We start from the raw sequence: 144179 nt of genomic DNA, 5'->3' as shown, positions 1-144179 counted from the left end.
TGTGGAGGTTTCTAGGGATTATGATGTGGTGAAAAAGGCTATTTTGACTGCACATGAGTTTGTCTCTCAAGCTTACAGACAAAAGTTTCGAAATTTAAGGAAACAGCCCGGGCAAACTTACATTGAATTTGAAAGGATTAAGCAAAGTAGTTTTGACAGGTGGATTTGAACATTTGGAGTTGAAACTACCTATAAAGTTGTCAGAGAGACCATTCTCTTGGATGAATTTAAAAACTCCTTACCTTCTGTAATAAGAACCCATTTTGAAGACCAAAGGGTTGCAACTGCTAGACAGGCAACAGTAATGGTTGACGATTATGAGCTGATCCATAAAATTAAACGTTTTTTCCATCATTCCCATTTCATAACCCAGGCTGACCAACAGAAGTCTCCTTGTCTACTAAGGCAAAGGGTCCCTTAACCTTCCTTTCAATTCTTAATGATTGAAAGATTTACCAATCTCGGGGACCCAGATGAGGGATAGACGTCCTTTGTCAAAGACAGTGTGGAGAGGTGGGAGTCATGTGACATGGGCCTCTGGCCTATGGAACCAGTATTATTGTCTTGCAGAACTGCAAAGTTTCAGTCTGTCTTTTACCATCAGTCTCACAGACAAGGAGCTGGCCCCTTCTACACTGCTTCTGCTGAAAATTCTGTACCATCACCTATAAGATGGATTTATCTCTGCATGACTGTCTCATCATGTGAAGATAACACCACCAGAAAAGTGAATTATCCAGCATCGGTTTTCAGCTCACCAACCTCTGTGAAGGAATACCTCATTGGACTTTGATTCTGAACTTTGGAACCCACATGAAACAATATTTTGTTTTCTCTGTGGTCTTTGCATTGTAAATCTTTATTTTCTCTTTCCCTCTTGTACTGTATGAATGCAAAGGAGGCAACATTGTGACCCTCCTCCCAAGTTTTGAGTGTGTGCAAATAAACTAACCCTTTGAGTTCATCCCATCTCGAGTTTGCTGCGGGGTTATTAATAGAAAATTGAATCACACCAAAACTGAAAAACACCAATGCTTATTAAGCGGAAAGCAAATCAAAACGCCTTACTATTTATGGACAGGTAGTGAGAGAAGAAATTAGTGCTGTTTAAATGAAGCCCCCTCCCGTCCATAACATTAGTTCACCCCGGCATCAGAAATTTTTGTACACAATGGAATATCATGATGTATTTTAATTAAATTAATTTCAACATTTTTAATTATTCTTCAATGCATCTCTTGGGTAATTGAATAAAATGCTCTAATAGCTGGAGATTTACACAGATCTGTGCTGATTACTAAGTAACTGTATTAATGAATGTTTCTTTTTTAACTTGAGTAGTAGAAAAATGGTAAATAGTTCATTAACCCAGCCTAGGAATTACTTTCTTAGTGCAAATAGAGCACTAAATTAGTGTTGTTTTTATACGTTGACTAGTAAAGCTCCCTACTGAATGACTGACTAACTTATTTTGTATAATTTATATCCTGGCAGATCATACATGATTTAATGAATGCACAAATGAAGATTTGCTGAAATTACAATTCAAATGGCCCCATCCAGCAGATGTTTAATGCACAAACTATCTATGTAAGCTCTTGCAACAGCATTTCAGCAGAATGCAACTAATCAGGCATTGGCATGGTTTATAAATGAAATGTCCTTTGGACAACCAAGCCTTTACTATGGTGGAGTAAATGAAGGAGTATTGGGACCTCATTATCCGATGAAAAAGAAACCACACTTGATGATGAGAGGCCACTTTGATTTTGCCATCTTTCCCACACCTCATTATGTATTGTAGCAACATTTCAAAAACCTCACGTATGTCCCTGAACCTCAGAGCTGATACTCTCCAGCTCTTCTTGATTGTCACTGAAACTTGCACCATGCTTTCTTTCAATTTCTTGTGGCTGCTGCTTCATACCACTATTTTATGAAAGTCTCTTTGCTCTGCAGGAGGATGTCCACTGCTAAGATAATTCATCGGGGAGTAACTTCCTCGGAATGGCAATCAGCTCACATTGCCACTCTGTGCCCACTTACCTATGCCAAATTTCTTCCGTGTCTGTCTCGTCCGACATTCCAATTCAGGCTGGGCCAGGTCCAGGCAGCGCAGCTGTCTCTGAAGTCCAGTGTCGAAGTCCAGCACCGTCGAATTGAATTAGCTGCACGACACTGCACATGCCCGCTCCTCAACTTCCCCCCGCAACGAGGGGAAAATTCTGCCCTTAAAGATTTATATAATGCCTTTCATGACCAGCGAAAATCACAGAGAACTTTACAGTCAATTAAGTACTTTTTTTGAAGCATAGTCAGTCTTGATGGCAGGAAATGCAGCAGCCAATTTGTGTGCAGCAAATTCCTACAAACAACAATATGACAATGACCAGAAAACCTCTTTTTATAATGTTGATTGAGAGATATTAATTGGCCAGGACACTGAGGATAAATCCCTAGCTTTTCTTCAAAATGGTGCCATGGGATCTTTTATGCCCACCTGAGAGAACAGACAATACCTTGGTTTAATATCCCATTCAAGACAAGAGTAAACTAATATATCCATTTATTTAGTTGCCTTTTTATTAGTGTTTCTAGTCTTTCATTTAAAAAAAAAGATGGGGGCAGACTTTCCTCTTGTTGTAAGTTGGGGGCGAAAGATCACATGGGTGGAGTGCATAGGAGAAAATTGGGTAGGGAGGTTGTGTGCCTGTAACAGAACCTGTCCAATTAAATAAATGAGAGGAGAATTCTTCTCATCCAATTTTTCTACAGGTGCTCTTCATCCTCTTCAGCCATGCATTATAGGAGGAAAATGTGCAGCATGAAGATTAAATGATTTCAGAGCTTTGCCTTCCTTTTAGGTTTTACTTGTCATAATGATATTGCTCAGGAGATTAAATACATTGGGTTGAGGTCATGAAATGGTAAATTATACATGACCTGTAAAGAAAAAGACATACTGGGCAAAATGGTCTTTTATTGGTCCATATTATCTTCTGCTCTTTAACATTCCTATTTTCTTGTAAGGGGATTGCATTGGCATAAATACATTTATTTAACACAAAAAGAAGTAATTCCTGATTTATGTTATAGCTAATTAAATTTTGGGCACATGGGAATGATCAACAAAAATCATCTTTTGAGCAGACTTGATTTGAAATACTTGTTTTGAATATTTTGCAGAATGACAGTGCTGTATTAGAGGCTGAATCTGTGCTGTTATGTACCAATTACACAGCCTTCATATTGATTGAAACACCATTTTCGATTGTGAATGCACAGCACTACCTACAAACACAATGTCGTTTCCAGCAAATGCAAAATATTATTAATAAGTACACATTACTTCCTATGAAAAATGCAGAGTAATATTCAATTAATAAACTGCATTGCCTACAAATCAATCTGTGACAACTGCATAGCATAGTCACCAAAGGGAAATAGTTTCACCACTGTCTAGAAAGTAGCAAAGCATTACTTTTATTCCCAGTGCTGGAAATGACCTTTCATTGTATAATGCAACAAAAGCAGCTTTTTTTTTCAAGCCACTTAATTTGAGTAAGTATTTATATTAAGCATTTATGATCCTTTTAGCTCATACTTATAGGTTGTTAATATAGAAATTTGTATTGCAGCAAGAGCAAATAGGATGAACAACTTTCTGGTTGCTTAATATTACTCATAATGGTCGATGGCAGTCGCATGTCAATTAAATTCACTTTCTATCAAATTGATGAATGTACACTGCTGTAAAGAACTGTCGAAAGCACTTTTAGCCTCTAATAATTGAAAATCGTTGTAAATAGCGGTCTGCTGCAATTTTGTAGGCACAGAAAATATAATATAGACCCAGATTTTCACCACAGCAGAGAGCCCCTAAATTGTGACGGAAATGGCCGAAAAGTCTAAGTCCCACCCCCAATCACTATTTTTGTGGGGGCTGGACTGGAGTTGGGTTAGGGTTTGAACATGTGCATTTTACAGAGGCAGCTGGCCATTTAAATCACCAGCTGCGTCCACTGAAGTGAGGTTTGTTAGCCCAGGAGTGTGAACCTTGGTGTGTACAGATTAGACCAGGTAAGAGCTGGTCTGAACTTGGTGGATTAATTTGGATAGTCTGTTGGAGAAAAATGAAATGAATTGCATTTCCTCTCATTCATGTTGACATATCAGACACACAGTTGGCATAGGAAATGGCAGTTTCCTGCTGCTTGGGGAAGTCTATTTAGTCCTAGAGTTCTCTCTCCCCTCTGTTGGGGGTCAGGCACTCCAACCTCCTGATTAAGTATCCTCAAAAAGGGTCTAAGGGTTTTACAAGGTGGTAAGCACTCAGGGGTCAAGTGATGGTCGAGCTGCTCTGGGCAACCCACAGGGGAGTGCTGTACATCTCACTCTGTCCGGTGCCAGGCCCTGAGAACATAGGGCTGAGCTGCTCTTGTCCAGCCTAGCTTTTCCCTGTCCACTTTGGTAACCTGTGGGCTCAGGTGTTTGGATTCAGAGACTGGGGTCCAGCTGAGAGTCAGGAGAATGGGGTGTTTTAAAGAGACCTTGACCTCTTTAGGGGATTCTGATTCAGGGATGGCTCAGGTGATAGCACAACTGGGGAGTTCCATCTTCAGGTACTAGGTGCGTTTGGCTGGCACAGCAACAGGTGGGCAGTTGGCCCCTGAATTTGGGCCAGCCTTCCTGGTTCAGAATGACAGAAAGATGGCCTTCTGGCAGGGGCCTCTCCCGCATTCATACTGGATATGGATACAGGGCTGTAGCCTGTTGGGGGGGTTATGGATCATTTTAAAGGGAGTGGTTAACTCTGTCCGGTCTTCTTGCAATTCTGCATGATGGTGGGTGAGCATGGGGTCCAGTCTGATTGGGGTCCCTCTGCTGGTCAGTTGCATGATAGGCTCAGTGTCTTTAGGGACATTACTGCCCTCTGGGGGATGCTCCTACTGTACCTCTGGGTGGCTTATCAACTGGGTGAGGCATTACCCCCACTCCTTCTTGCCAATTTGGGAACTTTTCTGCTCCATATTTAAATTACCACAAAGTAGTCAGCGGAATCAATCACTGTCTTCCTGGCCAGGGCCTTTGTCTTTGGAAGGGGCGCGCTCCTAACATGTTCCATATCCTCTGGAACACCACTGCCCTCAAATAGAGGTTTAGCTCCAGCTACCCTCCCTGGTGGATTTTTAACTGGGGGAGGCATCACCCTCCCTATCTGCTTATTGGTTTGGGAACTCCATTTGTCCCAATTTAATGCTGGAAAGAAGGTTCCTGCCAGCCATACTTCATGCACGTCCTTAACCTTTTCCTTTCCAGGCTTAATAGCCTGTCTTCTTTCAGGCTCTTTGGCTACTTGGTGCATCTCCCTCACTAGCTCTTTCCCTGCTTTAGGACTTCTATGGTCCCTATTTAATTTGGGGATATTTGGGGAATCTATTTCAGATTCTAGGGGACTTCTCCGGACCCTGTTTAATTTTACTGGTCTGGCTTTGGCATTGCTATCTTTGAGCAGCTCTCGTTCAAGGTCTGTGGGTGCTATCCCACCTATTTGGGCCTCTGGACCCTCTCCAACGTTCTACCCTTCCGCAGATTTCCCCTGCTTGGTCTGGGCCTCTTTCCTTTCACTGGCAAGCACCTGGCTGCTAGCTAAATCGTTCCCAAGGAGGAAATCAATTCCTGCCATTGGTAGCTTAGGGACAATTCCTACTGTAACAGGGCCTGAAATAATCTAGGTGGAATCTATGGAAGGGTGCAAACACAGATCCTCCTTCCACTCCACTAATCAGGGCTTTGGCCTCCAGGGAGGACTCGGGGAGCTGGGGGGGCGGGGGGTGTGGGGTAGGTTTAGATTTCCCTGTAACATTAAGTACAGGGTGGCCCCTGTGTCCCGGAGCAGTACCATGTACTTGCTCACATTTTGGGCCAGTAGGGGGACACTGTTCCTGAAAGGATAAAACTCTGGAAGCTCTCTGGCAGTTTGTCTGGCTCAGACACGCTGAAGTGGGGCTTTCAAGCTCCACAGCAATTGTGGGGTTAAAATGGTTCCCGGATGCTAAATTTATAGATTATCACAAACACCTTGCTGGATGCTTGGTGCTCAGCACCCGCTTTGATCCAGCAAGTCTGTTCTGGACAGACCTGCTCAGTGCTGATGTTATTTCCACAACTGAAAACATTGGATCCTACCAAGATGAGCTGTCCCTGGCTCCAAAGTTGATCTTTATGTAAAAGATTTCTCTCCTTCCGTGACAGGAGTGAATGGATAACAAAAACAAAAATACCTGGAAAAACTCAGCAGGTCTGACAGCATCTGCGGAGAGGAACACAGTTAAGGTTTCGAGTCCGTTTGACTCTTCATCAGAACTTCTGTTGAAGAGTCATACGGACTCGAAACATTAACTGTGTTCCTCTCCGCAGATGCTGTCAGACCTGCTGAGTTTTTCCAGGTATTTTTGTTTTTGTTTTGGATTTCCAGCATCCGTAGTTTTTTGCTTTTATCAGGGGTGAATGAATGTTGTCTGGGCCCATTTGGTTGTGACAATGGCCTCCTTCATTTCTTAATTAGATTACATGATGGTGGTTATCCTGTGTAATTGCTGTGATGTCCTAAGTTCCAGTCCTTTTTATCGTATCAGTTCTGTTGTAGGCAGCATTGTTATTGTAACGCAATTAGAATAGTATATAAACTGCTTGAAACTCTAAGATAAAAACAAAAAGCTAAAAGCTACTTCGGATGCTGGAAATCCAAAACAAAATAAAAACAGAATTACCTGGAAAAACTCAGCAAGTCTGGCAGCATCGGCGGAGAAGAAATCAGTCAATGTTTCGAGCCCTCATGGCCCTTCAGCAGAAGGGCCATGAGGGCTCGAAACATTGACTGATTTCTTCTCCGCCGATGCTGCCAGACTTGCTGAGTTTTTCCAGGTAATTCTGTTTTTATTTTGCTTGAAACTCTGTAGTGTTGGAGAAGTCTCCTGGTTTACCAGTAGAGATTGTCTCCTACCGGTGTTAAAATATAAAGGCTGCTTGACGTTTGAACGAAAGACCCTGTGTTGAGTGTTGGTTTAAAATGCTCCACGACACACGCATAGTACCATGCCCTCCAATGGATAAGTTTCTGTAGCAAGAGGCTCTGCTGCACTACCGGTCTATTCATGTGAAGCCCTACTAGGTCAACTGGCTTGCTTCGCAATCTCCAGCATTCGGGTGTATAGTGACTGAAGATATAGCCTTTCCCGCTGTCTATCAGGGGTCACGTGATGTTCTTGGAGACTCCGACCAGTGAGCCCTAAGTGCAGGTAATCCGGGGGTGGGGCTTCCTGTCAAGAGTTCTGATTGAGCATGTAGCACCTGAAAAGCTCACTGTAATAAAATGTACCCATTTTTTGTTGAAACCTGTCTGCCCCGTCAAGTCATTACATTTGGCAGCGAGGGTAAAATAGCTCCGGCGCTGCATCTCACTTTGTTAACGTGAGTACATCGAATCATGAGAAAAAAGAAAAGTCTGCTCACCAGTCATGCCAATCTTTGGCAGAATCAATCCTTCTGATACAACTATGGAAGACTGGAGCCAGCATGTAGACCGCCTTGGTTTTTATTTCATAGCTAAAAAATATTATTGTGGAGGAAAAGCAGAAAGCAATCCTTTTGAGTTTATGTGGTAGCAAAACATACAAACTCGTCCGCAGCCTGACAGCCCCAAACGTGCCCAATTCTAAGTCCTTTAATGAATTAGTGGACCTTGTGAAAGCGCATTTCCAGCCAAAAGCAGATTATTCAGGTCTGTGCAAGATACCCTGGGAGCTCGCACGACTATTACATCTTGAGTCACTCGCAGGTGCCACAGATCTTCGATGGGCCTCAGCGCATTCAGGGTTGGCTCATCTGTGATAAAGGCTACCCCCAAAAGACGTGATTAATCACACCTGTTCGGCGGCCACAGAGCACTTCAGAGGAGAGGTACAATGCGGCTCATTCTGTGACATGCTCCTGATTGAGCAGACCGTTGGCATGCTGAAGATGCATTTACAATGTCACCAGTCAGGCAGCAGTCTCCAGTACTCTGACAAGAGGGTGTCCCACATCATCATGGTTCACTGCGCTCCACACATCCTGGCATTCCAAAGGGGGGATGAGTTGCCACATGGAGAGATGGAGCAGCTGCACATCTCCTCCAATGCAGAGGATGTCGAGAGGGATGAGCTTGATGAGGGCAAAGATGTTGAGGCGCCAGAAGAAGAGGCCATATCATGGGCCAGACATGGTGGACATGCCCATGAGATCCTCAGAGCCACAAGACTCCAGGACACTGAAGATGACTAACTCATATGAGCCTCTCTCACCTGTACCCTCCGTGCAGGTTCGACATTAACACCTTCTTTGCTATCCTCAGCATCTCAATGAAGGACATGAATCTCAGAATGAGTAGTCACACTCTTGTGTGACGATGGCCTCATTCTTGGAAGGCTAGACAGCCTCTGGAGCATGTGGCTGCTCTGTCATGGGATAAGAACTCCACCAGAGTGCACTGTGAAGATATCAGATATGGCGCAGTCTTTTCAAGCATTGTGTCAATATTTCACTGCCTATGGCAGCCTTCAACAGGCAGAAGCAGCGCCGCAAACCTCAGTGCACTCATAGCCGTATGCCTGGAGCGTTGCATCATCAATCGCTGGTTCTCACGTGAATGTCTGAGGACTGATCTGAATCTGGGCTGTGGCATCTCTCCACAGGCCATCCCTCTGCAAGAGTAATGTTCTGGCCTCATCCACATCCTGTGTCCCCAGCATGAGATCGTTCTTTAGGATGCAGTGATCTGTCACGCTCAGTCATGGATGTGAGCCTGCGAGACAGGTCACCTTTATGTGCACAGAGAGAGCTTCAGCATCACTATCGTCTGATCATTGACAAGGACTCATGACCCAGCCTTCGTATGGAGCTTCCCAAGTTCTTGTCCAGCATTGCCTTGGCATCTGGGTGTGAGGTGGCCCAGTAAACTTGGACACTGCATTTAGGCATTACTTAGTAACTTCATTGATAATAAAGGGCTCACATCAGATGTAGTGGAGCTTCGCTCTCTCCCCCATTTGAGGCCTCCACATTTTCATTCCAGCAGCTTCCAATAAACACCAGGAAATCTGGGACACTGATGACATTGTCACGATCAGGTAGCCATGTTGATTGCCCTTTGGAGAGCTGGCTCAGGGATTATGTCAAACCAGGCTAACCAGACCTTCAGGCCCAAAGCAGCATCCTCCCATTTAACAGTCCGGCATCTGGGGCCCAGACACACACCTCTGATCTTGCATAGCTGTGACCATCTAGCAGACATTTCAGGAGTCATCAAATGCTAGCTAGGTCCATAGCTCTGCATCATGCAGATGGAGAATGGGAACTACTATGGGGTGATATCTAGTTGTACACGCGGTCATGACATCATGCTACAGGTTGCTATGAGCAGCTAAGATCCCCAGCTTTTACTTGAAATGCAACCAACACCCAAACCTGACAGACATTACATGGATAAAAACAAAAAACTGCGGATGCTGGAAATCCAAAACAAAAACAAAAATACACCTTCAACACCTCTTTGTCTTTTTGTCTATGACATCTTTTGGCTATCTCCACCTATCACTGGTCCTCTATCCCGCTCTACTTGTCCCACCCCCCCTTAAACCAGCTTATATTTCACTTCTTTTCTACTTTTCCTTAGTTCTGTTGAAGAGTCATACGGACTCGAAACGTTAACTGTATTCCTCTCCGCAGATGCTGTCAGACCTGCTGAGTTTTTCCAGACATCACATGGAGGCCATTGAAAGATGCACCGAGTTAGAATGGCTCCAGTGCAGGTCACCATTAAAACCATTAAGATCCACTAGACCAGTCTTCAGTGCAGCAGCTTCAGGACAATAAACAAAACTGCAAAATCTATACTCCTGAGGCCACATGATATGATCCTCTGACGTAAGTCTAGGATATGCATCGCCCAACCACCATGTCGGCTTTGCTCATGTCGCTGCTGTAGACAGAAAGGCGACTCGCTGTACTGAGATTGTGCGAGACACCATAGACCTGAGGCACACAATGGGAGATAAGGATAATGAGGAGGGGGGCATCTGTTACACTTGCATGACCTTGGAGCATTACATCCGATAGAAGAGCAATTCACTAGATGAGACTTTTAGAGAAGCAAAATATGTTTACAGATGTGCAAAATATATATAGTGAGTGAATCCCTGTGCCACCTTTGTGCTCTCAATATTTCTTAATTTTTCTTCCCTACTGCTGTGTCTAGGTGCTTCCCTGACATCCACAGCAGAGGTGGAGGCAGCCTGCTGAATGCTATGCCCTGTTGTCTGAGATGACCTTGGCGGGTGTCCTATGGAGGCCGAGGCCTGGAGGGCCCCAGCTTGTTTAGGTGTCCTGCTGTGGGGCAGATGCACCTTCATCGGGCTGAGCAGCCGGGTTGCTGGGGTCACAGGCAGAGGGGGTTTGGAGTGGCTGGACAGCTCGGGAGAACCTTGGGTGGATTGCCCTGGGGTGTCCGGATGACGCTTCTCCTCCCTGTGGGTGCCCGAAGGCCCTTCCCTGACTCCTTGAGGAGAAGGGGCTCCTGGAGGGAGATCGAGGTGCCCTGTCCCCTTCTCACCTAGCCACTGATGGATCCCACTCATGGCTATAGTGATGGTGTGCAGGTCCGAGCGTACATTCGTTCTAATCTGGTGTTGGCTTCTTATAACCCTGCCTGCTTGCCCCTGCCTGTCTTTGGAGCTCCAACATCTCTCTGGGGTCTGATTCCAGAGGCTCGTCATTGGACTGGACTCAGCAGGAGCTTGGCCACCAGCAGTCCTCCAAGTGTTGGCGACCTTGGCTGTCACTGCCTCTGCCTGCTGTGGACCCGAATCTGTGCTCTGCTCACCAGATGGTGAGCCCAAGCCTGCTATAAAACTGGGTCCCACCAAGGCATGTATCTCTGCCCTGGTGGAGGGTGCAGGTGAATGCAGTGATGGCTCGACATCTAGTGGGTCCTCAGGATCCTCACCCGAGGTGGCCTGGGGGCTGGGGCTGATGGGCTGGTTGGTGGTGTGTCTCCTCCTTTTCTCGCTGGTAGCTGTAATAGAGAGAAGAGATAATTAGTGATTGGCTGGATAGTAACCTACATTAAAGAGCACTGGCTGTTTCGGCAGGTGGGTGAAGACTGATGGATGGGACCTCACTGGCTTGTTGGGAGACACTGATCACCTTTGGTGCAGGAACGGTCGCTGTGCTCACCAGCCAGCTCTGCTGCCTGCTCCTCAAAGAGGGTGAGTGGCCTGAACTCCAGCATCCCCCACTCTGGTCTGGGATCTCTCCCTGTTGTCGCGGGCTACCTTGTCCTGCATAAAGACAGATGAACAGACTGTAAGCAGGATGGAGGCCAATTGCAGATGATGAGCATGCCTGCCTGCTGTGGGGCCGATGTAAGGGCTGAAGATGCAACTTGTGCAGGACGTGACAATTAAGATATGAAGATGTATAAGTGTGTGTATTAGAGAATCAGTGATGATGTCCCTTGTGCTGGTAGTGTGAGAGATCCCTGTGGACTGTAACCCTCCAAATGCCTGATGGCCTTATGAGAGTGTGAGTTGAGAGTGAGGAGAAGGTTGACCTACCCTGGCGGAATGGATGAGATCATTCATCCTTTTTCTGCACTGGATAGCGGTGCTTTTCTGAGGGCTGTAGGTGCTGACCAACCTGGTGACATCCTCCCAATCCTTGGTGGTGAGGTTGGCGGACCTCTGGCTCCCGTCAAGGGGGTAAAGGGTATCCCACCAGTCCTCGACTGCCTGGAGGAGTGTTGCCAGTCCCTTGTCATTGAACTTGGGAGCACAGCGCAAGTTTCCTCTCAGGGCAATCACTTGCCACGACAAGTCCTTGGCTGCAGAGAATGAATATGAGCGCGGATGCTGTTTAAATATGGCGCCTGGAAATATGAGTCGATGAGGTAATGACGGGGCTGCTCATTCATGCATACACAATGAGGTGGAAAGGGACAATCTGGTGTGGAAACCCACCGCGTCAGCTGGCGGGAACTGCACCAACTTTCCCTCCCGCCACTAACTTAGTCTCCGGAGCAGAAAATTCTGCCCAATGTCTCAAATGTGCGAGTTGGCTATATGAAGAATTTATAAAATAATAAACCGCAAAATAATTCTCCAGGTCTAACATTCAAACCGATTTATTGAAGCTGACAGTCACTTGGTCTGATTGAACTTGAAGCAATATTGCAAAATACCCAGATGCATAAAAATGAACAATTTTCTAAGCCAAATAATTCACACAAAAAGCTTTGAGCAACACTCTAGAATCAAACAGCACAGAAAAAGCTGTGTCTGTTGCTGGCTCTTTGAAAAAGTTATCAAACTAGTGCCACTCCCTTGCCCTTTTCCTACAGCCCTGAAAATTTCTCCATTTCAAGTACATATCCAACTCGCTTTTATAAGTTGTTGAATCTGTTTTCAGGCAGTGCATCACAGATCATCATAATACACTACAATAAAAAAAACTCCTCATCTTCGCTCCCCCACCCCCCAGAGTTTTTCCCAATTATCTTAAATCTGTGCCCTCTGGTTACTGACCACCTGACAGTGGAAACTCTTTCGAAAGCTGGCTACTCTATCAAAAGCCATCATAACCTTGAACACCCCTATTAAATACCCCCTTAACCTGCTCTGCTCTAAGGGGAACAATTCTATTTTCTTTTGTCTCTTCAGCGTATGCAGAGCTGAAATAGCGTCTGTCTGAGGACGGCTAGCTAAAAGTTATTGCCCTAGAAATTGGTCTGTGTTGTACCTCTTTTACATTTTCCTGGTGAGTTTGGAGTCAGCGGCTCTGTGCTGTGCTGATCCTTCTTTTCATGCTGATGCTCCTGTCCTGTTGAGCAGCAATAGCTCTTGTTTTGTCCTGTTCTTTTAGGCTATGTTTCAACAAGTGGTTAGGAATGCTTTAGCCTTGTTGTAATTTCTGTCATTCTCTTTCCTCACAACAACAAATAGCACCTCTCTGGACCCCTTAGCCATGTGTGCAACCAACTGCACAAGAACCCCATCCCAAAGAACTGGGAGTCTAGAGGTGTGATCCCTCTTTGACCAGACCCACTGGCAGGTATTCCAGGTTTAGTTGTGCTGCTCAACAGGACAGGAGCATCAGGATTGGCACATCTAGCTGACTGTCATTCAGTATTGTCAGATTTTAATTTACTGGCAGCCCACCAAGGAAACGATGGCCATAAAAATATTTTTAGCACTTATTTCATTTGACCTCTTCTGCCTTCCAACCCACCCACCCTTTTTGCTTTGTCTGTCCTTCCTCCTTACCTTGCTTCTGTACTTATACATCACTTGCGAGCTGAAATGTTAACTGTTTCTCTCCCCAAAGCTGCTTCCTGACCTGTTAAAATATTTCCAGCGTTTTCCGCTTATATTTCTGCTGTACCTTATTTGGCAATGATTGATGGTGACACGCACTGCCAAAAGTGGAAATGTGCTCAGATTCCCTTAGCGATGGCATATTTTGCCAGTTAAGTGCAAAATCTGCTTTCATATATGTAACATTTAACACTTTCCATGAAACATGGTGCAACTATGCATTACATTTCCTATATGACTGCAACCAATTCAATAAATGTCTGATGAAAGCAAAATACTGCGGATGCTGGAAATCTGAAATAAAAACAAAAAATGTGGAAAAAACTCAGCAGGTCTGGCAGCATCTGTGGAGAGAAACAGATTTAACGTTTTGAGTCTGTATGACTCTTCTTCAGAGCTTCAGTGCAAAAGACAAGGATGAAGTGTTTGCAACCATCATCAGTGCTGAGTGGATGATTCATCTCGGCCTCCTCCGGAGGTCCCCAGCATTACAGATGCCAGTCTTTAGCCAATTTGATTCACTCCACATTATGTCAAGAATTGGCTGAAGACACTGGATACTGCAAAGACTATGGATCCTGACAATATTCCGGCGATAGCACTGAAGACATGCCCCAGAACTAGCCACGCCCTAGACAAGTTGTTCCAGTACAGCTACAACACTGACATCTATAGCAGCAATGTGAAAAATTGCCCAGGGATGCTTTGTCCACAAAAAGCAGGACAAATACGACACAGCCAATTACTGCCCCATCAGCCTACTTTTGATCATCAGCAAAGTGATGGAAAGGGTTGGTCGACAGTGCTATCAAGCAGCACTTACTCAGCAATAACCTTCTCGGGGCAATCAGTTTGGATTCCGCCAGAGCCACTCAGCTCCTGGCCTCATTACAGCCTTGGTCTAAAAATGGACAAAAGAGCTGAACTCAAGAGGTGAAGTGAGAATGACTGCCCTTGCCATCAAAGCAGCATTTGACAGAGTATGGCATCAAGGAACCGTAGCAGAACTGGATTCATTGGAAATCGGGGTAAACTCTCCACCGGTTGGAGCCATACCTAACACAAAGGAAGATGGTTATGGTTGTTGGAGGTCAATCATCATCATCCTGGGACATCACTGCAGGAGTTCCTCAGGGTAGTGTCCTAGGCCCAACCATTTTCAGCTGCCTCATCAATGACCTTCCCTCCATCATAAGGCCAGAAGTGGGGATGTTCACTGATGATTACACAATATTCAGAACTAATAACAACTCCTCAGATACCGAAGCAGTCCATGTCCATATGCAGCAAGAGCTGGAGAACATCAAGTCTTGGGCTGATAAGAGGCAAGTAACATTCGCACCACTCAAGTGCCAGGCAATGACCATCTCCAACAAGAGAGGATTGAACCATCTCTCCTTAACATTCAATGGTATTACCATCGCTGAATCCTCCACTATCAACATCCTGGGGGTTACCATGACCAGAAACTGAACTGGACCAGCTGTATAAATATTGTGGCTACAATAGCAGGTCAAGGGCTGGGAGTTTTGAGATGAGTAACTCACCTCCTGACTACTTAAAGCCTGTCCCCCATCTAGTGTGATGGAATACTCTCCACTTTCCTGGATGAGCATAGCTCCAACAACACTCAAGAAGTTCAACACTATCCAGGACAAAGCAACCTGCTTGATTTGCACCCCATCCACCAACTTAAACATTCACTGCCTCCACCACCAATGCACAGTGGGGCAGCTGTGTGTACCATTGATAAGATGCATTACAGCAACTCAACGAGATTCCTTCAACAGCATCTTCTAAACGTTACCTCTACCACCTAGAAGGACAAGGGCAGCAGATGCATTGGAACACCATCACCTTCAAGTGTCTCTCCAAGCAATACACCATCCTGACTTGGAACCAAATCGCTGCTCCTTCATTGTCGCCATGTTAAAATACTGGAACTCCCTTCCTAACCACATGGACTACAGTGGTTCAAGGAGGCAGCTCACCACCACCTCCTCATGGGCAATTAGGGATAGGCAACAAATGCTGGCCTAGCCAGCAACACCCATGTCTCATGAAAGGATAAAAAAAACAAAGTTATGGCAGGAATTAGTGCTGTAATTATTATAAATGTTCTTGCTCAATTTTACTGTAATGAATGAGGCTTAAATAAAGCACTACTCTGCTTGAGAATGTGCAATAGTTGCATCTCTTCTGGCCTTAACAATGTCATTTATAATGCCTTAGATGACTTTTTAAAATTGTGAAGTGTTTAGTGGAGCAAGTAAAGGAGGCATGAACTCAGAACTGTCACTGAAAGGGAAGAGAGCAATTAGGAGAAATTTCTTGCAGAATTGTATACCTTCTCACGTCAAAAAGCACGACATCTTTTAAGGGAAAAATAGATAAATTTTGAACAGGGATTATTTTTGGATTGCTCTAGCAATGAATTGAGAGATGTGAAGGGACAAATAGACTTCTGTGCTGTAAATTTATATGGTTCTAAGCAGGTGATCAAGAAATCAGTTACAGGTCTATTATTGATGGGACAAAGATGTCAAAACAGAGTGGATTATTTAACTCTGCTGGTCCTTGTAATGCCAGCCTACTTTACAAATGAGGAAGGACCTTGTGGTACAAATAGTTGATTTTACACATGGGTTTGTGCCACTGTTTACTGGAAGTGCAGGTTTCACAAAGCTGGCTAACATAAAACTGTTGGGATTCAATGTGACTGACAGATGGGTAGGAACGCATCTAAGGGATACTGAGTCTCCAGTATGGCAGACAGGAAAGCTTACTTGTTATGAATGGAAGTAAGGCTTGCCATATTGGTGTTAGCAAAAAAATTGCTAATCAAATAAAAGGCCTAACATTTTTTTGAGGCCCTCTGCAATATTGTGTTGCCTGAAACGCAGCTAGCTTGAAAGGCAGATCTACATGGGGCTGATCATGGAGTCTTTAAAGGGATAGTCACTCCCCTGCTCCCCCCAGGTTAGGTAGTGATAAAGATCTGGTTAGTGGTCAGGGACAGGAGGGTGTGACTACGAGTCGGGCATGTAAGGGGACCCAGTTGCAGTGCTGGAGGAGCCTCTAGACTTTGCCCTTATCCAACAACTTCATCTGAATACACAAAGTATTCAGAACATGATAGTCAAATCAATGGCACAAACAGAAATAAATACAATTGATCTAATAGTCATTGCAGAGGCGTGGTTGCATGCTAACCAAGGTTGGGAAATAAATATTCCAGGGACTTGGAATTTTGGTCAAAGGAAACAAAAGAGTAGGAATGAACAGATTATTTTCAGGTTGGCAAACTGTTACTGGGCAATGCTACAAGGATCAGTGATGGGGCTTCAGCTACTTACAATCTGTGTTAATGATTTATATGACAGAACAGAATGCAATGTATTCGTGTACGCCTACAATACAAAGTCAGGTGAGAAAGTGAGCTGCAAGGAGGACACAGATAGTCTGCAAAAGGACATAGACAGATTAAGTGAGAGGGCAAGAAAATTGTAGATGGAGTATAATGTAAAGAGTAATCAGGCTATTTACTTTGGTAGTAAGAATGGAGGTCAGAATTTTTTTTAAATGGTGAAAAACTATTAAATATTGGTATTCACAGGGTGCCCTTGTACAAGAAATCAAGTAATTTAACATGCAGGTACAGCAAGCAATTAGGAAGGCAAATGGTATGTGGCCTTTATTGCATGCAGATTGGAGTATGAGTAAGTAAGTCATGCAGCAATGGTCCAGGGCCACACCTGGAGTACTGTGTAGTTTTTATTAATGTACCAAAGAAAGTAAATACTTAGAGGTGATGAAACAAAGCTTCATTGGATTGATTCCTGGGATGAGATGATTCTTGGGCCTAGGCAACTGAAGGCACTGTAGTGTTCAATGGTTCAATTGATCTGTGTTTGATTATGTGAGTCTATGCTCACTGTATTTAATTGGTTAAGTTTTGGTGTGGACTCAGGACGAAGTAAACAGGCACCACAAAAGCTAATAGAAGCTGAGCTGTAAGTATGAGTGCAGACATTTTGCGATTGCAGAAATATTCTAAAGCTCTGTAAATAAACCTAAATAGTCTGATAATTTAGCACACAATTACAATTACCCACAAGTAATTAATACTTTATTTGAAGAACTGACTAGAAAATCTCACTACAATATTATTTGCAGTGATGAAAGGAACTTGACATAAATGTGATGAAGCTTCTAAACCTGTTTAAAGGGTTCACAGTGAACATGTTCTTGGCAAAAGGTGGTAGCTTTTTAGAGTAACTGGGGATAAAAAAAATACCCTGAGAACAAAAATGAATGTTGGATAGATGTCATTAGTTGAAAATAAGTTAATATATCCAAGTTCAAGAAAGGGGACAGAAATATTGGAAATGACTGTCAGAACCAAACTTGAATAGTATCTATGTGGGAAAGATCTAATTAATACAAGTCAATGTGGCTTAAGAAGAGGAAGATCCTGCATGTTGAACCTCCATGACATTTTGAGTAAGTAACATCTTGATGAACAATGGAAAATCAGATGTATTCTTCTTAGATATCCAAAACATTTTCAACAAAGTTCTCCATGAAAGGCTGCTACTGAAGTTGAAAATAGTGTAAGTTCAATGTAGAACAGTGGAAATTCAAAATAAATATGGGGTATGAATAAGCAGTTGTTGAAGGAGAGTAAACAGGTATTGAGTGTGATGATAGAGTTTGGGGGGTGGGGAGGTCATGGTTGGTGGTGTGGTGAAGTACTGAGAGGAGTGTCAAAGTTCGGTGCTGGAAGCTAAAGTTCCTTATCTACATTAATGACAGCTACAAGAGTCTAAAGTAAACTGGCCATATTTTTAGATGGCTTTAAATTAAATGGAGCAGTCAAGAAGGATGAAGCAGCTAGGGATACAAAAGGTACAATAGATGAAATTTGCAATTGGAGAAATGAAAGGGGTGCAGATAAATGCAAAGTTTTACACGTTAGCAGGGAAAATGGATGACAGAAGTTTACCATAGATGGTATGAAAATAACTAAAGATAAAGGCCATGGGCAGATTAGCAGGTTCAGCACCTTGTGTGTCAAATTACTTTTAGTATCAATAAATGAAGCAAATAGAATGCTTAATATTACAAGGACTGTTGAGTGTAAATAAGAAATATTACACCGCCTTGTTCAAATCAAATCCTGTGTACAGTTTTGCTCATTGTGACATAAAGAAAATGTTCAAGATAAGAGAGAGAGTCCAGGGGAGGCCCATGAGGCTGATTCCTGAGGTGAAAGGAACGAGTTATAAAAAAAGACTGGGAAAATGGTGCCCTTTAGCTCTGATAGGGGATGACTAAGAGTATGCAAGATGCTAAGTGGCATAGATAAGGTTAATATGAACTCAGCACTTCCAGATTTATCAGAAAAAGAAGTAGGCATAGCATAAAATCGTTCTTAAAAAGTGATCAATAATTGAAATTGCCTTCCGAATAGTGTAGTGGAGGCTCAAATCTTAGACTCATTCAATTGTCAGTTGTGATGGGGTGTGTGATGGGGGAGATTGTAGGTCTTTTGTATGGATAGATGGGCTAAGATGGACTGAATGGCCTCCCTATTGTTGTGATTACATATCAATTTTTGAATTGCTGTTTATTATTTGGCCATGACAGAATTTACTGGAGGAACATATTTATTTCAGTGAAGGAATAATTAGTAGAAATGTAAACGCTGAACAGTAATTAAATAGTACACGCTGGAGGTTTTGGGACGCAGTAGGTAGGGTCTTTACCTGTGGACCAGAAGCTCCAGGTTTGAGTCCCACCCTAGAACTTGATGGCCACGAAGGTGCATTCGTGGTGTGGCCAAGCAGGTTGACTGCCAACCTGTAAATCCTTCAAAATGCCAACGGCAAGCAGTAAGAACAGAAGAGTTTCCTGCTCAGTCAGAACTGTGTAGTAACTGCAGTGCAAAAGCATCCTCATGTTAAAAGACTATGCAGACACTCTGTGGCAAACGTCCTCCTTGCTTAATTTGAGTGGCTGCTAGAGGGAGAGTGCAATGTTGCAGCTGTAAATGTTGGAAACTGATTTTTAGTCTTTTGTTTTCATTTTGAGTCGCAAATCAATCTTTGTCAACATTACTGATGGTAATTTGATAGGGCAACATTTTTGTACAATTCCTCTCACAGCTTGATGCAGTTGTGCCACCTACTGGGAAAAGGGTATAATGCAACTAAATGTAACTGGCTTCAAGTCCTTGTAAACAGAAACTGAAACCAGTGGGGAATAGTCCTTTTATCTAATGCATGGATGGCAACCAGAAAAGAGGCCTCATCTTACTTCCATTATGAACATCAGTGTCATTGCCAACACTAACAGAAATCCTTAATAATGCAGCTCTAAAGCTAGTGAAGTTATAGTCAGCTAATTTCCACCTACACTGAGGCAATCTTCCAGTCTAACCAGGTTGGCAAAGTGAGTGTGTCTCTGTGTCAGCTGGGGCAGTCTGAGTCAGCTGGCTGTGTGAAACCAACAATTAAACTGGGTGAGAGGCTGGCAAGGGAGCAGGCATGCTGTCATAAGAACATAAGAACATAAGAAATAGGAGCAGAAGTAGGCCATTCGGCCCCTCAAGTCCACCCTGCCATTCAATAAGATCATGGCTGATCTGCCTCAGGCCTCAACTCCTCGTCTATGCCAGCTCCTCATAGCCCTCAACTCCCCAATATTTCAAAAATTTATCTACCTCCTCTTTAAATACTTTCAGTGATCTAGACTCCACAGCTCTTTGGGGTAGAGAATTCCAGGCATTCACTATCCTCTGAAAGAAGAAATTCCTTCGCATCTCAGTTTTAAATGAGTGCCCACTTATTCTATAATTATGTTCCCTAGCTCGACTAGTATAAACATCTTCTCAATGTCTACCATGTCAAGCCCCCTCAGATTCTTGTACCTTTCAATAAAATCACCGCTCATTCTTCTAAACTCTAATGAATAAAGGCCCAACCTGTTTAGCTGCTCTTGATAAGTCAACCCCTTCATCCCAGGAATCAGCCTAGTGAATCTCAATGCCAGTATATCCTTTCTTAAGTACGGGGACCAAAACTATACACAGTACTCCAGTTGTGGCCTCACCAACCCCCTGTACAGCTGTAACAAGACTTCCCTATTTTTAAACTCTAACCCCCTAGCAATACAGGCCAAAATTCCATTTGCCTTCTTAATTAATTGCTGTGCCTGCATGCTAACTTTTTGTGTTTCATGCACAAGAACACCCAGATTCCTCTGTGCTTCTTTGGAATCTCTCTTCATTTAAATAATAGTCTGCCTTTTGATTCTTCCTACCAAAGTGCATGACCTCACACTTTCCTACATTAAACTCCATCTGCCAAGATTTTGTCCACTGACTCAACCTATCTATATGCCCTTGTAGATTCCTTATGTCCTCATCACAACATGCCCCCCACCACCTAATTTTGTATCGTCAGCAAATTTGGATACATTACACTCTGCCCTCTCCTCCAAGTCATTAATATAGATAGTAAATAATTGAAGCCCTAGGACTGACTCTTGTGGCACTCCACTAATTATGTCTTTCCAACCTGAAAAAGATCCATTAATCCCGTCTTTCTGCCTTCTGTGTATTAACCAATCCTCAATCCACGCTAGTACATTACCCCCAATACCGTGGGCTGCTATCTTGTGCAATAACCTTTTATGTGGCACTTTATCGAATGCCTTCTGGAAATCCAAATGCACTACATCTACTGGTTCCCTTTTATCAACTCTACTTGTTATATCCTCAAAGAACTCTAGCAAATTTGTCAAATATGATTTCCCTTTCACAAAACCATGCTGACACTGTTTGATTGCTTTTCTAAGCTTAAGTTTAAGCTTTTCTAAGTGTCCTGGCTATTTCTTCCTTAATAATGGACTCTAGCAATTTCCCAATGACAGATGTTAGGCTGACTAGCTTATAGTTTCCTGCTTTTTTGTCTCCCTCCCTTCTTGAACAGGGGCGTCACATTAGTGGTTTTCCAATCCACTGGGACTGTCCCGGAATCCAGTCAGTTCTGGAATATTTCGACCAATACCTCCACTATCTCTGCAGCCACTTCCTTTAAAACCCTTGGATGCAGGCCATCAGGCCTTGGCGACTTGTCTCCCTTTAGCCCCATTAGTTTCTCAAATACATTGTCCCTCGTGATAGAGACTGTTACAAGATCTTTCCTCCCATTAGCTCCTTGCTCATCTGGTATCTTTGGGATGTTTATAGTATCCCTCCACCGTGAAAACCGATGCAAAATATTGGTTTAAATGATCTGCCATTTCCCTGTTCCCCATTATCAATTCTCCAGTCCATCCTCCAAGGGTCCCACGCTCACTTTAGCCACTCTCTTTTTATGTACCCATGGAAGCTCTTGCTGTTTTTTTTATATTTCTTGCCAATTTACTTTCATAATCAATTTTTTCCCTCTTTATTAGCTTTTTTATCATCCGCTGCTGGTTCCTAAAAAATTCCCAATCCCCTGGCCTACCACTAGTTTTCGCTGCTTTGTATGCCTTAGTTTTGATTGGATACTCTCCTCGACCACCTTTGTTAACCACGGGTGGTTCATCCTTCTCACCGAGTCCTTCTTTTTGACCAGGATAAATTTTTGCTGAGCGTTATGAAATATCTGCTTAAATGTCTGCTACTGCTCATCCATTGACCTTCCCCTTAGTCTATTTTCCCAGCCCACCTTAGACAACTCCTTCTTCATACCTCTGTAACTACTCTTTTTTAAGTTGAGGACACTGGTTTGAGACCCGAGTTGCCCGCCCTCGAACTGAATTTTAAATTCTACCATGTTGTGATTGCCACCCCCTAGAGGATCTTGAACTACAATATCTCTTATTAATCCCACCTCATTACACATTACTAGATCTAAAATAGCCTGTTTCTGGGTAGGCTCTGCAACATATTGCTCTAAGAAACAATCCCTGATGCACACTACAAATTCGTCTCCCAGGTTACCCCAGCCAATCTGATTTATCCAGTCAATATGCAGATTAAAATCACCCATGACATTTGTAGCATGCTTCTTATACGCCTCCATTATTTCCCGATTTATATTTTGTCCTACATTGAGGCAAATCTTCGGGGGCCTATAGACGACTCCCATCTGTGACTTCTTCCCCTTGCTATTCCTTATTTCCACCTAAACTGATTCCACATCACGATCTATTGCACCTATATCACTACTCACCACCGCACTGATACCTTCCTTTATTAACAAAGCTACCCCACTTCCTTTTCCTTTTTGCCTATTTTTCCGGAACGTCAAATTCCCTTGAATATTGAGTTCCCAGTCTTGGCCACCCTACAACCCCATCTCTGTAATAGCTATCAAGTCATATTCATTTATTTCTAAATATGCGTCAACTCATCTACCTTGTTCCAAATGCTGCGAGCATTCCAATAAAGACCCTTGAGCTTTGACTTTTTACCATTATTACTCATCCTGGTTCTAATTTTTGTCGCACCCTTCTGCTTATATTTTCTGCCCCTTCCTGTCACACTTTTATTATTGTTTGCCTCTTCATTACCCTGCACCTCTGCTCTCTCGTTTCTTTTTGATTTTTTAAACTTCCCTTCATTTGAACCCTCTCCCCCCATTAATTAGTTTAAAGTCCTATCTACAACCCTAGTTATATGATTCACCAGGACACTGGTCCCAGCATGGTTCAAATGAAGCCTGCCCCAATGGAACAGCTCTCTCCTTCCCCAGTGCTGGTGCCAGTGTCCCATGAATTGGAATCCATCCCACACCAATCTTTGTGACACGCATTTACCTCTCTACTCTTATTTACCCTAAGCTAATTTGCATGGGGCTCAGTAGTAATCCAGCAATTATTATCTTTGTGGTTCTGCTTTTTAATTTAGCCCCAAGCTGCTCGTAATCCCTCAGCAGAACTTCCTTTCTAGTCCTGCCTATGTCATTGGTAGCTATGTGGACCATGACAACTGGATCCTTCCCCTTCCACTCCAAGTTCCTATCCAGCCCAGAAGAGATGTTCTTAACCTTGGCACCAGGTAGGCAACTTAGCCTTCGGGACTCTCTGTCTTAGATGCAGAGAACAGTATCTATTTCTCTAACTATGCTATCCCCTATTACTACTACATTTCTCTTTTCTGGCCCCGCTTGGATGGCACTCGTAACATGGTGCTGTAGTCAGATTGCTCATCTTCCCTGCAGTCTGTGTCCTCATCTTCCCTACAGTCTGTGTCCTCATCTTCCCTGCAGTCTGTGTCTTCATCTTCCCTGCAGTCTGTGTCCTCATCTTCCCTGCAGTCTGTGCCGTCATCTTCCCTGCAGTCTGTGTCCTCATCTTCCCTGCAGTCTGTGTCCTCATCTTCCCTGCAGTCTATGTCCTCATCTTCCCTGCAGTCTGTGTCCTCATCTTCCCTGCAGTCTGTGTCCTCATCTTCCCTGCAGTCTGTGTCCTCATCTTCCCTGCAGTCTGTGTCCTCATCTTCCCTGCAGTCTGTGCCCTCATCTTCCCTGCAGTCTGTGACCTCATCTTCCCTGCAGTCTGTGACCTCATCTTCCCTGCAGTCTGTGTCCTCATCTTCCCTGCAGTCTGTGTCCTCATCTTCCCTGCAGTCTGTGTCCTCATCTTCCCTGCAGTCTGTGTCCTCATCTTCCCTGCAGTCTGTGTCCTTGTCCACACAGGGAGCAAGAACCTCGTACCTATTGGACAAGGGCACTGGTCGAAGCTCCTCCAAAGCTAACTTCTGGATCCCCATACCTGCCTCTCTCACAGTCGCACCGTCCTGTCCCTGACCACAGTCCAAGTTACATATATACACATGGCTACAAATTACTACTATCATAACTTCTAACAAATTCCCAAACTAATCTCCATTAAGGCAACAGCAACCATAGATTTTACCAGACACCAGGCAAATCATTTTCACCTTACAAATTCAAAATGAGGTTCCATTCACTTTGGTTCCTGTGAAGACAGTTGTAGGCTCACAGCTACTTTGATCTTATATTGCCTCTGCTCTGCACACACAAAACTGCTGAAGTTATACTTAGCACAACTCATTGAATGTAAATTCTCATTGTATCACCAGCCTCTTTGAACTCCACCTTTTCTAACAATAAAACCCCTTTCATAGTACCAATTTTATTGGTAATATAAACATATTGCTTGGTCTTTGCTAGCTAGGTGTCAGGTTTCACTCGCCTTCTTGAATGCTCTATTGAAAAAATGCAAATGTACTCTACCTCTCTTACATCTCAAAATTAGTACACATCAAAGCACCCAGACTAGCGGTCTTTAATCCAATTAAGACACACCCACAGACTAAATCTCTATTTAAAAAAATATATATTTTCCAATAATATTATATACATTAATAGCTTCATGACATTCCCCTCCCTATCAAAAAATCACAGAATCACAGAATCACACTGTGCAAAAGAGGCCCTTCGGCCCATTGAGTCTGCACCGACACGTGAAAAACACCCGACCTACCTACCTAATCCCATTTACCAGCACTTGGCCCATAGCCTTGCTGAACCGTCATAATTCTAAAAGACGGCTTTATTTTATTAAACCATCTCACGCCATCTCCTATACTTATTACACTATTACATTATCAGATGCATGCATTAACATAATATATATATTACATATATATATATACATATATACAGAAATTTCTTCAGTTCAGTGTCCAGGTTTTTTTAAATGTACCATTTTCCTTTAAGCTTCAAACTCTTGATAACGGATCTGCGAACAGGTTTTCTCTTCCAGCAACATGTATAATCCGTAGATTAAATGGTTGTAACAATAGACTCCATCTGAAAAGCCTTGCACTTTTGTCTCAAAATTTGTCCAAAAACCTCAGAGGATTATGGTCTGTATAAACAATTGTTTCTGACGAATTATTTGCAACATAAATTTCAAAATGCTGCAATGCTAACACCAAACTCAAAGTCTCTTTTTCGATCTTCGAATATCTTCTCTGTTGTACGTTCGGCTTCCGTGAAAAATATCCTATCGGTTTTCCAATTCCAGTGTCGTCTTCTTGTAACAGTACATGCCCAATGTCTATATCGCTTACATCAATAGCCAACTTGAATTGCTTGGCATAATTGGGTACTGTCAACACTGGTGTCATAGTTAATACAGTTTTCAAACTATCAAATGACTTCTGACAATCCAATGTCCATTGATACTTCTTGTTCTTTTTTAATAGCTCGGTCAGTGGAGCAACCACTTGGCTAAAATTTGGTACAAATTTCCGGTAAAACGCACTCATGCCCTGAAATCTCAAAACTTCTTGTTTTGTTGTAGGCACTGGGAAATCCATGATAGCTTTGACTTTTGCATCTCTTGGAGCCAGCTTACCATGTACAATGGTATGGCTTAGATACATAACTTGCGCTTTTGCGAATTCACTTTTAGCCAAGTTCATTACTGAATTAGCTTCTTGTAGTCAAGTACATAATTCTTCCAGATGCTGTTAATTCTTCCAGATGCTGTAAATGCATCTCCCACATCTGACTGAAAATGATTAGATCATCAATATAAATGGCACAATTGCTTAAACCTGAAATTACTTTGTTTGTCAGTCTATGAAATGTTGCACGTGCATTTTTCATACCAAATGGCATGACTTTAAACTGAAACAAAACAGAAATACCTGGAAAAACTCAGCGGGTCTGGCAGCATCGGCGGAGAAGAACAAAGTTGACGTTTCGAGTCCTCATGACCCTTCAACAGAACTAAATAAAAATAGGAGAGGGGTGAAATATAAGCTGGTTTAAGGTGGGGGGTGGGGTGGGCGGTGGGGGGGTGGGTAGGGGGAGAAGTGGGGGTGGGGGTGGTTGTAGGGACAAGCAAGCAGTGATAGGAGCAGATAACCAAAAGATGTCACAGACAAAAGAACAAAGAGGTGGTGATATTATCTAAAAGAATGTGCTAATTAAGAATGGATAGCAGGACACGCAAGGTACATATAGCTCTAGTGGGGGTGGGGTGAAATAAGACTAAAAGGGCATAAAAGGTATAGATTTAAAAATAATGGAAATAGGTGGGAAAAGAAAAACCTATATAAATTATTGTAAAAAACAAAAGGGAGAGGGAAGAAACAGAAAGGGGGTGGGGATGGAGGAGCGAGTTCAAGATCTAAAGTTGTTGAACTCAATATTCAGTCCGGAAGGCTGTAAAGTGCCTAGTCGGAAGATGAGGTGCTGTTCCTCCAGTTTGCGTTGAGCTTCACTGGAACAATGCAGCAAGCCAAGGACAGACATGTGGGCAAGAGAGCAGGATGGAGTGTTAATATGGCAAGCGACAGGGAGGTCTGAGTCATTCTTGCGGACAGACCGAAGGTGTTCTGCAAAGTGGTCGCCCAGTCTGCGTTTGGTCTCTCCAATGTAGAGGAAACCGCATTGGGAGCAACGAATGCAGTAGACTAAGTTGGGAAAATGCAAATGAAATGCTGCTTCACTTGAAAGGAGTGTTTGGGCCCTTGGACGGTGAGGAGAGAGGAAGTGAAGGGGCAGGTGTTGCATATTTTGCATATGCATGGGGAGGTGCCGTAGGTGGGGGTTGAGGAGTAGGGGGTGATGGAGGAGTGGACCAGGGTGTCACAGAGGGAATGATCCCTATGGAATGCCACCAGGGGGGATGAAGGGAAGATGTGTTTGGTGGTGGCATCATGCTGGAGTTGGCGGAAATGGCGGAGGATGATCCTTTGAATGCGGAGGCTGGTGGGATGATAAGTGAGGACAAGGGGGACCCTATCATGTTTCTGGGAGGGAGGAGAAGGCGTGAGGGTGGATGTGCGGGAGATGGGCCGGACACGGTTGAGGGCCCTGTCAACTACCGTGGGTGGAAAACCTCGGTTAAGGAAGAAGGAGGACATGTCAGAGGAACTGTTTTTGAAGGTAGCATCATCAGAACAGATGCGACAGAGGCGAAGGAACTGAGAGAATGGGATGGAGTCCTTACAGGAAGCGGGGTGTGAGGAGCTGTAGTCGAGGTAGCTGTGGGAGTCGGTAGGCTTGTAATGGATATTGGTGGACAGTCTATCACCAGAAATTGAGACAGAGAGGTCAAGGAAGGGAAGGGAAGTGTCAGAGATGGACCATGTGAAATTGATGGAGGGGTGGAGATTGGAAGCAAAATTAATAAATTTTTCCAGGTCCCGACGTGAGCATGAAGCAGCACCGAAGTAATCATTGATGTACCGGAGAAAGAGTTGTGGGAGGGGGCCGGAATAGGACTGGAACAAGGAATGTTCCACATACCCCATAAAGAGACAGGGCCCCAGCTATGCCTTATTGAAGATGATATTTCTATACATATATCATGTAAAGCTAAATGTGTCTTTCCCAACTTATTTCCACAAATAGGTTTGTGTAACTGCAATATCTTTTCCAAATCACTTTAACACTTGCTTGGAAGGTAACTCAATATTGCACTTAAATTTTCAAGCACCCCCTCATTATCCAATTTTATTAAAGGAAAATCAATTTCAGAGTCCTGCACTTCTACCTCTTTCACATCATCTACCATCATTAATACCTCTTGTTGTTCCTCTTCCCTGTCAAAGTACTTTTTAAGCATATTTACATGACACACCTCTGCTTCTTTCTTCTATCTGGAGGATTTATTAAATAATTTACTTCACTCTTTCTTTTCAATCCTGTAAGGCCCACTAAATTTTGCATTTAATGAATCACCTAGTACTGGTAACAAAACTAGTACTTTCTCCCCAGAAACAAAACTGTGAATTTTAGATTTCTTATCTGCTTTCACTTTCATCATTTGCTGTCATATCTTTTAATGTTCCCTGGCCAACTCACACGCTCTGTTCAATCTTTCCTTGAAATTTGATATGTAATCCAGGAGAATAGTTTTTGAATTTTGACCCACCAATTTCTCATGAATCAATTTCAATGGTTCCCTTACCTCATGACCATAAACTAGTTCAAAAGGGCTAAAACCAGTCGATGCCTTAGGACCGTCTCTAATAGCAAATAACAAGAATGAAATTCCTGCATCACAATCCTGTGCATAATCCTGACAGTATGCTCTGATCACAGTTTTTAAAGTTTGATGCCATCTTTCCAAAGCTCCTTGTGACTCCGGAAGATAAGCTGTTGACTTAAACTGTTTTATCCCCAAACTGTTCATTACTTCCTTAAACAATTGCGATGTGAAATTTGACACCTGATCTGATTGTATTTCCTTAGGTAAACCATATCTTGTAAAAAATTTAATTAACTCCTCCACAATCTTCTAAATTGTAATATTCCTTAAAGGTATTGCTTCAGGAAACCTGGTAGGCACATCCATTATTGTCAATAAATACTGACTTCCACTTTTAGTCTTAGGGAGGAGTCCTACACAATCAATCATGACCCTGGTAAAAGGTTCTTCAAATGCTGGTATTGGGATTAAAGGCGCTGGCTTAATCGCTGCTTGTGGTTTTCCTGTTATTTGACATGTATAACAGGTTCTACAGAATTTGATTACATCCCTATGCAATCCTGGTTTCCTAATTCCTAAATGTCCCCCCATTGGAATTTCATGAGCAATCCTCAGAATCTCATTTCTATTCCCTAATGGGATAACAATCTGATTTCACCACCTACAGCTTTCATTTGCTGAGACATGATCCGACCGCCACTTTCTCATTAAAATACCTTCCTGAAGATAATAACATGCTGGAATACATTTTGCTTCTGTTCTGAATAATCTTTCTGATATAATTGTTTTAACTGCTAATCATTTTTCTATTAATTCCACTAGCCTCTTTGAGTTAAACATTTCAGCTGAATTGTCCTGTATTCCTTCCTCTTGAACAATGTTATCAAATACAGTGCCAGCTAATTGGGTTTCAACATCCTCTTCTTGCCTTTGAACTGCCTGCTTATCTTGTTTAACTTGTTCTTCCCAATGAGCCTTAATCTCGTTACAATACAATCAGGACACAATCCAGGATGTTCCTTCTGCAACACCTCCGTGGAAAACACTTCTACAGGCTACTCAACTACCATAGGCATAACCCACATTTGTGATCCAGCTATATCATTACCCAGAATAAATTGGGCAATTTTTCCACCATTTCAGCTATAACTTCACCTGCCTTCCATTTGCTCTTTAAATTTATCTTCCACAACGGAATAGATTTAGCATCTCCATGAACCCCACTTATTATTACCTGATCCTTCAATACTTCCTTTGAACAACAAATATCACTATTCTACAACATCAAGGATTGAGTAGCCCCTGTGTCTCTTAAAATTTTAACATCTTTACCTACTCTGGCCTGTACACACGGAAAGGCTTTCCCTTCACATACAAAATCTTTAAACATCTCTGCAACCTGCTCCTCAGAATTCCCTTGAGTAAACTGTGAACATATTCCCACTTCTTCACCTTTCACTGATTCTCCCTCTTTCGCTTGTACACAAACCACTGGTTTCGCCTGTGCACGAACCTCAGAACCCACAGTACTTTTACTTCCAGAGCTTTTCTGTACCCCAAAAATTCCAACAGATTTTTCCTGCAGTCTCTAACACACTGACTTCATGTGCCCCACTTTATTACAATGAAAGCACCTCAGTTTTCAAATGTCACTTCTACCTTCAGCACCTTCCTTTTTATTTTGAGAAAAAACTTCCTGGGAACTTCCAGCTACTCCTTCTCTTCCCTGACTACCTACCTTCCTTTCACCTTCCCACTTTTTATCCTTTTCCAATTTGAAAGGGTGACAAAAGAAAGGTTTAGCTCTATGAACTAACTCATAATCATCAGCTATCTCTGCTGCTTTTCTTACAGAATAAACCCTCTGTTCCTCCACATGAGTTTTCACTACTGAAGGGATTGAATCTTTAAATTCTTCCAAAAGAATTACTTTCCTAAGAGCTGCATAGGTTGTTTCCATTTTTAATGCGCGTATCCACCAGTCAAAATTACTTTGTTTTATTCTTTCAAACTCAATATAACTTTGCCTAGGTTGTTTTCTCATATTCCTAAATTTCTGCCTGTATGCTTCAGGAACCAACTCATATGCACTCAAAATTGCCCTTTTCACCACATCATAATGCACCGACATTTCTTCTGATAGTGAAGCATATACCTCAAACACCCTATTTAACAACTTAGATTGTAATAATAATGTCCAGTTTTCCTGTGGCCATTTCACCTGTTTAACTAGCTTCTCAACTGAAATAAAGAATGTTTCAATATCTTTTTCCTCAAACTTTGAAAGAGCTTGTACAACTTTAAACATATCCCCACTGGGTTCTACTCTGGAGATAAATCCTTCCTCACCTACTGGCATCTCTTTTTTAACTGCCAACCTTTTCAGTTGGAATTCTCTCTCTCTTTTTTTCTTTCCTTGTTCTCTATCTTCACAAGTTCTAATTCCCTTTTAAAAGCCATTTCTTTGTCCTTTGCTTCTAATTCAAGCTTTTCATTCGCAACTGAAGTCTCGCTACCTCCAGCTGTGACTCACTAGTGTCAGGTTTCACTTCCAACTGTAGATGCTGTGCTATACTTTTAATTATATCTAATTTCATAAAAGCCTCAGGTAACCCCAATTTTAACTTATCTGCCAACTCTGTTAACTTACTTTTGGTTATTTTGTCTAACCCAATCAGAATTATATCTTCTACCCCCAGACAAGTCTTAGCAATTGCCAAAGCCATCTTGCAGTCTCACCACACCTAAAATACCTCACCAACTCTTGAATTCAAAGTGCTTCTCATACTCGTAACCTTAATATTCACCAATTCCAAACCAATCAAGGAATTAGAAATATTTTTATCATGGCGAGAGCCCCCAGTTGTTATGAGACAGCCTTTCGGTAAAGCTGAGTTATTTAAAAATCCCAGAGGGAAACTTTAAACAAATGTCATAACCGATATTTTTAAGTGGTATGTTTGAGAAGCAACTCTAAATTCAGGAATCAGGCCACCAATTCTCGAGAGGTTTTATATTAAACTAAATGAAACATTTTATTAATTTATACTAGTTAAATATATACACATGGCTACAAATTACTACTATCATAACTTCTAACAAATTCCCAAACTAATCTCCATTAAGGCAACAGCAACCATAGATTTTACCAGACACCAGGCAAAGCATTTTTACCTTACAAATTCAAAATGAGGTTCCATTCACTTTGGTTCCTGTGAAGACAGTTGTAGGCTCACAGCTACTTTGATCTTACATTGCCTCTGCTCTGCACACACAAAACTGCTGAAGTTATACCTAGCGCAACTCATTGAATGTAAATTCTCATTGTATCACCAGCCTCTTTGAACTCCACCTTTTCTAACAATAAAACTCCTTTCATAGTATCAATTTTATTAGTAATATTGCTTGGTCTATGCCAGCTAGGTGCCAGATTTCGCTCGCCTTCTTGAATGCTCTATTGAAAAAATGCAAATGCACTCTAACTCTCTTACATCTCAAAACTAGCACATATCAAAGCACCCAGACTAGCTGGCTTTAATCCAATTAAGACACACCCATAGACTAAACCTCTATTTTAAAGGAAAACTATTTTCCAATAATATTATATACATTAATAGCTTCATGACAGTCTTTACCTCTGCTTTGCTTGAGAACACTACCTCTGCTGTTTGAGAATAGAGTTTGTATATTGATACTCTGGAGGTCCCCATCTATATACTCCATACTACTATTCATACTGACCTTCATGGATTGAAAGGCTGAGATGTTAAATTCCAGTGCCAGAATGGAAGTTGTCATCAGAGGCTCCAGTGGAGCATTCACAGAGCTGACTGCTCGCTCCATGGTTGACTGCATGGTCTCAATAAAGTACTAGAGGACCCCACACAAGTACCACATCTACATTCTCTAGGTTATACAGTGCAATCGCATTGGCTGGCTGCCCAGTACACTTGAAAGGCCCTGTGTATATCTAGACTGAGGTTTCTTCTGGGCTTTCTGCAGCAGGCCTAAGATGCAAGCTTTTGAATGCTGAGGAGACAGCAAGAGATTTCCTCTGTTCACTATTGTAGTGAAATTGTAAATCCATATATAAAGAATTTATTAAATTTCTTTACAAATAATGAACGCAACAGTCCTCTCAAAAGCAGAGCTCCCAAATCTGTTGGCACAAATCAAACAGAGGTGGATGCATTTACTTCGGCACATCCGCAGGATGCGTACCCAAGGTCTTTTTGTTTGCTGAGGTAGCTGGAACCTGCTGGCCAGTGGGACACCCAAAACTCCACTTCAAGGATGCTTACAAGCATGACATGAAGGCCCTAAACATTGATTATCGCACCTGGGATTCACTAGCTGACAACAGAGGAAATTGGCAACAATTCCTGTGGGCTGATGTGTACCACCAAGATGACGTAGCAGCTTGGCAACAGGCACCGATGTCGAAAATAACAACCCACAATGGCACTTGGAAGCTTCATGTGAGTCACTTTTGGCAGGGCCTGCCTCTCACAGATTGGCCTCTTCAGACATCAGCAAAGGTGCACCTTATGAAGACACCTTATCTGAAATGGATTGTTTACTGCGAGTCCATCATATTTCATAGATGGAAGGATGCCAGCGACAAATAAGGAATAGAGGAAATCTTTCTCTGCGGGTAAATATTACTGATAACTGGTGTTGGTATCCAAGGCCATGCATGACTGTGGGGAATTTGCAGGCATCAACACTGGTTCAGTGGTACCAGTTGCTGTCTTAAGCGCTTGCCTGATTTTTCGTTTTACAGATGTGTGCAGATTGAAAGGTTGGGGGTTATGGAGACAAAGGACTGGATTTATCACAGTCTGTCACAGTGGGACCACGGCAGCAGGGCCCAATTAATCCCTGATTAAGTCGAAGCGCAGAAGGGGCTGACGTGGGATTCCAAGTCATAAGCGGTGAGATGTCAGTTAGGCTTATTAATAAGTCAATTGACCCCCCTGCAATTCAGGACTGGCTCAGGGATTTAATAGGAGCCACAGGGCTTTCCCATGCCTCCAGAAGGTCACCCAACAAACCTTGTCAGCCTTGCCTGTGCCCTTCCGTGGGGGTGGGTGGAAGGAGAGGTGTGCCTCATCATCAGGCACTCTGTGCCTTATCAAAGGACCTGGCATTGGGAAAGGAGGTGCCACTGAAAGCCACCCCGTGCCCTTGCCTACAACCCAGCTGTTTCCCTGTCCAGCAGCCCCCACCCTGCAAACCTCATCCTGCCTTCATCACCTTTGGCCTGGGGTCCCCCAGTGATCCTGGGCCCCTGGTGGGTGCATTACCAGCAGCTACCACCGCTCCCAGTGGCACTGATGACAATGAGGAGCTGCTGGCCTGATTGGCTGGCAGCTCTCTAGGAGTGAAACATCTGCCGCTGGGGTCTAAGTGGGCACTTAATACTATTGCACCTCCCCCATGGAACTTACAGGGGTTCCCTGCCAGTTCTCCAACCGGTGGGCAAGATCCCAGTCAGGCTGACTAAAACCAGCCCAAAGTACCTGAGAGGAGAGAAATGAAAACTGTCATGACTGGGATGAGATAGAAGATAGTAGCCCAAATCAAATGGAGATAAAGTAAATTGGCTCAAGTGCAGGGGAATAGCCAAAATGCACAGGTGAATGGACACAAGGAATTTATGGGAGGTAAGAACAAAAGGGTATATCTGTGGCATGATGGAAGACAAGGGAGTTTAAGTGCTTGACTTGCTGAGTATTTCCAGCATTTTCTGTTTTTATTTCAGATTAGCATTATCTGCATTATTTTGCTTTCGTAAAGCCCTATGTAACTTAGCTAGTTTCTCAAATCATAACATATTCAAAGGGTGTCATTACGACTAACTAGTCACTTAACCAATTAAATGTTTGCTGACCATGATATTGTGATGTCATGTAGTTAGCAAGTCTGCTGACTAAAGGTAAACAGCAACTGGTAGCACACATTAGCTGGAGCTTCAAGGTGTGAACTGATGACATAGCTTACTCAGGTACTGCTCTGATATAAGGTCATAATGTAGTTTAGAGTGTGGCAGAATTTGATTGGTTAAGTGAGATGTGATGTTGCCAGGCAATGTAAGGTAATGGGATTTTTTTTCCCAGTCTGGAGTTGCATTTGATTGGCTGATCACAAAAGCAGTGGTTACATCTCGAAATCTAGCCGCATCTTAACTAATTGGTGAAGTTATGCTATTCAATTTAACGCAATCGCATGGACACAAAAAGCACTAGTACATGAAATAAAGTCTTAAATATCTTGGAAAATAGTGACAAAATTCAGATGCATAGGGCAGAATTTTACTGGCCCCTCGGAGGCAGGGAGTGTCACGGGGAGCCTTTTTGGGTTGGCTCCCCCACCATGTCCCATGTCAAGGAAGTTTACTGCACATTGCAAGGAGGCAGGCAGCCAATTTAAATATGTAAAGGCCATTTTACCGTACTATCTGCATTTTGCCAGCGGCGGATCAACCGACTTTCCATTGCGTGAGGAAGCTGCCAGCCAAATGGATGCGGCCTCCTAGCAGCAGCACAGGGGGATGGCAGGGGTAAAGTTTTTTAAATCAAAGAGGGGTTTGCGGGCAGGGAAGGCAGCCTCTGCAGCCCTGACCTTATCCTCCCAAGAAGTGTTTCCATCCCAGTACTCGGCCTTGTGGATTTTTTTCAATGATTTCTTTTAGCTGTTGTAGGCTGTAGGGCCCCAGCCTGCCTCAATAGTGGTCATCACTCCTTGTTTCACCCATTGGTTTCTCTCCCAAAGTTGGCATTCTTAATATATAAGTGAAGACAGTGAAAATTGGCAAGTTATTTTGAGCGAACCAGCCAAGACCAATCCTGTGCTTAACTAACATTCACAGAGACACTTTCTAGCAGAGGTCGTTGCTGAGAAATTAGGCAAAGGAACTGTGGCTGTTTCCCCTCCCTTATGCAGGGACATGAGGTGATTTACAAGGTCCTAAATGTTGCCATGAATGGAACTTTCTAAATCAGCAATTCAGTAATTGTGAAAATAAACTTTCAAGAACACATTTTATAAAGGATGATCCAATCTGATCCAAATACTATTACTGCACTGTAGATTTAAGAAATATAACTTGTGGTTCATATAAAATAGGATTATCTTAAATTATCTTTTATTAACCATATTGACTTTATGTCATGTCCTATGTTGATGATTGGATGCAGTTTGTACATCAGATTTTACAACTTCAAATGGCAATGGTTTCTGCCAATTATGATGCTGAATCTTCAACATGATTATAATTACATCAAATTGTAAAGCACCCTGTGTGGTTAGATTTTACAATCTGCTGTTCCTTCAGGTTGTACGTTACGCAAACCCATCTCATACACATTCTCAAGTGTTCTAGATTGCATAGGAGTTACCGGCTTTGTGGATATAAAAAAAATGGTCGTCCTTGCTGCCACATGGTATTAGAAAATATCTTGGATTTAGGTATGAGATGCTGCATCTTTAAAATTTTTAACATAAAATGTTAGTCATTTGCTCTGAGACCCCATGTGACTACAGAGGGTAGCATGTGGTTATTTTGTTACATAACTGCAGAAACATTTCATTTTGTGTGGGTGTCCTGTTAACTTCCATCATTTGTCCTTGTCCTATGTCCCTGACTATTCACTGGCCATGCTGGGTGGAATTGGGGAGGTCATTGTGAGTATAAGAGTCTCTGAAATGCAGTTAGGCAAAATGGAACCAGAATAATAAAACCAAATAAGCCTGAAACAAAAGATTAAACAAGAAGATTAAACCGAGAAAATAAACAAGAAACCTAAACAGAAACCCAAAACGGGTAATAAAAGAAATGAGATACAAAAAGCCCAACAAACAAGTGAAATAAAAGAAAGTAACCATAAGAAAGTCAAAACAGAATTTAAAAAGGCCTGGAGACATAGTAATTTAGATAAATATGAGATACATAAGAAGAAATGTAGAAAATAGTAAATCACTACAACTTGAGGTGCCACAATTCAAAAATAGGTGTCAGATTTTTGTGAGCTGTTGGTCATTGACTAGTTTAGACATCTGTTGATGTACGTGTGTCATCGATTTTAAGCAGGTGTGCTTATACTTGGTAAAATGAAAACCAAGAGACGATCAAATGGCCATAACCCTTCAACCTTTCAACAGAGGAGCATTAAATTAGTGATGGTAAGGTGTATGTAATGGAGGCTATATGAAAAAACTAATTCTTACTTTATGATCCTATACTTAAACCTCATTAACATAATAATTAAATTCGCTTGGGGGTATTTAGTGCTATGTTAGGCCCTTCATTGCAGAGTATCAGTCAGGCTGGTATACAGGAATACAGGAATATTCCAAGCACCAATTAACCAGGGACAGGTTACTTCTAGCTTTGGTAAACTGAGAAACAACAAAATCCACAATTTATCTTCTAAGTGCCACAAATGAGCTGATTTTTGCATCTCTTGTTCTGTGTTGATTTTTCTACTAGGCTACCATTCTTTTCAACTCTATTATTTGTACCAAACATGTGAATTTCCTATTAATGATTAATTTGCTTTTGTTACAGTTCAAGTATTACTTTTCTATTTAAAAAGCTAACAATAGACAAAGTATTGGTGACTCAATGTTCCACTGTGGTTCTCCAAAGCACGTGTCATAGACTGAGAAGATACAGATTCCCCCAAATAACAAGGTCCCAGTGATGTTGCTGTCCCAAATGACAATGGCCAGTTTAAGAGGAACATAACCTATGGCTTGGAAATACATTGACTGTGTGGAATGAGGAATGGTATTTGATGTGGCAAAAACATAAACAGAGGAAAATAAAGGAGAACATAAGGTATGTTTTAACAAGTACTTTTTCCAAAGAAGTATGTCACTTTTAAATCCTTGTTTTAAATGCAAAACATGATAGATTAAGTTCCAACAAAATCATGGTGAACTTGCTCTGCTTTCTTCTTTATATGAGAGCATCAACAGAACAAGAAGCTATCTGAAAACCAGTCAGGTTTATCAACAAAAAGAGAAACTCAACTGAGGGAAAAGTGGGCACCTTTTCTTCAAAATGGGATTTCTGGGTAACCAAAGCAACTACAGGCTGAGAAACCAATCATGCTGCTTTAAGGTAGGGCCAGTACCACTACAATCTGTTCTTTCCATTCAATAGCTTGGATTAGGACTGAATTATGCAAAACTCCTGCCTCCCTTTGGAATGGAGAACTGGCCAAATTTTGCATGTGATATTCCAAGAAAAATAAGTTTGATGAGGTCCCTTGATGAGGCTTGAGAACTTTCTCATGGCTGTCCAGATTTAAACATTTAGGAAGATGGAACAGCTATAAGCAGTTACTAGTTACTGCACCAAAAATACAAGGTGGGTAAGTAAAGAGAACTATCAAGTTATGCGATCGCAAATTTCATCAGAGCCTTGCTGTAAAACAGTATCATTTTGATGGGCAATCTACTGCCCTCTACATCTGAACATTGACTTTAGTAACTTCAGATCTTCTCCTTACCATCATCTTTACATTAGGGGGTTCTTGTGGTATGAAGTGGTGTCCATGGGGCAGTAGATTGATGTCAGGGGCAGGGGTAGAAAGACATCTTTCCTCAGAACACAACTCTCTCATGGAATCTGATGTTGACCTCAAGATCAACAGTCTCATTAACCCGGATTTAACGGTAAAAATAACAGTGAGGCTATCAGCATTCGCTATTATTAAAGTGTTAATCTGACAGTAATTTCCAATGACCACACATGCCTGGTTAAATATGGAAACCAGGAAGTTGCTGCCTGAGTTTTTCTGCTCCCCAGATGCTACACTGTACTGGTATCTCACCGAGAGACTTAACATTGAAATATGCGGAACAGCATGAAGTTGCTGTACTTATGATTCCAACTAAACTGGCCATAAAAATTTAGGGCTTGTCCATTCATGAGTAAGTGAATTTTTAACAGCATGGCAAGTCTTAATTATTGTCAAACTCTCTGTAATTAACGTTTACAAGTCTCAAATTTCAATTATTGTTGGGGATTTAAAAGAAAATTAAAGAAGCATTATTTTAAAACATTTTTTTCATCTCACTCTTTATCCCATCTTTCTTTTGTTTTCTGTCCATTATTTTACATTGAGTTAAATATTAGAACTGACGCTTCCTGGTCAGACTCTGTCTGGCTCGGTACAGACTCTTCAATCTGATTGGTTAAGAAGATACACATAGGAGAGAATATTCTCTTCGGTGTGTCGGGGCAGGCCCCGCACACAGACGCGTAAAATGACGCACGGTGACATCGGGCGTGCGTCCTGACGTCACCGCATGTCATTCCAATCTTCCGTTTAGTGGGTGCGCACCGGAGTTGGCTGTGCGCCTGCCAAACTGTCAAAGGCCTGTTAAGGCCATTAGTAAACCAATTAAATAAATTGACAGGGCTGCCTGACCAACCTTAAGGCTGGCGGGCAGGCATAGGGCCCAAGCAGCCTTCGTGTTTTGCATGAAACCTCATCCGTGGGCAGGATGAGGTTCCATGAAGGTTTTATTGAATAAATAAAAATTTTTCTGACACTTCATAAACATGCCCCAGCTCATGTGACACTGTCACATGAGGGGACATGTCTAAATAATTTTTTTCTGTCTTTATTAAAAACTTTCATTCTGAACTTCATCTCCCTGAGGCAGCTCCGTGCCTCGGGGAGATTTCTGCGCTCTTCGCACATGCACGAAAGAGCGCAGGCCCCGACTCTCCTTCCTCCCCCTGCCCGCACAGGTAGCGCTGAGCCCCCCCAATTGGCTCGCCCACGTAAAATGGTGGCGCGCAGCCAATTGCAGGTGGTGATAGGCTCTGCGCCTGCCCACGCCTGCTTCCGACTGGCCCGCCTGACGGAGAAAAGTCTTCCCATATACTCGTCCTATTCAGGCAGAACCAAGATCCTCTGTGGAGGGTGCCACACTGTTTTGGATTTCTAATCTCCGCAAATTCCAGTGCAGAGTCTATGGGCAAGTATAAGTGTAATTAATGAACAGTGAGCGCTGTTAAAGAATCATAGAATATGCAGAACAGCATAGAAGGAAGCCATTTGGCCCGCCATGTCTATGCTTGCTCTCTGCAAGAACAATTCAATGAGTAGCACTCCCAGGTCCTTTCCCAGTAGCCCTCTTTAGGTAATTATCCAATTCCCTTATGAAAGCCTCAGTTGAATCTGCCTCCATCAACATTTCAGGTTGTGCATTTCAGATCTTAACCACTCACTGCATAAAAAATCTTTTCCTCATGTCGCTGTTGCTTCTTTTTCCAATCACCTTAAATCGGTGTCCTCTGGTTCTTGACTCTTCCACCATTGGAAACTATTTCTACCTAATTTGTCCGGGCCTCTTATGATTATCAAATCTCTCAACCTTCCCTTCTCTAAGGAGAACAGCCCCAGCTACACCAATATATCCTCGTACCTAAAGTCTCTCATACTGGAACCATTCTCATAAATCTTTTCTGCACCCTCTATAAAGCCTTCAAATCCTTCATAAAGCATGGAGCACAGAACTGGACACGATATTCCATTTGAGACTGAACCAGTGTTTCATAAAGGTACATCATAACTTCCTTGCTTTCGTACCCAACGCCTCTATTTATAAAGTCTGAGTGCGATAGGGTACTTTCTATGCTACTATGAAAACTGGGCATGGAACCCCTCTGTTCTACTGAGAATTTTGTAGAGCACATAATTATTTCTGGACAAAAATAAGGAATACTTAACAATTTTCCATGAAGCAGTCTACAGGTTATTTAACACATTAAATTCCTCTCAACTGCCATTGCAGTGATTCTCTTACCATTTTCTTGTATTTTTGGAATCTTACCATACGCCTACATGCCTTTGTCTTTAGTTCTGATAAAGGTATGTGCCCCAAACATTATAACTTGTCTATTCTCTTTACAGAAGCTGTCCACATTTTCTGTTTTTATAGTATTCGCAGCATTGCTTTTTATTTGAACTGTGACTGCACTGATGCTTGTTCTCTGAGAGAATGGGGTTGAAGGTTTTCAGTTCCATAGCTGATCCAAAGCACTCAAGTACCAGATTTTTGAGGTGAATGAGGTGTTGGACCTGTTCTTACAGGTTGATGTAAAAGATCCCATGGTACTCTTTGAAGAAGAGCAGGGGATTCTCTTGGAGTCCTGAGCAATATTAATCCCTCAACCATCATTAGTAAAAATCTCTTATTGCTGACTATGTGCAGATTGGCTGCAGTGGTTCTCTACATTATGATAGTGACTACAATCAAAAATACTTCATTGGTTATAGACACTTAGGGAAGAATTTGCCCCCCCCCCGCCCCCCCTCAGTTGGGGGGGAAGTGCAGAAGCGGGCGTGTGCTGGCGCATCTCCGATCGGCACCCCTGATTGGGGCCGCGCTGCCATTTTACGTGGGCGGGCTAATTAAGGCCCACCCATCGTGACGTCCGCCAGGAAGCACTATGCGCCCCCTGTGCGGGCGGGGGGGGGGTTCCCTCAGCCGGGAGTGCGCTCTTTCACGCATGCGCACGAAAGAGCGCACTCATCTCCCTGAGGCTAAGTGCTGCCTCAGGGAGGTCAGCGCCAAATTCAAGAATGGTCAATGCACAAAATTAAAATTTCCCTGACATGTCCCCTCATGTGACACTGTCACATGAGTTGGGACATGTCCATCACTTTCATTCAAACTTTTATTAAATTTTTAAAAACCTACATGAAACCTCATCCCGCTCGTGGATGAGGTTTCATGCTTTTTCTGAAGCCCGCCAGGGCTCCCAGCTTGCCCGCCAAGGTTGGATGGGCAGGTCCATTAACTAGCTCAATTACTTTTTAAATGGCCTCAATTGGCCGTTGACAGGTCGGCGGGCGCACAGCTGATTTGGCTGTGCCCCCGCTGACCTGAAAATTGAAATGAGGCGGGGTGACATCAGGAGTTCCGCCCGATGTCATCCTGCGTCATTTTACAGGTCGGCGAGCGAGCCCCGCCCCCGGCTCGCTGACTTTAATATCCTGGCCTTTGGGACATTGAGATGCTAAATAAATGCAAGTCCTTTGCTTTCATTTTACCAGTAGGGTAAATGATAGTTGATCCATGATTCTCTCTCCCATCCTATATTTTTTAGATTTTTTTCTTAAATCTCTCCAGCATGTGAACATTTCTGTAGGTGAAGATAGTGATGCAACCTATGCCCAAGAATCTGCTAATACTGCTGTGTAACAGTAGAATGTGTGTAAACTTCAGATTCCACCTCTTTTCCCCACAAGATTGTGAATTCATCACAAGGGGAGCTTACAAATACAATCTCACATCCTACCCTTCTACAGTATATCACATCAAATCAGGAATGCAAAATTTCCTACCATGTTTTCTCCTGCACTTTAGTCTTTCAATTAGTTTGCAGCATACATTGCCAGAGATACAGTAACACTGAAAATTCTATTCTATCTTATCAAGTGATATGCAGGGATCATGCCAGATTTCATTTGTGCTTAGTATAAGTATGAAAAAATAGTAAAGGTGTATTGGGATAAAAGCAAAAACTGCAGATGCTGGAAATCCAAAACAAAAATAAAAATACCTGGAAAAACTCAGCAGGTCTGACAGCATCTGCGGAGAGGAACACAGTTAACGTTTGTATTGGGATCTCATTATGAAAGCTTCCACCATAAGCCTTTGTACAGAAATTAAGAGGATACTTGGACACCAACAAATATGTGCTGAAACACACTCCAGGCAAGGTTTCTAAAGTCTTTGGGTTTATTATCTGTCAGATCTTTACCCATTTGACACCCTACTCCACCCCAAACCACATCTCCCCATGCCAGTTATGCCAGATGAGATGATCATCAGGTAAACCACTCCCAAGCTTTTGTATCTCTTGTTGAAGCAGTAACTAAGAAGTAGACATTCCCCATCAGATGTTTTCCTACCTAGCCTGCACTACAGCTCATTGATTAGCAATTGTAACAGAAAATTGTACAAAATTTGGCATTCTACATTCTGTTGCACTCCATTCTTATTTTAGGACTCGTTTGCTATTTAATCAAGTTGTATTTTTAAGTTCTGAAGTGATATAAGCGGCCAGGGGGAGGAAAGTATGTACTCTGCTAAAGAAGAAAACTTATTAGAACCTGGTGGGATGGGGATGGGGGTGGGGTTGGGGTGGTGGGTGGCAGGCATGTAAAATGTGTCTCCCAATCTTCCTAACCATTGAATTTGACAGGAGAGAGAATCAGGCAGATGTATAATGGGCACCAGATCTGATACTGCCCATTATACAGTGTTATTGACTGCGTATATTGTGCCTAAAAGTAAATTAGGTTAGCATGACCCAATATTTCCACACCTGAGGTTCTCGGAGCCAGTTTTTAATTCTGAACTCTGCTGGGAACTGTAAGTGACTTCTGGAGGATAAAGACTGGATTAGGCAGATGGATGCCAAATGAAATTTCATGAATAAAAATAAGATGATACATTTTGGAAAGAAGAAGACATATACACTAATTGATAAAACTTTAAATGGACCAGAAAAATAGAGTCAAATGGAAATCCCTTCTGAAGGGTCATCCTGACCCGGATCGTCAACTCTGTTTCTCTTCACAGATGCTGCCTGACCTGCTCCGTATTTCCAGCATATTATGTTTTTATTTTGGATTTCCAGCATATGCAGAATTTTACTTTTGTAGAAAAGAAGAGAATGGGGGTTCAGATATGAAATAACTTAAAAGTAGGACAAGCTGATAAAACTATTTTTAATATATTTTAAAAATTATATTAAATCCTAAACTTGTTCAATTGGACACTGAGTAGAAAAACAATGAGACTAAACCAGCACAATACATCAGTTACAAAACTGTATTGAGTACATTAATGGAAATTCTATGTATTGAAGATATCAGGGTCATGGAGAGGGTGCAGAAGAGATTCACTATAATAATGATTATGAGAAGAGATCAGACAAACTGACTTTTATTAGAACAAAGAATGTTAAGAAAAACCATGGAGGGCTTTGAAAAGGTGAATTGTGGAAAACTATTTATACTCATAGTGAATTGGTGACTACAGGACATAAACTTAAGATATCACCAAAAGGGCAAAGGGAGAGATTAAGAGAATCTCTATTTTTGCTCATAGTTAGGATATGTAATGGCTGAAATGTTAGGTGTTGTGTACCCTTATTCCAAAAACCTCCTGTGCTACAATTTATCAAATGTCTTTTGAAATTCCATGAACACATACCATCACTTGCTCAAATAATTCTCTTTAATCAGGTAGGATTTGCCCTTTAAAAGTTCGTGCTAACTGTCCATAAGACCATAAGACATAGGAGCAGAAATTAAGCCATTCGGCCCATCGAGTCTGTTCATTCTCCTGCCTTCTCCTGTAACCTTTGATCCCCTTACCAATCAAGAACCTATCTATCTCGGTTTTAAATACACTCAATGACCTGGCCTCCACAGCCTTCTGTGGCAATGAATTCCATAGATTCACCACTCTCTGGCTAAAGAAGTTTCTCCTCATCTCTGTTCTAAAAGGTCTTCCCTTTACTCTGAGGCTGTGCCCTCAGGTCCTAGTCTCTCCTACTAATGGAAACATCTTCCCCACGTCCACTCTATCCAGGCCTTTCAGTCCTTGACTAACTCATGCATTTTCTCAGTTAGTTTTAATTTGATTCTGTATGATAGGTGCTAGAAGCTAACCTACTATGGATGCAATATTAATCGTCTGTAATTAGCCAATTCATTCCTTTCTCACCAGAGATATTACATTACCAGTTCTCTAGTCCCCTGGAGCTACTTTCATATTCAAAAATGTTTGAAAGGTTCCAATCGGGTTTTAATTATTTCCTTTGTTAGTGTTCAATTATTTCCCCTTTGACTTCCCTCAGCATGCTATGATACATGCCATCTGAGCCCAGTGCCTTTTCCACTTTGGGAGTTCCACCATTCGTATAAGTAATTACTTCCTTATCTATAGTTAGCCTTTTTAATTGCTCTTCCTCTTGCATTCTGACATTATCACAGTCTTCTGTGAAAATGGAGCCAAAGTAATCATTTAATACTTCTTGTATTCTTTCATCTTCCATTTTTTTTTCATCTCTAACTGGTTGTATCCTTTGTCAGCTGCTTTTATTTGTTTCTAAAATTCTTCATAATTTCTCGTTACCAGTCAGTCTTGCTTTATACCATCTTGCCTTTCTCCTCCTCATTGTCGCTCCCTTCTATTTTATATACTTTGCTTGATTTTCTTGCATCACTCCCCTACTACTGTCATATGCCTCTTCCAGTATTATTTTTATTTGAATTTCTCTACCTTTATCCAAGGAACTCCAGCTTTTACTGGATTTGCTTCTTTTCTTGTGGGAATATTTACAATAAACATTTCCCGATGGAATATTTCTCATTGTTCACTACTTTACCTTCAAGTTATCTGGATTTGTTCCCTTTTCATCTTTGCAAATGGCTTTATTCCAGTTAAGTATCTTTGTCTTTGACTGCTTCTCCTTTCAATTTTTTAAACTAAATCTAATTATGTTATGATCTTGTTTTCCTGAATGTCCTCCTGCTCTTACATCATTTGCTCAACCTTCCCTCCTAGAACTTGATTCTGGAACTACAGGTGCAGAATTTTCCCCTCAGGTAATTAGATACGTGGGTAGAGTCCATGGTAAATTTCCATGGTAGGGAGAAGTACGATTGAAAAATGTCCTTTTCATATTCGATACATTGGCCAGAATTTTTACCTTGATGGGTGGGCGGGCCCCACCGGCTCGGCGGCGGGTGGGCAGCCGAACTCGGTCGCCGAAACAGGGCCCATCGCCATTTTGAGTGGGTGGGCCAATTAAGGCCCGCCCAGCGGCCTGCCTGACAAGAAGCGCTGTGCGCTTCCTGTGTGGGGGGGAGCGATTCCCCATCTGTCAAAGTGCGTTCTTTTGTGCATGTGCGCAAAAGAGCGCACATCTCCCTGAGACTAAGTGCTGTCTCAGGTAGATTACTGACAGTATAAAAATCTTTAAAAATAGAAAAATATTAAAATTATTAACATTCTCCTCATGTGACAATGTCACACGAGATGGGACATGTTAATAAAAAGCACATAAACTTTACTGAAGTTTTTAAAAATGGACATGAAACCTCATCCTGCCAGTGGATGAAGTTTCATGTATTATCAGAAGCCCGCTGGGGCTCCTGGCCTGCCCGCCAACCTTAAGGTTGGACGGACAGGGCATTTAACAAGTTTAATTATCCTGTCAGTGGCCTTAATTGGCCACTGACAGGTTGGTGGGCAGACAGCTGATTTCGCTGTCCGCCCACCTTCCTCAATATTTAAATGGACCGGGATGACGTTGGGGGTTCCTCCCGACGTCATCCCATGTCGTTTTCCTGTTGGTGAGCGGGCCCTGCCCCCAAATCGCCGATGGGAAAATTCTGCCCATTGATTTAAATATATAACTAACAGATTGGTCAAGTTGTCAAATCCAAATGTTTATGCACATTAGCACCTTCATTTTGGGGTACAGCCCAGTATACAAAATATCTAGTGTGTACTTCTACACATACACACACAGTTTGAAACAAAGTTAAGCAGACCAGGTGGACCTTACTGAGAATGCCATCATAACTCTCGAGAACATCAACAGGATACAATGGAAGGGAGTGATCTGAGGGGTTCAGATAACTTTACTCCCACCAATATTTCAATCACACATGAAACATGTACAATATTTGTTACTGGTGTCATCAGTGGGAAATTTTTTGGGGGGTTGGTTAGCTCAGTTGGCTAGAGTTTGGCGCAGAATGATGCTGATAGTGCAAGTTAAATCCTGTGCTGGCTGTGGTAGTTCACGGAGGCCTGTCTCCTTGTCTTACCCTACGCTTGATGTGGAGTGGTGCCCATCAAGCTATATAACCAATTGTCTATGTCTAATGGAGAAAGATGCCTGTGGTCCTTTGCGGACTACAGCTAATTACGGTGGAAAATATTACTTCTCTATCCATTTAATGTTTGGGGTGCAATTTGAAGAGATATCACAATTGCAGGTTTAAATAAGCCACCAGACCATTGAGCATTTCTAATTAACAAAGGTAGATCACAGAGTACATTTTATATACTTCTAAAGGCTTAGCTCCCTTGATTCTCTTCCTTTAATATTTTCTTCTTCCACTCCTTGGTAAGAACGAGTTTCTTCCTGGTAGACCGTTCCACAGGCACCAATCGCCACTGCTTTTTCTTCTATGTGACCACCATTCATGTGCGCGTTTTAGCAGGGAATATGATCGCAGAAAATCACAGTTGAGCCCAATTCTGTCCTCACCCAACATTTGCACAATTCAACATGATTTTATTTAGCAGAGATATACCAATAAAAAAAAACAATTTTAAGTCAGAATTTGATTTTACTGTCCAAACTTTAATTGCTGTGAAAATTCCTTTTGCTCCCTATGCAAATCTTGTGCTCTGTTTTTGAAAAGTTCAGCTTTTTCATTATCTCTAGATGTACCTTCTCCTAGTTTGTACATTCGACTAGTGTTTGCACATGCCCAGATATGCCCTAGATCACATGCTTTAAGAGAATATTTTAGGGCCATGGCCATATCCTTGGTCACTCCTGGTGCTCCCTGGATGTAGAGAGTACTTAGATTGAAACAGCTGGCTACGAAATTCCCATTGCAGGCTTTGGTGTAGTAATCTCTGGCTTTCACAGAATCTGGTTTATTATCGAATGCTTGTCCATCATGAGCTAACAATCCAGCATTGTGGCAGGCATCAACTGACTTCTTACCATCTTTTCCACATGATTTAACAAAGCATTCATAGGCAGTCTTCAGATTTTGTTGTAATCCACCTGAGTTAAAAACATCAAATATTCAGGTTTGTTCTGAAGATGTGTCACTGTTTATTACTAAATATAAATACATTTCTCTATTAATTTAGTATCAAAAAACATATTAGCTGAATCAGCTAAAACATCAACCAATGTAGTTACCAAGGTCAATGTTTATCAATAAGACTTGAAGTTTATTAACCAAGACATAATGATGCAGTGCAAAAACAAAAATATCTGGAAAAACTCAGCAGGTCTGGCAGCATCTGCAGAGAGGAACACAGTTAACGTTTCGAGTCCGAATGACCCTTCAACAGAACTAAGTATAATGATGCAGTGCTTGGGTTTTTTGTCAGATGGAATGTTATTAAGGCTTCATTAAAATGGAATAGATTGCATGTGAATTTTTTTGCCCATGTCCAGTTGGATTGTGAAAAACATACAACAGAATTGCCATATGGACTTTGTTTTTATCTGAGGAGTTATGGTCAGAGCATTTTCAGCTATAATACACTAATCAAGAGGTCTGTTGGAGATTGCAATTTTGAATTATGAATTAAATGTTTTTCAGCAGCATTTTGTCTTAAGTGTGCTTTTTAATTTTTGCAATGGCAATCTTTTGCAATATTGAACAAGCATTGTGGCAACTATGAGGTCCCAAGCTAATATGAATCAATGACTGCTCAGTTTGACCCCTGTATCAGGGAACATTCTAAGAACCAATGCTGTAGTTTTACAGCATTGGTGCAGTCTGAGGTCAAATGTAAAGCACATCTTTCTAGTTTTACACTAATTGGCAGTTTTATTACCAAACCCAAAGTCTGTATTCAAAAGGTGAACTCCAGTTTTCTAGTGCAGCTGGCCTTTCACATTTTATTTTTAAAAGAAAACTCAGTATTATGGAACTATAGCAAGCTACTGATTTCTAATGATTGAAAATAACTATACTGTCAGCTCTTCTGTATCAATTAGAAACCTCAACTGCAGTCAGTGGCCTGTTAACAATGTTGATGCAAGCAAGCAGTATTACCAAATAGAGATTGAAAAAAAGACAAAGAAAGACATACTGTACCTTTTCCAATTATATAATAAGAACCAAGCTTATAGCAGCTTTCACCATGCTGGTTTTCCTCACAGTTGTGTTTCAATACCTGAGCAGCTGCTTCATAATTTTTTTTAATTCCTTCCAAATAATCAGCAAGACGTTGACACCCTGACAAGAGTCAAATGTTAGATTTTATGAAATAAAGTATCCTATCAAGAAGGTTATATAGCTTTGTAGTTTTTAAATATATATATATATATAAACGCCATATACTGTACTCTATACTCATCTCTGGCAATTAATGATTAACAGATTTACATTTGTAAAGAAAAAAATGGTTTATTGATATAATATACTGTGATAATCACAGGGAGGTTTATTTTGTTAATTATAAAATCATAGGCCAATCAGAGCCAATTTTGAAAGCTAACTGACCATGGTTAAGTTTGAAGACTGGTTCTCATCCTGCACTTCAACTCTTTTTGTTCCAGCCTGTGCAGAGTGCGCTCCATGTGCCACTCTTCCTATTTAAGTGTCTGTCTGTCACATTCATCTTGGTTCTGTTATGTAATATGGACATTCAAGATTCAATTGTGTAACTATTGGTGGCCAGTGGGAGCATGCCTTCCTGCAGGTAGCCAATTATATTTGCCATCAGCAACCCTCAAGTCCCAAATGGCCATTTGAAAACCTACCTCAGGAAATGGGTCTGGGTATATCCAGGAGCATAAGCGCCTCCTGAGTTACATACATACGAACATACGAAATAGGAGCAGGAGTAGGCCACGTGGTCCTTTGAGCTTGTTTCGCCATTCAATAAGATCATGGTTGAGCTGATTGTAACCTCAAATCCACATTCCCGCCTGCCCCTGATAATCTTTCACCCTCTTGATTATCAAGAATCTATCTACCTCTACCTTAAAATATTCAAAGACTCTGATTTCACCACCTTTTGAGGAAGAGAGTTACAAAGGCTTACAACCCTCAGAGAAAAAAATTCTCCTCGTCTCTTTCTTAAATAGACAACCTTTTTAAAAAAAAATAATGGCCCCTACTACTAGATTCTCCCACAAGAGGAAATATCCTCTCCATGTCGACCCTGTCAAGACCCCTCAGGATCTTATATGTTTCTATCAAGTCACCTCTTACTCTTCTAAACTCTAGCAAATAGAAGCCTGGCCTGTTCAACCCTTCCTCATAAGACAACCCGCCCAATCCAGGTATTAGTTTGGTAGACCTTCCCTGAGTTGCTTCCAATGCGTTTACATCCTTCCTTAAATAAGGAGACCATACTGTACACAGCACTCCAGATGTGGTCTCACCAATGCCTTGTATAACTGAAGTATAACCTTCCTACTCTTATATTCAATTCCCCTTGCAATAAATAATAACATTCTATTAACTTTCCTAATTACTTGCTGTATCTGCAGACTAGCCTTTTGTGATTCATGTGCAGCACTGTGGGTGTACCTACAGCACATGGACTGCAGCGGTTCAAGAAGGCAGCTCACTAACACTTTCTCAAGGGTAATTTGGGATGGGCAGTAAATGCTGACCTAGCCAGTGATGCCCACATTACATGAAGGAATAAAAAAAGTGCACGAGCACTCCTAGATCCCTCTGCATCTCAGGGATCTGCAATCTCTCACCATTTAGATAATATGCTTTTTTATTTTTCCTGCCAAAATGGACAATTTCACACTTTTCCACATTATGCTCTATTTGCCAGGTCTTTGCCCACTCATTTAATCTATCTAAATCCCTTTTGTAGCCTCCTTCTGTCCTCTTCACATCTTACTATCCTACCTATCTTTGTGTCATCAGCCAAATTTAGCAACCATACCTTCAGTCCCTTCATCCAAGTCATTTATATAAATTGTAAAAAGTTGAGGTTCCAGCACTGATCCCTGTGGCATACCACTTGTTACATCTTGTCAACCAGAAACAGACCGATTTATGCCTACTCTGTTTCCTGTTAGCTAGCCAATCTTCTATCCATGCCAATATCTTACTCCTTACACCCTGAGCTTTTATTTTTTCCACAATAACCTTTGATGTGACACCTTATCAAACCCCTTCTAGAAATCTAAGTACAGTACATCCACTGGTTCCCCTTTATCCACATCATATGTTACTTCTTCAAAGAACTTCAACAAATTGGTTAAACATGATTTCCCTTTCACAAAACCATGCTGATTCTGCCTGATTACCTTGAATTTTTGCAAGTGCCCGGCTATAACGTCTTTAATACCTTCTAACATTTTCTCTATGACAGATGTTAAGCTAACTGGCCTGTAGTTTCCTGCATGCTGTCTCCCTCCCTTTTCGAATAAAGGAGTTACATTCGCTATTTTCCAATCTATTGGAACCTTCCCCAAATCTAGGGAATTTTGGAAAATTAAAAGCAACACATCAACTGTCTCACTAGCCACTTCTTTTAAGACCTTAGGATGAAGTCGATCAGGACCTGGTGACTTGTCAGCCAAGAGCTCCCACAAGTTGCTCAGTACCGCTTCCCTGATGATTGTAATTTTCCTGAGTACCCTCCCTCCCTTCCATTTCTTGGTTTACAGCTATTTCTGGGAGGTTATTTGTATCCTCTATAGTGAATACTGATGCAAAAAACTGTTCAATTCATCTGCCATTTCCTTATTTTCCATTATTAATTCTCCAGACTCAAGGCAGGATTTTGCCCTTGGTGGATGTGCGGACCCCACTGGCTCGGCAGCGGGTGGACAGCTGACCCCCACCCCTGAAACGGGGCCTGCCGCAATTTTGACTGGGCGGGCCGCGCTTCCTGTGCTTGGGGGGGGTTGTGGGAGGAGAGGGAATCCCCAGCTGTCAAAGCGCGCTCTTTCACGTGCATGCACACGAAGGAGTGCACCGCTCCCTGAGACTAAGTGCTGTCTCAGGGAAATTAGTGACAGTGTACAAAACTCAAAAAATGGAAAAATAAAAATATTATTAACATGTCCCCCTCATGTGGCAATGTCACACTAGATGGGACATGTTAATAAATATCACATTACACTTATTAAAGTTTTTAAAAAGGAACATGAAACCTCATCCACTCAGAAGCCCACTGGGGCTCCTGGCCTGCCCGCCAGCCTTAAGGTTGGACGGGCAGGGCCTTTAATTACCCTGTCAATGGCCTCAATTGGCCATTGACAGGTCGACGGGCGGACAGCTGATTTCGCTGTCCGCCCGCCTTCTTGAAAACCTAAAGGGACCAGGATGATGTCGGGGGTTCCTCCCGACGTCATCCTGCTTCATTTTCCCATTGGTGAGCGGGCCCCGTCCCCAAATCGCCGATGGGAAAATTCTGGCCTCACTTTCTATTGGACCAACACTCGCTTTGTTAACTCTTATCTTTTTAAAATAGAAACTCTTACTATCTGTCTTTATTTTCTTTCCTCATCAATCTCTTGGTCATTGTTTTTTTATGTTCTGCCCAATCTTCTGAGCTGCCACCAATTTTTGGACAATTATATGCTTTTTCTTTAACTTTGATACTATCTTTAATTTTTAAATTAATGGCAAGAGAACAAGGGAGATGAGGTGATTTTTTTTAATATATAGAATACACTGCCTGAAGAGTGGTGGAAGCAGAATCAGTAATAACTTGGAATGGAGAATTGGACATATATTTAAAAAGGGCTAGGGGCAAGAGCTTTCATAGAATGGCCTCCTCCAATGTTACATAATTCTATATAGTATAATAAAACAAGAAGTGTAGGAAAAGCTCAACAGGTCTGGCAGCATCTGTGGAGAGAGAAACTGTTTCTCAGAAATCTGCAGTATTTCGCTTTTACATAATCTTATGTATCATCAATTAGATCAGAGCTAAATTATGAGCAACACTGCAACCCACGACTTTACTGATTGGAGTTTTCTTTTTACAAGCTGTTGATTTCATTTATTACCTTCCGGATCTTTCTCTTTGTGACACTGGTAACTGTACTCGATTCCTAGATTGTCCAGAAACTCTCTCACTTCTGCTTCATCCTGGAAGTTGATAAGTCCAGCCATCACTCAATCGCTCACAGCCAGGATGGAGGCCAACACAATCTCACCGCCTCCGCGCTTAACTCCAAGGTCAAGTTCAAACAGGCCCGAAGTGCGACCGCCACTTAGCTGTCCCTTCGCCTCACCGAGTCAATACCGTCCGGCCGCCTGAACAATGGTGCACCGCCGCCATCTCTGAACTTCCCGCACTCACTAACAGAACATCGCCACCGCTCCGCCCCAACCTCAACTCTCACCTGCATCCATCAAACCTTCATCGGCCAAGGCAGGGAAACAGCCAATAGGGAGGACGCAATTATGATTGACATCTTATCATAACCAATAGGTGGAACGGGAAAGAGGGGCACCTCGGCAATGAGGGACTGTGGTGGTCCGGGGTATAGCCAATGGGTTTCGAGGGAAGGTTAAGGCGGAGTTAAATGTCGCTCTGTCACAGCCGAGAAGTGTTTCCGGGTGATGGCAGGGTTTTCAGAGTTATTTGTATAGGCGGTGTATCAACAAAAATCCCTGTTGTTTGGAGGAAAACGTTATTTCTTAAATATCTTCGGCAATTAAGATGCGAAATGGTCTGCTTTAGTAAGGTGCTCGGCGACCTTGTGTGAATAGATCTTTGTTGGGCCGTTGGTTTTCCCCAGTGATGTTCATGTTTTTAATCCGTCGGAAGCTCCGCTAGTCTCCCGGTCGTCGCTTGTCGCCATGGTAAGAATGTTGTGTTGTTTAAATTTAACGGTTTTCCCAATGTTGAACGTTGCTGCTACTGCTCGTGAAGCCCCGAGTCCCCGGGCTCGAGGCGGAGCCGAACAGCGCCCTCAGGCTCGACGACAGGCTTCTTTGGCTTTATTAATTGATGTATTGAAGCGCCGGGCCACAATTTTCATCGATTCGAAGATTTTTTTTTGTCATGAGCGTTATAAATTCTGCAAAAAACGGCTTAAGGACAGTTCTCGTAGAATTATTATTTTAAAAATCTTCATTAGTCCAATATTGGAACCATTTTACAATGTACACAATAATTGCTTGTGTGTTCGATCTCTCCTAATTTGCAGCTGGTTTTGCCTTTATAATTCAACAAGGAGTAAATGCGAAAATGAATCGCAGTGAGTGTACTATTACTGTGAAATGTTGAGAAAATTTGCAGCTTTCTCCGGATTGGAGTAAATGAATGTAAATTTAAAAATTAATGCTGTTGTGTTCTCTTAATAGGTTTGTTCAATTCTCAGTGATTAAACTTCTTCCAGCATTGTGCTTGGATGTGCTGTTACCATCTGTCTCAGTTTTACACAATTGCCAGTCTTTGACCAAATATTTATGTTTTAAACTGCCTTCACAAGTCAAAACCATCTCGTACCACTGCTGAACAAAAACAGAATTACTTGGAAAAATTCAGCAGGTCTGGCAGCATCGGCGGAGAAGAGAGTTGACGTTTCGAGTCCTCATGACTCTTCAACAGAACTGAGTAAAGTTAGGAGAGGGGTGAAATAATATTATTTCACCCCTCTCCTAACTTTACTCAGTTCTGTTGAAGGGTCATGAGGACTCGAAACGTCAACTCTCTTCTTCTCCGCCGATGCTGCCAGACCTGCTGAGATTTTCCAGGTAATTCTGTTTTTGTTTTGGATTTCCAGCATCGGCAGTAGTTTTTTGTTTTTATCGTACCACTGCTGAACTTGCCTAAGTGTGCCATTTAACACCTGGCGACAGCAGTGTGAAAGGCAAAGGATGCATAGAAACAGGCCATTCCATTAATCGTTACAATCGTCATGCTCATTTCAGCAACACTAGGATGCATATTTGATTCAAATTATAAAAGATACAGAAGGATGTGAAATTGTAGCTGCTGGCCTCCATGGTCTGCTTTTGTTTCTAATGTGCTCTGTATGGTTCTGGTGGGGAGGGGGGTTGAGTGGCGGAAAGCATAGAACAGCAATGTACTGGTAGATATTTTGAAGGTAGTAGGTAATATCAGACTGATTTTTTAAAAATCTGGATGCTTAATCAAGAATAATGCATTTGGTAATTTTTGAACAGTGATCAAGTTTCTTTTATATTGAACTATAGAGTAAACAATTTTCAGAACAATTATTGCGTGTGCACTTGTAGCGGTGCAAGAGATTGATAGCATTGACTGATCAAGCTAGGCAGTATTTTTTGAGCAATTTCTAAATGCTTTGTGGAGAAGGTAGCGATGTAAGGGAAGTGCTAATTTGCCATGCATTCACACTACTAAGGTTACCTTTGCTGAAAAGCAGTTTTGCCCTCATGCTTTTGCATAGAGTGTAAATTAAGGCCAAATCAATTCTGAAGCCAAGCAAGGCTATCTGTTCCAATGAATCTTTCTCCAGTTTAAGGTCAGGTCCTGACTCTGGATTCAAGCCATATTTTCATTATAACTGCAAAATCAGTGTGAATACACTTAGATTTATTTCACCATTACTTCAATACACCGTTTACTTCATAATTTACTTTTTCTCATTTTGATATTTCACCATTCTTATTTTTGTGCTTTCTTTCAGTATTTTATTTAATAGCAATGTTTCTTTTTATTGCTAATTTTTATTGTATACTTTGCAGTAATGCATATTTAAGCTGGGAGTGAGGGATGTGAAGTTAAAACTAACCAGGATCAGATAAGTGAAGGGTGAAATTGAGAATATTCATTCAGTAAACAATTTAATGATGGGAATATGGAGAAGGGGAGTAAAATCAAATGAACTAATTATAAACAGGGACACAACTGAAGTGAAGTAAGAAGTAGCTTAGACAATGAAATCACAGGAGTAGTGCTTTAGCAAATCATATATTGTAATGTATGTAGTGTTGGATGTGAACTGGAGCAATTATATTGCAGGAAGATCTAGACTAGCATTAAGAAGAATGTTGCATATTGGACAAGAATGTGGAAAGCATTTTGGACATTAATACATTTAGGAGGAGGGATAGAAAGTATAAGTAAGGAAGTGGAGTGCCAATATTAATAATGTGATTACTTGCTGTAGAAAGAATTAATGTAGACAAGATTTACAGAGAGTAATTATGATTGGAACTAAAATATTTAAAAAGAAGGCATTTGTTACATTAGTAAGGGTGTATTACAGACTACCAAACTGTGGGAAGGAAATGAAAAAAGACATTTGCATTTGGATTAGATAGATGAGTAGGAAAGACAAAATTATTTTTCAGATTTTCTTTATCCACTTAGTGTTTGGTGCAGAAATGGACAAAAGTGAATAGAATTCATAAAATATATGATTCTTTCCTCAAAGAGTATGCAACTTGCAATAAGGGCACAAATGTTGCTAGATCTGGCTATCAGTGAGGTAATAGCTCAGTTACTGGGCTAAATGTGGGTGGTACCTTGGTAGTGACCACAATATGATGACATAGTGGTAATGTCACTGGACTAGTAATCGAGAGGCCTGGGCTAATTCTCTGGGGACAGGGTTCAAGTTCCACCTCAGTAGCTGGTGGAATTTAAGTATGATTAATAAACCTGGAATATAAAGCTAGTCTCAGTAATGGTGACTATTATTGAAAAACCCACCTGGTTCACTAATATTCTTTAGGAGAGGAAATCTGCCACCCTTACCTAGTCTGGCCTAAATGTGACTGATTCTTAACTGTCCTCTGAAATGGCCTAATAAGCCACTCAGTTCAAGGAAGGCAACAGGCAGGCCCCCATCCCATGAAAGAATAAAGGGGAGTTAATATAAAATCTAGAACACTGGGTTGGATTAAGACAGCAAGCTGAGGTGGAGTGAGAGATTGGCATGCAGGATTTTTTTATAAGAAGAATTTTCCAAGGTAAAGAATAAACATTCCATTTTTTTTAAAAAAGCAAATACTTGCAATCTCAGGATACCAAAGATAAATAAGAAGGTGGAAAACCAATTAAAAGGATTATAATAATGAAAAAATAATGAAAACCTTGAGGATAAGTTTGAGTGAGATAAGGAATACAAAGAGGGAATATGAAGATCTCTTCCAGAAATCATCAAAACAGTAATTGAAATGCAAAAAATTGTAGTTGCTGGAAATCTGAAATAAAAATTAAAAATGCTCAAAATATTTAGGTCTGGCAGCATCCGTGGAGAGAGAAACTGACAATGTTTCAGGTTGATGACCTTTCATCAGAACTGGGAAAAGTTAGAAATGTACTAGGCTTTGAGAAAGGGGTGGGTGGGAAAAGGGCAAAAAGAGGTCTGTGAAAGGATGAAAGACAAGAGAGATTAAATGACAGAAGAGAGAGTCATAGAGAGTCAGAGGGAATGGTGATGAGGCAAGAAAAGAAACAAAAGATGTGCTTAGAGCAGGTGTGCTGTTGTTACAAAGCAAGAAACAAAAGCAAAACCAAAAAATGTAAAAGAAAAGGAAACAAAATAGGTCAGAGATTTATGGTCATAAATTGTTGAACTCACTATTGAACCTTGAAGGCTGTAATGTGCCTATTCGAAAGATGAAACGCTGTTCCTCAAACTTACGTTGAGCTTCACCTCTGAACAGTGAAATAGGTTAAGAACAGAGATATCAGCATGCAAGCTAGTTGGCGAATTAAAATTGCAAGCCACCAGAACCTCAGGGTCATGCTTGCAGACTGAATGGAAGTGTTTTGCCAAGTGGTTACCTAATCTGAGTTTGGTCTCCCACAATGAAGAGGAGTTCCGTTTATGACTTGTGGATGGGCTTTGGGGAGTGAGGAGGTGAATTACTCGCCTCTGACCTGTTCTTGTAGCCACAATATTTATAGGACTTAGGAGCAGGAATATGCTATTTGGCCCTTTGAGCCTTTTCCACCATTTGATAGGATAATGGCTGATCTGGTTGTGGGCTCCACTACACTTTTTCTTGACTCTTAACAGAAATCTAAATCTGCCTTTAATAAATTTAAAGAGACAGCTTCCACCAACTTCTGGGGAAGAGAATTCACACACCAACGACCCTCTTGAGAGAAATAAAATTTTTCTCAACCCTGTCTTAAAGGGGAGACCTCCCTCTTATTCTTAAACTATGCCCCTGAGTTCTAGTTTTCCCCCACAAGTGGAAAGATCTTCTCAGTATACTCTCAGATATTGTATGTTTCAATAAGATCACTTCTCATTCTTCTAAACGCCAATGGGTAGAGGCCTAACATGTCTAACTTTTCTTCGTAAGAAGTCCCCTTCATCCCAGGAATGAGTTGAGTGAACCTTCTCTGAACTCCTCCTAAAGCAATTATATCTTTTTTAAAAAAAAGAGACAAACTGTACACATTACTCCTATGTTATCTCACTAAGGCCCTGTATAGCTACAGTAAAACTTTCCAACTTTTATATTCTATTTCCCTTGCAATAAATGTGATTTATGTTAGAACACCTAGATCCTTCTGTACCACGGAGTTCTGCAATCTCTCTCCATTTAAATGATGTACTGCTTTTCTATTCTTCGTGCCAAAATGAGCAAGTTCACATTTACCCACGTTGTACTCTATCTGCCAAATTTTTGCCCACTCACTTAACTTGTCTGTATCCCTTTGCAGACTCTCTACCTCCTCTTGACAGCTTACTTACTTATCTTGGTGTCATTGTCAAATTTAGCTACCATACATTCGGTCCCTTCATAAAAGCCATTGATATGGATTCTAAATAGTTGAGGACCCAGCACTGATCCCAATGGCACTCCACTAGTTACAGCTTGCCAATCTGAAAATCAACTGCTTATCCCTACCTAATGCTTCCTATTAGCATGGATAAAGGATTGGTTAGCTAATATGTTACCCCCTGCACCTTGTGCTCTTATCTTGTGTAGTACCTTTGATGTGGCACCCTATCAAATGCCTTTTGGAAATCAAGTATACCACATCTACCAGTTCCTCTTTATCCACCTTGAATGCTACTTCATCAAAAAAGCTTTAATAGATTAGTTAAACATGATTTCCCTTTCACGAAGCCATGTTGGCTCTGCCTGGTCACATTTGTGATTTTCTAAGTATCCTGCTGTAACCTCCTTTAATAATGGATTCTATCACTTTTCCCTATGACAGATGTTAAATTAACTGGTGATGGATAATGATGTCACCCACCTCAGTGCTTCTTCCAATTTGTGTTCAGCATGGAGAAGGACTGATTTAATCAGCTATTGGAAGGCTTCAGGTGATAATCAGCAGAAGGTTTCCTTGCCCATGTTTGACTAGATGCCATGAGACTTCCTCGGGTCCAGAGTCATTGTTGAGGACTCCCAGGGCAGCGCTCTCCTGATTGTATACCACCGTGCCGCCACCTCTGGGGCAGGACGTACCCAGGGATAGTGATTGTGACGTCTGGGCCATAGTCATACTCATCGAATCATACCTTGCAAATAATACCAGGCTATTGTTTGACTAGTCTGTGGGACAACTCCCCTAATTTTGGCACAAGCCCCCAGATATTGGTAAAGAGGACTTTGCAGAGTCAACAGGGCTGGGTCTGCCATTTCGTTTCCGGTGCCTAGATCAATTGCGGGTGGTTTGTCCACCATATCTAGAAAATACCAAATATTGGAAATTTAGACTTTCGTTTGTTTATTTTGTTTGCAATGACCAGCTTTGTTTTTTTAATAAAATATCAAATTTTGAAAAATCTTACTGTACATTGGATCAGGTTGTATTCTGTTTGAATGTGGTGTTCTTTCAAAGGAGCTAAAACATATACGTGTAGATTGCCTGTCTTTCTTTCCTGGGCCTCCTTAGAATATCTGTTTTTGCTTCATTTCATTATGAGAACAGTATTAAGCATTCTGTTATGAACAATCTAAACTTTGCTTTTTATAATCAGCTGATGTTGTGCTCCTCCATCCTCAAGTTTTTACAAGGTGATGGTTGATTGGGAGTTACAAGTATGCTGTTTTTAATTTTATAACCAGAGTACAAGATTTATTGGAGGAAATGTGATAGGATGCGCACAACAAGAGTACTTCATTTTTCAGATTAGTTTTTGAAAACAAGCTGCATAACTATGATGAACAACATTCTGGAGCTATTTTCCTCTTCCTCTTTTAGGATATTTTAAGTGCTAAGAATGTGGTCAGATTGTTTATTCACAGGCAGTTGCATGTGCTGCTGGTAACACTCCAAGGCATAGAGTATAGTGCTATTCATAGACTCAATATAGGTTTCATTTTTATATTTATCTCCTTCTTAAATCATAAGCCAGTGAATGCAATGACACAAATTTTCCTTTAAGGCTATCAGCCCTCGTTGTTAATAAGGATTGGATCAGGCGGCAGATTCCAGCATCTGCACATTTGCAGTTAAATATGGAAATCAGGAAGTTGCTGTCTGAGGTTCTGCGAGAATAGTTGTCGTTGCTGCTCCTCTTCCTTTTCCATAACTTTGCTACACTGGTCTTTCACCAAAAGACCTGGCTTTCACACACATACAAAGTCAAACATGCCAGAAAACATTAGGCCTTGTCCATTTACATGAAAGTTTTTTTTATATATAAACAGCATGTTAAGTTGTCTTTACTGACGAACAACCTCTTTGGCACTGAAAAGTAATGATTACAAATATGTAGTCAAATTCCTCCTTTTTAATTATTGGAGAGTTTTTTGAAAAAAACTTAACTTTTTCCCTTAGTTTTTTTTTGTCTCTTTCCTATTTTTGTTTTCTTCTGTTTATTTTGCTTTCTATGTGATTTTTACATTGAGTTACACGTTCCGGTTTAACCTCTGTCTCAATAAGTACCCTTCAATCTGGTTGAGGAGACACAATCCTGTTCACAACAAGATTAGTTTAAAAAAAATACTATATTGCAGAAAGGATGGAAGGTTAGTGGTAAGCTTCAGAATAAAGTGAATAAAATGCATTAGTCAAAGAAAACCTTTATTTCTACACCTGTTGTCAATTAGATAAATAGTGTATTCTATAATTATTTAGTTCAAAATAACTTTCTAATTTGCAGTTTTTCTTCCCTTACAAAAATTGGTAGTTCATGATTTTTAGGAAGTTGCAACAATTGTTACCTCCTTGCAAAGGATTGTGCTAAATTTTCAATAAACTTGTTTTATATTTAAAGGCAGTATTTTGTTATGTTCTTTAATGTCTGTACCTGCAGGATAGTTTCTACTGGAATGGCAATGCACAAACAGTACAATTGTTTTGGCATGTGTGGAGAAGTGTTTCACTCATTTAACAAGCATGATTTAAAAGGTGAAAATTGAACGGTGATTGCGAAAATTTGACAACATTGTTTTGGAATTGCTGCTGGTTTTATGTATGGAGTCCTGATTTGTGTGACAACCAGCTGCCTGTCTGCTCCATCTCCTTTTTAAAAATGCTTCAACTACAGGGTCGTTACCTCAGACTCGGTAGTGAGAGCAGCAATATAAATGGAAAAACCTGCTGCCAATTACTGGAAGATTCTTTGGTGTTTATAGTGCATTATTTAACACTGGTAAAGATCACGTTCCTGTAATCTAGAGGAATGTGGATCATCAGAAGGGATAATTATAAGGCAGCAATTCAATGAAAGGATTTTATAGCCCTCATTTTATATGGCAATGGAGGACTATTAACGCCTTAGTGATTTAGTATTTTTTTCCCCTCTTTAGGGTGAAGGAGTGGGGTTAGAATTCACAGTCCTAGATGCCTTGATTTCTAAAGTTCTGTGTTGCAAGATTTACAAATAAATATTATACTGATTTGTATATTTGTAAACTAAAGTTTTTTAAACTCCCAATATTCACGCTCATGTCTTTTAGATATATTAGTTCTATGCTCATTTCTCTTTCTTTTCTACCAACAGGAAGATTTCTCTCCCCTTTCATTAACCGATATATGCTTAGATTTCTTGAGGGTGAACTTGAACAAATTTTGTTGGGAAAGGACAGATGGCTCATTCTGTCTCAAGGAAACTGTGGTGTTTCCACAAGAACTGGCAGATCGTTTGCTGCAGAAAATGTCCCTGAATGGTAAGATGGTGTTTGCTTTATCTCTTTAAGTATGGAAATCAAAACCCCTCAGCTGCAGATTAGGTATATCACAGGCATATGCAGATAATTGAAAAACAACATTTCACCTCTTCCACCCCTCAAATATATTAAAGTCGATTGATTTTAAACTAGGAATAGTTTGTGTGTAATATCAACAGGATAAACTTTTTCAGACTTGGGGGCCCCTGGAATAATGTTGACATGCTTGCATTGCCCCCTAAGATGATCTATGGGTACCCTGGGATTGGGGAGTTAAAAGACGTTTGCACAGAGCTCTGAAACAAAATGGTTGGTGATCCTTTTTAGGATTCGGTAATAATTGATGCCGCTGTGGCTTGAGAAATGTTTCATCAAGAATAAGTAATTTCTATCTTCCCTTTAGTAAGCACATCAGCCGGAGCTCAGGTGAGAGCCTAGTTTGAATGGTCAATGTGTTAATCAGCTTCTAGATGTGGACTTTATCCATTGCTTTTAATTTTAGTTCATTATTTTCTTTTTTTGCCCTATTAGCAAAGTAGCAAAAATGAAAAGTACAATGATCTTGTATTTTTTGTGGCATCATTAAAAACAAGATTCTCTAAAAGTTTAAAATAATAAACCAGGAAATGATCTACATTGCAAAAGTGAAGGGATGGCTATTGCTGGGTGACAGTAGTGCAGTGAGGGGGAAAAAATGGTCTCTGTTCCTCCTAATCCAGTTTAAAGGAACATTTAACATGAGGATCTAAAATGGGCCCATTCTCAGGTGCTGGTGTTCAAGAAAGGGAGAGAAAACTGGGAAGTACAGGCCGGTTAGCCTGACATCCAGTTGTTGAGAAAATGCTGGAATCTATTATTAAGGAAGTCTTAACAGCACACTTTGACTAATCATAGTGTAATTTTCTGATTCAGTGGTTTTACAAAAGGGGAATCATGTTTGACAAATTTATTAAAGATTTTTGAGGATGTGACTAGTAGGGTAGACGGAAGGGAGCCAGTAGATGTAGTTTACTTGGATTTCCAAAAGGCATTTGATAAGATACCACACAAAAGGTTAATAAACAAGATAAGGGCTTGTGGAGTTGGGAGTAATATATTGGCATGGGTAGAAGATTGGTTAACGAACAGCAGAAAGAAGGGATAAACAGGGCATTTTCAATTTGGCAAACTGTAACTAGTGGAGTGCTGCAAATGTCTGTACTTGAGCCTCAGTTATTTACAAATCTGTACCAATGACTTAGATAAAGAGATCCAAGTTTGCTGCTGATGCAAAGCTGGTTGGGAATGTAAGCTGTGAAGAGGACACAAAGAGGCTGCAAAGAGATATAGACAGGTTAACTGAGTGAACAATAGATGAAGTATAATTTGAGGGAGTGAAGCTATTCACTTTGATAGTAAGAATAGAAAAGCAGAATAAGGCCAAATGTTTCTGTTCAGAGGGTATATTTGTACAAGGAACTCCAGAAAGTTAACAGACAGGTATAGCAAGCAATTTGGAAGACAAATGGCATGTAGGCCTTTATTGCAAAAGGATCGGAGTACAAGAATAAGTAAGTTTTGCTACAATTGTACAGGACTTTGGTGAGATCACATGGAGTATTGTGCACCGTTCTGTCTCCATATTTAAGGAAGGATATAATTGCCTAAGAGGTGGTACAGCAAAGGTTCACTAGGTTGGTGCCAGGACTGAGGCGCTGAATAGCTTGGCCTACCTATATTCTGAGGTTTAGAAGAATGAGTAGTGATCTCATTGAAAGACTGAAGGAGCTTGACAGGGTAGACAGAGAGGTTTTTTTTTCCCTGGTTGGGGAATCTAAAACGTGGGGGAGCAGCTTCAGAATAAAGGGTTGATCATTTAGGACTAGGGTGAGGAGAAATTTCTTCATTCAGAGGATCGTGAATCTTTGAAATTCTTGACCCCAAAAAGTTGTGGATGCTCCATTGTTGAGTATATTTAAGGCTGCAATTAACAGATCTTTGGTCACTCTCTCAGGGAATCGAGGAATATGAGAAGCAGGCAGGAAAGTGGAGTTGAGGCAGCAGATCAGGCTTGAGGGTCAAAGGTTTCCTATTGCTCTTATCTCTTTTGTTCTTAAGGTATTGGTGGGGATTGTGGAAGATGCAGATGGTGCAATGTCTACCACTCTAGAAGGCATTGGATAAGGTTCCACATAAGAGAGATACATTTCTATATTAATATTCATTGCAATGATTGTTTGTTTCTCCAGTTGTTTGACCTATTGGATTTTGAATGATGTGAAGATGTGCATACCTATAATGCCATTGGTTGCTACTTTATTCTTATTTCCCCAACCCCTTTTGGCAGAGAACAGTTTGATGGTATGAAATGGGTTAAGTACTGTTGGGAACAGGTAAAAATAACGTTAGGCCTGGTTTACAGCAAAATGAAATTTGGACATGAGTGTGATGCAAGTTCAGAATAGCAGTTTGTCTGAATTAGTTATGAATCAGTCAGTGTATTCCTCCTGTTCAGCACTTGTCCACAGATATCCTCCAATCCCACCTAACTAGGGAGGGCACACAAGACTTAAAATTTCTCCTCAAGTTTGTGCAATGTGCATGTAATCTGTAAAATCAGTAGGAATAGGTGAAGTTCTGTTCTATTACTCTATATAGATTCAGCTACTTAACATTGATTTATAACACCAAATCTAAGCAGGAGAGGTATGCTGAGGTAATCTTGGTTCTTGCTGGTGCTGACTCCAAGCACTATATTTGGACAGTTTATAATAGCAAATGGTTGTGATTTGCAGATAGTATCTAGGTCCATACAATCTATGAGAAATGGTAATCTTAATCAGCAAAGAGCAGTGCGGCTTTGCAAAAGTTAATCTGCACTTGCAAGTTTTGGTTGCAAATCTTTCAATGGTTATATCTGCTATTGTTGTAACTAAAAATATACATAGCTATACTTCTCGCTAAGAATTAATAAGAACACCACTGAGAAATGGTAATGTCAGTGAGAAGCGGTCAACAAAATAGAAGAAAGCTTGCCTGGAGTTCCTTCCCAGCCTCGTAGAGTATGTGTGAAAGATGTAGAAACTTCAACCAAGAAGATGCTGGAAACGCTCAGCAGGTCAAGGAAGCTCCTTTGTGTTGAAAGCTATGAAATACCGTCCTTGAATGAAATTAGGAACCCTTAATATATCTTTTGGGAAAGAGTGTCTGCAGCAATAAACCACATATAATTGGCATTTATATTGCTGTCTTTCTCATTAGCTAGCTGTTGTGAGAAACCGAAAATGCTGCGACAGTATAGCAAACAGATACTCCTCCATATGTTGGGGTAAGGGATTTTCCAGCAATGTTCAGTGAGCTCTTCCATGCAAAAGGTAATACTGGGTTTCATAAATGTTCCTCTCCTTAAGCACTGACATCCCTTAACTTGGTGAGCAAATAAAATTCACCAATCTTTCAGTTCACTAACAACTGGACTTCTCTTTTTCTGTTCTTACAACAGGCGTACTCAACGAAAAGACAGTGGGAATTTTCCGCAGGAACGACCTGCTGCGCTTGAAACGTGCTTGTATTCGAAATGCTAAACTATCAGCAGTTGCATTCAAGAAAGCATTCTGCCACCACAAGCTTATTGACCTGGATGCTTCTGGTGTAAATGCAGACATCACGATAACTGACATTGTAAACGCACTCGTCACAAACAAATGGAATCAGCAGTACCTGCAGTGTCTTATGTTGAATTCATTAACACTGTCTCTGGAAGACCCTTATGAGCGATGCTTCAGCCAGCTAACTGGCCTGCGTGTTTTAAGTGTTACCAATGTTCTCTTCTACAATGATGATCTTAGGGATGTTGCCTCTCTTCCAAGGTTAGAAAGTTTAGATATTTCAAACACTTCTGTCACTGACATCACACCACTTCTGACCTGTAAGGACAAGCTAAAATCCTTGACCATGCACCACCTCAAATGTCTGAAGATGACAACTACACAGATTTTGGAAATTATTAAGGAACTGGTGCTCCTTCAACACCTAGACATCTCTGATGATAAGCAATTTACCTCTGACATTGCACTTCGTTTACTAGAACTGCCCAGCATACTACCTAACCTCCGATCCCTGGATATCTCGGGCAGGAAGCACATAACAGATAAAGCTGTTCAGGCGTTTGTCCAACATCGGCCTACAATGCAATTCATGGGTTTACTTGCTACTGATGCTGGCTATTCTGACTTCCTTTCTGGAGAAGGGAGCTTAAAGGTTGGTCTTCCTTATTTTGTATAATTTTTGCAGAATACAATCTTGGCTTTTATGCTTGGGAAGTTGTTAAACTTTATAATGTTTTATGATGTTTCCAATTCTGACCATTATTTTGTGCTGAGGACTTTGTCTGCATGTTCAGATCTGGTGGTTAATCTACAGTTCACAAGTTTGTGGCAAATGTTTTTACAGAATACTTCTATGAATCTGCACATTTGCAGTAATTTTTATTTTGTCAGATTTTTAACCTAATAAAACAAAACTTAATAGGATTAGTTAAGACAATCAATTAGTTTTAAATCTGCCTTTATCAACGATTGGTATGAAAAACAAAAAAAAAATAGTCACTTTCTGAACAGTGGAGTCTGTATTTGATGTTCACAGTGCATTGAATTTTATTACCTGTTTGGAATGATTATTAGACTAGGAAATTGTACTTTGAAAAAAATTCTTTCATGGGAGGTGGGTATTGCTGGATAGGCCAGCATTTTTATAGCCAATTCCTAATTACACCCCCTCAAGGCAATTTGAATTATAGAACCATAGAAAAGTTACAGCACAGAAGGAGGCCATTCAGCCCATCTTGTCCATGCCAGCCTGAGGACACCCAGGTGCCCTTTCTAATCTTGCCTTCCTGCACCCGGCCCATAGCCCTGCAGCTTACAGCACTTAAGGTGCAGATCCAGGTACTTTTTAAGAGACTTGAGAGTTTCTGCCTCTACCACCAACTTGGGCAGCGAATTCCAGACATCTACTACCCTCTGCGTAAAAAAAAGTTCTTCCTCATGTCCCCCCTACACCTTCTGCCACTTATCTTGAATCTATGTCCCCTGGTTCTAGAATTCTCCACCAAGGCAAACAATTTTATCCTGTCCACTCTATCTATTCCCCTCATAATTTTGTACACCTCAATCAAGTCACCTCTCAGCCACCTTTGTTCTAAGGAAAATAACCCCAACTTATCCAATCTCTCCTCGTAGCTACACTTTTCTAACCCTGGCAACATTCTTGTAAACCTCCTCTGCACTTTCTCTAGAGCTATTACGTCCTTCCTGTAATGTGGTGACCAGAACTGCGCACAATACTCCAGTTGTGGCCTCACAGTGTTTTATACAATTCCAACATTATATCCTTACTTTTATATTCTATACCTCTGCCAATGAAGGACAGCATTCCATATGCCTTCTTTACAACCTTGTCTACTTGAACTGCTGCCTTCAGGGACCTGTGTACTTGTACGCCAAGATCTCTCACTTCATCTACCCCTCTTAGTATATTCCCATTTATTGTGTAATCCCTGTAACTGTTTGACCTCCCTAAGTGTGTGACCTCACACTTCTCTATATTAAAATCCATCTGCCACTTTACCACCCACTCCACCAACCCATCTATATTGTTTTGGAGATTATGGCTATCCTCTACACTATCCACTACTCGGCCAATCTTTGTGTCATCTGCAAATTTCCCAATCGTGCCCCCCACGTTCACGTCGAAATCGTTAATATATAACACAAACCGCAAGGGTCCCAACACCGAGCCCTGTGGAACACCACTTGAGACAACTTTCCATTCGCAAGGGCATCCATCGACCATTACCCTTTGTTTCCTCTTACAAAGCCAACCTTTTATCCAGTTTGCCACATAACCCTGAATCCCATGGGCTTTTACTTTCCTGACCAATCTGCCATGTGGGACCTTGTCAAATGCCTTGCTAAAATCCATGTACACAACATCCACTGCACTACCTTCATCAACCCTTGTCACTTCCTCAAAGAATTCAATCAAATTTGTGAGGCAAGACCTTCCTTTAACAAATCCATGCTGACCATCCCTGACTAGTCCATGCCTTTCCACATGACAGTTAATCCCATCTCTCAGGATTGATTCTACTAATTTGCTCACCACTGATGTAAGACTAACTGGCCTATAATTGTTTGGCATTTCCTTTGATTCCTTTTTAAACAATGGAACTACGTTTGCATTTCTCCAGTCCTCCGGTACCTCCCCTGTATCTAGTGAAGATTGGAAAATCATCCTCAGAGCATCTGTTATCTCCTCCCTGACTTCCTTTAGCAGCCTCGGAAACAATCCATCTGGCCCTGGTGACTTATCAACTTTTAAGGATTTCAACCCTTCGAGTATTTCCTCTCTCTTTATGACTCTTCCGTCCAATATCTCGCAGTGTTCCTCCTAGACTACTATATCTACATCCTCCCTTTACTTTGTAAACACTGAGACAAAATATTCATTCAAAACCCTTCCCACAGCCTCTGCATCTACACACAAGTTTCCATCTTCATCTCTGATAGGCCCCACTTTTTCCTTAACTAACCTTTTTGCATTAATGTATTGGTAAAACATCTTTGGTTTATCTTTAAATTTACTTGCTAATCTTTTTTCATGCCCTGTCTTTGATTTCCTTATTTCCTTTTTTACTTCATCCCTGCACTTCCTATATTCGTCTAGGCTATCTGCAGTGCTTAGTTCTTTGTGCCTATCGTACGCTTTCTTTTTCTGTTTGATCTTCCCCTGTATTCCTCTACTCAACCAGGGGGGGTCTAGATTTGGCAGTACCACTCTCTTATTTTTGTAGGGGTCATGTCTACTTTGTACAATTAGGATCTCACTTTTTAGTGCTTCCCACTGGTTTTCCACAGTTCTATCCTCCAGCAGTGCTGTCCAGTCCACTTCAACCAAGTCCCTTCTCATTTCTGCAAAATTTGCCTTCCCCCAGTTCAAAACTTTTACTCCTGCCTCATCTCTGTCCTTTTCCATGGTAATGCTAAATCTAACTGAATTGTGATCACTGTCACCAACTGTCACTTCACCCACTTGCCTTTCTTTGTTCCCCAAGACTAGGTCTAGAATTGCATCTCCTCTCGTTGGGTTTGTCGCTAATTGGTTGAAAAAATTTTCCTGGACACTGCATGAATTTTTCTCCCTCAGTGCCCCTTATATTGTTTGAACCCCAGTTGATATTAGGATAGTTGAAGTCTCCTACTATTATTGCCCTCTTGTTCTTACAAGCAGAAATTTGCCTTCGTATTTGTTCTTCTATCTCCCTTTCACTATTTGGGGGTCCGTAGTATACTCCCAGTAGTGTGACGACCCCTTTTTTATTTCTAAGCTCAATCCATAAAGCCTCGTTTGTTGACCCATTTAGTATATCATCCCTTCTCACAACTGGAATTGAATCTTTAACCATTAGTGCTACCCCCCTCCTTTTTTATCTCCTACTCTATCATGTCTGAAGACTCTATAACCAGGGATATTAAGCTGCCAGTCTTGTCCCTCCTTTAGCCAGGTCTCCGTTATAGCAATGACATCCTGCTGCCATGTGCCTACCTATGCCCTTAACTCATCTACCTTGTTTGTAATACTCCTTGCACTGAAGTATAAACAGTTTAACCCCATCAATTTCCCTTGCTGGACACTTTTTGTAAACTTTGCTTCTCCTGTAACTCCATGTCTATCACAATGTCCCTAGCTAATGTTCTACCTTCATTTTTCTGATCTGAATCTGACCTATCTGATCCTACTCCTGGGATCCCATCCCCCTGCCACACTAGTTTAAATACTCCCCAGCAGAACTAGCAAAAGCCCCCGCAAGGACACTGGTCCCAGCTCTGCCTGGGTGCAGCCCGTTCGGTTTGTACAGGTCCCACCTTCCCCAGAACCGGTCCCAGTGCCTCAAGAATCTGAATCCCTCCCGGCTACACCATCTCTCCAGCCACGTGTTCGTTTGGTCTATCCTCTTATTCCTGCTCTCGCTAGCACGTGGAACTGGGAGTAATCCTGAGATTACTACATTTGAGGTCCTGCATTTTAATTTATCTCCTAACTTCCTGTACTGAGCTTGCAGGTCCTTATCCCTTAGTTTACCTCTGTCATTGGTACCAGTGTGCACCACAATCACTGGCTGTTTACCTTCCCTCCCCAGAATGTCCTGCAGCCGCTCCGTGACATCCTTGACCCTGGCACCAGGGAGGCAACATACCATCCTTGATTCACGTTTGCGGCCACAGAAGCGTCTGTCTGTGCCCCTAACTATTGAATCCCCTATCACCATAGCCCTGCCACTTGTTTTCCTCCCACCCCTCTGAGCAGCAGAGCCACCCACGGTGCCGTGAACTTGGCTGTTGCTGCTTTCCCCTGAGAGGATATTGATTTAATGAATCGTTTCAGAACCAAATATTTAATTTCAAAAAGACTTTTTTTTAACTATTCATTCATGGGATGTGGATGTCGCTGACTAGGCCAGCATTTATTGCCCATCCATAATTGCCTTTGAGAAGGTGGTAGTGAGCTGCCTTCTTGAACCAGTGCAGGCCATGTGGTGTATGCGGACACAGTGCTGTTAGGGAGGGAGTTCCAGGATTTTGTGCAGCAGCAGTGAAGGAAGGCAATATATTTCCAAGTCAGGATATTGAGTGGCTTGGGAAGGGAACTTCCAGATGGTGGTGTTCCCATGTGTCTGCTGCCCTTGTCCTTCTAGATGGTAGCAGTTGTGAGCTTGGAAGGTGCTGTCTAAGGAGGCTTGGTGAGTTCCTGCAATACATCTTGTAGATGGTATACACTGCTGGCATTGTGCGTCAGTGGTTGGCGGCGTGAATTTGTTTATGGAAGGGGTGCCAATCAAGTGGGCTGTTTTGCCCTGGATGGTGTCAAGCTTCTTGAGTGTTACTGGAGCTGCACTCATCCAGGCAAGTGGAGAGTATTCCATCACACTCCTGACTTGTGCCTTGTAGATGGTGGACAGGCTTTGGGGAGTCGGGAGGTGAGTTACTTGCTGCAGGACTCTGAGCTGCTGACCTCTTGTCGCCATGGAATTTATATGGTTAGTCCAGTTCAGTTCTCGTCAATGGTAACCCCAAGGATGTTGTTAGTGGGGGATTCAGTGATGGTAATGTCATTCATTTAATACAAGGGGTGATGGTTAGATTTTCTCTCGTTGGAGATGATTATTGTGTGGCACGAATGTTGCTTATCACTTGACAGCCCAAGCCTGGATAGTCATGAATGGTGCTGAACATTGTGTAATAATCAGTGAACATCCTCACTCCTGACCTTGTGTTGGAAGGAAGGTCATTGATGAAGCAACTGAAGATGGTTGGGCTGAGGACACTACCCTGAGGAACTCCTGCAGTGGTCTCGTGGAACTGAGATGATTGACCTCCAATAACCACAATCAACTTCCTTTTGTGCTAGATATGAATCCAACCAGTGGAGCCTTTTCCTCCTGATTCCCATTGACTCCAGTTTTGCTAGGACTCTTTAATGCCACACCTAATCAAATGCTGCCTTGATGTCAAGGGCAGTCACCCTCCCCTCACCTCTGGAGTCCAGCTGTTTTGTCCATATTTGAACCAAGGCTGTAGTGAGGTCAGGAGCTGAGTGATCCCGGTGGAACCCAAACAGAGTCACTGAACATGTTATTTTTAAGCAAGTGCCGCTTGATAGCACGGATGACTCTTTCCATCACTTTACTAATGATCAAGGGTAGACTGAATGGGGTTGTAATTTGCTGGGTTGGATTTGTCCTGCTTTTTGTGGTTGGCACATACCTGGGCAATTTTCCACATTGTCGGGTAGATGCCAGTGTTGTAGCTGCACCCCTAGCCAAGTTCTTCCAGTACAGCAAGTTCTGAAGCACAAGTCTTCAGTACTACTGCCAAAATGTTGTCAGGGCCCATAGCCTTTGCACTGTCCAGTGCCTTCAGCTGTTTTGTGATATTGCGTGGAGTGAATCACATTGGCTGAAAACTGGCATCTGTGGTGCTGGGAACTTCCAGAGGATTGTTATTACCTTATTTTAACTGTGCAAATTACACAATGTTTGGTTTGAGTAGTCTTGCTTCAAGGAAAAGGGTACAAATCATCTATAGATTACACCAGTGGTTCTCTTTCAGTTGATTCATTGCTTGTCTCCTTTTTTGTTTTAACCTATTCTTTTCTCATGTAGAGCAAAAGCTCCCAGTATAACTTGTTAGATCAACCATGACGAGTTGTAAGTCAAGCATTTGCAAACACCTTTTACTTACTTGATCGTTTCAAAAATAACTGAAACGATCGGGTTTTCAGGTTAGAAATTACGAGTTGTTTTGGCACTGGCATATATGAGAACTTGATTCTGAAATGGTCTCCATCTGCAAGTGATCATTGCCTCTTTGTCATGCACTCTATTTGTCCAAACTGTGATATAAAGCTAGTTTCATTTTCCTGAAGTTATATGCTAAAGGTGCAATTTTAAGGTACATATGGGAATTAAATTAGCACTGATATATTTAGGTGGTTGGCCTCCCATGTTTATGTATCTAGCACCAGCTGACGATACCCCAGTACTCATTATATTCAAAATCATTTGGGGTCTCAGCATTGGTAGACAGTAATGGTGGTTTTTCACATTTTCTCTGATACTCCAGCAATATAATACACGAGGATTTGAAACTACTGGAGCCATTTAGCATACAGCCCGGCCCCTGCATCCTGCTGTTCCTGTCTTCATAAAAGTGAGAGGTGTGAGTGCTGAGGAATTAAACAATTCTTTGTTTTGTAGATAGTGTCTGTATTGAGCCCATGTTTTGAGATGACCTGACACTTAACACAGAGTAAATTTCCCATCACACTGTCTGAATAAAATAATCCTTTGTTTTGTGAAGAGCACTTTTGCTGTGCAAGTTTTTTTTATTTCATTCACGGGATGTGGGTTGCGCTGGCTGGGCCAGCATTTATTGCCCATCCCTAATTGCCCTGGAGAAAGTGGTGGTGAGCTGCTGCCTTGAACTGCTGCAGTACATGTGGTGTAGGTACACCCACAGTGCTGTTAGGAAGGGAGTTCCAGGATTTTGACCCAGCGACAGTGAAGGAATGGCAATATATTTCCAAGTCAGGATGGTGAATGACTTGGAGGGGAACTTCCAGGTGGTGGTGTTTCCATCTATCTGCTGCCCTTGTCCTTCTAGGCGGTAGTGGTTGTGGGTTTGGAAGGTGCAATCGAAGGAGCCTTGGTGAATTCCTGCAGTGCATCTTGTAGGTGGTACACACTGCTGCTACTGTGTATTGGTTGTGGAGGGTGTGAATGTTTGTCTTGGTGGATGTGGTGCCAAACAAGTTGGCTGCTTTGTCCTGGACGGTGCCAAGCTTCTTGAGTGTTGTGGGAGTTGCACTCATCCAGGCAAGTGGAGAGTATTCCATCACGCTGCTGACTTGTGCCTTGTAGTTGGTGGACAGGCCTTGGGAAGTCAGGAAGTGGGTTACTCGTCGTACGATTCCTAGCCTCTGACCATCTCTTTGTAGCCACAGTATTTATATGGCTAGTCCAGTTCAGTTTCTGGTCAATGGTAACCGCCGGAATGTTGGTAGTGGGGCATTTAGTGATGGTAATGCTAAAGAACATCAGGGGGCGATGGTTGGATTCTCTCTTGTTGGAGATGGACATTGCCTGACACTTGTGTTGCGTGAATGTTACTTGCCACTTGTCAGCCCAAACCTGGATATTGTCCAGGTCTTGCTGCACTTCGACGTGGATTGCTTCAGTATCTGAGGAGTCGCAAATGGTGCTGAACATTGTGCAATCATCAATGAATATCCCCACTTCTGACCTTATGATGGAAGGAAGGTCATTGATGAAGCAGCTGAAGATGATTGGGCTGAGGACACTACCCTGAGGAACTCCTGCAGTGATGTCCTGGAGCTGAGATGACTGACCTCCAACAACCACAACCATCTTCCTTTGCGCGAAGTATGACTCCAACCAGCCGAGAGTTTTTCCCCCATCCCCATTGTCTCCAGTTTTGCTAGGGCTCCTTGATGCCACACTCAGTCAATTGCTGCCTTTTTGTCATGGGCAGTTACTGCTCACCTCTCTCCGTGTGTGTGCATGTGGTTTTTTAAGCTTATGTTACAAATTCTGTATGTAGCTTTATAGACTGGCTTTTGTGCAGTGAATTGTTTTTCCATTTGCGCATATTCAATGTACATATGGGCATTGCTAAATACTTAAATCTGTGTATATATTTATTATAGATAAACATTCCTTCCAGATACATTCATTGTGCACTAGATAGTCTTCATGACTGAGTAGATTATTGCGGGGGGTGGGGGGTTCGGGGGAGATGGTTCTGGAAAGGGGATATGTAGGCTTACGAAGCAAAAGGATATGGCAGCCTTGCAGGGCTGCTATTTAGTGACAGGACGGGACAGTATACAAACATTTAAAAAAAAACAGCAAATAGGGTCAAAGGGGGAAAAAATGGTAAAAAAAATCTTTGCCTTAACGGCCCTTAAATGCATGTAGTATTCGGAACAAAATAAATGAATTAACGACACAAATAGAGCTATGATCTTATATCCTTTACGGAGATGTGGTTACAAGGAGATCAAAGCTGGGAACTAAATATTCAGGGGTATGTGACTTTTGGAAAGGGCAGGCAGGAGGGAAAGGGTGGTGGGGTAGCTTTGTTAGTACAAGATGGAATAGGTACGATAGCAAGAAAGGATTTTGGATTGGAAGACTTGGAATCCATATAGACGGAGGTAAGAAATAACAAGGGGAAGAAGGCGCTGATGGGAGTGGTCTATAGGCCCTCTGACAGTAGCTATACTGTAGGACAGAGAAATCAGGAAATAATGAGGGCATGTGTAAAAGCAAAAAGGCAGTACATTAATCATGGGTGACTTTAATTGGGAAAATCAAATTGGCAGAGGTAGCCATGAGCAAGAATTCATAGTGTATTCGGGACAGTTTCTTCGCACAATATGTTGTGAATCCAACCAGGGATCAGGTTATTTTGGATCTGGTAATGTGTAAAGAGGCAGGTTTAATAAATGATCTCCGAGTAAAGCATCCCTAGGAAACATAATATGGTAGAATTTAGCATTCGGTTTGAGTGAGAAGCTTGGGATGGAAACAGCTGTGCTAAACTTAAATAAGGGTAATTACAATGGAATGAGGGTAGAGTTGGCTGGAGTGGATTGGGAAAGCAGTTTAGAAGAAAAGATGGTGGTTGAACAATGGCAGACGTTTTTAAAAAAAAATTCATATCTCTCAACAGAGATACTTCCCAGTGAGGAAGAAGGATTCGAGGAAGGGGATAAACCATCCTTGGTTAACCAAGGAAGTTGAAGATAGTATCAAATTGAAAGAAAAAACATACAATGTGGCAAAGATTAGTGGTAATCCAGAGGATTGGGAAAGTTTTTTTAAAACTAACAAAAGATGACCAAAAAATATAATAAAGAGGGAGAAAATAAATTTTGAGGGTAAACTAGCAAGTAATATAAAAATGGACAATAAGAGCTTCTTTAAATATATAAAAAGGAAGAGAGAGGCCAAAGGGAACATAGGCCCCTTAGAGAATGAGGCTGGGGAAATAATGGGGAACCAGGAAATGGCAGAGGAGTTGAATAAATACTTTGCTTCAGTCTTCACGGTAGTAGATACTAATAGCATCCAAAAATACTAAATAATTTAGGGGCAAAGGTTGGGGGTGGGGGGGAGAAAGAGGAAATAAATATAATAACTGTCATTAGAGGAAAAAGTACTAGGGAAACTAATGGGGCTAAAGGCTGATAAGTTCCCTGGACCTGATGGGCTGCATCCTAGGATATTAAAGAAAGTAGGTAGAGAGATAGTGGATGCACTAGTAGTAATCTTCCAAGAACCCTTAGATTCTGGAAAAGTCCCAGAGGATTGGAAAACTGCCAATGTAACACCCTTATTCAAAAAGGCAGGGTGACAAAAAACGGGTAACTATAGGCCAGCCAACTTGACATCTGCCATTGGGAAAATGTTAGAGTCTATTTTAAAGGAAGTAATAGCGGAGCATTTAGAAATACATAATATAATCAAGCAGAGCAAGCATGGCTTCTTGAAGGGGAAATCATGCCGAACAAATTTATTAGAATTCTTTGAGGAGGTAACAAGCAGGATAGATAAAGGGGAACCAGTAGATGTAATATATTTGGATTTCCAAAAGGCGTTCAAGAAGGTACCACACATAAGGCTACTTAATAAGATAAGAGCCCATGGTGTTGGGGGTAATATATTAGCATGGATAGAGGACTGGCTGACTAATAGAAGACAGAGTTGGGAGAAGGGGTGGCATTTTCTGGACGGCAACCTATAACTAGAGGAGGATTGGTATGCGAATGACACATCAATGGGTGGGAAGGCAAGTTGGGAGGATGACACAAAGAGTCTACAGAGAGATATAGACAGATTAAGTGAGTGGGCAAAAACTTGGCAGATGGAATATAACGTGGGAAAATGAGGTTATGCACTTTGGCAGAAAAAAGAGAGGAGCTGAACGTTATTTAAATGGAGAAAGACTGCAGAAGGCTGCAGCACAGAGGAATTTGGGGGTCCTTGTGCATGAATCCCAAAAAGCTAGCATACATGTTCAACAGATAATAAGGAAGGCAAATGGAATGTTGGCTTTTATTTCAAAGGGAATGGAACATAAAAATAGGGAAGTCTTGCTAAAACTATACAAGGCACTAGTCAGACCATACCGAGAATACTGTGAACAGTTTTGGTCCCCTTATCTAAGGAAAGATATACTGGCAGTGGAGGTAGTCCAGAGAAGGTTCACTAGGTTGATCCTGGGGATGGAGGGATTTTCTTATGAGGAGAGGTTGAGTAGGTTGGGCCTGTACTCACCTGAGTTTAGAAGAATGAGAGGCGACCTTATTGAAACATATAAGATTCTTAGGGGGCTTAACAGGGCAGATGCTGAGAGGTTGTTTCCCCTTGTGGGAGAACCTAGGACCAGATGGCATAATTTCAGAGTAAGGGGTCGCCCATTTAAGACTGAGATGAGGAGGAATTTCTTCTGAGGGTAGTGATTCTGTAGAATTCTTCACTACAGAGGACTGTGTATAGGCGGGGTCGTTGAGTATATTCAAGGCTGAGATAGACAGATTTTTAATCAGTAAGGGAATCAAGGGTTATGGGGAAAAGGCAGGAAAATGGAGTTGAGGATTATCAGATCAGCCATGATCTCATTGAATGGCAGAACAGACTGGATGGGCCGAATGGCCTATTTCTGCTCCTATGTCTTATGGTCTTTTGGATCTTTTAAACCTGAGAGAGGGCCAAGAAGAATACAATTGTTGACAAGGTTTTGAGTTTGTGATGGTTTCGAAGATGATTCCTCTGATTGTCCCAATTTTCAACTGCAGCTCATTTGATACTGGAGTAACACATGAAATTTAAGTAAAAGATGGGCACAGGTTTGGACGACGATAACAATAAATTCAAGGACCTAGGCTGGAAGATTCCTTCTAGGTTGATTGATTGGCAACCAAATTATTGCTACTTCAGAAAGTATTGCTGAATTATTCAAACCATTTACTCATAGACTCATCAACGTCTACAGCACAGAAGGATGCCCTTCGGCCCATCATGCCTGCGCCGGTCAACAAAGATCTGACTACACTTGTCCAATTTTCCAGCGCTTGGCCCATCGCCCTGGAGGCTATGGCGACACAAGTGAATATCGAAATACTTCTTAAATGTTATGAGAGTTTCTGACTCAACCACCCTTTCAGGCAGTGAGTTCAAGACTCCCACCACCCTCTGGGTGAAAAAGATTTCTCCTCAACTCCCCTCTTAGCCTTCTACCTCTTACCTTAAATCTATGCCCCCTGGTTATTTACCCTTCTACTAATGGAAAAATGCCTTCCTATCCACTCTATCTATGCCCCACAATCTTATACACCTCTATCAGGTGCCCCCTCAACCTTTGTTGCTCCAAGGAAAACAACCCCAACCTATCTGCTCTTTTCTCTTAGTTCAGACCTTCCAGCCTAGGCAGCATCCTGGTAAATCTCCTCTGTGCCCTCCTCCAATGCAATCACATCCTTCCTATAATGTGGTAACCAGAACTGCATGCAGTACTCCAGTTCTGGCCTAACCAGCATTTTATACAGTTCCAGCATAACCTCCCTGCTCTTGTATTCTATGCCTCGGCTAATAAAGGCAAGTATCCCACATGCCTTCTTAACCACCTTTATCTACCTGCCCTGCTATCTTCAGGGATCTATGGATATGCTCACCAAGGTCCCTCTAATCTTCAGTATTTTCCAGAGTCCTACCATTCATAGTATAATCCTTGCCTTTTTAGCCCTCCCCAAGTGCATCACTCCTCACCTTTTCCGTGTTGAATTCCGTTTGCCACTGCTCTGCCCACCTGACCAGTCCATTGATATCCTCCTACAATTTACGGCTATCCTCTTCACTATGTACCACCCTACCAATTTTCATGTCATCCGTGAACTTCTTGATCAGACCCTCTACATTTAAGTCCAAATCATTTATGTACACCACAAACAGCAAGGGCCCCAGCACCGAGCCTTGCAGAACCCCACTGGAAACAGACTTCCAGTCACAGAAGCACCCCTCTACCATCACCCTCTGCTTCCTGCCCCAGCCAATTTTGGATCCAACGTGCCCCTTTGCCTTGGATCCCATGGGCTCTTACTTTCTTGATCAGTCTGCCACGAGGGACCTTATCAAAAGCCTTGTTAAATTCCATGTAGACCACATCAAATGCATTACCTTCATCAACACTCCTGGTTACCTCCTCCAAAAAATTCGATCAAATTTGTCAAACACAACCTTCCCTTAACAAATCCATGCTGACTATCCCTTGTTAATCTGTGTATTTCCCAAGCGCAGATATATTCTGTCCCTCAGAATTCTTTCTAGTAACTTCCCCACCACCGAGGTTAGACTGACTGGCCTGTAATTTCCTACACTATCCCTTCCTCCCTTTTTTAATAATAGGACAGCATTAGCAGTCCTCCAGTTCTGTGGCCAGAGAGGATTTGAAAATTACTGCCAGGGCCCCTGTTATCACTTCCCTTGCCTCCCTCAATAGCCTGGGATACATCTCATCCGGGCCTGCGGATTTATCCACTTTTGAGGCTGCTAAACCCGCTGGTACCACCTCTATGTTAATTTCCTCCAATATTTCAGTCCTCCGCCTTAATGTCTATATCTGCAGTGTCCTTTTCCATTGTGAAAACCAACGCTAAGTATTCATTGAAGACTGTACCCAAGTCTTCTGGGTCCACACATGTTTGTGTCCTTTTTTTTTCCAAGTTGAAATTTTGAAAATTAGAAACTATTTTCTTAACATAAGTCTGGGTGAAACAAAGTCCAGCAATAAAGTATGTAGACTGATGGAACAGCAACTTTTTAACCCATACTCTGTTATGTGATTAAAAATGAATATCCTTTAATGGTTGTATGGTGACTTATGAAGCTTCAATTCTAAGTGGTAAGCCTCAACTTTTGCATTTAAGTTGCTGTCATTGAGCAGACCCTTGCTGCAGTTTTGTATTTGCAGCTGCTATAGCAACAACTTCAGGTATCTTGTGGAGATCAGTGAGTGCAGGGGCAAATGGTGCCTTTCATAGTGAATGAAATAAAGTAAGATTACTGTTACTACAGAATTCAAGTGTGGTTGGAGGAAGAGAGAGAAAATTTATTTACTGAAAGATCAAAAACAAATTTGTAACTTTTTTTCCTCTCTTTGTGTGCGAAAGGTTTCTGGAGAAGCGAATGAAGTGCAGATCTCTGAAGCTCTTCGTCGTTACAGTGAAAGGGCCTTCTTTGTAAGAGAAGCATTGTTTCACCTTTTCAGTCTCACTCACAGCATGGAAAAGCCACAGCCTGAGCTACTGAAGGTAAATTACTACATTTTGAACCGACTCTTGGTGCTGTAATTTTTCCTAGCTTTATTTCAATGGTATAAAAGCTAACTTTGTATCTGTCCGATTATAAAAGCTATGATTGTACCATGTTACGTGGAGCAATGATTCGGTGCATGTGACACAGAGAATAGAAATGGGAAGTCACTCTTCATAAGCTTTAGAGAATTTCTGGATCCTCCTATGGTTCAAGATCAGCATTTACTGGCCAATGTAGTACCACTAGCAAAGCAAAATTCCTCCTGTTAATATCACAGCCACAGTTTTCCATTTAACTATACATATGTTGGTTTCCTTTGTTGTTGGACGTGCCTTACATAGTAAATGGGGCAAATTCTCTAAGTGGGAAAAATTTATCTTGATGAAATCTCTTCCATTAGAAACCAAATATAAAATTGGCATTACCTGATGCTAGCCAATGTGACAATACAGTGCACAGATTTCCTCCATGCTCATGGGCTAGCCAGCATTCCAATTCGTCATTTTCTATCAAGTGACTTTTTAAATATTTGTTCTTGGGATGCAGACAACACTAACGGAGTTGTATTTATTGTTGATTAGTTACCTAAGATAAATGGTTGGCATCCTCCTTGCTAAGGTAAGCCAGCTGCTGACCCTAGCACCTCCATCTTTGCTCTCATTGAACCATCTAATGTGTCGTTGAACTGATGTGCTTATTGCCACCACAGATATCCATGCATGCTGGTACATAACACACTGGTTCCTGTGTCAGTTGAGTTCAGTCTATCAAGTTTCTGAATAGAGCTGAGTCACTGCTGGAAGGTAAATTTGGAAGGCAAGGCACTGCTAAAGTATTTCAAACAGTGAATTGCATATGGCTTAGAGAGAGAGAGAGAAATCTAGGATTAAAATCTTTTTAAAAATCTGATCTTTGTTACACAAGTTTCATTTTTATTTCAGCTTGTGGTCATCGGAATGAAAAATCATTCTACAAACCTGCCAGTACAGCTGGCTGCTAGTGCGTGCGTATTTAATTTGACAAAACAAGATTTAGCAGGTGGTATGCCTGTGCGCCTTTTGACAGAAGTGACACGTCTCTTACTGAAAGCCATGGAACACTTTCCCAACCATCAACAGGTAAAGAGTTGGAAATGCTATATAACACCGGGTGAATTAGTAAGCATTACTGCACTTTTGCAAGCAGTCAACCATATTCACTTTTATTAGTCCATCCCCAGCTCAAAACCAATTTTGTTTTAGTTTAACAAATGAGAAGTTAATGGAGTGCAGATTATTGATCAATGGCGAGGTGGGGGCAGGGTGGGTTTCCTCGATCAAAGGCACTTGGTGCCTGACCAAGGGACCCTACATCAGGAAGGGGGGCCCACTGAGTGCCACCCTGCAAAGCCCGTGGAAACCACCCACATTACTTACCAGTGTCCTGGGTCACTCTGCAATCCTGGGACTCTGGTAGGCGTCCTTCCTGCAGCAGCCACTGCCTCCCCTATAGTGCTGCTGAGCACAAGAGCTGCTGGCCTTTGATTGCCCGGTAGCTCTCGGTGAGTGAGACTTCCACCCCCAGGATCCCGATTCCAGCGGAAGGCCTGCTGGTGACCTCAACACTACCTGATTTAGCTTTGATTCAGTGCGTCTTCCCAAAAAGAGGCAGCATGGGTTTCTCACTGGCTTTCAACAAGTGTCAACTTTATCTTTATCTCTGTCCATTTCACTCCCCTCCCTACCCTGGGTCTCTTGCACTCTCTTGCAAGTCTGGGTCTTTTTGCTGCTGTCAGAATCTGGGTCTCTTAAACTGCTTTATTAAGTCTGAGAAATCTGTATTTAAATGAATGGGACAGGCAGAATTAAAGTATAATTTTTTGTATCCTTTGATATAGTACCACAGTAAAGCTGATTTATACATTTTTTCGATGAGCACTTTCAAAATTTCAATTTAATATAAAGTACATTTATATTTTTGTTTTAGCTTCAGAAGAATTGTCTGTTGTCTCTCTGCAGTGACCGTATCCTTCAGGATGTCCCGTTTAACAGGCGAGTAATCTTATCAAGTGCTTTTTTTTGGAAAGTTTGGGGGCTGAAATTTCTCTTAACAAAACATGGGAGAATGCCTTTTGTACAAAATTAATAACCTGTTAACAAAATTAATGTAAACCACAATCTCTGATTTATTTTTGTTTTATCCCATTTAATAGTGTATCAAGATCCACATTTGTGGTTCTACAAGATCTGAAATTTTTCAAGGAACCATTTAGAAAGTTACAGCACAGGAGGAAGTATTTCAGCCCATCATGTCTGTGCTGGCTCTCTGAAAGAGTAATTCACCCTAGTCCCACCCCCCTGCCTTTTCCTCGTAGCCCTGCAAATCTTTCCTTTCCAGATAATGATCCAATTCCTTTTTGAAAGCCTCAGTTGACCCTGCATTCACCACACGCTGTGCATTCCAGATTCTAACCATTTGCTGTGTGGGAAAAGCTTTTCCTCATGTTGCCATTGCTTTTTTTTAAATAGATTATCTTATATCTGTGTCCTCTCGTTCTCGATCCTTCCACCAATAGGAACAGTTTCTCCCTACCTGCTATATCCGGACCCCTCATGACTTGAATATCTCTATCAAATCTCCTGTCAGCCTTCTCTCCAAGGAGAACAGTCCCAACTTCTCCAATCTATCTACATAAATGAAGTTCCTCATCCCTGGAACTGTTCTTGTGAATCATTTCTACACCGTCTCTCATGTCTTCACATCCTTCCTAAATAAAGTGTGGTGCCCAGAACAGGCTGCAATTCTCCAGTTGAGGCCGAATCAGTGTCTTGTATGTGTTTAACGCAACTTCCTTAAACCTATTTATGGTACAAAGCATGGATTCTTCGGTAGCTCTGTCTAAATCAAAAATAAAAATGATAATGTTGGTGTCCTTGTTCGTCGTAGAAATTAAGTAATCTAAGCTTTGAGATTTGATTGCATTAACTTTGAGAATGAAAAACTGTTTCTTTTTGGAATTCACATCTAGAATTCTTAAAAATTAATTTAGCCTTTTTTTACTTTTGGTGAGAGAACATAACATAAGAAAAATAAGCAAGAATAAACCATTTGATCCCTTGAGCCTGCTCCACCTTTCAATAAGACCATGGTTGATCTGATTGTGGCCTTAACTCCACTTGCCTTTGACTTCCTTGTAGATCAAAAATCTGTCAAACTTGGCCTTGAATATATTCAATGACCCAGCCTCCACTGCTTTCTGAGGAAGAGGATTTCACAGATTAATGGATCTCTGAGAGAAGAAATTTCTCCTCACCTCAGTCTTAAATGGGAAACCCCTTACTTTTAAACTCTACCTCCTGGTTCTAGATTCCCTTATGTGAGGAAACATCCTCCCAGCATCTACCCTGTCAAACCCCCTTGGAATCTTATTTTTCAGAAAGACAATCTCTCAGTCTTCTAAATTCCAATGAGCATAGGCCCAACCTGATTAACCTTTCCTCATAAGACAACCCCTTCATCCCAGGAAACAACCTAGTGAACCTTCTCTGAAATGCCTTTTAATGGAAGTATATCTCTCCTAGAGCAAGGAGACCAAAACTATATGCAGTACTCTAGGTGCGGTCTCACTAATGTCTTGTGCAATTGTAGCAAGACCTCCCTACTCTTATACTCCACCTCCCTTGCATTAAAGGCCAACATTTAATTTTTCCTTTCTAATTACTTGCTATGCCTGCATGCTAATTTCTTGTGATTCATGTGCAAGGACACCCAGATCCCCCTCTACTACAACATTCTGCAACCTCCCTCCAATTTAATAATATACTGCTTTTCTGTTCTTCCTGCCAAAGGCCTCCATCTGTTAAATTTTTGGCCCACTTACCTAACCTATTTTCTGACTCTTGGGCCAGGTTTTAACTACCGAGGCAGGTTGCTCGAGTGGGGAATTTCCGAACTTGCTGGACCCGAGCTCAGTTTAAAAAATGCTCTGGTATATGCAATTTTCAGCTAGGCTAACTGATCTGCCTTTTCCTGCTTTTTGTCTCCTTCTTTTCTTGAATAGAGGTGTTACGTTTAAGGTTTTCCAATCTGCTGGGACTTTCCGGAATCTCTAGGGAATTTTGGAAGATTACAGCCAATGCATCCACTATCTCTGCTGCTACTTCTTTTAAGACTCTTGGATGCAGGCCATCAGGTCCAGGGATTTCTCAGTGTTTAGTCCCATTAATTTTCCTAGTACTTTTTCCTCCAGTGATTTGTTTTTAAGTTTCACCCTCCCTTTTGCCCCTTGATTTTTTTTGCTATTATTTTTGGGATATTTTATGTGCCTTCCACTGTGAAGACAGATACAAAATACTTTTTCAAAGTCTCTGCTCTTTCCTATTATTAATTCCCCAGTCTCATCCTCTAATGGATCAACACTGACTTTAACTATTCTCTTCCTTTGTATATTTGAAGCTCTTATTTCTTGCTAGTTTTATGTCATTCTGTTTCTCCCTCTTTATTTTCTGCTTTTAGTCAGTTTTTGCTGATTTCTAAAATTTTCCCACTCTCCTGGCCTAGCAGTAATCTTTACAGCATTGCATGGCTTTTCTTTCAATTTGATTATCATCTTTAGCTTCCTTAGTTAGCTATGGATGGTGCAGCTTTCTCGTAGAGTCTTTCTTTCTCAATGCAATATATCTTTAAATTACCTTAAATGTTTGCTACTGCTTTGTACCTCTTATCTTTGTACCTATTTTCCCAGTCCACTGTAGCAAACTCTGTCTTCATAACTTTGTAATTGCCTTTATTTAAGTTTAAGATGCTAGTTTCAGACCCAAATTTCTCATCCTCAATCTGAAATTAATCATGTTATGATCACTGTTGCCCAGAGGATCCTTTATAATGAGATCATTGATTAATTCTGTCTCATTACATTTACCAGGTCTAAAATAGCCTATTCCCTGGTTGGTTGCAGAACTATTGTCCTAAGAAACCAAATACACTCTCTGAACTTTCCTTCCTAGCTACCTTTGCCAATTTGATTAATCTAATCTATATGAAGATTAAAATCACCCATAATTATTGCAGTACCTCTCTTATAAGCCCTCATTACTTGTTGATATTCTGACTTACAATGTAGCTACTGTTAGGGGATTTATAATGTACTTCCTCCAGTGACTTTTTTTCTCTTGCTATTTTTTATCTCTACCCAAACTGATTGTACATCTTGATCTTCTGAGCCAAGATCATTTCTCATTTCAGTAGGGATATCATCCTTTATTGATAGAACTACCCCACCACCTTGTCATTTCTTCCTATCTTTCTGAAATGTCATAAACCTTTGAATACTAAATTCCCAGCCTTGGTCACCTTGCAACTACATCTCTGTAATGTCGTACTCATAAATTGCAAATTTTGTGCTATGATTTCATCCAACTTGTTACAAATACTGCATGCATTCAGATAAAGAGCCTTTAATTCTGTCGTCTTACCATTTTTCCCTACTCTGTCCCTATTTGCTGATTATGTTTGCATGCACAATCCCTTTCTTCTTGTCATATTCTGGTTATCATTCCTCATATTGTTACCTTGCACTACTGCCCTGTCCTTTCTCATTAACTTCTTAAATCTCCCCCTGTGTAAACCCTCCTCTTTCCCCCTTCTCTTCCACCCTCACCTCCCCACTATTTAGTTGAAATCCCTCTGTACAGTTCGAGTTAAACAATTCGCCAGGGCACTAATCCCCACAGGGCTCAAGTGAAGGCCATCCCAATGGCACAGCTCTTTCTCTTCCCCAGTTCTAGGGCCACTGGTGAATCAAAACCCATTTCTCCCGCACCAATCTTTGAGCTATGCATTCAACTCCTCTGATCTCATTTACCCATTGCCAATTTGCTCGTGGCTCAGGTCATAATCCAGTGATTACTACCTTTTTGTGGTTCTACTTTTTAAATTTAGCCCCTAGCTGCTTGTACTTCCTCAGCAGAACCTCTTTCTTAGTCAACTTATGTCATTGGTACCTTTGTGGACCAGGACAACTGGAACCTTCCCCTCCCACTCCAAGCTCTTCTCCAGCCCTGAAGTGTCCTTACCCCTGACGTTGGGCAGGCGGCACAGCCTTTAGGACTTTCTGCTCTCTGTAGTCAAAAGCATTTTGATTTCCCCCTAACTGTACTGAACCTCGGCATAAGTATGTTCTTTTTTACTCCCCTTGCTTGAAAGCCCCCTGTACCACAGTGCTGTGATCAGTGTGCTCATTCTCCCTGCAGTCTCTGCTCTCATCCACACAGGCTACAAGAACCTCAAACCTGTTCAAGTGCAAGGGTTGTGGCTCCTCTAGTGTTACCTTCTGGATCCCCATACCTGTCTCACATGTTATCACACTCTCTCTTGTCCCTGATCACGGATTAAACCAGGAGTACCTAGCCTAAGGGGTGTGACTGCCTCCTGGAACAAAGTGTCCAGGTAACTTTTCCCCTGTTGCACTGCAGTGCCTGAAGCTCAGACTCCAGCTCATCAACTCTTGTGCCAAAGTTTGAGCTACAAATGCTTACTGCATATATTGTTGATGCGATTAAACTGGTGTTCACCAGCTCCCACATGCTACAGTTGCAACACAGCATCTGCACTGCCATCTCAATTGTATTTTATTTTATTTAACTAATTAGAGTCTCATTTAAAAATACCATTTGCTGATTATTTGTAGTTATATCAAGCAGTTTAACTAGTTAAGCTATACATTTAATACAATATCTATATCTTAGGAAGTTACTTAATTCAGTTGATTTGGCATATAATCACTAAGGACCTGCCATCGGGCAGCAAACTTGAAGACGACTTGTATTTCCCTAGTAGTGGTTTATGCTACCGCCCTGATTTAAGAAAAAAAGCACTTAAAAATTCACCAACCTGCTTATCTAGTTAATGCCACTGGACTTCAGCTCTCAGGTCTTGCTGTCTCTCGCTCCCTTTCTTGAACCACTCCTTGTCCTGTAAAAGTGCCGAATTCCCCCACTCACCAAGTTCCCCTTATTAAGTAAGTACTCTGTCTAGCAGTACTCCTTCAAACTGGACTTTGTGCCACTTATTTTGTGCATTAGCCAGACCTCCTGTATTTATACTCTCTGAAATTCCAGAGGCCTGGGTCAGGCCCTGCTGACTAGGAAACCAGTTCTCACTAGTCTTGCTAACCACCCAAATAACTAACTCTGTAGCTGCCACTAGCAAGCAGTTTGTTTATCAGTAAGACTGAAGATACGTGTATAAATATGTGTATAAATCTCAAGTTCCAGGCACCAATAGATCTCAGTGTTTTGAATTGGGATTTGTCACATTTGTTCATCAATGCTAAAAGGAACCCTTTCCAAAACTCCAAACCCTTAAAATTGAAAAACACGAATGCTACAAATAAGAAATAGGAACAAAAATAGGATTAATATGCAGCCCCATGAAGCTTAGGCACGTTGCCCCAATGCTGTAGGTTGAACATCTTTGTCCTATATCCATTCAGTTCCTGATCTGAATGAGGATCTGGGGTGAGTCCATGCACAGGGAAGAAAAACTCCGAAATGGATGTCCTGTTTTAATAAATATCATGCCTTCTCAGCAGCATATGCACAAATCTATGCAGATATATAGGGCTGGGATAAGTAAAATAAGAAAACAATGGGTTGAAGCCTGGTCTTGATCTTTTTGTCTTACAGAATAAACTTTTGGTAGTTATTTTCGGTGGCTTTTGACTTTCAGGTAATTTCAAACACAATTTAAAAATGACCATCTGTGAGATAGAGCTGGAATATTACTGATTTGAATAATAATGCACATAAGTGGTCTGTTAGTAAGTTGATCTTCGACCTATAAACTTGAGGAAAGAGGTTGTGGAAGTGTAAGGAAATGGAGACCAGTAGAGCTCATCTCCGCTAAAGATAAGCTGAGGGATAATGAAGAGGATAAGAAACTGAGCATTGAGGAAGGCAGGAAGAACAGATACAAGCGAAGAACATAAAAAGAATGTGTTGTATGGTTACCAGGAAAATGTGAAATATGCAATTTAGCTGTGCTGTAATAATAGCCACTCCTACAACTCATCCTTATACTATTATATTTTAATTTATAAATGTGTAAACTTTTCATCCAATAGTAAATATTAACTTTTCATTTTTCAGGTTTGAGGCAGCCAAATTGGTAATGCAGTGGCTTTGTAACCATGAAGATCAGAACATGCAGAGGATGGCAGTGGCTATTATCTCTATTTTAGCAGCAAAGGTGTGTATAATGTGATGCTTTGCATTAATCAAGTAAGGATTGTTGGTTCTGGGAAAGAATGGTTTTTCTCCTTTTTCTGCATAAACTCGGATGCAAAGTAAAGTTCTCTATTTTCTCCCTCAACATCAAGAGTATGTCAAGGGCACTATACTGTGGATGCTGGAAATCTGAAATAAAAACAAAATAAGAACAAGGAGCAGGAGTAGGCAATTCAGCCCCTCGAGCCTGCCCAGCCATTCAAAACGATCATGGCTGATCTCATTTCGACCTCAACTCCAATTTCCCGCCCTCACCCCATAACCTTTCAACCTGTTACTAATTAAAAATCTGTCTATCTCCTCAAATTTATTCAGCATCCCGGCAAAATGCTAGATATAATCAGCAGATCCACATCCTCTGTGGCGAGAGAAACAGAAGAAACATTGAATACATTACCTCTGTTTCTCTCCCCACAGATGCTGCCAGATCTGCTGAGTGTAAGTTTAGGGATTTTGAGGTATGAAACCTTCCTTTAATTAAAATACCTATATTCCTAATCCGAATATCTAACCATGGAGTCCTCAGTTGTGTCTGACCTAGCAAGATACGAATAACTAGCATTTATTAAACAAGTAGAATTATTAAGCAAAATTTTACATATACTGAACAAAAACAGTTAAAACAAAATGGAAATTTCTTATCCCTCAAGGTCCTAGGATTACTCGAGTGCTGCCAGCACAGGCAATGTCTTCTGTCTCTAAAGTGATAATACGTTGAACTGTGTGTGTCAGAAGAATCATACCACAGAAGCCATAGTAAAACTGTGCCAATGAAGACTCTGATTTCCAACTTTTATCCCTACTTCTCATCCCTTATTTGGAAATAAGCCAAATTAATCTCTCTCTGACTTAGGGTGAGGGTCGTCTGGTGTCATCCCACTCTGTAACTAGAGTCATGTAAACTGAAGACATATGTCCATCCCTTATTCCCTGGGTCCCCAGAGGTACGTTCCATTGTGAACAAATGACACATCCTTGTAGATACAGTTCAGTTACAAACAATGTTACATCCTCTTATCAATAACACAGCCTATTGTAAACAATTCACATCAACCTATTTTAACCCAAATCTGGCTGTTGCTGAAACCATTAAGACAAATGTTAACAACATTTCCTACCGTGATATCAGGAAATAAAACTTTTTCCTCTAATACAGATGTTCTACCCTATAGATATGGGTAATCAATTAAGCCTAATAATATATGGTTTTGTTTAAAGATGAGTTGTCATCCTAAGTTTAAGCTGCCAAGCTCAAACGTTTTGGTTATTTCTTCAAAGCTAACAAAGAAGCCCTCCATTGCACAGTGTAATTAAAACACACAGACAATTCCTTGAACCTAGACTTTATGGTACCTTTAAATTAATTAGGTCATAAAATCCACTAACACCAGTTCCCTGCAAGCAGCTGCCTTAACAACCATAAATTGTCTCACTAGAAGAAATACAACCTGAACTGTTCAAAAAGTGGTCAAGATAAAATCCATAAAAATTACTTCAGACCAACATAGTGCTAATTTTTAAGGTTTTATCAAAAGCTTAACATGAGTATTTCCAGCATTTTCTGTTTTTGTGCCTTAGCTATGTGCCTTGACCTCTAAGGCCAGAGAACATTTCATATTGGAACAGCGTGACGTTTTTTTTTCCATTTTCCATTTGCCATTCTTAGAGTCATAAGAGATCTACAGCACAGAAAAAGACCCTTTGGCCCATGGAGTCTGTGCCAGTCAAACAAGTACCTAACTATTCTAAGCCCATTTTCCAGCACTCGGCCCATAACCTTGTATGCCATGGCATCGCAAGTGTACATCCAAATACTTCTTAAATGTTATGAGGGTTTCTGCCTCTACCACACTTTTCAGGCAGTGAGTTCCAGATTCCCACCACCCTCTGGGTGAAAAAATTCTTCCTCACATCCTCGCTAAACCTCCTGCCCCTTACCTTAAATCTCTGCCCCCTGGTTATTGATCCCTCCACCAAGGGGAAAAGTTCCTTCCTGTCTACTTTATCTATGCCCCTCATAATTTTATGCACCTCAATCATGTCCCCCCTCAATCTCCTCTGCTCCAGGGAAAATAACCCCAGACTATCCAAACTCTCCTCAAAACTAAAACTTTCCAGCTCAGGCAACACTCTGGTAAATCTCCTCTGCACTCTCTCTAGTGCAATCACATCCTTCCTATAATGTGGATCCCAGAACTGTATGCAATACTCTAGCTGTGGTCTAACCAGCATTTTATACAGTTCCAGCATAACCTCCCTGCTCTTATATTCTATGCCTTGGCTAATAAAGGCAAGTATCCCATATGCCACCTTAACCACCTTATCTACCTGTCCTGCTACCTTAAGGGACCATTGGCCATGTACACCAAGGTCCCTCTGATCCTCGGTACTTCCCAGGGTCCTACCATTCATCGTGTATTCTCGTACCTTGTTTGTCCTGCCCCAGTGTATCACCTCACACTTATCTGGATTAAATTCCATTTGCCATTGATCAGCTCATCTGGCCAGCACATCTATATCCCCTGTAATCTAAGGCTATCCTCCTCACTATTTACCACCCCACCAATTTTCGTGTCATCCGTGAACTTACTGATCAACTGTCCTACATTCAAGTCTAAATCGTTTGTGTACCACGAACAGCAAGGGACCCAACACTGTTCCTGGTGGAAGCCCACTGGACACAGGCATCCAGTCACAAAAACACCCCTCGGCCATCACCCTCTGCTTCCTGCCACTCAGCCAATTCTGGATCCAATTTGCCAAATTGCCTTGGATCCCATGGGCTCTTACCTTCGTTATCAGTCTCCCACGTGGGACCTTTTCAAAAGCTTTGCTGAAGTCCAAGTAGACTACGTCAAATGCATTGCCCTCATCTACACACCTGGTCACCCCTTTGAAAAATTCAATCAATTGGTCAGACATGACCTCCCCTTAATAAATCCATGCTGACTGTCCTTGATTAATCCCTGCTTCTCCAAGTGTAGATTAATTCTGTCCCTCAGAATTGCTTCCAATAGTTTTCCCCCCACTGAGGTTAGACTGACTGGCCTGTAGTTCCCTGGTTTATCCCTTCTTGAATAACAGTACCACATTGGCTGTCCCCCAGTCCTCTGGCACCTCTCCTGTGGCTAGAGAGGCATTGAAAATTATTGCCAGCACCCCTGCAATCTCCTCCCTTGCCTCACTCAACAGCCTGGGATACATTTCATCTGGGCCTGGAGATTTATCTACTTTTAAGCCTGCCAGACCTCTTAGAACCTCCTCCTTTCTATGCTAATTTCTTTAATTATATTTACAGTCCTGCCTGATTTCCATACCCATGTCGTCCCTCTTGCTTGTGAACACTGACACAAAGTATTCATTTAGAACCCTACCTACATCTTCCGGCTCCACACACACATTACCACTATGGTCATTAATGGGCCCTACTCTTTCCCTAGTTATCCTCTCACTCTTAATGCACTTCGAAAATAACTTTGGATTTTCCTTGATTTTTACCTGCTTGTCTGAGTGAGATTTTTGATTAGTACTGATTATGGGTAGCATTGCGCTGAAGATTTGCACCCATTAAGAACTGGACTGACAGTCTAGAATTGAAATGTTTACAGTTAACATTCTGGGCTAGTTTTGATCTAGGGTCTTTAAAGTGAAATGATAGTATCCGAGTGTAATATCCCTCGCAGCCTTCAATAATAATTTGAATGCATTACAAAAAATTCTCAACTTGTCATTTTTGAATAAGCCTTTTATTTTTTGCAGCTTTCCACAGAACAGACAGCGCAACTTGGTACAGAGCTCTTCATTGTTAAGGTAACCTTTGTTTTCCTTTGCCTCCACTATACTTTTTAAAAAATCTCTTCAATTACCCACACAATGGGATATAGTCTCCACTTGTTTACACTGGCAGTATCAACGTAAACTTGGTGTAATTGGCCAAACCTCCACAGAAGATGAGGGAATTTTAAACGTGAGTTACCTCCAACTCCACTTTTGTTTTTGTGCAATCTTTTATGCTGGTTCAAGATTCAATTCATCCAGGGAAGGCAATGGCGTAGTCCATCCTTGCTGGACTAGTAATCCAGAGACCCAGGGTAATGCTCAGGTTCGCATCCCGTCACGGCAGATGGTGGAATTTGAATTCAATAAAAAACCCCAATGATGATCATGAAACCATTGTCGATTGTTGTAAAAACCCATCTAGTTCACGAATGTCCTTTAGGGAAGGAAATCTTTCGTCCTTCCTTGATCTGGCCTACATGTGACTCCAGACCCACAGCAATTGGTCGACTCTTAAATGCTGTCTGAAATGGCCTAGCAAGCCAATCAGTTGTAACAAAGACACAAAAGGAATGAAACCGGACGGACCACCTGGCATCGGAAGCGACAATGGCAACCGTGGCCCTGTCGACCCTGCAAAGTCCTCCTTACTAACATCTGGGAGCTAGTGCCAAAGTTGGGAGAGCAGTCACACAGACTAATCAAGCAACAGCCTGACATAGTCATTCTCATGGAATCATACCTTACAGATAATATCCCAGACTCTACCTGGATATGTCCTGTCCCACCAGCAGGACAGACCCAGCAGAGCTGGCAGCACAGTGGTATACAGTCAGGAGGGAGTTGCCCTGGGTGTCCTCAACATCAACTCGGACCCCATGAAGTCTCATGACATCAGGTCAAACATGGGGCTGATTACCACCCTCCCTCAGCTGATGAATCAGTGCTGCTCCATATTGAACATCACCTGGAGGAAGTACTGAGGGTGGCAAGGGCGCAGAATGTACTCTGGGTGGGGAACTTTAATGTCCATCACCAAGAGTGGCTCGGTAGCACCACTGCTGGCCGAGTCCTAAATGACATAGCTGCTAGACTGTGTCTATAGCAGATGGTGAGGGAACCAATAAAAGGTAAAAACATACTTGACCTCATCCTCACCAACCTGCCTGCCGCAACTGCATCTGTCCATGACAGTATCGGTAGGAGTGACCACCGCAAAGTAATTGTGGAGCGAAGTCCTGCCTTCACATTGAGGATACCCTCCATAGTGTTGTGTGGCACTACAATCTGCTAAATGGGATAGATTTCGAACAGACCTAGCAACTCAAGATTGGGCATCCATGAGGCACTGTGGGCCATCAGCAGCAGCAGAATTGCACTCAGACACAATCTGTAACCTCATAGCCTGGCATATCCTCCATTCTGCTATTACCACCAAGCCAGGGGATCAACCCTGGCTCAATGAGGAGTGCAGGAGGGCATGCCAGGAGCAACACCAGGCACATCTAAAAATGTGTCAACCTGGTGAAGCTATAACACAAGACTACTTGCATGCCAAACTGCATAAGCAGCGAGTGATGGACAGAGCTAAGCGATCCCACAACCGACGGATCAGATCTAAGCTCTGCAGTCCTGCCACATCCAGTCATGAATGGTGGTGGACAATTAAACAAGTCACTGGAGGAGGAGGCTCCACAAATATCCCCATCCTCAATGATGGAGCAGCACAGCAGTACAAAAGATAAGGCTGAAGCATTCGCAACAATCTTCAGCCAGAAGTGCCGAGTGGAAGATCCATCTCGGTCTCCTCCAGAGGTCCCCAGCGTCATAGATACCAGTCTTCAGCCAATTCGATTCACGCCACGTGATAATAAGAAACGGCTGAAGGCACTGAATACTGCAAAGGCTATGGGGCCCTGACAATATTCCAGCAATTGAAGACTTGTGCTCCAGAACTTGCCGCGCCCCTAGCCAAGCTGTTCCAGTACAGCTACAATGCTGGCATCTACTCGGCTATGTGGAAAATTGCTCAGGTATGTCTTGTGCACAAAAAGCAGGACAAACGCAACCCGGCCAATTACTGCCTCATCTACTCTCGATCATCAGTAAAGTAATGGAAGGGGTCATCAACAGTGCTATCAAGCAGCACTTGATTAGCAATAACCTGCTCACTGATGCCCTGTTTGTGTTCCGCCAGGGCTACTCAGCTCCTGATCTCATTACAGCCTTGGTTCAAACATTGGACTAAAGATCTGAATTCCCAAGGTGAGGTGAGAGTGACTGCCCTTGACATCAAGGCAGCATTTGACCAAGTGTGGCATCAAGTAGCCCTAGCAAAACTGGAGTCAATGAGAATTGGGGAAAACTCTCTGCTGGTTGGAGTCATACCTAGCACAAAGGAAGATGGTTGTGGTTGTTGGAGGTCAGTCATCTCGGCTTCAGGACATCACTGCAGGAGTTCCTCAGGGCAGTGTCCTAGGCCCAACCATCTTCAGCTGCTTCATCAATGACCTTCCTTCCATCATAGGGTCAGAAGTGGGAATGTTGTTGATGAGTGCACAATATTTAGCACCATTCGCGACAACTCAGATACTGAAGCAGTCCATGTCCAAATGCAGCAATATCCAGGCTTGGGCTGACAAGTGGCAAGTAACATTCGCGCCACACAGTGTCAGGCAATGACCATCTCTAACAAGAGAGAATCCAACCATCGGCCCTTGATGTTCAATGGAATTACTATCACTGAATCCCCCAACATCCTGGGGGTTACCATTGACCAGAAACTGAACTGGACTAGCCATATAAATACCATGGCTACAAGAGCAGGTCAGAGGCTCGGAATTGTGCGATGAGTAACTCACCTCCTGACTCCTCAAAGCCTGCCCACCATCTACAAGGCACAAGTCAGGAATGTGATGCAATACTCCCCACTTGCCTCGATGAGTGTAGCTCCTACAACACTGGAGAAGCTGGACGCCCCCAGGACAAAGCAGTCTGCTTGATTGGCACCACATCCACAAACATTCACTCCAACACACAGTAGTAGCAGCAGTGTATATCATCTACAAGATGCACTGCAGGATTCACCAAGGCTCCTTCGACAGCACCTTCCAAACCCACGACTACTACCGTCTCGAAGGACAAGGGCAGCAGGTAAATGGGAACACCACCACCTGGAAGTTCCCCTCCAAGTCACTCACTGTCCTGAATTGGAAATATATCGCCGTTCCTTCACTGTTGCTGGGTCAAAATCCTGGAACTCCCTTCCTAACAGCACTGTGGGTGTACCTACACCACATGGACTGCAGCGGTTCAAGAAGGCAGCTCACCATCACCTCAAGGGCAACTAGGGATGGGCAATAAATGCTGGCCCAGCCAGCAAAGCCCACATCCCGTGAATGAATAAAAAAAATTAAATGAATCAGCGGATTGGAAAATCGCAGATATCTAATACTACCTCCTATTTCCTACATCCCTCCCAAGTTAGTTTAAACCCTCCCCAGTAGCAATAGCAAATCGCCCCACAAGGAAGTTAGATATGTTTATTTTTGGTGATGAGCCTGTTTTCAGCTGTATTTGTAAAACTCTTAAATATGTAAATCCATCTTTTTATTGCAAAGAAGAAAATAAATGATGTTCAGCAGAAATTCTATCCCAGTGTATCTATCACAGGTTAGTATTGGACCCTAGTAAGTATTGGGATTTACATGAATGAATCTAATCAATTCTCTCTTTTTAAATCTGTTTTCTCAAAGTAAATGTTTGTTTATTTGCAGACATTCATACGATATTCGTTTCTCGAAAGATGATTCAGATGCTAAATCAACTTCTGCTAGAGTATATTCTGGCCTGGGCTGCTTTGCAGTCATTGTCAAAGCGAGGAGTGACCCACGGGCTCATTTGTCAGCCACGGCTCAGTTGGTAGCACTCTTGCTTCTTGAGTCAGGAGATTGTGGGTTCAAATTCTACTCCAGAGACTTGAGTGAAAAAAATCTAGGCTGACACTCCCGTGATGAGGGTGTGCTGCACTGTTGGAAGGGCAGTAGATTAAATGTTAAATGAGGTCCCATCTATATTCTCAGGTGGAATTAAAAGATCCCATGGCGCTATTTTTAAAATAAGTGGGTCCCATGTTCAGGCCAATATTTATCTGTCCATTGATATCACTAAATTACCTGGCCATTATCACATTACTTGTGCAAATTTGCTGCTGCAAAGTAGAAAATGCTACTTGCCAAGAGTGACCACACTTCAAAAGTACTTCTACTGACAGTCTGGAATGACTGCCTGGGAGGGTGGTGGAGGTGGGTTGCCTCACATCCTTTAAAAAGTACCTGGATGAGCATTTGGCACGTCATAATATTCAAGGCTATGCGCCAAGTGCTGGTAAATGGGATTAGGTAGGTAGGTCAGGTGTTTCTCACATGTCGGTGCAGACTCGATGGGCTGAAGGGCCTCTTCTGCACTCTGTGATTCTGTGACTGTAAAGCACATTGGGACATCCAGAGGTCATTAAAGGCACTGTAAAAATGCAATTCTCTCCTCCTTTTCACCTTTAAAAGATGCTCCTATACACCAATAAACAATTGGAGAGTTCCAGCTGACCAGACAAAAGTGTTGGATCTTTTTTAATCGTTCATGGGATGTGGGCGTCACTGGCTCACCCAGCATTTATTGCCCATCCCAAATTGCCCTTGTTCAGAGGACATTTAAGACACAACCATATTGCTGTGGGTCTGTAGTCACATGTAGGCTGGACCAGGCCGCTTCCATCTGTCTTACTCATTAAAAAGGCTTTTACCGCTCCCAGATATTTGCTCATAATAACTGTGTAAAACATTGTGGACTACATACTCTCTTTCCTGTTTTATAGAAATTGCTACATATAGTAGAGCAGAAGACAACCCTGTCATTAGTGGATACCACTTTAAAGTTTACGCTTAGTGCACTTTGGAACTTGACCGATGAATCGCCGACCACTTGCAAGCACTTTATAGAAAATCAGGGCTTAGAATTATTTATGAAAGTACTGGAGGTAATTTTGTTTTTTTTTAAATTAGGTAATGTGTTTTCATGTTTTTGTTTCTTCTTTCCTGTTTCTCCAAACATTGTGATTCCTTGATTTAAGAAGTTGGGCAGGTAACCTATTCCACCTCTTCCATCATGTCTTTTCCCCAGCCCTCTTCCAAGAGTCTCCCAAGCCTCCTCATAGAAACATAGAGAGCAGGAGTAGGTCATATAGCCTTTCGAGCCTGATCCACCATTCAATATTATCATGGCTAATTCTCTATCTCAACGCATAGTCCTGCTCTCTCCCCATACCCCTTGATGCCTTTAGGGGCTAGAAATCTATCTCTTTCCTCCTTTGATTATATGCAATGACTTGGCCTCCACAGTCTTCTATGGTAGAGAATTCCACAGGTTCACCACCCTAAGTGAAGAAGTTTCTCCTCGTCTTGGTCCTAAATGGCCTACCCTGAATCCTGAGACTGTGACCCCTTGTTCTAGACCGCCCTCCTCCCCCTGCCACCAGCCAAAGGAAACATCATCCCTGCATCCAGCTCTCCAGCCTTGTCAGAATTTTATATGTTTCAATGAGATCCCTCTCATTCTTCTCAACTCCCAATAAATATAGGCCTAGTTAACCCAATCTCTCCTTATACGACAATCCTGCCATCCCAGGAATCAGTCAACATTTCCCAATCTATCACTGTTTAAATAATACTTGCCCACTTGGGTAGGAAAAACAGAATGGCAAACTTCACACTTACCCACGTTGTTCTACAACTGCCATGTATTTTCCCACTCACTCAACTTGCCTAAGTCGCCTTGAAGCCTCTTAACATCCATCTCATCACTCACATTCCCACCAAGTTTCATGTTGTCAGAAATATTACATTTGGTTCTCTTATCCAAATAATTGATATATATTGCGAAAAGCTGGGGCCCGAGCACTGATTCTTGCGATACCCCACTAGTCACCGCCTGCCACTCCAAAAAAAAAACCCATTTATTCTTACTGTCTGTTTCCTGTCTGCTAACCAATTTTCAATCCATACCAATATATTACCCCCAATCCCATCTGCTTTAATTTTGTACACAAACCTCTTATGTGAGACTTTATCAAAAGCTTTCTGAAAATCCAAATACACCATATTCACTGGTTCTCCCTTATCTATTCTGCTAGTTATGTCCTCAAAAAAAACTCCAGTAGGTTTGTCAAACATGATTTCCCTTTAATAAATCCATGTTGACTTTGTCTAATCCCATTGATATTTTCTAAGTGCCCTGTTATCACATCCTTTACAATAGACTCTAGCAGTTTCCCCACTACTGATCAGTGGACTAGCTTCTTCTACAGATTTCCCTTTGTCTCCAAGTTCTGTATAAGTGTGACCTGAGTGACCTATCCACTTATTTTCCATTCTTTGGTGAAATGCCTGGTCTCCTCTCCCATTTGATGGTACAGTACAGAGAATAGAAATATACTCTATGGGGAATTATAAGCTTATCACACATCCTTCTGTACCAATATCGCTCTGACCTGAAAATTTGAAACTACCTCTTAGTGAAATCAGTGAGAAAAGAGGCTGTTATTGTGATTTAAATAAGTAGTCTGTTATTTTAAAAGCTATGTTAATTTGCTTCTTTTAACCTAATGATGAAGGCCTATGTGTAGGTTGTTCGAACATCAACACATGATGCCATTAAGGATTTTAATTTTTGATGGCAGTCTTCATTTTATAAATAGAAGTTGCAAGTACTACTGGGTTTTATGTACAATAAAATCTCTTCCAGCATCAGTCATGAAAGAAACAATTGGCCTTAGTACAGTGTCTTAATCCACTAGGGTGTGTGTTCACTGTAGTCTCCATGCTATAGTGTACTGATGTATCGATAAGCTGTGAGCAGAGGTGCAGTTCTAATGTGCCTAGTTCCTTATTTCCTTCAAGTTACTCAGGATAAGCAATGAATGCGGCAAGAGGTTTTTCCTTGAGACGCAAGATTTGTACTAGGGCTGCTGTTGCTCAGGATACTACTATTACAAAAATGTTGGCATTGGGAGCAAGTGTGTGTCCACCTTGACTGGAATTATTTCATATGGAAAAGACATTGAGGGATTTATATGGCTGTTCTTTTCTGCAGCTACATGCACATTGCTGTTTTAAATAAGACAAGCAACTCACTGGGGTACATCTCAAAATGCTTCACATACTTTGAAATGCAATGACTGTTATATTGGTAAATATATATAACAAGTTCAGTCTTCATTTGGTGGACTGCTGGTTGAACCAGGAGAACCCACTAATCTTTGAATAACACTGTAGAATTAATAACATCCACCAAAGCCAATTTAATGTATTAACTGAAGAACTGCACATCCTATGATTGGGAGCATCAACACTTTTCTCAGGTAAATGGTTTAATAACCGCTTCTATGGTTCCTACAAACTGTAATTTGCACCATTTATTACCTGCTGTGCTGAATTAGCAAAATCAAGGTCTGATGACCTCAAACATGGTAGATTAGTTACTGGGAAAAATATAGCCACTACATTTCCTGTCCATTCAGAAAGTAGCAAATAGCACAATGTAATATTGCCTAAACTACGGATTTATGCATTTTATTTCTAATTAAGGCTAATTTAGAAAAAAAAACAAATAATAAATAGCACAGTACATGCAGAAAAGAACTGGAAACTGTCCACATGGGTGGAACTGCTCTTTTCAGAATGCTGCTACCAGCTTTTCTTAGTTTCTTGAAATAAAACTTTCTTTGGATGCATCCAATGAGCCTTCCTTTGTTCCTTGGTAAACAGAATACAGTCTTTGTGTATATCTTTCAGAATGAGATTTTAAATGTGGAATACGTGAAAACCCAAATGTCAATTACCAGAACTAAAAAGTAACTGCCAGACCTGGGTCATTTATCCTCCCGATCTCCTTTTTGAAGTAAAACAATTTGAGGAAATCAAGCAAAGTATGAATAGTCTCGTGAGACTTTCCTGTGCTGCATTTCAACCAGACCATTATCACATGACCACGGTTGAAAATTATTTACTCTGTTGAAAATGTATTACTCTAATAAATCTGCACATATTAACATTTCTATCATGCTGTACCATATAAAAGATAATTTTTGATTTGTAACTTGGCTGGTTGTTGCATATAGTGTTTCCTGTACCTAACAATGGAACAGCCAATGGAACATTTTAAAATCATAGAATTTAAACAAAACAGATGCATGTTACTTGGCCCATCATACCTTGATGGCTCAATGGGCAATTAGCTTAAACCCAAACCCCTACCCTTTCCGTGTACCCAATTAAATTTTCTGTTTTCAGTTTCCTTTATTGGCTTCCCTTGTGCTTTCATCATGATTTCTGGTAGAATATTCAATGATCAAATTACCCTCTGCTTAAGAAAAAAAAGATTTCTCCTAACCACTCCTTTTTTAGTATTGTTCTTAGGTTATACCCTGTAACTTCCAACTAACTGACCAGTGGAATAGATTTCTCAATTTTAATTAAATAAAATCTGATTTTTTTTTTTAGTCTCCTCATACTTAAAGCCTCTCTCACCTCTGGTATTATCTTCGTGAATTTCTCTTGGACCTTTTCCATGCTTTTCCTTCCTAAAGTAAGATGCTTATATATTCCATCAGAGGTTTAACTCATGGTTTGTAATAGTTTTTGGTTTTTATATCAAGTGACAAAAATTTCTAATTTTGACACAGGAAACTGATGATAGAGCATTCCTGGGTGCTGTAATTGAGTATCAGTCTAGGATTATGCGCTGAAGTCCTGGTTTGGGGCTTGAACCCATAGCCTTCTGTATCAGGAGAGAGTGCTGGTAATTAAACCAAGCTAATACCATTGAAATTATTGTTACAAACATGTTTAAGACTAAAATTGAAGTAAAATTCTGGTGTGGCACACATTAATTGCATTGAACAAAATGTCTTGCAAAGTTGCTACTAATGAGAAACTACTGTATCTTTTGGGGTGGAAACATCAGCATGGCATAAACTTATATGCCTTCTAAATATATGGAAGCTAATGTAAATCACTGATAGGATTTCTACAAATGTGACAATGAAAATTGACATTGTGTACACTTACTGTTTTATAATTGTATAAAATAATTAGTAGGTGCTCCAAGTAATCGGAGGTTTTGGAAATAATCAGGTTTTGATTAAGTAAATGGGGTAAATCAGTGAGGTGATAATTAAGAGACATATATTTAAGATCATTACCAAAGGGAGAAAGGTTAGAAAATTGTTCCACAGCAGTGGAGACATGGTCTGTAATAGATTTAAAAGAGAAGTGGATCGATTTTTAAATGACAGCAACGGTTATCAATAGTTCTGTCAGACAGGTAGCATGGTGAGATGGACTGAATTTCCTGATTTTTGTGCTGTAAAATTCTATGCTTCTATGGAATTTAATTATTTCATTTAATTCAATATTTTAAAGCCATTTATGTACTTGCAGTACATTAATGACTTTCTTTTGTATTTCCAGTCCTTTCCGGGTGAGCCATCCATCCAGCAAAAGGTTCTGGGTTTGTTGGTGAGTAGCCTTGGTGTGTCTAGAAGACAATCTTTAGAAAAAGAAATGGCATGTGGCATGCTGTAGCATGTTATGGTACAGCTTATTGACCAAAGATGTTAAGCTGCACATCTCAGTGACAAAATATGGGTTTGCACCGAAGATGCTGTGCACAATTTGTTCTAGATCTTTGCCATAATTGTGGGCAATTGCTATTCAGAGGCCAGTATTTACTCAGAAGGTAGAAAGAATTGAGGCAAAGGTATACTGAAATAGACTATTGCTAGAGAGCTGGATGCAGGTTATCTACAGCCTTGTGCTTCTTTCCTACAGCCATCTTAGAATGGTGGACGGAGATGAGGGGAAAGGAGAAAAAATTAAGTAATTTAATGGGTGGGGGTGGGAGCCATGTCCTTAGCAGAAAAAAAAAGTTATCTGTTTTAAGATGCTGAGTTTCTAATGGTCATTCAAATATATTTTTTACATTTTAGAACAACATAGCAGAAGTGAAAGAACTCCACCCTCAACTGATGAAGAAGAACTTTATTGAACATATCAGGTAGCAATTATTTTGCCACCATTCTGTTTTAAAATTATCAATCCTGGTGAATAATCATAGTAGATCCCACTTGGCATCCAGGCAAGTGACTGTTTGGAGGAAGTGATGGGCTCCCAGTAGAAAGTATTATTCCTACCAAGGAATGTTTAAAATAAATAGTTCTGTATAATCTTTTAAAGTTTTTTTTTTGAAGGCTGAGCATGCAGTGTTAGGGAGGATCTGATTACATTGCTCATTTAGTCTAGGAGATATGATCACTTTTAATTCAATTCAAATTGAATTGACTAGAAATGAATAATGTGCATACATCCTTTAAAATTTTGATGTTTTGCTTTTTTCCCTAATGAATCGACCATAACTCTGTGAACTTATCTCAAAGGGTGATTAGACAATTTTGAAAATAATCTTCTGATTTAGAAAAATTACAGTTAAGTAATAAAATAGTTTCTGCATGTGTTGCATTAAAGATTTTAATATGTTGAGATTGAAATTTGCTGTATAAATTTGAAAGTTTTTGGGTGAGAGAGAAAGAGGTTGGGAATTTAAGCATTTTTGCTGTGTGTTGTAATAGTTGAGGTTTAATTTCACTAACTAACCATAAAACGGCTTGTTAACTCCCAACCCTATTAGATTGCTATGTTGAGTTTTGCTCATAAAATCAGTTCACTTTGTTTGTTCCAGTCTAATAAACAAATGGAACTGTTTTGGGGGAGGTGGGGGTGGCAGTGGTGTTTGATACTTAAAAGAAGTTGTTAATGTTCTTGAATTTAAAAAAAAACATTCCATCATTGGAATGTACGTGTAACTTGATATATTGTAATATCTGGTGTGCAGATCACTCCTGATGCACCTATTGTGTGACTCTAAAGGTGGCTTTTTCTTTTAAGTAAGGGGTTACTTGTATAGTAGACGTTATGAAAGTTTATATGTTCATCTTGGTCAAAAGTGAGGTGAAACATTCAAATGTGAGATTCAGAAATGATTAAATGTTTCTAGATAAATCATTCCTCTTTGACTTTGATTTGTGGTCTGTGCTGTTTATAATCGTTGAACCAACAATTGGAATGCTGCACAATTATACTTACCACCCCAGACTAGGGAGGATATTGGCCAATTGCCCCTGCTTACCTATTCAGTGATATCTGCTGGGAAGTTTGTGTATGGATGTCTGTTGGAGGACAAGCTAAAACCTTATGATGTCCTCCAGTCAAGACTCTAGTAAGGATGCTGGTAACTTGGGTGTGATAGTAGAGAGCTGTTGGTCCCTGTGGAATGAACTCAGCAAGAGTTTATGCCTTTACAACAGTCATTTGCTTAATGTATTTGAGCATGTTTTGGTTAAAAGTTGAAACTGATTACTTTAACCTTGTATAATTAAATGGTAAGATGATATTTCAAATACTTTCTGATTTATTTTAATCCCTGTACATTCAAAGAGCCATTGATACATTTAAAGGTTTGAGAGAGTGTCAACAACTTGCATTTCTATAGCATCTAAAAAAAAACCTCCAATGCATCACAGAGGCAGAAGGAATTGACATCAAGCCATGAGGGAGGTTAGCGGAGTGATTGAAAGCTTAGGTAAAGAAGTAAGTTTTGAGGTTTTTAAAGGAGGGAGGGATTTAGTGAAGGATTCAAGAATAGAAGCCAGACAGCTGCAGGCACTGGTGTTACTGAAAGGACAAAGGGAAGGAGAGTTGTGTAAAAGGCTATGGACATGAATGCTTGTGCAGGTCAGAGAGAATATAGAGCTGGAAGATATTGCAGACATAGAATGGGGGAGAAACCATGCAAAGATTTAGAGGAGGAAAATTGTATATTCAATATTTTGGGAGGGAGGGAAGCCATTGTAGGTTAGTGAGGTCCTAGCTTATCAAGGATGATTCTGGGTCTTAAAAATTTCATATTATGAAAGAGGTTTACTGAAATTAACTTTGCTTGGAGAAAAGTTTGAGGGAACCTGTGGTCCAAGTTCTGTTCAGTAGATTCTTTGGGGAAAAACTTTGTTTCTGTAATACATCTTGTGTTTCTGTTTTAGTGTTTTATTACACAACAAGGAAGTGGAAGTCAGTTACTTTGCTGCAGGAATAATTGCTCACTTGATATCCCGTGGGCTGCATATCTGGACTCTGGATCTTGACCTTCGAGCTTCTCTCCTGGAGCAGCTGGTATGTTTGTATGCATGGCCCACTGTACTTTGTAAAATGTATTTACATGAGAAATTCTAATATGTTTTTACAACTAATTATACCTTTTTGTTGCTTTTGAGTTGATGCTAATAATCCAGGGGAAAGATTTCTGTGCTTCAAGATTTAGAATGAAATCATAGCTATTCTTTATTTACTGGTCTATAATTCCACATCATCACCTTTTGGTGTCCCTCAAGGATCTAGGAACATAGGATTTAGGAGCAGAAGTAGGCCATTCGGCCTTTCAAGTCGGATCAGAGCTGATCTAGTTGTGGTCTGAACTCCAATTTCATGTCTGCTGCACCATGCCCCCACTGCCCCCTCCTCCATAACCCCTAGCTCCTTTATGTAATAAAAGCAAAATGTTGCATTCGTTGGAGATCTGGAATAAAAAACACTGCAGGTCCTGTAGCATCTGTAGAGAGAGAACAGTTAACGTTTTAAGTGCAATATGACTCTTGCACTCTGTTATAGACACCAGGGTGAGTAGGATTGAATTATTATTATTACTGTTCCCCTCTTCTGCCTGTGACAGCAGTAGTTTTAATTTCTAATTTAATTTGTTTCCCCTAGTATCCTTTCCCTTTGAAATGGGCCATGGTGTGTTTCCCAAACCCCAGTTTATGAAGTCCAATGTTAAAAATAACCCCACAACAAATTTTTTAAGGTGAAACAAAACTAGGATTTATTAACACATTCAAAACCCAAGGGATAGATCACGATACACATTCACACTCGCAAGCATACAAGGTGGAAAGGCACAGAAAGAAAGGGAAAGTGGTTACAAATTGTGAGTTACTTTTAAAAAAAAAAATCAAAAATGTTATTGGTATTAATTCACGTGAGTAAAGTCCAGTAAGTCAATGTCCAATGAAGGTTCTTTCAGGAGGCTTTGCCTGGCAGAATTCCTGGCCTTTGTCCTGGAACTTGGTTGAGTCAGTTGAAGATACAGCAAAGTATTCTTGTCCAGAGCTGGCTGGTGCAGACGTCTTGTCTAGTAGCCCTTTGTGTGTTGGCTTGGCTGGAATGTTGATACAGTGCAAGGGGTGTCACATTCCAAGAAGTTGAGTTAGCCTCTGTCCATTTTTAAAAACAGAATTTAACAGGAGAATATGGAAGAGAAACAAATTTTTAAGATCTCGACTCCTTCTCAGCATTACACACTCCAAGGTCTCTCATTTCCTCTGCACTCTGTGTCCTCCCTTCTATTGTGTATTCCTTTGCCTTGTTTGATCTCCCCAAATGCATCACCTCACACTTCTCTGGGTTGAATTCTATTTGCCACTTCTCTGCCCATCTGCAGGGATGTGGGGAGAGGGTGTGGAGGGAGTGGCAGCATGTGAATTGCTCCTTGGGAGAGCTGGCATGAAGGGCTGAATGGCCTCCTCCAGTGCTGTAACGATTCTATGATGACTCCTCTTCAGACCCTTGATTCCCTTGACTATCAAAAATCTATTTAACTAGGCCTTGAATAAATTCAATGACCCAGCCTCCACTGCTGTCTGGAGAAGATAATTCCACAGCCTAACGACCCTCTGAGAGAAAAGATGTCTCCTCATCTCTGCCTCAAAAGGGAGACCTATTATTTTTAATAATAAAAACAAAGTGCTGGAATAAAAGTGCTCCTTATTTTTAAACTCCTGTCCAGTAATTCCGGTCTCCCCACAAGAGGAAACATTCTTTCAGTATCTGTCAAGTCCCCCTTAGGATCTTGTATGTTTCAATAAGATCACCTGTCATTCTTCTAAACTCCACTGGGCATAGGTCCAACCTGTTCAACCTTCATTAAATAAGCCCTTCATCCGAGGAATGAGCGGAGTGAACCTTCGCTGAACTGCTTCTAATGCAGTTATATTTATTTTCAAATAAGGAGACCAAACCAGTACACAGCACTCCAGATCTGACCTCACCAATCTGCCCTTGGTCCCCTCTTGCAGCCCATGTAGTGTAGGTACATCCACAGTGCTGTTAGGGAGTGCCAGGATTTTGACCTGCGACAGTGAAGGAATGATATATTTCCAAGTCAGGATGGTGAGTGACTTGGGGAACTTTCATGTGGTGTTCCCCTCTATCTGCGGCCCTTGTCCTTCTAGATGGTGGTGGTCGTGGGTTTGGAAGGTGCTTTCTAAAGAGCCTTGGTGAATTTCTCCAGTGCATCTTGTAGATGGTGTACACTGCTGCTGCTGTTTGTCAGTGGTGGAGGGAGTGGATGTTTGTGGATATGGTGCCAGTCAAGTGGGCTGCTTTGTCCTGGGTGATGTCAAGCTTCTTGAGTGCTATGGGAGCTGCCCTCATCCAGGCAAGTGGGGAGTATTCCATCATGCTCTCATGACTTGTGCCTTGTAGATGTTGGACAAGCTTTGGGAAATCGGGAGGTGAGTTACTCATCACAGAATTCCTAGCCTCTGACCCGCTCTTATAGCCACGATATTTATATGGATAGTTCAGTTTCTGGTCAATGGTAACCCTCAGGATATTGATAGTGGGGGATTCGGTGATGGTAATGCCATTGAATGTCAAGGGGCGATGGTTAGATTCTCCCTTGTTGGAGATGGTCATTGCCTGGCACAAATGTTACTTACCACTGTCAATGGTAATGGAATGTCAAACCCAGGCCTGGATATTGTCCAGGTCTTGCTACATTTCGATATGGACTGCTTCAGTATCTGAGGAGTCGCGAATGGTGCTGAACATTGTGCAATTATCGACAAACGTCCCCACTTCTGACCTCATGATGGAAGAAAGGTCATTGATGAAGCAGCTGAAGATGGTTGGGCTGAGGACACTACCCTGAGGAATGCCTGTTGAGATGGCTGACCTCCATCTTTTTGTGCTAGGTATGACTCTAACCAGTGGAGAGTTTTCCCCCAATCCCATTGACTCTAGTTTTGCTAGGGCTCCTTGATGCCACACTCGGTCAAATGCGGCCTTTGATGTCAAAGGCAATCATATTTTCCTTGCCTCGGGAGTCCAGCTCTTTTGTCCATGTTAGAGCCAAGACTGTAATGAGATCAGAAACTGAGTGGCCCTGGCAGAACCCAAAATGGACATCAGTGAGCAGGTTATTGCTAAGCAAGTGCTGCTTGATAGCACTGTTGATGACCCCTTCCATCATTTTACCAACGATCGAAAGTAGACTGATGGGGCGATAGTTAGCCAGGTTGGATTTGTCCAGCTTTTTGTGTACAGGACATACCTGGGCAATTTTCCACATTGCCGGGTAGATGCCAATGTTGTAGCTGTACTGGGACAGCTTGGCTAGCAGCGCGGCAAGTCCTGGAGCACAAGTCTTCAGTGCTGTGGCCGGAATATTGTCGGGGCTTATAGCCTTTGCAGTATCCATTGTCTTCAGCCGATTTTTGATATCACGTGGAATGAATTGAATTGTCTGAGAACTGGCATCTCTGATGGTGGGGACCTCCAGAGGAGGCTGAGATGGATCATCCACTCAGCATTTCTGGCTGAAGATTGTAGCAAATGCTCCAGCCTTGCCTTTTGCACTGATGTGCCGCGCTCCCCTATCATTTGAGGATGGGGATATTTGTGGAGCCTCCTCCTCCAGTGAGTTGTTTAATTGTCCACTACCATTCACGACTGGATGTGGCAGATCTGCAGAGCTTAGATCTGATCCGTTGGTTGTGGGATCACTTGGCTCTGTACATCATTTGCTGCGTATGCTGCTTGGCACACAAGTAGTCCTGTGTTATAGCTTCACCAGGTTGACACCTCGTTTTTAGGTATGCCTGGTGCTGCTCCTGGCATGCCCTCCTGCACTCTTCATTGAACTGGTGTTGATCCCCTGGCTTGATGGTGATGGTAGAGTGGGGCATATGCCAGGCCATGAGGTTACATGTTGTGTTCGAGTACAATTCTGCTGCTGATGGCCCACAACGCTTCATGGATACCCAGTCTTGAGTTGCTAGATCTGTTTGAAATATAGCCCATTTAGCATGATGGTAATGCCATACAACACGTTGGAGGGTATCCTCGATGTGAAGGCGGGACTTCGTCACCACAAGGACTGTGCAGTGGTCACTCCTACCGATACTGGACGGATGCATCTACAGCAGGCAGGTTGGTGAGGATGAGGTCAAGTATGATTTTCCCTCTTGTTGGTTCCCTCACCACCTGCTGCAGACCCAGTCTAGCAGCTATGTCCTTTAGGACTTGGCCAGCTCGGTCTGTACTGGTGCTACCGAGCCACTCTTGATGATGGACATTAAAGTCCCCCACCCAGAGTACATTCTGTGTCCTTGCCACCCTCAGTGCTCCCTCCAAGTGGTGTTCAACATGGAGGAGGACTGATTCATCAGCTGAGGGACTCATTCACTGTTTGATTTGTCACAGTGCCCGTCCAACATTGGATGAGCAGAATTTTCTTCCAACTATATATTGAGAAAACCAAAGCCATTGTTCTTGGTCTCTACAACAAACCTTGTTCATTCGTTCGTGGTTCCATCACTCTCCCTGGCCACCATCCGAGGCTGAATCAGATCACTTGCTGTCCTGTTTAACCCACAGCTGAGCTTCTGACCACATATTCACTCCATCACCAAGAATGCCTACTTTCACTGATGTAACATCATCTGACTCCTCCCCCATCCCACTACCACCATAAGGGCACAGCTAATCTACTATTAAAACCCTCATCTATGCCTTTGTGATCTGTAGATGACTATTTCAATACTCTCTTGGCTAGCCAAGTTCATAATTATTGCTAAAATCTCTCACCGGGCCTGAGTAATTATGATCAATCCACTTTTTTTTAAAAAGCTTATTTGATATTTTAGCTTCTACCTTAATCCCATCTGCATAACCCAATCATTTACTTTGCTTTCTGTAAAATTTATAATTAAAAGTGAAGGGATTCAGCACATTTTACTGCCTGGATTGCTGTTTGAGAACGCTTTGATACAATAGGCTGCTGACCCTATTTGATGACACCACTGCTGCTGGCATCCTGGACACCCCTTGACTTGTTGCCAGATCCACACCAAAGAGGGGAAAGAGGAAATCCGCACTACAGAGATCGCTGGATCCTTGTAGGAAGCTTTCTTCGAGCTCAGAGTCAAGCACTTGACTTTCAGAGCTGACTCTGAAGTCCAGTCCAATGAGTGTTTTATTGTTGAATGTTACATTGCTAGTGACTTTCTTGTTTTAAAATAGTCACCTCATTTATAAGTTTTAAGATATGAAATGATTTTATCTGTTAGAAACTGTAGTGGGAAACAATTAATAAGGCGTATCCAGTCAGAGATTTTAAAGTCTGCTTTGTCTTGCACTTTCCACAAGTGATTGTCAACTAAAAGTGCACTTCACCATGAGGTGGAGGGGAGCGGCAGGAAAAACTAATAATTTGAGGTCTTAAGTCTGTTAAAGATGGTAGGCCACCTGCTACATTTAATACTAAAATAGATGGAGAGATTAAATCTCCTCCTGTCCATTTTACTGTTCTTTTCCAATTCGGAACAGCAAGTGATAGGTGAATTCTCAAATAAAACAGCTTGAATGTGAGAATTTTCTTTTATGTTATCATACTGCAGAGGCTGCATTTGAATTGCAGTAATATTTCCATCACTGGAGTCAGGGAGTGGCAGAACTGTTAGATAAACATGTTTATCTAAAATTCACAAAACTTTGACTCGTCTCCACCCCCAATAATTGTACAACTTAAACAGTCTGCTTTATGTGATCACTTGAAACCACTGTGCTAATCTTTTTAAAATGAAAGTCGGAGAAAAAAGCCTGATTGAACTGCTGTTGATGTGATATGAAAATTAGAAGGCCATCTTGTTCAGAGATCACTAAGTGCTGAGTTTTAAATTCCACATTTGCAGCATGACAGACATTCTTCATTCTCTGTAAAACCATTAGTTATTTATGACTTTTTTTCTTACAGTGCCATGTACACATGCGCTAAAGACCTAAGTTTTAAGAGATGAGCAACTCTGATCTCTTGAACACAAGTACAACTGAAATGATTTATTCTGCAATTACCCACTACATATAGCAAACACCTTTTGTCCTACTAATTTCCAAAGAACAACCACTTTGCCTTGTTTATCTAAAGGTAGTTAGCTAACTTTCTTTTTCTTTTCAGCATTCTGTCATTCTAAATTGGCCGACTCCAGATTGTGAGATGGTAGCTTACAGGTATGTTCGTGTTTTTGATAGTGCACTTGGTGATGGTTTCCTGTCCCCAACCCCACAGTGAGTTATGCAATTGGGATTGAGGGATAAGCCAAGTTCTGTGTATTTTTGTTTTAAAGCCAATTTCGAAATATATCAGTATCCAAATTCCTTGTCAGTGTTCATTTTTTAAAGTTACTTGTACAGATTATACGATTAGAAGGTTTCAAGCCTTAAAAACTTTAGAACATAACCTGAACTGACACCAATGCAGTACTGAGCACTGCAGTGTCAACAGTGCCTTCTCTTGTATGAGACATTAAGTTGAGGCACTCTGTCCCCACTAATGGAGATGAAAAATCCCATGGGCGTTATTCAAAGAGCGGGGGAATTCTCCATTTTATCCCTCTCCAACACCACTCAAATAGATTACCTCATGCTGTTTGTGGGACCTTGCTGTGTGCATATTGCCACATTTTCCTATATTATGACAGTGACAATTTAAAAAAAAAAATACCTGTAGACTGTACAGTGCTTTGAGCATGCTAAGGTTGTAAATATAAATGGAAATAACTTTTATTATCATTGGCCTTGCTGCAGCAGTTCTATGAATTTGTAATTATGGGCAAATTAGTATCAAAAGTGGAAAATGTATGTATGAGTAAAGATTCATATGAATGTTAAATGAGCACAGTGCTTCAGGGAGAGGAGAATGAAACCGAGTATGAAAATGACCTGATTCAACAGTTCAAACTTAATTTGCCTCAGTTTTGTGAATGTAATGTAATTTTTTACTAAGAACTTGCAGATTTTTTCCTTTTTTCCTTTCTGCTAACATGGAGTAAAAATTTATTTCCAGGTCATTCAGTCCATTTTTTCCATTGTTGGAATGCTCTGATACACCAGGTGTGCAGATTTGGGCTGTCTGGGCAATGCAGCATGTTTGTAGCAAAAATGGTAGGTGGACAAAGTGCAGCAATGCTCGTTTTTGCATGTGTATTATGCTTGGACAGAATTAGTGTATGTTTTCTCTTAAAACTTGACTTTGAAAATTTAGGTTATGAAGTGAACCATTTTTCTGGTTTCTCACATTTTTCAAAAATCCTTTGTAATGTAGTCTAATTGGAATAACAATATTTAATAACCTTTTGTTCTCGGCTGGTAATGAAATGCTGTTTCATTTCTCTCTCGCCACAATTTATCATAAAATTCGAACCAGGATGGCATAATTAACTTATTTGATGATTTTCAAACTGCTCTGTCATATAACATAAAAATTTTAACCTACCTCACCAGGCGAGAAACTGACTGACATGGGTTGGCCAATAGTGAATAAAAAGCGCTGCCAATCTGTTCCCATCAGTTTCCCACGGGCTGGGTTCAGGTAAAATTGTCTCATTGAATTTCATATCATTAGCCAGCTGAATTACTGGAGACAGAGTAGTCTTCGCTTTGGAGTCTGTTAATTATCTATTGTATATGATATATTCTAGCAGAGACTACTTTTACTTCATGAGATTCAAGAATAACATCCAACTTTTTATGGTCCATTCTACAGCACCCAGGTACTGTAGCATGCTGATCGAAGAGGGTGGAATGCAGAAACTGTACAACGTTAAGAACCATCCTCAGATTTCACCAGATGTTCTACGGATTGTTATAAGCATTATTGAAAGTTTGGAGAAGTATATTACGCGCCATGGGAAGGTCTCCTCCTCCTGCCACAAAAAGCTACAAGCTAAGCACAGTGTGGTTTAAGCAGTAAGCAGATGTTTTGGACAGATTGTACTAGTAAGTATTTTTTAAGAAGGGTTTGTTAACTTGTAAATTCCTTAAAATCTCTACAAAAATATTAATATAATTTTGTCAGTTGTAATGGAGGGAAGAGAGATTTGTAATCCTGATTCTGCAGGAGCTTAGAATAAGTGGTAGAAGAAATCCTTCTGACTGGCATGTCTGAATCCAAACAATGTTTCTAAAGAGTTTAAAATATCATCATATTGTAAAATGTATTGTCTTTATAAGTAATATCATACAATTATACACAGAAGATAGTCATTTGATCCATTATATATGTGCTGGCTCTTTACTACTACAATCTAAAACAATCCCACTTTCCTTCTGATAGCCTTGTATTTTCCTCTGCTTCAATATTTTATCCATTTTTTTCTTAAGATGCAGTAGTCTCTGCTTCAGTTCGTGGCAAACCAATCCATGCTCCAATTTTTGAAAAAAAAATTCCTATTATCCTTGCTTTCTTTAGTGATACAACATATACAAAGGATCAAGGACCAAAGGAAGGCCTGTGCAGACCTTCCTTGTCCCACCCACCCTTTGCTCAAAACTTATTACATCTCTAACTTTTCCCAATTCTGATGAAAAGCCAAACCTGAAACATTAATCCTGTTTCTCTCCACAGATGCTGCCATAATCTCCTTTGTATTTCAAGTATTTCCTGTTTTAGTTCAGATTTCCAGCATCTTGAGTATTCTGCTTTTTGAATAGATGAAGGATTATTATTTTATGTTCTCTTTGGCTTTAATATCCATTCTATAATGTAGTGCCCCAAACCGTCAGTCAAAATCTGTCCCTTAACTCAAGCTCTGTGCCCCTATTTATAAGGTGCTGTTGACCCTTAAACTTATAGCTTTATTTATTTGCACTCAGACTTTCAGGGAATTATACATGTAAACTCCTAGGTATATTTCTTCACCTTTCCATTTCTACTTTCCTTATTTTTCTCATTTGGCTTCCATTTAAACACTGAAATTTATTTTATAGTCCCATACTAAAATCCATCATCTTATCTTGTTATAAATTCTTGAAATCCTTCTACATAAAAAGTTTAACAACTTAGTTTTCCATTTCTCCTTCATGTCTGGTGTATTTAAGTGTGGTCCTCAAGTGGAGGCATGTTTTAGGTTCTTCTTGGAACACCCTTCAAAACATTCACTTATAGTAAACATATTCTAAAACCTTTTATCTAGCATTATTTTAAAGACTTTTCTCTTTTTTTGAAAGCATTCTTTCCCCTCTAATTACTCAGTGCCCTAAAAAGAGTAATGCTGCTTCCCATAGATGAATATTGTAAGTGGAATCTGTATGTTTACCGTGCTAAATGTTTGTTACCTGTGTTTTAATGTTGAGTTGGACCAGACAGGTGTGTATAGTGCTTATTAATCAGGTATTGTCGAAGGTACACCCTTTGTAATTTTTGTGTTCAAATTCTTTTTATTGGTTTGGCACTTGCTAGGTCCTGGATACTGTACTACTGACACTGCAGCTTTCTGTTGGGTTCTTGCAGAGTTCCAGCTGAATACTGCACTTGTAATGTTAAAGGTGTGACTTGATTAGAGTTCAACTCTATTCATTTTGGACAGGATTATAGAGTAGATCTCCTTGCTATTTGTGACTTAATGAATGGAGTTCACTATAGCGTTGGCAAATGAAATCTATTTTACCTGTTGAGGTGAAATTTCAATTGGAGTCAGAACTGAGTCTTACAGCTTTCTAGTGATGAAAACTTTGCAAAATTAGTCAGCAATGATTGTAAATAGCAGCCAGCACTGGGAAGAATGACTGACTGACTGATGGACAGTTTAAAAAAAAACACCCTAATAGTGACTCTCACGTATTCTTCAAACTCTGTGCAATATTAGAAGAGATGTGCAAAATTAGAAGTGAATACTATAGTGAAACAGTAACAAGTCTCAAATTAATATACATTTATTTTCAAACAGGTGGACGCTGTTTCATTTACAGAGAAATGTGCAACACATAACCTTTTATTTCTGAAGACTATGAAGAGAATTTCCTTGATTGAAACTGTGTATGCTATTAAACATTTCTATAAGCTAGGTGCAGGAAGAATATATCACAGTGGAGTGTTGGTGTGGTTTGTGGTATTGTCTTTGCAGATGTTTTGTTCTATCAGAAGCAGCTTATGCTTGAATAAATACTGCTTATGAAATGTTTACTTAATCTGGATGTCACTCATACCTACTTTATAAAGAATGAGTTGGTGTGTGGAAAAGCTGAACTATTATTAGCTTAAACATGTTTGATCCTTAAGTCTTGTACAAAATGCTGATGACTCCTTCAGGGGAAACTGGCATTTGAAATTGCCAAACTACTTTGTATTAATGCTTGTTTTTGTCATTCATTTTGCTTGTACAGGTAAATGTTTAAAAAAGTATCATTGGTTTTATGATTTTTTTGCTCGGAGGGACTCTTGCCATCAATACCTCATTTTAAAACCATTCTATTAAAATAATTATGATTTGACTTTGTATTCTACTTTCTGTAAATTCTAATTGGCTTTGGGGAACTGATTTGGTGTTATAGGGACAGATTTTCCTGTCCCTCACTTAAGCCAGTGAATGCACATAACCTGACTTGAACTCCATTGAGCCCAGCTGTTTTTCTGGTTCAGCTGATGTGTTCATTTATTATGGGTGACTCTTGGTGGATTTGCCTCTGATATGCAGTTTGTAAAACAGGCCAAGGCTAAGTGAAAGTTTCCAGTTACTCCTTTCAGATCTTCAGTTATAAGCCTGCTGAACTGATGACCAGGACTCTGTTGAAACCACCGGATCACTGAAGAAGCTAGATTTCACATTTTTTCACCAGTATCCTGCTGGAGTCAGTTTCTCACATCCAGCTCCCCCACTAGGTCATGTATATTCACCATTTATACAAAAATATTTTTAAAAACTGAGAGACCAGAAGAATGTTCAAGCTAATCGCAATTCTTTTCTTGAGCAGGTATTCAGGAGGGGGGAGTCAGATCCATTCAACTGCTGATCATCCAAATTTCCTTCCTAGCTTCCACATTTGCTGAATGTGTAAATAGTAACCTCTCCTCAGGCCTTTCAAAACTTCAACAATTATCCTACTCTTCAAAATACAAACTCTTACCCCTTCAGTCAAAAAATAAATAAGTCGACCTTAACTATTCCTTCACCTCCCTTCACACATGGAAGTTTCAGGCAGAAAATATTTCCTTTCAAGTTCTTGAGGGCATTTTCACCTCCCTAGCTGTGCTTATCTTTCTGCAGTTCCCTTTTTGAATCCTTTCAATCAGCTTTGCATCCCTCATGTAAACAGACTTGATAAAAGTCTTAAACAATATTCCCTGACGGTGGTTCATTATTCTTTTTCTAGCACTACAATCCTTAATATGGTTGACCATGCCATTCTTCTTTCAACACTGCCACTCTGTTACTCAGCATGATATGACAGCACTCAATTTGTTCTGTTCTTTATAGCTAGAGCATCTCCAGCAGTGCTTTCCCCCACCCACCTGCTGTCCCTGGGCTCTCTTATCTGCAGACATGGGCAATGCTACAGCTATCTTGACCCCTCCTGCATGTTCTATTAGTCTGCCTGTCCAACATTCAGAAAGAGCTGCATTAAGCTCCAGCTGAACAATGGTAAGACTGAAGCCATCTTCAGCCCTGACCACAAACTCCATGCCCTTGACACTGACTGCATCCTACTTCTAGGCAGTCTATGATTCAGACTAAAAAAAAATGTCCCATTCAACACTGAACTGAACTTCTGTCCCCTTACCTTTATCACAGGGCCAGCTATTCCATCTCTCCCCATCTGCATGTTTTATGTCTAGATTCAACTGTTTTAATAAACTTAAGCTTAGCCAAGCCTCTGTTGCCTAGATCCTATTGCACATGTAGGCAAGCAAAATATCACTCCTGTCTTCGTTGACACCTAATCTTCAACGGGTCAAATTTTAAAATTCTTTTTTATGGAGGTTGAACATCTCTATGGTTTTGCTCTTTGCTGTATGACCATCTCCAGGATTCCACCTCTAACCTTGGCCTTCAACCAATAGGCTCCATATGTTGGCATTTCCTTGCTAAACTAAGATATTTCTTAAAATTCACCATGTTGGCTATGGTTTTAGACTCCTTTTCTTATAGCCATTTTGCATCAAATGGCCATTTTCAATTTTGAGTGCCTTGACATTTTTCAACATTAGAAGTGTGATATAAATATGTTGCTTTTCAACTAGCATAACTGGTGAAATTTAAAAAGGACAACTGTCTGTAAAATTCTGTAACTATACAGAAACTGTTCCTCTTTCCTCACCAATTTTCTTCTGATATTGGTGCATTATTTTACCAATTTCCTGTGCCTTGCTGTTCAAGTATGAACCTCAGCCACTGAAATGTTGGCAGTTTATTAATCATGAGAATTGATCAAATCACAGGGCAGAATTTTATGGTCCCGTTGCAGCGGGAGTGGGGCCATAAAATGCAGCAAGTCATTCAAAAGTCCGTTGGGTGGAATTTGGCTGTTCTGCTAAAGTCAATGTCCACACAACATCTGAACATGCTACACCTACAGCAGGAATTACTAGACTACGATCAGCTTACTCAGCACAAATTGGGGATCAAACCAGCTGTTCTGAAGCCCTATCCTACAACCTTTGTACACTATTACCACGTAAGCACTAGTAGTGCATTTTACTAGTTAGTGGACATACCAGTACACTACAAGTGGAGGGACTCAGCTTGTACATGCAGCAGTGTTCTATGTAGAAATTACAACAGTACAGTTCTGCTTACCGACATCCAATTATTAAAAGATGTGATAGTTTCATTATCAAATTTAAAATGTGGTTTAATTGAACAGACAGCTTTAAATGTCAAACCATAGCTTTTTAATAACATTGCTTGTATTTTCATGCAAACGTTAACCATATAGGAGACAGTAGAAATCAATACTGTCATCATTAGTAGGAATCAATTGTTTCACGTTATCAAAGTCCTCTTTCCAAAGCCACGACTCACTTTGTGTAGTATTGTTGTGATCAGACTAGCGGCAGTTTTGTTGAAAGATAATTACCTTGGTTGTAATGTAATTAATTTCCATATCTAAAAAGATTAGAAATAATTAATACTAAAACTGTGCTGTAAAACACTGAGGATAGCTTATAACATTGCATAGTCTCAAATGAGTAAACAGAAGTTGTTTTGGGTAGACAGGAGAATGAGTGGAACAAAATAAAAAGTAATATTGATCAACCCAGCAAAAAATCAGTTGTCCAGAAGTACTACTGAAAGCTAACTGGTGCAGCATATATTCAGGATTTCTACCTTCTGATGTACTCATCACTGGGACTACTTGCATCAAATCACTAACAGAATTAAATTGTGCAATAATTCCTTGTTTTCACTGCATGCAGTGAAAACATTATCCTGGATGCAATTTGGACTGTATATTGCACTAATTGATGCTGAAACCAGGTGAAAAATTCAGTAATCTCCATAAAGGTAGTCTGTCAAAGTTCATGTAAAAGTTCAGTACTTAAGCAGCCCTATTATTGTAACTGGAACATAGAAGGTATAATCATCTTGTAGATCTGAGACTTGTTTCATTTTATTCTCCAGTGAAATGTGGTAGTCGTTTTTCTTTAAATGCTGCCATCCCCTCCAACCGGTCTTTTGTAGGAATGACCTGAATTGGCAAAAGGTATAACTATCTTAAAATATTTTTCAATTTTTAAAAACCATCTTATAGACTAAAACATAATTGCCTGAGGTTTGTTTAAAAAAAAAAGCAGCAAGTACACTTCATACCTGAGCATAACACATTTCTTCAATTGCCATTCCAGATGAAATATCCACCTGCAGAGAATTGGAAAGAGCATATAATAAGTACAACTGGAAGTCCAATATTGCTTTAATTGGACAATACTGTAGATGTAATTAACATTCACAATTTGAATCTGTACTTTTAAACAATTAACATGAGAAATATTCATTTCAAAATGATAACCCTTACCGTTAGGAAATGCATGTTTCTTTTTTTATAGGTGTTATGGTTTCACTGATTTTACTCTGGGGTTTCAGCTAAATGCTGGCATGATCATTTAGTCGAGGAACCTCCTTTGACTTTTATTTATTATTCTGACTGAAGGATTTTAAATTTGTTGAGGAAAGTACATTTGACCCATCAAGCTTGACTCTGTGGTACGTCAACTTATTTGACTTATCTCTTACAGCCAATTGCATTCTGAACTTTCCAAAGCTCTGGCTCCACTATCTCATCTAGCGGTTATGACTCTTATAAACATTTTTGATTATCAGTTGTAAATTTGACTTTTTGCAAGACAAAGTGGATCCAAGTAAATTTAAGTACTTACTGTTATTTTTAAAATGGTGACCTTTGAGTCCAGTACTGGAGAGGTTACTTCGTTTTCTTAAGGAGAGTTATACGGACTCAATGTTAATTCTGTTTCTCTCTCCACAGATGCTGTCAGACCTGCTGAGTTTCTCTAGCATTTTCTGATTTTACTATGTATTCTGTACAGTTTGCATTGGAATCATGATCATTTTGAAAGCAATTTTTTAAAAAATTCAATGTTAGAATTCAATTGTGCTCATCTCTCTACCAAGACAGTTTCGCACAAATTTAAAAATACAACAAGCTAGCTACTTCAACTTTATCCAGCAAGTAGCCATTTTATATGGAGCAAGAATAACTCCAGGTTCAATCCCTCATCAGTGCCAAGTTACATGATCTGAGCTAGGACAGTAGATATGCTACAATTGGCCTCAACACCCTGGGGGAAGGGAAATGACAACTAGGATTGTCACTGCATTTTCCAAGCAGTGGTTGAAAGCAATTAGAGTTTAGATGCCAGGCAAGAACACGAATGGAACAAAAAAAATGCTGGAAAAACTTAGGTCAGGTAGCACCTGTGCCAAGAAACAGAGTTAACGTTTCAGGTTGATGACCTTGCACTGGAACACTTCTGAAGAAAGGTCATCAATCTGAAACATTTAACTCTGTTTCTCTCTATGGATGCTGCCTGACCTGCTGAGTTTTACTGGCATTTTTTGTTCTTTCTACAGATACAAAAGAAAAACATTTCAGATTTCCAGTAAGGACACAAGTGGGTTTGGCTAGTCTACCTGTCAATTAAATAATGGCAGACTTATCAGGGCTCATTGATGGAGAATAGCTCCCAGCATTGGAGCTATTAGCAGTTGTTGAGAAGAAATATGAGCAAGGAAAACACAAATACAACTTGATCCTCTTCAAAACTAAAAGATCAAGATGGTGAAACAATTGGGATCAACTCCATACATTGAGTTTAGTGCCAGTGATTAGCAAATGGCCGCAGTTTCAAGCTCTACTCCTGAATTTGAACACTTAACAGGCTGATAACTTCTGTGCAGTACTAAAAGAATGCTGAATTGGCTGAGCTGCTATATTTTTAGAACAGGCAAGAACAGACCTAGTCTGCCTGTTTGGGTAGAAATAAAATATCCACGGTACTAGTCAAAGGTAGGAAGATTTTGAAGTGCCCTCAAGTACCATCACCAATACAGATTAATTGGTGGCTTACCTCATTTGCTGTTTGCAGGACCCTTCTGTGCACAAAGTGACTGCCATGTTTGTGGAAAAACTCAATTTTATTTGTTGAAATGTTTTGAATGTGAAAGGCATTATATAAGAGATCTATTTGCCTCTTTTTCCAAAAGTGGCAAGTTAATAATCAGGCGATAGTTTCTATCACCTTTATCCTAATCCCTGTAGCCATTCATAACCTTAGCCTACGTGAGACAAACCTTAAATAGGCCAGAATTGCTAAGTGCAGCCATTTTTGTCGGGAAGGTGGTTCTAGAGGTTAAGATCAATAAAGTTGCTCAAATGGATGGTTTATGCCAGCTTGGTTTGTTCTTTTCAAAAACAAAAACAGAATTACCTGGAAAAACTCAGCAGGTCTGGCAGCATCAGCGGAGAAGAAAAGAGTTGACGTTTCGAGTCCTCATGACCCTTCAGCAGAACTCTGTTACGTCAACTCTTTTCTTCTCCGCTGATGCTGCCAGACCTGCTGAGTTTTTCCAGGTAATTCTGTTTTTGTTTTGGATTTCCAGCATCCGCAGTAGTTTTGTTATTATTTTGGTTTGTTCTTTTATTAGGCTTAATCCATATATTCATGCATTTGCATATAATTTCTTCACTTTTTCTCTAAAAGACAACTTAAAAAGAGTGCATCATGAATGTCAGAAATAGTTGGTCCGTCAGTGAAGCATTGTGCAAATTAGCTGGCCTGTCACAACAGGAAAAAGCAGTTTTATATAGCTGTTCCAAGAAAACCATGTGCTTTGTTTTTTTTTAAAAAATGATACCTTCTCCTCCTCTTCCAGTGCCTTGAGGAAAGAAGAGTATGGCAAAAGAGCATTTGATGTTTAGATTAGAAGGGTCAGTAATAGTTCTGACTTTGCAGCTAGGCCTAATCTTGTACTTAGCACTTTGCAGCAGGAGCAGAGACCAGGCTAATAATTCTTTTAAGTTTGTCCTCAACCTAAAACCCCCACTGCTACACCAACTGAGGTCAGCTAACTGTATGCACCAGGGATCAAACTCGGGACCTTGTTTCCCATGTCTTTGCACTGCACTAGATAGTGCATTTATCCAGTGAACCAGTTCAGGAACTTTGTTTCACACACACAATTTTAAAGATTAGGGAAAAACTATACATCTAGTACATTACCTCAATGCCTTTGTTCATTGCCTGCTTTGCCATCCTCACAGCTACTGGACCCTTTAAGATTAATCAAAAATAATCAGTAAGACAATATTCAGATATTTACAGTCAAAAATCAATGATTTATGTTACGGCCAAATGAATGGTAAAATGGCAGCCTCTCTTTTCACCTCGGTTGACCGCAAAAGGTGTTTTTTTTTAATTCAAGAATTTGCGTTCCAATTCAATGTTTTGAGAGAAAATAATATTTATTGTACTTAAACTTGATCTATATATAAAAAAAAAATGCTACAATCACATTCATGTGCATCCAAAAGAGTCTCTCATATACATACACACACGCAAGTTACAAGGAGTGAGGGTGATGGGTAGCTAAATTGTTTGAGTGTCCAAAAAGAAAGTCACTTTTATAGACAAATCCTGTGGACTGATGACTTGGATGGTTTCATGGTTAAGTTCATGGATTTTTCAGAATTCTGCATCGAGCTAGTTAAAATGTTAACGGACAATCCATCTTTTACTCTGGAGTCAACAGCTGTTTGCCTTATGTTGATGCTGCTGCTCACAGCGTTTGGTCAAAATACAGGCAGGATACATGCTTGCAGAATGGCTGGAGCGTGAGCGAGAGGGACACTACAAGTTCTCTTCTTGCTGTTACCCGCTCCAGGTCTTTCTGGTTCCTGATCCTGGAAATCACTCTCTCTACACATAAAGCTAGCTTGCTTTCACACAACCGTCCTTGATTGTCATAAGTTCATTCCAGGTCCATTGTTTAAAATGGTCGGTGGAGCCCTCTTTTCAGCCAGGGTCCATTATCCAACGTGATTGAGTTTAATGGCTCGGTCCTCACCCACCTTAGTCCAAAAGGAAAACAAAAATACCTGGAAAAACTCAGCAGGTCTAACAGCATCTGTATAACTCAATATAATCCAAATGTCTTTTCAATAGTTCAGAAGGTGGCAATTCACATTCATTTAAGCTTGTTATTTTTAGTGGGCTATGACCAGACAGCCTGAATCTGTTCTGATAGTTTTATAAATAGCAAGATGTAGTTATGTAGATGTTCAGCCATTTTAAGACCTGTTTAGATCACTGGAGTCTTTTTAAACCTTATTCTGTGGCTTCATTCCACTCAAAAAAGTCAGTTTTGATGTAAAATAGGGTTTTATAATGATTACCAACAATTCTCACCCTGCATTAACACCATTATAGATTTAGGTGGGTAACACAAATGTAGATTATCTATTAGATAGGACTGCCTTCAGCTGAAGCAGCTGTCGAATGACCATGCTTCCTTGCTGCAAGATGATAGGACATACTTACCTTACACTTACCTATCCACTGTTAAGTTTGCTACGGGTGTTTACACCACAGAAAAAAACTGTCACGGTCTTAACTGAATTTATTAACACAGTTTATTACAAACCTGCGGAAGTATCTCTTTGGCCAGAGCTAGTGCCTTTTGATAAGCCGCATCCCCCAAATTGTTTTGGGTCACAGCATTATTCACTAGACCTATGGACATTGCTTGTTCACCATCTATCTGTCGACCAGTAAAAATAAGTTCCTTTGCCATGCCAATTCCCACAACTCGAGGCAATCGTTGGCTACCACCTTGAGAACAGAAATAAAGTTTTGATTAACTATCACAGCATAGATCAGCTATTTGGTCACACAAATTTCATTTAATATTTACAATTCCAGTCTTTTCACCTGGCTGAAGCTTGTGGCAATATGTAACTCATTATATAGTTGGATAGATTCATAAAACTTATGTCTAGCATGTATTTGTATTCTGCACCACAAATCTGTCATGCCTTGGTGTAATATCAGGTATTTTTAATATACCATTATACTTCTCAATCTGTCAACACTACTGTGCTTCTAAAATGGAAAACAAAATGGTGGAAATACTTAGCAGAACAGGCAGCATGTACAGAGAGAAAAGTTAACATTTCAGGTCTGTAACTGTTCATCAGACCTCTCTCTCCAACAACTATTTCTATAATTGGTGCTACAGTGTTTTATTTAAACCTATTTCATTATCTCCCCCCGCCCCCCAACCTGCCTGCCCGGTCAATTCACTGCAGGGAATTTAAGTTATCACTCCCAGGTGTAAAGAACTATGGGTGCATAGTGGAAAGCAGGGGACAGGCAGAAAAAAGGAACCGGAAGGAAGCCAAATGCAAAAGCAGTAGACCAAAGACAACTAAACAGGATGTGCAACTTCCTAAAAGGAGAGAGCATCCAGCTATGGTGGAGACAAACAGTACTCAAAATGAGGGAGGGAGAAAGAGAAACTCACCTAACTCAAAAACAAGACTGTGATAATAAAGAGCATATCTGATTATTTAATGTGAAAAAACTACAGGAGAAATCTCCCAGTAATCTATATTATAATACATACAAAGCATTGCGAACAGGCAAAAAAGGCATGCAGTTTGATGTGATCCTCCAGTCGTTGGGACATACGGCCTACATACCTGGCATTACAATAGCACCAAAATCCATATATCACATTACTCATTTGTACGCACTGATGGACTGTATCAAAGAGCACATCACTTCAGCTGTTCGCAATAAGCAGTGTGCTGATCGTACTCAACCAGCCTGTCCTCACAAAACTCAGAATATAATGTGTAAAGTTAGATGTGATTCCACAATTGGACAGCACTTGCTGAACATTCAAGATTATGGCAAGACCTACACTAACGAGCAATTTAAGACCACCAGTCAGGCTTGCAATGTGGCCCACTTATGCTTGCTAGAAACTACTTATTTTCATATGTAAGGACCTGCCCTTTGCAAGCAAAAGGACTATGTCCAGGCATTGTGCCTTTTCTGAATTAAACAAAAGCATGGAGGACAATAGTTCCCTGGTGCATTCTCCATGGCAATTCTCAACCAGAGTCAATTTGCCTGCCAATCAGCATCCTTTTCTCATGCAGTATTTTTATCCTCACAAAACCCACTCTTTACTCTGTCCTTGTAAACAATCACCCCATTTTCAATTCCCCGTTCCAAAGTCCTTGTAAATGTTGTCATCTTCCAAATTCATGCCCATCTTTCCCACAACTCCATGTCTATTATAAGTTAGGATTCCTTCCCAACACAGCTCTGATATGGCCCTAATCCGTCACTGATGACATCCTCTGTGACTGACCATTTGCACTATTCCTGTCTGTAGTTGTCGACAACGCCGCAGCATTTGATATAGCCGATCACATCATACTCCTCCAAAGCCTCTCCTCTCTTCAGCTGGGGAGGGTTGTCTTTGCTTAGTTCCACTCTTATCTATTCAATCTTGGCTAGAGCATGTCTTGCATAACTTCCCTTCCCATCCCCACACCATCATCTTTGGAGTCACCTAACATTATAGCCTTCGTCCCTTCCTCTTACTCATGCTGGCATTCAGTGACATCATCTAAACACACGAGAAGGAATCATCTGTACAAAATCCATACCCTCCCTACCAATTCCATCCCCCTCTCCAGCCACTGTCTCATTTGTAGGAATTATGGTAAGTGATTTTCAACCACAATGTAGTACACCAATCTCCCTGTCTTCAGAGCAGCTCCCTTTTTGATCTGCAATCTTGTAGGCCACCACATCCTGTTGCCATCTCCTTCTGCATTTGATGGCAGAATCGTTCATCAGAGAAGATTCTGAAGACCTTGTCTGGACTGTACAGCAACACTATCCTTACCCCACCCTCCCCATGTAGTTCAAAAGGCAGAGTATTGCTATAGCCTCCCTCTAGTGTAAATTGGGTAGTGACATGAGTCTTACTGTATTTGTGCTTTGCTGCTGTAGGGATTTCTAATTAGCTATAGGTGCAAGTGATAATCATGGACCTAGAAATTTGGTTGTCCCAATGTTTGGGCATGTGGTGGTGGGGGAGGTGGGCACGCTCTGCACCTGAATCGTGAATCCCGAGGAACTGTCAATGTTGGACCCGATGTGGCACCATCCATCTAATAGTCAACCAAGATCAGCCTGCTGCTGGCATTCACATTCAGGTAAATAAAATGTGAAAAACCTATCTTGTAGGTTGCAGGCAATTGCAAGGTCTGCTTTTACCAAGTGTAACCAATGGAGTGGAAGTTTAGTCACTGCTTTTATTGTTATTGGAAATGCAAAAATACTCCCAGTTTTCAAACACTATCCACTCCATCACAAGCCTTTCTTTTATATAGTGCAAAAAGTAACTCACCAGCACCTGGAAGAAGGCCTCTGGTAACTTCAATAAGACCCATTTTGGCAGAAGATGCTAAAGTTAAAGAAACAAGTGGCAATAAACCAACTGCTCTGGATCACGCCAACTAAATGTTAACAGACATGAGCTAGTTAACATCACAATGTGCTAGTGGACAATAAGAGGCAGCTTCATAACTGCAATACTGGAGCAATGAAATTTGATGAAATGCAATGCAGTTATTTTACTTTTTGTCCAACAGCAAAAAGAGAAAGCAAGCCCAGGGGGAAGTGGGGGGAAGAAAACTGAGGGAAAGCATATGCACGACAAAGGGCGAGAGAGAGTGAGAAAGAGCACATGGAAAATAATTCACAAGGAAACCTAGATTTGCCTTTACTAATTGAGCCTTTGGCCTCTTCTACTCAAGTTAATCAAAACTATTTTTCTGGATTTATGTTTCCACACAATTTACAATCTTACATAACTCTAAGATCAAATAGGAAACACATTTTCAATGCTGAAAAGCTGAAGTCTTTGCAGTGTTTCCTCATAAATCAGCCTTGTGGCTCTTCTCTGCATTGCCTCAAATACTTGAATATCTCCCCCTTTCCCTGGTGACCAGAACTGGCCACAATATTCATGGTGTGATCTGAGCAGAACACTGTACAGTTTGATCACAGCTTCCTCAAATTTGTATTCGTTTTAGCTATATAGTTCAACATGCTATCAGCTTTGATGACTGATACTTTGCATTGGCTGGATGTATTGAAAATGAAGTCTACGAGGACTCTTAGGTCTCACAATGTCATCCTTAGCTAGTTCAACATCATTCATAGAGTACTTGTTGTCCATTGCCTTTCCTATGAGCAAGACTTTTCATTTGCCCATATTCAATTCCTTCTGCCATTGTTCTGTCTACTTTTAAGTATTTTATCCAGGTTCATTTGTAATTTCTAAGTTGCCTTCTCCAAGTCTTCTGCCTCACCACAAATTTGACTAATCGTAATTATATTTCAGAGTTAAAAGTCAATGATGTAAATTAGAACCAAAGTAGTTCCAATACTGAGTCCTGGGGCACCCACTGAATATTCCCCTACCCCACTGAATACCTATTGTTTTCTACCTTTAAACTAATTGTTTGCCCTTATCCAAGACTTGCCCTGAATTTCCACTGCTTTGAGGTTCAACTAAGTCTTTTATGTGGAACATTTCAAATGTTTCCTGGAATTCTAGCTACAACATGTCATAGGGTTTTACAGAATCCACTTCAGTTCTCACTTTCTCCAAGAAGTTGTGATCAGACAGATCTTTCTCTGAATCCATCTTGGCTGCTGTTTACTAAGCTATAGCAAATAACTTACTAGTAAATAATTGGGGCTCCATCTGTGCTCAGATTCACCTTTGAAATGGAGTAAATGAGCTCCCTTTCCCTGACATGCTAGTAGAGAAATCTGCCAGGGGGTTCTCTATTACCGTCTACCACAAGCCTACCTTCATGTGTCAATATACACGTTGGGATTCCTACAGTTCCACGTGCTGTAAGATTGGCCTTATTGGCAACCTCGTAAATAAGTCCTAAGCCATTTGTTCACCGTGCAAGCTTGATGATGAAATAGGACGGCATCAAAAGCCTTCCTGCGCAAACTCATGAATGGGCCTAAGGCCATCACTTTCGGTCCTGAAAAGTGTGCAGTCTTCCTCAAATTGCCCTGAAAGAGCAAGGTATCTCAAAAATTTGAGCAACTGGTGAAGCTGGCAGTTTCACACTGCTACTATGCAGTAGCAACACAAGTGGTGTTCGCCACTAGCAGGATGCTGTTGTCAAGCCAAAAAGACATTCTGCCTATCACACAAATGAGTAACGTGATATATGAATTTCAGTGTCAGTGTGATGCCAGGTATGTAGGCTGTATGACCCAAAGACTGGTGGATCAAACAAACAGCATGTCCCTTTGGCTGTTCACAACAGACAGGGTACTGACCATACCCAACCAGCCTATGCTTGCAAAACTCTAAACATAGGCCAGGATTTTCCAGTCCCACCTGCGATTTCCACCATGGGCAGGACCGGAAAATCCCAGCCACAGTGTCCAACATTGGATGTGATTCTGCAATAGGACAACATGGCTAAATAATCCCGAGTCTGCTAAGAATTACGCTGACAACCAATTTAGGATTGTCAGTCGGTCTAACAGTGTGGCACACTTACAGGTGCTAGAAGCTACATTTATTAATACACAGGGCCCTGTTCTTTACAGACAGAAAGAACATTGCACCTGTTTCAACAACAAAACAGGCGACAGCCACTCTCTGGTTCATTCCCCAGGCAATGCCTTGACCAATCAGAGTCAATCTGCCTGTTTTGAATTTAAACAAAGCTTGGCAGTTAACAGGTGCATTCTCAATGGCAACGCCTCTACCAATAAGAGTCCACTTACCAACCAAACATTACTATCTTCTCATGAAGCATAAATTGTTGTTCCTTTTACATTTGGTTTTCTTGCAAATGTCCTGATCAGTGCAAAACAAAAAGCTTCAACGTGTCATTTTTTTTTTCCAGTGACACTCACGTTATTGCACAGGTCATTTTCAAGTTTACAGCTGCAATGTTCCATTCTAAAGATCTTTATGGCTAATGAACGAATACTAGGATCCATCTAGCTCTATGTTATCTGCATGTTATATTAAATAATGTAGCCATGGAACACTGTTAAAGATGGCCATTTTCAGCCTTTGCCTCATTTTCAATGAGAAAGTTGGGGACAAGAAGAATTGAGACACTGCTGTGAAAGGTTTATTAAGAACTTACAAAAAACTCATAACCCAGATAGGTTACAGGACTGAAGTAATGGCTCAAACCTACCAGTCATCTCATCAAAACTCAATTTTTGTAGAGCAGCCTTTAAGTTATTCTTAACTATATATGAAGCTCTATATTTCTACTTGTGAGATCTCAGTCTAGGTAAGATATTAGATAGGCATATATGACACAATTTGACCCTACCTGCAACACGAAGATCACATGCCAATGCTAGCTCCAGACCACCACCAAGAGCATACCCATCTATTGCAGCAATGGTGGGCATAGGCAGGAATGCTTTAAAAAAAAAACACACACCTTTAAGACTTGAGAAAACATTTTAAAAATGTGTACAATATCAAAAACAATCGCAATAGCTAAGCCATCACAGATAGCCCTTCAAACTAGTTTTTAGCAATCTCAATGGCCAAGAATCGCTTGCCCATCTATTGTGTCACTGATGTGGCTTGGTAACTATAGCTAACCAGATGACCAAAACTTACAAGTTTCATACCTTTTAAAAAATATTCTGCTTTTCTATTCTTACTATCAAAGTGAATAACCTCACACTTCCCCACATTATACTCCATCTGCCATCTTTTTGCCCACTCACTTAACCTATTTCTCTTTGCAGCCTCTCTGTACTCATAACTTACAAAGCTTGGTGGAAACTACTGTCGAACAAACTTAGATACATTACTCTTCCCAGCACTGGTCCTTGCGGCACTCCACTAGTCATAGCCTGTCAACTTGAAAATGCCCTGTTTAAACCTACATTTTGCTTCCCGTCTGCTAACCAATCCTCTATCCATGCTAATATATTACCCCAACTCCATGAGCCCTTATCTTGCCTATTAAACTTCTGTTTGGTACCTTACTAAATGCCTTTTGGAAATCAGGCTATGTTACACCTACTGGTTCCCCTTTATCTACCCTATGAGTTACATCCTCAAAATAACTGAAATTTGTCAAACATGATTTTCATTTCCTAAAACTGTTGATTCTGTATGGCCATATTATGATTTTCTAAGTGCATGTTAAGACTTCCTTAATAATAGATTCCAACGCTTTCCGACAACTGATCTTAGGCCAACTGGCCTGTAGTCCCCCGTTTTCTCTCTCCTTCCTTTCTTAAATAGCGGTGTTGCATTTGCTAATTTCCAATCTGCTGGGACCATTCCAGATTATAGGGAATTTTGGGACATCATAGCCAGTGCATCCACCACCTCTGCAGCCATCTCTTTTAGAATACTAGGTTGTAGGCCATCAGGTCTGGGGATTTGTTGGACTTTAGTCTCTTAAATTTCTCTGCTGATATGAAATTATCTTAATTTCCTCACTTATTTTAGCACTTAGGTTACCCTCTATTTTTATGTATGTACCTTGTTTCTTGTGCTGTGCAGACAGACGCAAAATATTTGCAGGGTCAATGAAGTGACCGCTCTGCCAGCCTGTTCATGCCAACATGAAGCCTGGGCCTCATTGGCTTTCTACAGACTGTAGCTTGCTGTTTCTGGGAGGGTGGGAAATTGGCCGACTCCCATGCTGAGCCCGCCAGCAGAGAAGGCTTTGCAAGGAGCCAGAAGTGGCCAGGATTAGTTTTAATCTAAGCCACCTGGGGAAAATCATCTGAATCAAACTGGCCAACCCATTAACCTCAATTGAAAGTAAAAATTGGGCATGGATTTTTTTTTATAAAACAGGCTGTTGGATGCTGTTTTTTTTTTAAATCGGCAAAGTGCTGCAGAATGATTAAAAAATGGATGTTTAGCAGCGATAGAGGAGATAGGAGAAGTTGATCTTATTGGTAGTCTAGTGGCTACGGCATTAGCTTCGCAACCCAAGTCAGAAGTTCACATCATTCAATAAACCAGGCAATTTGTGGTTTATCACCAAAATAAAGTGGAAAACTGCTAGATTATCTTTAAATATCCAAATAGTACAGGGACATCCTTCAAAGAAGAGTAACCAAGTGATCTGGTGACTAATTCACACTAGATGGTTTCCGACAAACCCAGTGACCAAGATTTTGAATGAGATAAACAGCCATACTGCTGACTCTCAATAGCACAGCTCCAAGTCTACATGTTTTCAAGATTATACATTTGAAAAGTTAAAAGATTTTCTTCCCTTTATAGATTTTATTTTCTATTGTTCTTGTTCTCACTATCATTTGGTCTATTTTAGTCAACAGAAGTACATATGCAACAAATTACAATATATTCGAACCATGAAGATTCCTGCTGAAATTGAGATGACTTTGGGCTACTTAGAAACATAGTACATTACACAGAGTAGGTCAGGTGAAACCCTACACTGCATTGAACAGTCCATTACACACACACACAAATACCCCAGGCTTAAAAACAGACGGCAAGTGCTACTTTGTTTTAAAAAAATTGCTTAAAAATACCATTACTGAGATACAGATAAATTAATTAATTTGCACTTGCCTATTTTGCTCATTAAACTTCTCAGTTTATGAACAAAGTGGCCAACCTCTGTATTATTCATTTTAGCACGCTCCTTCAAGTCAGCACCTAGAAAATGAATTGGGGAGAGAAAAAGGGAAAATAATTTGGAAAACAATTTCACTAAGAATACAAAGATAACTTTTGTTGGTACTGGCCCAAAAGAAGCAAAGAATAAAGCTTAGTAAGCAATAATTTCCACTGCAAATAAGAACCAAATGGCTCTTCTGTGGTGCACACAATGCAATGATCAATACAGTCACTTAAGAGTTAACACTGCTAGAATAAAAATCACCAGTAATAGATCCAGTATTTAAAATTAGCTCATTAAAATGTTTTGAAGTTAAACAAATTTTTAACGTTAGCAGCTTTTCAATACTCTCATTCGAAATTAGTTACCAAATCAAATTTCAACAGTATTTATGGCATCTCACTTCACCACCCAGAAGAACCAATTACATATAATGTTATATCACTGTAGTTTTGGCAATGAATAATAGACAGAGTGTATTGGCCCATTACTAGACTGCTCCTGAAAGGCAGAAAGTGGCTTCAAATCCATGACTGCCCACACAAGGAAGGAATTTCACCACCCACCTTGAAGAAGGGAGTCACACTGGGGAAGTGTTGCACGACTCCTTTATTGGTTCAAGAGGAGCAACAGGCAGGAGGCGGTGGGGAAATAGGTGAGAAACCAAAGAAAGAAATCGTGAAGGGTATAGATCAGAATGTTCATATTTCAGACTTTGGAATTATTAGTTAATGTAAAAAGACTAAATTGTAATTTATTAAGGTAATAATGTTATGATCTATATACCGCAAAGTAAAATATCACACAGAACGAAATACATTTATATTATTTCAAATTAATATTTGCAAGTTTTTATGCCAGGTTTTATTAATCATATCACCAACTTGATTCTAGTTCAGTTAGCTCCTCAACAATCAAATACTGAGGCACAATTTTGCTATTAAGTAACTACCATAAAGTTTAGAACTCCAAAAACAAAGCAGTTTTCCAAATACTGCAGGGCCTTATAAAGTTAGTAGAACCTCTCATCACTGCAACAGGAATATGCTACCTTCAGAGCCAGTGGACTCTGGTTACAAATTACTCAGATAGTAGATCCCTTACCTGCACAGAAAACTCCTTTGACCTGACTCTTAAACAGTACCACACGCACACTTTTGTCTTGACGCAAATCTTCAACGGCTTCTTCAAGCTAGAAACAAGTAATCAGTTCCGATTTTTCTTTGTAGTTCTTGTGAATACGGGCACAGATGAGAAAAATCAAAGTCCTCATAATGGAACTGTAAACTCTCATGTCAAAGGGCTGCACCAAAATTGATTATGATATCGGTACAGGTATTAAGAGGAAACAGACAAAGGAAAGGAAAAAAGTGAGTGAGCAAGGAGAAAGAGAGAAGAAAGCATAAATATGAAATACAAATTAACAGAGGTCTTTGTTAAATATATATTTCATAAAACTGAGTGAACATATACCAGCATGCTTTGCTCCAGATTTTCCTGGAGTCTTGTCTGGCACTTTAGGTTATAGGGACCATTGAAAAGCCTAACAAAATAGGAGAATATGCAGCAAGTGTCTTGTGCTATCAATTATGAAGCTCCATATTTTCCTGGGACTTGCTGTCACCCTGTCTGATAACAGTGATAATTATCATAGCTTCTCCCCCATTAAAAGCCATGCTGATTGTGATTTTGCTGGATTTACATCAGTTTAAATCCACGTTCCATTTACATACATCTCAGGTTGCTGATATTAACAGATCTTTTACAGAGTTAGAGATTATCCCCCAAAGAGGCATCTGTGCTAAAATGAGACTTTACCAAACTTCAACTCATAAAATTCAACAAAAGTCAAAGAATAATTAAGTGGAAATAGCACTTGAGTTTGTGTTCCAAGGACCAAATGCTAGGACTTGGGTCACAGGTGGAATCAGATTAGATACTCCTGGAACCAAACTCAATTTTAAGCCAAGTGACAACAGTGATGGATTGCACATACCTGCTTAACAAACACATTTCCTAGGGAGTTTCTTACACGAGGTCTGCTCATTAAAACGGCTGCAATCCCTGAAAGAAAAAATTTAAATTAACTGACTTCATGATTGCAGGCATCAATTTTGCTGTTGCACTTAGCTTTCTGTTAATTCTCAAAAAGGATCGCGTAGCCACCAGCACTGCCTGATTCAGCCAGAGCTAAAGCAGTGCAGCACTAGGGGCTGCGCTTAGACCACTCCAAAATCCAAATTTGTCCAGCTTCCGCTGTTTAAAGTGGTGGAATGACTCACTTAAATCTTCTATAAGTGAGAGAAATTAAAAGCTTTTCACAAGATGATGCTTTGGCTGAGCTCTACCCTTTCGACTTCAAATAAGAAAGTTTTCTAACTTTCTTTCTTAAAATCTAAAGGTTTTAACATTTAAATTGCAGGAAATATCTTCCTTTCCTGTCCATACTGTCCATACCAGCTACAGGGGGGAAAAATGCAATGCAAGTGGCGCTATAGTTTACAACACAGTTATAGCTGCTTAGGTTAATCTTCATGTTTATTTTCAGGGCAAATCAAAACAAAAGAAAATTACCTCAAGGAAATTTACTAGTGAAAAATTTTCCTTTAAGCATCAGCTATGGGTCAATGGCAGCACACTTGCTGTCACATCAGGAGATGTTCAATGCCTGCTATGGACTTAAGCAGTTAAGAATTTGCGGTCAGCAGCGAACGATTGATGCTCATTGTTCATTACACTTACAGCTGCCTACAGACCTTTTGAGCAACAACTTATGATCACTGGGTGTCTAACACAGCGCGCCATCCTTTACAAGGCATTTGGAACCTGAGTGAGGTAAATAGCATGTCTCTTCAACCAATCCTCATTGAGAAATGCAGAGTCTAAACAAGGAAGTGAAAATTCAATGTAAAATCATGTATAGAAAGAAAAATAAAGAGAGGGAAAGAAAGTTGATGAGACAGAGGGAAAAACAAAAATAAATTTCCTTTTTGACTCTCCAACAATAATTGAAGCTTGGAGGAATGAGACTATTATAAAAGTTAATTTTCTGCACTGGATGGTCGACCTCTTGTGTGCAACATTGGTACTGACCACCTCTGCCACCGCCTCCCAAGCTGGAGTGGCGAGACTGATGAGCCTTTTGTGACCAGAGCAAGAGTAGAGTACATCGCGGTGGGCCTCCATGATGTCCAGAAGGCATCCCAGGAAGGTGCTACTGATTCATGGGGCTGCACTCTTCTTGGCTTTCAGGGCCATGTCTTCACCGGAGCAACCCTGGGCTGCTAGCTTTGAGAAATGTGTGCACAGCTGCAGTTAAAATATGGCGCCCCATGTGAGGAAGCGTTGAGATAACGGCATGGTGGGCAAATCGGAGGCCACCCGCCAACAAGATGGCGTGTTTCCTGTGGCTGCATAATTAATGAGGTGAGAATGGGACGATACGGCATGAAAACTGCCAGAGAGGATGGTTGGCAATAAGATATATTGATGTTAAGAATTCACTGTCACTTTAATGAATAAGCCTAATTTTTTTTCTGGTGTACTTAGTGAGTAACTAGTGGAAAATTACCACAAATTCATGCCCTTACTTGTATGTAAATGCCTCATTTCTCAGCGAGATACTAGTGTAGCAAAGCTTGAGGAAGTGCAGTGCAAACTGGACAGCAACTTCCCAATTTCAGTGTTTTATCATACATGAGTTACATCATAATAACAGTGAATGCTGTTATTCTTAATGCAAAATCTGGACTATGATTTAGGCTGACACTCCAGTGCAGTACTGCACTGTCAGAGGTGCTATCTTACAGATGGGATATTAAATCTTGTGTATAAATTGGCTGCTATTACAACAATGGCTGTATTCAAAAGTATTTCATTGGTTGTGAAATGCTTTGCGCAGCCATAAACAACATCATATAAATACAAGCCCTTTTTTAAATTTATTTAAAATCAGAATTATGAATTTACCAAAGGGAAACATCGCTATTACAGATTTAGGTAGAAGCACTGGGCGGAATCGTCCCAGATTTGCACAAAGTGCAGTAGCATGCGGAAAAAAAGTCATATTACCTGCTGGCCGCAAGAGTAGGTTTTCATGCCACATCGTCCTATTCTCACCTCATTAATTATGCAGCCACAGGAAACACGCCATCTTGTTGGTGGGTGGCCTCCGATTTGCCCACCATGCCGTTATCTTAACGCTTCCTCACATGGGGCGCCATATTTTAACTGCAGCTGTGCACACACTTCTCTAAGCTAGCAGCCCAGGGCTGCTCCGGTGAAGACATGGCCCTGAAAGCCAAGAAGAGTGCAGCCCCATGAATCAGTAGCACATCCCTGGGATGCCTTCTGGACATCATGGAGGCCCACCGCGATGTACTCTACTCTTGCTCTAGTAAAAAAAGGCCCATCAGTCTCGCCACTTCAGCTTGGGAGGCGGTGGCAGAGGTGGTCAGTACCAATGTTGCACACAAGTGGTCGACCATCCAGTGCAGAAAATGGATGAATGATCTCACCAGGGTAATGCAACCATCTTATCACTCTAAACTAACACACTCAAGGCCATCGCACGTTCATTGACATTTCACTCACTGCCAACTCAAGGGGCATCACCACTCAATCTCTCACACATACCCCCACATGTCCATCTGGCCTCATCTCCTCTGGAGACTGCCTCCTCAGCCCTCACCATCTTGAGGCCACTTGCACAGATCAACATGTGCCCCCACAAATCCACCCTGGGAAACCCTCCTTCTGCATTACAGCCCCTGTCCTGCAGCCTCTTCCCTTACCAGAGGCCACTTCTCCCCCTTCCTCAAGCAAGCCCTAGCCCTGCAGCTGTTGAAAAGCCACCCCCGCCTTATGGCTGGTCTGGTAGGTAGAGACCTGCCCGTGATCCCCCCCCTAAAAGTGATGTATGTGGTGCTGCCTATGAAGCCTGGCAATTTTGACCGCGAGTGCTGCCCAAAGCAAGATAGGCAAACAAACCTCCAATGCCCCAAGTGAAGTGCAAGGTCGCCAGGTGCATGTCACAGTGTGGTGACCGAACGATCCAGCGCAGCGCAGAGGTGGGGTTGGGGGTGATTCCAGCAAGCAGGGCTTATAGTGAGATCCTAAAATATTGAAATTAAGTTCCCAATGTGCAGCGACAGTAAACGGAGCCGGCCATTGGCAGATGGAGCGGATGGTCACAAACCGACTTTTGGCTTTCCCATCATATTGCACCCCACCGCCCCCCCCCATCCCCCTCCCCTCCCATCCCTGTCCCCCTCCCCCCCCCCCCCGTCCACCGTCCCCCTCCCATCCCCGTCCCCCTCCCCCCCCCCCCGTCCACCGTCCCCCTCCCCTCCCCCGTCCCACCCCTATCCCACCCCCCAAAACGATAACAGGGCCGGAAAATTCCATACACCACGTATGACATTCACACTCCACAACCTGGAGGTTATGGTTAGAGGCGGTACTGTCATGTGCAGTTACAAAAACCGGCAGGAGCAAAAGACCAGAGACTAACCCCTTACCCGAGTTCTCCCCCTGTAAATGATGTATCTGGATTTCGTGACCGCCGCAGGTTTCCGAGTATCGCCTTCCGCCGACAGCCGAGGATGTGACCCTGCCCCGGGCATTGCCCGCCGCCGGCTGCAGATAGGTTCCTGTAGCAGACCCAGCAAGACAGGCTCTGCCGCGTACAACCAAAAACCCAACAGGACCGAATTTCCCCATTGCTGACATTTGCTGCAAGAACCGTGGAACTGAAATGTGCAAATTATACATTCACTAAGAGGGCCAGTGTGAAGAGGATATCCCGCCTCCTCACCGACTTCATTGGATACTGAAACAGCCTCTCCCTGTCCAGACTTGTTCACATTGGGATGGGGGGCGGTATAATATTCAAATTAAGCAAGACCCAGATGGCCCAGCTAATTATTGGGAATATGTTGGAACCCGTAATTAAGGAAGTAGTAAGAAGCCATTTAGAAAATAATAATATAATCAAGCCAACATGGTTTTGTGAAAGAGAAATTGTATTTGGCAAATTTATTAGAGTTAGTTGAGCATGTAACAATACATTGGATTGTGCCCACCGGGACGGATGAGTGCTCAGCAAAAAAAAAGTATCAGTTTACAGTTTAGGTTGGTGTGGTCTTATGTGTGACCTTAGGCCAAGTCTTGATTTGCATAACGAATGCAAATATTGCAAAGGAAGTCAGTGTTGGAGGGATGGATGGAGGCATTTGCTTTGCGCTGCCCTCGCTTTTCCTGAAGACATTTGACTCTGTTCTCCTCTAATGTTGAACTCTTAAGGGAGAGACGATGACATAGTGGTATTGTCACTGGACTAGTGATCCAGAGACTCAGGGTAATGCTCTGGGGACCTGGGTTTGAATCCCACCAAGAATTTAAATTTGAATTCAATAAAAATCTGGAATTAAAAGTGTAATGATGACCATGAAACCATTTTTGTAAAAACCCATCTGGTTCACTAATGCCCTTTAGGGAAGGAAATCTGTTGTCCTTACCACGTGACTCCAATGTGGTTGACTCTTAAATGCCCTCTGAAATGGCCTAGCAAGCCACTAGGTTGTAACAAACCGCTACAAAGTCACAAAAAAAGGAATAAAACCGGACAGACCGCCCAGCATCGACCTAGGCACTCGAAACAACAAAGGAATTACAGTTATGTCGACCCTGCAAAGTCCTCCTTACTAACATCTGGGGGCTAGTGCCAAAATTGGGAGAGCTGTCTCACAGACTAGTCAAGCAATAGCCTGACATAGTCATCCTCATGGAATCATACCTTACAGATAATGTCCCAGACACCACCATCACCATCCCTGGTTATGTCCTATCCCACTGGCAGGACAGACCCAGCAGAGGTAGCGGCACAGCGGTATACAGTCGGGAGGGAGTTGCCCTGGGAGTCCTCAACATCGACTCTGGATCCCATGAAGTCTCATGGCATCAGGTCAAACATGGACAAGGAAGCCTCCTGCTGATTAGTACGTATCTCCCTCCATCAGCTGATGAATCAGTCAGTGCTCCTCCATGTTGAACAACACTTGGAGGAAGCACTGAAGATGGCAAGGGCACAGAATGTACTCTGGGAGGGGGGACTTGAATGACCACTACCAAGAGTGGCTCAGTAGCACCACTACTGATTGAGCTGGCCGAGTCCTAAAGGACATAGCTGCTAGACTGGGTCTGCGGCAGGTGGTGAGGGAACCAACAAGAGGGAAAAACACACTTGATCTCATCCTCACCAACCTGCCTGCCGCAGATAAATTTGTCCATGACAGTATTGGTGGGAGTGACCACCGCACAATCCTTGTGGAGACGAAATCCTGGCTTCACATTGAGGATACCCTCCATCATGTTGTGTGGCACTACAACAGTGCTGAATGGGATAGATTTCGAACATCTAGCAACTCAAGACTGGGCATCCATGAGGCGCTGTGGGCCATCAGCAGCAGCAGAATTGTACTCGAACACAATCTGTAACCTCATGCCTCAGCATACCCCCCACTCTATCATTACCATCAAGCCAGGGAATCAATCCTGGTTCAATGAAGAGTGCAGGAGGGCATGCCAGGAGCAGCACCAGGCATACCTAAAAATAAGGTGTCAACCTGGTGAAGCTATAACACAGGACTACTTGCGTGCCAAAAAGCATAAGCAGCAAGTGATAGACAAGGCTAAGTGATCCCACAACCAATGGATCACATCTAAACTCTGCAGTCCTGCCACATCCAGTCGTGAATGGTGGTGGACAATTGAACAACTCACTGGAGGAGGAGGAGGCTTCACAAACATCCCCATCCTCAATGATGTACGAGCCCAGCACATCAGTGCAGAAGATAAGGCTGAAGCATTTGCTACAATATTCAGCCATAAGTACCAAGTGGATGATCCATCTCACCCTCCTCCAGAGGTCCCCAGCGTCATAGATGCCAGTCTTCAGCCTATTCGATTCACTCCACGTGATATCAAGAAACGGCTGAAGGCACTGGATACTGCAAAGCTATGGACCCTGACAATATTCTGGCAATAGTACTGAAGACTTGTGCTCCAGGACTTGCCATGCCCCTAGCCAAGCTGTTCCAGTACAGCTACAACACTGGCATCTACCCAGCTATGTGGAAAATTGCCCAGGTATATCCTGTACACAAAAAGCAGGACAAATCCAACCCAGCCAATTACCATCCCATCAGTCTACTATTGATCATCAGTAAAGTAATGGAAGGGGTCATCAACAGTGCTATCAAGCGGCACTTGATTAGCAATAAACTGCTCACTGATACATAGTTTGGGTTCCGCCAGGGCCACTTAGCTCCTGACCTCATTACCGCCTTGGTTCAAACCTGGACAAAAGTGCTGAACACCCAAGATGAAGTGAGAGTAACTGCCCTTGACATCAAGGCAGCATTTGACAGAGTGTGGCATCAAGGAGCCCTAGCAAAACTGGAGTCAATGGGAATCAGGGGGAAAACTCTCCGCTGGTTGGAGTCATACCTAGCACAAAGGAAGATGATTGTGGTTGTTGGAGGTCAGTCATCTCAGCTCCAGGACATCACTACAGGAGATCCTCAGGGTAGTGTCCTCGGCCCAACCATCTTCAGCTGCTCCATCAATGACCTTCCTTCCTACAGAAGGTCAGAAGTGGGAATGTTCGCCGATGATTGCACAATGTTCAGCACCATTCACAACTCCTCAGATACTGAAGCAGTCCATGTTCAAATGCAGCAAGATCTGGACAATATCCAGGCTTGGGCTGACAAGTGGCAAGTAACATTCCCACCATTTAAGTGTCAGGCAATGACCATCTCCAACAAGAGAGAATCCAACCATTGCCCCTTGATGTTCAATGGCATTACCATCACTGAATCCCCCACTATCAACACCCTGGGGGGTTACCATTGATCAGAAACTGAACTGGACTAGCCATATAAATAGTGGCTACATGAGCAGGTCAGAGGTTTGGAATAGTGCAACGAGTAACCCACCTCCTGACTCCCCAAAGCTTGTCCACCATCTACAAAGCACACGTCAGGAGTGTGATGGAATACTCCCCACTTGCCTGGATGAGTGCAGCTCCCACAACACTCAAGAAGCTTGACACTATCCTGGACAAAGCAGCCCCCTTGATTGGCACCATATCCACAAACATTTACTCCCTCCACCACCGACACACAGTAGCAGCAGTGTGTACCATCTACAAGATGCACTGCAGGAATTCACCAAAGTTCCTTCGACAGCACCTTCCAAACCCACAACCACTAACATCTAGAAGGACAAGGGCAGCAGATAGATGGGAATACCACCACCTAGAAGTTCCCTTCCAAGTCACTCACCATCGTGACTTGGAAATATATCACCGTTCCTTCACTGTCGCTGGGTCAAAATCCTGGAACTCCCTAACAGCACTGTGGGTGTACCCACACCACATGGACTACAGCAGTTCAAGAAGTCAGCTCACCACCACCTTCTCAAAGGCAACTAGAGATGGGCAATAAATGCTGGCCCAGCCAGTGAAGCCCACATCCCGTAAATGAAATTTAAAAAAAAATGACAGAGACATTTGGGTCTGTCCAAGATTGTTTATTTTCCCATATATTGGGATCCAGTTTGCAAACCCTGAGATTGGCTTTCAGATTGTCTTTATATCTAAGTTTGGGACGACCTGTGGTGAAGGTTCCCGTGCTCAGCTGGCTGTAGAGTACTGCCTTTGGTATTTGGGAATGCTCCATGTGAACCTCATGACCAACCCAGCAAAGCTGAGCTTTGATGGTCACGCTCTCGATGCCAGATGCTTTGCAAGAACCTTGGTGTTGGGGATTTTTGTCCTGCCACCTGATGTTACAAATAGATCTCTGACAGCGAAGATGGAATGCTCCTAGTTGCTTTATGTGATGTCAGCTGGTTGTCAAAGTCTGATACCCATAAAGAAGCAATGTAAGAACCACTGCCCGGTAGAATTTGATCTTTGTTCTGAGGCAAGCTCCATGTTCTTTTCAAAGTCTGTGAGCGACCTTGCCAAACGCTAAGCTTGATTTTACCAGGTGATGGTTGATTTCATCATCCAGCGTAGTGTTATTGGAGAGGATACTCCCAAGATAGCAAGAATTCTGTACTGATTGGAGGGGTTTGTTGATGATAGTGAATGTGGATTCTTGGAGTACATGGCCGGAGCGGCTAGATACAAGATAGAATTGTAGAAAGTTTATGGCACAGAAAGAGACCATTTGGCCCATCGTGTCGGCCCCAGCCGAGAAACAAACCATCCAGCCTAATCCCACTTTGCAGCATTTGGTCCGTAGACCTGCAGGTTACGGCACTTGAGATGCATATCCAGACACTGTTTAAATGAGTTGAGGGTTTCTGCCTCTATCAGGCAGCGAGTTTCAGACGCCAACAACCCTCTGGGTGAAAATCTTTCGTCATCTCCCTTCTAATCTTTCTGCCAATCACTTAATCTATGACTCCTAGTCACTGACCTCCCTGCTAAAGTAAATAGGCCCTCCTTAACCACTCTCTCCAGGCCCTTCACAAGATCTCTGTCTTCTTCAGACTTACTGTTAGGCCAAAGTGTTCTTTGGCCAGGGAAAAGTGATCAACAAGCAGCTGAATGTCCTCCAGGGTTGTGCTATGAGACCGCAGTCAGCTGAGAACAAGAGTTCACTCAGTATCTGTTCAGTAACCTTTGTGCAAGCCTTGAGCCTTTGCAAGTTGCAGAGGTTGTCGCCTGTCCTGAATTGAATGTGTTTTCCTGTGTCAAGGTCTTTGAATGCATACTGGAGCATGGCTGGGAAATATATGGCAAACAGAGCTGGAGCCAATACACAGCCTTGCTTCGTGCCATTGGTGTCAGGAAAGGCATCAGGAAAGATGGTGCACCACTTTGCATCATGCTGGCCATCATGCAATCGCAAAACAAGCGAAGGACTTGGATCATCTTTTTAGGGTAGCCACATTTGTATCGAACCTTTCCAGGTTATTGTGTCAAAAGCCTTGGTCAGGTCAATGAACACCATATGGCAGAGAAGGCTTGAAGGGCCAAATGGCCTACTCGTGTTCCTATGTTCCAATATAGGGTCGTTTATTCTGTTTGTGGACTTTTCTTGAATTTTACATGCTTCAAAGATCATGTCCACTGTTCCCCATACTGCATGGAAGACACTGGGTTCAAAGAGTCCTTGAGGTGAGTGACAATCTGATTAAGAATAACCCTTGCAAGAATGTTTCCTGCTGTTAAAAGAAGTGATATTCCACAGTGATTGTCACAGATGGACTTGCTCCCTTTCCTTTTGTAGAGATGAGTTATAAAGGCATTCTTGTAGTCTTGGGGCATTGTGCCCTGGTTCCAGATTAGGTATAAGAGACTAGGGAATTTCCTAACCATGTCAGTTGTTCTGTTCTTCAGATGGGATGCCATCAGCTCTCGTCGACTTGCCCATAGAGAGCTGCTTAATGGCTTTTGTGACTTGCGCTTGAGAAGGGTCAAGAGCAAGTTCTTCCAGAGTGTGTTGCTGTGGAAGTGACTCTATGGTATCATTGCACACTATGGATTGTTGGTTTAGAAGATTGCTGAAGTGCTCTGCCCAACAAGAGAGAATCTTATGCCTGTTGGTTAGGAGCTGCCATCTGTGGAGAGGATGGGTGTCACACTGTTAGCTTTGGGGGTCATGGGTTGATCACAGACCTTCATGCAGAGCCTTCAAGTTATTTTTATCAGCAAATGCTTGAAGTTCATCAGCCTTGTTTTCCCATCATCGGTTCTTCATCTCTCTTAGTTTGACCTTCAACATGCATTTTGCGCGATGGTGTCTGGCATTCCTTGCTGATGATTTCTTGTCAGCTATGTAAGATCTGTGAGCATCATGCACTTCATCTAGAAGCTTGCCTGTCTTGGTCATTGTTGCTTAACCAGTCTTAGTGCTTCCTAATCCTAGGACCTAAGATATCAGCAATTCCTGGGTCTAGTTTATGTTCCAGTTCTTGTCTCTTGGCCATGCCTTTAAGAACAGTTACATCAAGCTTCCTTTGTAGCTTGACTCTATGCCAAAGCACCTTAGATTTTACCTTCAAAGACACAAAACTCCTGTCAAGCCGATGGTCGGTCCAGCTTTCTGCACATCTAAAGGAGCAGATAGAGATCACGTCCTTGAGGTCTGTCATACAATAACATAGTCCATCATGTGCCAGTGTTTGGATCCAGGGTGCATTCATATTGTTTTCTGTTTGTTTGCCTGTTGGAAGACTGTGTTTTTGAAGGTTAGGTCAAATTTGCTGCACTTAGAAAGAAGGAGCTGGCCATTGGACTGCCAATACCATGGTGACTTAGTACACCTCTCCATAAATTATAGTCTGTGCCCACTCGGGCATTGAAATCACCAAGAATAATGACTTTGCCCTGGTGGGGTACTCCTCTAATTATCTTGCTGACGTCATCATAGAATGCTTCTTTGACCTTGTCTGTATGTTTCTTTGTTGGAGCATAGGCGCTAATGAGTGTATGCTGGTTACTGGCAAGACTTAAACAAAGAACCATGAGTTGATCACTGATCCCCTTAGGAAGTGAGACAAGCTTGCATGCCAGTTCAGATAGAATGGCAAAGCCAAATCTTGACTGTCAGGGCTGGTCCTTTTTTTTATTCGTTCATGGGTTGTGCGTATCACAGACTAGACCAGCATTTATTGTCCATCCCTAATTGTCCTTGGACTTGCCAATCCAGCAGAATGTGTAGCCTGCACAAACCTCTTCAAGTTGAGACTCCTCCACGAGCTTTGTTTCGCTTAAGGCGGCTATATCGATATTGTACCGCCTAGCTTTCAGATATGGGGGCTGTTCTATGCTGTGGTCTCATATTGTTGTCTATAAGTGTTCTGACATCCCATGAACCAAGCTTCATACGACGACTAGTAGTTTTGTTCTTTACGTTTTGGCTACGGTGACTGGATGACCAGCCAGGATTGATAACCTGGCAGGTGCAGGCAGAACAGGCTATGTTTAGGGAACCTTTTCTTCTCCTTCCTCAGATTGGGGGGAGCAGCGTTGTAACTGTAAAGGTCTGCTCTGTCGCTTTAGGAAGATATGAACTCCGCATCTGCCTCGACCTATGGAGAGCGACCATCGCTCTAAGGCCACCTGTGTGCAGGGTTATTACTGAAGACTGCCAGTAGCATCCTCTACCTGTCCACGTTGTCACTTCCCCATTGCCACAGGGCTTGGTATGTCTGACGTTTTAGTTGATGATGACTTGCTGAACAACTTTCACGTTGAGTACATTTAAGTGGGTGGGGTTTGTGCAGAGCCTCTCCCACTCTCTCATCCAAAGCAGCTAATACTACAATGGTGCAATGCTTGCCACAAGCATAGCAGCTGAAAAGATGCTAATTTTGTTTTGGAGTTGTCCTTCTCCTAGATGAGCTGCTGAGCAGGCTAAAGAGCCTCATCTACCCATGACAGCTCATCCAGTCCTTTGGCACTAGCTGTGATCGTACAAATATGCCTTGGTTAACCCTTAGCTGGGGGTTTTGAAAACAGAGTTGCCTTCTCCTACGTAGACTGCCAATTAAGACTGACGAGCCCTACCAACCTGGAGCTGTCTGGTTTAGAGATGCCAAACACCCACATTCACACCTCTGCCCATAGTTCTAAACAGGGATTGGCACGAGGCCAGGCAGTAGGAGTTTGATTAGGGGAGGCTATTTGAGACACTGACCATATGGTACTTTTTGTGGATGAAAAGCTTCTCGACTCTCTTCACCATCCCAGTCCTTCCTAACCATTTGATCCTCAAGTACCATAGATAAAGAGGAATCAGTAATGCAGTCATTTTGGTTTCCAAAAGGTGCCACATAAAAGTTACTGCACCAGTTACTTGCTCAAGAGCAAGCTGTGATTAGGATACAGAGAGTCTGTAAAAGGATACAGATAGATTAACTGAGTGGATAGCAATTTGCCAAATGGAGTATAATGTGGAAAAGTGTGAGGTTATCCACTTTGCTAGGAAGAATAGAAAAGTTAACATTATTTAAATGGAGAGAGACTAGAGAATCCTGCAGCGCAGATTGATCTGGGAGTCCTTGTACATGAATCACAAAAAAAGTTAACATGCAGGGTACAGCAAGTAATTAGGAAGGCAAATAAAATGTTGGCCTTTATTGCAAAGGGGTTGAAGTATAAAATTAGGGATGTCTTGTTACAACTGTACAGGGCGTTGATAAGATCAATTCTAAAGTACAGTTTTTGTCTCCTTATTTAAGGAGGGGTGTACTTGTATTGAAGTCTTGTGGTGCAATGGGTAGCATCCCTGCCTCTGAGCCAGAAGCTCTGGGTTCATAATCCCATCCAGGACTTGATGGCCACAGAAATGTATGGTCATAAAGTGACCAAAGAGGCTGATTATCAACCTGTAAATCCTTCCAGTGGTTATATGGCAGGTGGTAAGAGTGGGAGAGTCTCTTGGTCAGCTATGCTTGATGTGGAGTGGCACCTCTCAAGCTATAGTCTCTGGCGACAGGCTAGCGACCTGGCCTGTCCCCGG

General features: G+C 41.5%; 3 protein-coding genes across 7 annotated transcripts; 1 reads left to right on the top strand and 2 right to left on the bottom strand.

Annotated features, from left to right (window-relative positions):
• Window positions 1-46716: 46716 nt before the first annotated feature.
• Window positions 46717-52566, bottom strand: coa7 (cytochrome c oxidase assembly factor 7). Its single transcript, XM_078561096.1, has 3 exons — window positions 52189-52566; window positions 48293-48433; window positions 46717-47241 (listed from the first exon to the last, which is right to left on the bottom strand). The coding sequence occupies exons 1-3, from the start codon at window positions 52292-52294 to the stop codon at window positions 46793-46795; spliced, it is 696 nt and encodes a 231-aa protein (XP_078417222.1). The 5' UTR covers window positions 52295-52566; the 3' UTR covers window positions 46717-46792.
• Window positions 52567-52688: 122 nt separating this feature from the next.
• On the top strand, window positions 52689-113899 carry zyg11 (zyg-11 family member, cell cycle regulator). 2 transcript variants are annotated; one of them, XM_078561081.1, is made up of 16 exons: window positions 52689-52990; window positions 61048-61213; window positions 64695-65452; window positions 79004-79144; window positions 80090-80266; window positions 81114-81178; window positions 87275-87374; window positions 91172-91222; window positions 96063-96224; window positions 100714-100761; window positions 101232-101299; window positions 103338-103467; window positions 109589-109641; window positions 110477-110574; window positions 111176-111408; window positions 113358-113899. In XM_078561081.1, the coding sequence occupies exons 1-15, from the start codon at window positions 52988-52990 to the stop codon at window positions 111373-111375; spliced, it is 2220 nt and encodes a 739-aa protein (XP_078417207.1). In that variant the 5' UTR covers window positions 52689-52987; the 3' UTR covers window positions 111376-111408; window positions 113358-113899. The 2 variants fall into 2 exon arrangements, with proteins under 2 accessions (XP_078417207.1, XP_078417208.1); XM_078561082.1 differs by lacking the exon at window positions 52689-52990 and adding an exon at window positions 60358-60452.
• On the bottom strand, window positions 113328-135423 carry echdc2 (enoyl CoA hydratase domain containing 2). Of its 4 annotated transcripts, none has more exons than XM_078561095.1 (10): window positions 135156-135423; window positions 131633-131700; window positions 130741-130828; window positions 129588-129674; window positions 127339-127431; window positions 124353-124409; window positions 121566-121753; window positions 120141-120196; window positions 117219-117266; window positions 113328-117096 (listed from the first exon to the last, which is right to left on the bottom strand). In XM_078561095.1, the coding sequence occupies exons 1-10, from the start codon at window positions 135406-135408 to the stop codon at window positions 116940-116942; spliced, it is 1095 nt and encodes a 364-aa protein (XP_078417221.1). In that variant the 5' UTR covers window positions 135409-135423; the 3' UTR covers window positions 113328-116939. The 4 variants fall into 4 exon arrangements, with proteins under 4 accessions (XP_078417221.1, XP_078417217.1, XP_078417219.1 ...); XM_078561091.1 differs by having other exon boundaries at window positions 120146-120196; XM_078561093.1 differs by having other exon boundaries at window positions 120154-120196; window positions 135156-135422.
• Window positions 135424-144179: the final 8756 nt, after the last annotated feature.

This window comes from Cetorhinus maximus, chromosome 17 (assembly GCF_964194155.1).
Source record: "Cetorhinus maximus chromosome 17, sCetMax3.hap1.1, whole genome shotgun sequence".
In the NCBI taxonomy this organism is placed as follows: Eukaryota; Metazoa; Chordata; class Chondrichthyes; order Lamniformes; family Cetorhinidae; genus Cetorhinus; species Cetorhinus maximus.
Note: the sequence above shows the minus strand (reverse complement) of the source record. Positions and strands in the feature narration are given on the sequence as shown.

Bases quoted from the DNA above. Each gene is read 5' to 3' on its own strand.
- coa7 (XM_078561096.1), bottom strand. From the start codon at position 52,294: ATGGCTGGACTTATCAACTTCCAGGATGAAGCAGAAGTGAGAGAGTTT. The intron at 48,434-52,188 runs GTAATAAATGAA...GACTCTTGTCAG, and splicing joins CAAAGAGAAAGATCCGGAAG to GGTGTCAACGTCTTGCTGAT. The intron at 47,242-48,292 runs GTACAGTATGTC...TTTTTAACTCAG, and splicing joins TTATTATATAATTGGAAAAG to GTGGATTACAACAAAATCTG.
- zyg11 (XM_078561081.1), top strand. The intron at 100,762-101,231 runs GTGAGTAGCCTT...TTTACATTTTAG, and splicing joins AAAAGGTTCTGGGTTTGTTG to AACAACATAGCAGAAGTGAA. The intron at 110,575-111,175 runs GTAGGTGGACAA...TCCATTCTACAG, and splicing joins GCATGTTTGTAGCAAAAATG to CACCCAGGTACTGTAGCATG.
- echdc2 (XM_078561095.1), bottom strand. From the start codon at position 135,408: ATGTATAATTTGCACATTTCAGTTCCACGGTTCTTGCAGCAAATGTCA. The intron at 130,829-131,632 runs GTATGTGCAATC...ACTTGTTTCTAG, and splicing joins GAAATGTGTTTGTTAAGCAG to CTTGAAGAAGCCGTTGAAGA. The intron at 120,197-121,565 runs GTTTGTAATAAA...TTAATCTTAAAG, and splicing joins CCAAAGAGATACTTCCGCAG to GGTCCAGTAGCTGTGAGGAT.